Consider the following 110115-nt stretch of genomic DNA (forward strand, 5'->3'; position numbering starts at 1 on the left):
TGTATTTACATAACACAAAAAACATCTTCAAGCATACTGTGTCTGGCGCGGAGATCCTGCACCAGCACCTCTTCCAAATCTATAAATAAAATGCATGGCACAACAAAAATGTAATAAACGAGAAGCAAAACATCATGGCGTACAACTGTCATGACATGATTAGCAAAAAACAATGCTGAAGTGAGCAAAATGTCCAGAGCAGCATCCTGAAACACATGGATGCCAACTGACAAAATTCACATTGTCTAATTACTGTATAACAAGAATAGCTAGAGAATGTGTATATTTTTTTCAATATAATATTTGTATTTACATGATTTTTTATATGAATGAATTTACATAGTACAAGGTGTAGGATGGGGGAACCAGAGAAGCCTAGGAGATAAGGGATAGCTTTTTATTATGAGACTCTCAAACATTCCATCTTAGAATATCCTGGGTATTATCAGTTAAGTTCTCTTTTTCCAGGTGTATTTTTGGAAATGTCCTTTTAAGGCAAAGATATTAAATAAGCTCATATGTAAGTAATACGCTTCTGTTCATTTTAGGAGCCATTGAGATCTTTTCATTTCCCCTACACCCACTTATCTTTAGAGACAAAAACTGACATATCAACTGTCATTACAGTTCTTTCCAACTGCTTACACACAAAATCTTTTCATGTCACACGATTTTTGAAACCTCTCACTCAAAGTGCAAAACTACACACCAAATATCCAAAACCATAAGCTATTTCTCAGCCTTTGACTCAGTTGTCAATTGCATAAAACACTTTTTTCAAAACACTACACACAATTCTCTACCTAAAACACAAATCTAACAGGAAATGACTTGCTTTCCTTTTCCAAACACAACCAATCAAAATGCTACACTTATTCACCAGGTCACACACACACACTCCTCACATGTGCAAACACTAATTGCTTAACTGATCACTAACCAGTCACTGCTTTACTGTAGTATAGGCCTATAAATGGGTCAAAAGTCAGATTACCTGTTTTGAACAATGGATGCCAACAATGGACAGAGAGCAAGAGGAGTAGGAGGGAGAGGCAGGGGACAACAACGAGGACAAATTCATAGACGAAGAGTTGGAAGAGGAACAAGAGGACGGGGGCAAAGAAGAGAAGGAAGGAGAGCCATCTCTGATGAGATTAGGGCAACACTTGTTGATCATGTGATCAACCACGGTTTGACCATGAGAGAGGCTGGACTGAGAGTCCAGCCCAACTTGAGTCGATTTACAGTGGCATCCATAATTCGAACCTTCAGAAATGAGAACAGGTATGCAACTATCTAATGACTATTTTAGCATTACAGTAATGTACTGTAAAATACGTATGACTGCATAGTTTTGCATAAACATTTAACTCTAAGCCATCCATTTACAGCATTGAATGAATGAGGTTGGTTATCATGCTGTACTACTTTTTGTACATTGTTTACAGCTCCTATGCTGAACACATACTGTGTTTGAATTCTGTACAGAGTGGAAAGGCAAAGACATCATGGAGGACGAGGACGCTTATTTACAGATGTACAAGAGACTGCAATTATAAATATGGTTTTGGCCAACAATGCAATTAGGATTCGCGAGATAAGAGAGCATATCTTGAATAATGACACCATATTTAACATCAATGCTGTAAGCCTGTCGACCATACAACGCATCCTCCAACGGCACCGAGTGACGATGAAACAACTTTACAAGGTGCCATTTGAGAGAAACTCTGACAGAGTCAAGAATATGCGACATGACTTTGTAGAGGTATGTATGCAACACTACTTCCAGTACTTCAGACGTACCATATTTACTCATCTGTATATCCTTTTGTCTGTTACAGAGAGTATTGGAGCTGGATGCCCATGTAATTCGCCATTAATTTATTTATGTGGATGTTGGCTTCAACCTCACCAAAACCAGGTGCCGCGGAAGAAATGTAATAGGACAGAGGGCAATTACCAATGTCCCTGGACAGCGTGGGGGTAATATAACTGTGTGCTGCCATCACTCAAAACGGGGTCCTCCATCACAATGCCACACTGGGTCCGTACAACACCGGCCATATGCTCACTTTTCTGGATGCAATTTACACAATGCTTGTCCCTGATCCAGATCAGGAGCCTGCTAGATTTGTGGTTTTATGGGACAATGTTAGTTTTCACCGGGCTGTTCTGGTCCAAAACTGGTTTGCCACCCATCCACAATTTGTAGTTTTGTACCTACCCCCATATTCACCTTTTCTAAATCCCATAGAGGAATTCTTCTCAGCCTGGCGCTGGAAAGTGTATGATCGCCAACACTATGCCCGCATGCCGCTTCTCCAGGCAATGGAGGGGGGGACATAGAGGTTGCCTCTGTCCAAGGTTGGATACGCCCTGCTAGGAGATACGTTTTCTCTTGCCAAACATCGAGGGAAGTATCTTGTGATGTGGACGAAGTATTGTGGCCAGACCCAGCCCGGAGAAGAGATGAAGTGTAGCTTAGCACTGGTGACTGCCCCCCCCCCCTACCAATTCCTGGACTGCCCCCCCCGGGACCCCACACACACAATTGTGTTCTTGACTGTATTCTAAAGAATTTACTTTTGGATTACATGTTTATGGTTTTGTTGTATGCTACTGTATACAACAGTAATGTTTGGCCTAATAAATATTTTGTTTCTACATTGCATTGGTGTTTACAGTGTACTTGTTACCCCTCTCAGCAGATTACTTTCACTGTAGAACATTGTATTGAAATGTAGATATAAGCCTATGAAAGACCAAAGAGCTTTAGAACAACAGTGTTTACATGGTATATCCAAAAATGTACTATTATGAAAGCAGTGTTTGCCATTTGATGCAAAAGCTTCATTCTGACATGTTTATGGCATTTTGAAGGAGATGTGAGGCATTTTGTGTGTACAGTTTTGAAAACGTGTGTAAGCAGTTGGAAAAAACTAAGAAATAGACCCATAATTACCATTCAATTGAGAAGGGGAGTTTTTTTTTTGTTTTTTTTTGAGAGGAGTAATAACTCACGACTCAAAATGTCCGGTTTGCACTCCTCTCTGCCATGCTAGACCCCCCCTGCTCCTAGTGTTGGGTTATTATAAGATCTCCTCCACTCCATGGGCAAAGATCATGACCAGGCCAGGCTCTAGGATCATCTCCTCTCCCATGTGTTGGTTCTCACAGGCCATCACCACCACCGCCTGTTTCCCAGGGATCCTCTTGGCCACGTAGTTTTCATAGTAGCGCCGGTTCATCTGCCGCGTCTCCAGTGTGGCCAGGCCCTGCGGCCAGTTCCTTTCGTGGGCATTCTCAATCAGGTCGTTAATGATGGACAGAGGACAGCCGCTGTCGATGAGTGAACGCTTGATGACCGCCTGGAGAACTGCATCTGGCGTGGAGATCATCCCGCCCCAGCGCGTCACCCTCACAGGTTGGAGGGAGCTGACCCATCTGTTGGGCAGGTCAGGAACAAGTGAGATGTGGAATAGGATCTTTAGCTCTAAAGCACTGTGACAACACTGCTGATGTTAAAAGGGCTTCTTAAATTTGATTGATTTAATAAGTTTGAATGATTTTTATAGTCAAACAATATCCAGCATAATAGACTTGAGGCTGAAATCAAGTACTGAAACTCCTGAAAATATTCTAGAGGAGAGGGCCAGGGGACAGGGGAGTATACTCACTCCAGGATCTCGTTGTACTCAATGCTCTCCTCCAGGTTCTGCATGTTGGGGTTTGCACTGCGTATTGCTCTCATGTTTGCTTTTAGCAGCTGGATGTCCCGTTTCTGACAGTGGAAGAAACAGACACACACCAGATCCCTGACCATTGAGGAACAGAGCACTAATGGATTTGCATACAAGTATATCACAGGAGGTTGGTGGAGCCTTAATTGGGGAGGATGGGCTCGTGATAATGGTTGGAGCGGACATGGTTTCCATGTGTTTGATGCCATTCCATTCGCGCCGTTCCAGCCATTTATGAGCCGTTTTCCCCTCAGCAGCCTCCATTGAGGTATATGTATGCAACGTGAGTGTGTGTGCTTACTTGTTCCCCCAGCTGGTGTTTGTGCTCTGCAGCATTCTTCTCTAGTTCAGAGATCTTGGTCTGCTGCTGCTGTACCACACCACGTAAGTGCTTGATGCAGTTGTGGTTGCACATCTCATCTTTCGGCATCTCCAGCCTGTGGTGAAATTGTGACATTATGAAATTAAAGCCACTAGGTCACTCTAGAGACCACTAAAATAATAAATAATAAATACAAGACTAGGTAATGGCACATTCTGCAGTGGTGGTGCGGCATGCCCAGCAACTCAAAAGTCACAACCATGTTTTCCCATTCTGTCTGGTCTACTCTGCTGTGTAATGTGCTCTAATGTCACTTACCCACAGCCCTCCTCACAGTTGACAGGTCTTTTGGGGTTGTGCTCGCAGTCCTTCAGGTGAGACTGCAGTTGATCTAGCCGCAGTGTGGCTGTGCAGCCGAAGCCAGCGTTGTCACAAGCGATTTGGAGTTTGGAGAGCATGTTGCGCATGATGCGGGGCACGGGCCGGAGGTGAGCCAGTGTCACCACGCTGCGGTCCACAGGACAGATCTGCTGCTGGTTGAACCACTGGGTGATGCAGGCGTTGCAGAAGGCATGCTCACAGTGTGGGGCCTAGACATAGGAGAAAAAGGAGCGGAGATGGGAAAAGGGAAGATGGGATGGGGAAATAAGTATATTGTTTGAAATCAGTGAAAGGTCTATATTAAGAACTCAGTGATAACCTGTCTAAAGGATAAATAAAATAAGTCCTTGTAATAGATCTGGTCCAGAGGTATAGGAGGGCATTAACCTGGACTGGCTCCTCCAGTACCATGCTGCAGATGGGACACAGCAGGTCTTCATCCACCTCCCCTTGGAACCTGGTGACGTCGTACCCCATGGCACATCACTGATACACACCAATTTCTGCAGAATACAAGGCTAGGTGAGTCAATGCCTGGAGAAAATCCATCTCACACCAATGCAAACCTGTCCAGGAGAGTTTATGGGATATCTGCAGAAGCAATGCAGCAAAATGAACATACCCACTTTATCCTGTGCAATTAACATAACTTCAAGGTCAAGCCTTGTTACCATATTAAAAACCTCAGCTATATCATCATACTAAACCATTTGGAGTGGCTCAAAGCCAGTAGCTTGAGAGAATTAGTGAGTGAACAAAAGAAAAGCAGTAGTGGTACCTCACTCACAAATGGTCCTCATTTCTCCTACTCAGCAGGACTGTTAAAGGTCACATGGAGTGGTTTGGATGGCACACTGTATGGGGAGACAGACTCAATCAGACAAAGTCTAACTGGGAAGCACATTTCCAGGCATTTACTAGAAATAGTACTGGATCTTACTTACTGACTTTATTGTCCCCATGGGGAAATTTTGTTGCAGTGTCATGTACACGTTTAAAGTGGTGTTTAAATACAAAACAAAATTGGCAATACAACTTTCATAACAGTTACATACTAATAAAACATATATTTTTTAAAGACTAGCCTGCTGGCCTTACTGAGTGGATAGGAACATTAGCCCGAGCTATTTAGGAGGGATATCACACCTGGCACAAATGATTGTGTAGTTCTGTTTTTCCTGCTGAGGGGTGCCCTATACCTGCGCCCAGAGGGGAGTAGTTCAAAGTCCAGGTACAGGGGGCGGCTTGGGTCTTATGACAATTACACAGTAATTAGGCCTACACAATATCCTTAGGATTAATCACGACATGCATCTTCATCTTCGCAACAAAGCCTCCTTCACTCACACCGCCAAACTTACCCTAGTACACGTTCCAGCATGTATATCTCACTGGTCATCCCCAAAGCCAACACCTCCTTTGGTCGCCTTTCCTTCCAGTTCTCTGCTGCCAGTGACTGGAACGAATTGCAAAAATCGCTGAAGCTGGAGACTTATATTTCCCTCACTAACTTTAAACATCAGCTATCTGAGCAGCTAACCGATCGCTGCAGCTGTACATAGTCCATCTGTAAATAGCCCACCCAATCTACCTACCTCATCCCCATATTGTTTTTATTTACTTTTCTGCTCTTTTGCACACCAGTATCTCTACTTGCACATCATCATCTGCTCATTTATCACTTGTGTTAATCTGCTAAATTGCAATTATTTCGCTACTATGGCCTATTTATTGCCTACCTCATGCCATTTGCACACACTGTATACTTTCTTTTTTTCTATTGTGTTATTGACTGTACGCTTGTTTATTCCAAGTGTAACTCTGTGTTGTTGTTTGTGTCGCACTGCTTTGCTTTATCTTGGCCAGGTCGCAGTTGTAAATGAGAACTTGTTCTCAACTAGCCTACCTGGTTAAATAATAAAAATATTATGCTTCTCAGCCCAGGCACAGTGCAGGTACACACATCTGTAATAATGTCACCTGAAATGCATGACAATGAAATCAATGATTGGTAGATCAACTGTAAAATAAGTGGGGCACCGCGATAACATCTAGCTAGTATCTACATTTATGGTCTTTCTGGCATACTGAAGATGATGAAACAGCACATCAGTGTAGTTTGATCTGACTATGGTTTATTTTCTCATGTGGTGGTTGAGAGTTGAAAGTATGTGGACACCCCTTCAAATTAGTGGATTTTGCTATTTTAGCCACACCTGTTGCTGACAGGTGTATAAAATCGAGCACACAGCCATGCAATCTCAATAGACAAACATTGGCAGTAGAATGGCCTTACTGAAGAGCTCAGTGACTTTCAACGTGGCACCGTTATAGGATGCCACCTTTCCAACAAGTCAGTTCGTCAAATTTCTGCCCTGCTAGAGCTGCCCCTGTCAACTGTAAGTGCTGTTCTTGTGAAGTGGAAACGTCTAGGAGCAACAACGGCTCAGCCGTGGAGTGGTAGGCCACACAAGCTCACAGAACGGGACCGAGTGCTGATGTAACCGATGTGAAATGGCTAGCTAGTTAGAGGGGTGCGCGGTAATAGCGTTTCAATCGGTGACGTCACTCGCTCTGAGACCTTGAAGTAGTTGTTCCCCTTGCTCTGCAAGGGCCGTGGCTTTTGTGGAGCGATGGGTAATGATGCTTCGAGGGTGGCTGTTGTCGATGTGTGCAGAGGGTCCCTGGTTCGAGCCCAGGTGGGGCGAGGAGAGGGACAGAAGCTATACTGTTACACTGAAGTGCGTAAAAATTGTCTGTCCTCAGTTGCAACACTCATTACCGAGTTCCAAACTGCCTCTGGAAGTAACATCAGCATAATAACTGTTCGTCGGGAGCTTCATGAAATGGGTTTCTATGGCCGAACAGCCGTACACAAGCCTAAGATCACCATGCCAAGCATCGCAATGCCAAGCATCAGCTGGAGTGGTGTAAAGCTCACCGCCAATGGATTTTGGAGCAGTGGAAACCTGTTCTCTGGAGTGATGAATCATGCTTCACCATCTGGTAGTCAGGCGGACAAATCTGGGTTTGGCGGATGCCAGGAGAACGCTACTTGTTTAATGGTTTGGGCTAGGCCCCTTAGTTCCAGTGAAGGGAAATCTTAACGCTACTGCGTTATTTTCAGTAATGTTATGTTCAATGACATCCTAGACAATTCTTTGCTTCCAACTTTGTGGCAACAGTTTAGGGAAGGCCCATTCCTGTTTCAGCATGGCAATGCCACCGTGCACAAAGCGAGGTCCATACAGAAATCCATACAGTCTTTTCTTTCTGCTAACAGTATTCTTAGCACCAATAAATCTGGTTTTAGATCTAAACACAGTACCACATCGGCCACTATGCTTGTTGTAAATGATATTGCAAATGCCTTAGATGATAGAAAGCACTGTGCTGCGTTGTTTGTAGATTTGTCAAAAGCTTTTGACACTGTAGACCATGCTATCCTTTTGAGTAAGCTGTCATCTATAGGAGTGGGCACTGATGCCTGCCGATGGTTTTATGACTATCTTAAAGATAGAACTCAGGCCGTCATGGTCGACGGGGTCAAGTCTGACTCCTTACAGTTACTTAAAGGGGTGCCTCAGGGTTCAATAATTGGCCCACTATTGTTCTCACTTTATATAAACAACATTGGTGATGTCAAATATTGTAAATTCCATTTATATGCAGATGACACAGTGATGTACTCTATTGCTCCAACAGCGGACCAAGCTTTAATGCAGTTGGAGTCTGATTTTAGGATACTACAGGGGTCTCTTTTACAGCTTAAACTTGTTTTAAACGCTAAGAAAACAAATGTCATGTTTTTTTCTAGGTCTAAACTCTCAGTTAGAAACACTTTTGTAATCTCTAGCTTGGATGGTACTCAAATCAAACAGGTCTCTGCATATAAATATTTAGGGGTATGGTTAGATGATAAGCTTTCTTTTAAAAACATGTTACTGAATTGGGAAAAAAGCTCAAATTCAAGATAGGGTTCCTTTACAGAAACAGGGCTTGTCTGTCCTTTGTAAATAGAAAACAAATTGTGCAGGCTACTTATGTCCGTTTTAGATTATGGTGATATTATCTATATGCATGCATCGGCAAACACATTAAAACCACTGGATGCTATTTACCATTGTGCACTCAGGTTTATCACAGGTGATAGTTACAAAACTCATCACTGTATCCTATATCAACTTGTGGGTTGGGCCTCTCTATCTGTGAGACGAGAGCAACATGCTCTCTTGTTTATTTATAAAGCACTTCTTTTAAAACTACCTCCATATATATCATCATTAATTTCCACTAGATATACAAATTTTAAAACCAGATCACAGATGTGGATTACATTAGAGACTCCTGCGGTCTCCACAGAGTTGGGTAGGACTGCCTTTAGTTCCTTTGCGCCTTATTTATGGAACAAACTGCAGATCCAACTTAAGTTAGACACTCTGGTGTCCCTTGCCCATTTTAAAAATGTTATGGAGGATCAATATGATGTCTGTGATTGTTTCTGTTGAATTGTGTCTTTGTTTTGTATGTTTGAAATGTTCTTGTCTGTATGCCTAAAACTGTACATGTCAACATGTTTACACAGGGCACAGCCGTAAAAGAGATCCAGATCTCAGTCTGTTTTCCCTGTTAAAATAAAGATTTAAAAAAAAAAAAAAAAAAAAATGGTTTGTCGAGATTTGTGTGGAAGAACTTGACTGGCCTGCACAGAGCCCTGACCTTAACCCCATGAACACTTTTGTGATGAATTGGTACGCCGACTGCGAGCCAGGCCTAATCGCCCAACATCAGTGCCCAACCTCACTAATGCTCTTGTGGCTGAATGGAAGCAAGTCCCCACAGCAATGTTCTAACATCTGCTGGAAATCCTTCCCAGAAGAGCGGAGGCTGTTACAGCAGCAAAGGGTGGGACCAACTCTATATTAATGACCATGATTTTGGAATGAGATGTTCAACAAACAGGTGTCCACATACTTTTGGTAATGTAGTGTAGCTACTATAGATGATAGACTGTAGTTTAAATCAAATTAGGCTGTTCATTAGGCTATTCTGTTTTCCTAGACAAGTGAAGACTGATCAAGGCATGTGGGGAAAGCTAGAACGACAGAACTATAATATTGGATTGAAAAACTATTTCCTAATGGTAGAATAAAAGGACAATATTTCTGAAATTGAGAATCTGTTTTACACCCTTGCTGTCTAATCTTTATGCCAACTGTCTAGCCTTCCATTATATGAGTGGAAGCTCGTGTTGTTCAAGCTGACCAGTGACCTATTTTCAGTAACGTTATGGCAGGGGGGTGGGGTTGAGGAGTGGTTAAATAAGAGACCCTTTTCGCATATCTAGCTATCTGATATTATAGGGCATTTTACAGACTGTGATTGCCAGCTCAATCTAGCTAGCTAATGTTAGTTGGTTAGCAATCTAACGTCAGCCCCTACTAGATATACAGCTTGCTAGCTACGAATGCACTGCAGCTTAAATACATTTTTGTTTTACTAGCTAGCTGCTAGTTAGTTAGCAAGTGGCTACCAATGAGTCAACATTCGTTTTTTTGTTTAGAAAATAGCTAAACCCAACTAGCTAGTTAATGCTGGCTACCTAGCTAGCACTGCAGCTGACTAGCTAACATTAGCTAGCCAACTGTTGTTGACTTGCTAGCTATATCAAAAAAATTATAATAATCTGTCATCGAATGAAAACTTACGTGTTTGAGGCACAAGCAAAATTGCTGCGACAATTTCAGACCTCTGCTAACTAGGTATAGTAGCTGGTTTAGCAAACATGCCACTCCTACACCTCCTCGCGGTGCTATGCAACCAGAGCTTGGGGGTGTCCGAAATTATTTAAATTAAATGATATTAAAACATTTAGGATACAATGATTTTCTTTCGTTTTTCTATTGACATACTTGGGGGGAAAAAAATCACTAAATCTTCTTTGGAATTCAGCTTTGGATACGGGCTCTCAAGTTTGGGGCCATTCGGGGGGGGGCTACATTTTCCTGTGCAAGTGGCAGACTCCTAGAGTCCTCTGGGAGATTACACACAGGGGGACCACTCACTGTCCTCTTTTTTTCAGGGTGTCACTGCCTCTTGTGGGGTCAAGACAACCATCTTTTGGCTCCCAAAGGCCAGCTAGGAGAGGGACACCCAGCCAGGAGAGGGTGTCTTCTTCTCGAATGAGGTTTAACGGAGGTTGGCATCCAATAAATGTTGCATTACCGCCACCTACCAGACTGGAGTAAAACTCAATTATACTTTGCTTGAAAAAAATAATAAAACAAAATACCCTACTATCGAACACTACAATACTAAAAAATACACATAAAAAAAAAAAAAAATGTATGCCATACTCCACTATTTAAATCGATTTAGTCCTACTTCAGGCCAACAACCTGAAAGGATGGGACACCACCACTTAACACACCCTGTAACTCTTCTGACATCAAATCTCGCACACCCCAATACCTCTCTGCAGCTGCCACCAAAACCTCTATTTTCTGTGACTTACGTTCCATCCCTGCAGTACAGTTGATAACCATTGCTATATATGCCAAAAATCCAATCTTACTGAAACATATATTACTTGTTGTTTTATCCCTCTGTACTGGTTCTACTACTCTATCTACTACTCACACCACTCCTCTCAGGATCCATCCCCCTTGACCCATCTTCCTCTTTTCTTCACTGCCTCAGCATGTGACATCTTCTGCACTACTCTAACCCTGGAAACCTCAACCTACCTCTCTCGCACAGGACATTTTTTGATCCCCAGCCCCATGGGCACTCCTACAATTAACACATACCACTAATTTCCCCAATGCTACACATTCCTTTGTCCTTCTGCACACTTCTCACACCTAGGAACCTCCCTTCTACAGACTGCTGCCACATGCCCATAAGCTTGACACCTGTAACAACGTAATGTATTCGGCACAAAAGATCGTACAGGATAACATATTTCCTAACATCACTTTGTCGGGCAAAGACTCAACATCAAAATGCAAAAGAACAGACAATGACTCTTCTGTTTCACCGGTCACACCACCCTGTCTGCGTCACATCAAATGACGAGCATCACAAACACAGAGAATCTTCCCCTTCACTTGGTCAGCTTTCAGTTGGTACCTTTCTCTCTCTTAGACCTCCTCTGCCTCTCTTTTTCCTTCCATTCCTCCTCCGAATTCCAAGTATACGTCTCCTTGTGATAATACTGCATTTCTCCTGACATACATCTTGTTCTTGCCTTCTCAAGGGACGCCATTTAACCGGCTGTCAATCTCCGTACAATCAGCACAAACCCCTCGGGATGTAGCGCTCAACAGTGCATCCCACTTATAAAGCCCAGGAGAGGGTGTGGTGGCTCTGGGGTTCAAGAGTTCTCCTCTTTGGACTTCTGTTAAAATCAGACTCATAATCTATTATCCTATTAGGCCTACTCATCCCTCTCTTTCATGAATGATTGTGAGATATTACTACTTACCTGTAATGTGTTCTTCAACATTTAAAGGGGCAATCTGTGGTTGAAACAATAAGAAAAGCATCACCCCACCTCTGTTTTGGTAAAAAGCTGAGGGGCGGGCCTGGAGACATGTAACCACTCTCAAATTCATAGACAGAGCAATGGATGCAAGGACTGCCCAGCCAATATATCAAGGTTATAGTTCTAAGTATGTTTTAAGCCTGTGCAGTGTTTGTTTGCATGTACAATGTTTACAAACATTGGAGTAACAAGTGTAGCAACTGCAGCTTGCCCCTTTAAAGTGATAACAATTTGCATAGGGTAGGCCTATCACCAGAAAGGTTGAGATAATTCAGCTAATTATTATTTTTGTGGATATTCATTCAATTCAACCCTTGTTAGGCTACATTGTTAGATCCTCCACCTATTATTAGACTGGTTGAAGATGTTGCAGTAGCCCAGTTATTGCAACAATTCTGTTCCAGGACATGGATATTAAGAACACTTCTCACGTGCCTTGAGCAGGACAAACCATCCTGCTGTATTGGAAAAGGTAGGTCAATTGCCGTGAGCAATGCTTTGTGGCCTCCCTTATCGGTTTCATGACTCAGTTAACGAGTCGTTATAATATTAACACAGAAAAACAAAAGACAATAACCCCAGGGTCTTCAACCAGCAGGGCAAGAGAAGATGTATTTCAGGATTGGGAAAAACAACCCGTGTGAGTAGCCTATAGGCATAATAAAATCCGTACGATTTTATTGGTTCGCGGATTGTATAAAGTTTGGCAATTTTGTAGCGTTTCGCTGCTTGTTACAATTTGGCAGACTAAACGATAAACAAACTGGAAGCATTAAGAAGTTATTGAGACTGTTCACGGTACGTGACTTTTGAATAAACTTGCCTCCATATTGCTTTCTACAGTTAATTTCTAGGATGTCACCTCTACTGACGCTCGCAGTATTTGTCTGTCTGCCTCTGCTGGAGTTTGGGACAAGGGCTCGACCATCTCTCAGTGGCACAGCGGAAACGCCATCGAGTACGACAGACAGGATATCAAATGGAAGCCGACAAGAGGTATCAACAGCCGAACATTTAGACGCGGCTTTTGAGGAGCAGGTGAGAATATTGTGGAAGCCCGTCTATGCCATTACAGCTTTGCAAATTTTTGTAACTTGATCATTCAGAATATTTCGAGAGTGCTCTTCTCGACGATTTGATGGCCTGATAAATCCTACCCCCTCTAACCTATGTGAACTTTCCTCCACATCTAAATGTGATGAGTTTACAGCATATTTCAGAGACAAGATAACCAACATTTGGCTTAGTATCAGACTTGATTAGAAGTTTGATTTGTGCCCTAGCCTGTCAGGTAAAGGCACTATGGATGTATTTTCCCTGGTTGACACAGACAAGCTCAGGAAAGTGATTTCACAATTTCAGTCTTATACTTGCCTTCTCGATCCAAGCCCCCCTTTTTGAAAACAGTTTTTAATTGCATATCTGAAGAAGTGAAAGCTATTGTTAATTACTCCCTGTTCACGGGCACTTTCCCCACTGCACAAACTTATATGGTGAAATGCCTTCTGGAGAAAAGTATTCTAGATTCGTCAGCTTTTAGAATTTTTCAGCCAATCTCCAACCTTCCATTTGTCAGCAAAATTCGGGATAAATTGATTTTCAAACAGTTAAGTGATTTTTTTTATTTTTATTTTTATTTTTTTAATGCCAACTGTATAAAACAAAATCCAATCTTGTTTTCGTGCCCACCACAGCACAGAAACAGTGGTAAATGATCTTAGAGCCAACACAGATGCCAAACAGCTCTGTCCTTGTACTCTTGGATTTAATTGCTGCATTCAGCACTGTTGAACATGATGCCCTTCTGGACAGACTGGAGAGGTGGGTTAGCCAATTTCTAAATTGGTTTAGGACCTATTTAACTGGTCGAGAGTTTTTGTCACCCTTCGTGAACATAACTCAGAGAAAATATATATCACGTGACACGTTCCACAATGTTTGATTTTTGGTCCGGTGCTGTTCAGTTTATATGTGTTACCCCTTGACAGCGTTATTAGAAAGCACAAGACCGAGGTACTTAGTGTTGGAGCCAAAGCACAGAGATATAATCTGGCCGCACTTTTTAATTCACGGGCGATAAAGATAAAACACCAAGTAAAAAACCTAGGTGTTGTTTTTAGATTCTGAACTAAACTTCGATTCACACAATAGGAATGTGACCAAAATAGCTTTTTACCACCTGAGGAACATTGCCAAGGTGCAGCCGTTTCTTTCTCAGGCTGATACAGAGACTCAAACTATCCCAAAGCCTGGGACCAAGAGGCATGGAGAGGCAGCCTTTAGTTATTACGCCCCCAGCCTCTGGAATAACTTGCCAGGGAACCTGAGGGGGGCCGAAACTGTGGACATATTTGAGAGGGGGTGTTTTTTAGTCGTTCAGGTTTTGTCACTTTCTTGTTTTTTTTTATCTTATGTTTGTTGTTTAGTAAATATTTTATTTTCATTGTTAATTTTTTTCCTGTGAAGCACATCGCGTGGTGTTCCATGTTTTACATTTACATTTAAGTCATTTAGCAGACGCTCTTATCCAGAGCGACTTACAAATTGGTGCATTCACCTTATGATATCCAGTGGAACAACCACTTTACAATAGTGCATCTAAATCTTTTAAGGGGGGGGGGGGGTTAGAAGGATTATGGGGTTTCAGGTGTCTCCGGAAGGTGGTGATTGACTCCGCTGTCCATGTCAAATGTGCTGTTAAATAAAGCTTGATTTTTATTTTATATTCTCCAGGCATCTCAAATATCTGAATTTGGCCTCAGTATATCAGTGATACAACTTCATTTCACAGCGATATTATGGAAGTAATAGTTGATAAGGTTACAACTTAAACTTTCAGGAGAGACACTGATGTCAACAAGACACTAAACTTAAATTGCATCAGTAAAAAGGGGTTGTACTAAATTGCATCAGTTGAAAATTAGCCGGCTGGCTAAAACTGTCACTTTTACAGTAATATTCATTAATGTGCGCTATTTCTGTAAAACAAAATTGAATAAAGTACAAATATAAAGTAGCCTAGCTATTATAAGTCTCATAATGGCAGTGTTTTAACACTAATGATTATCCTTCTTGCCGACAATTTCAGCTGACAATTTACTCTTGTCAATACCTTTTTTCCAGGTCTACTACTTGCACCGTCTGTTCCATCAGTATGGAGACAACGGGACCCTGTCCTATAAGGGCCTTCAGATGTTACTGGGCAGCCTGGGACTAGGGCAGGTCAGTGTGTTGGAGATCAGCCACCAAGGGTTGAGGCACAACCATAACACTCTGACACCCCCTCACCCACAATCTCATGACCATGAAGATCAGGAAACGGACACCCCCAGTCCTAGTAGACCTATTCAACCACCCCCCTCTGTAAAAGCATCCAGGTGAGATACAGATATTGCAACTGATTTGATTCCATGATTGTTAGATGTGTGATATACAGTGCCTTCAGAAAGTAGTCACACGCCTTGACTTTTTCCACATTTAAAATTGATTACATTTGATTTCTTTTGTCACAGGCCTACATACTGTACAATACCCCATAATGTCAAAGTGGAATGTTATTTATTTTTTAAACTAATTAATAAAAAATTAAAGCTGAAATGTCTTGAGTCAATAAGTATTCAACCCCTGTGTTGTGGCAAGCCTAAATAAGTTCAGGAGTAAAACATTTGCTGAACGAGACACTTAAGTTGCATGGACTTGTTTGTGCAAAAATTTTGTTTAACATAATTGTATGTGTGGGGTACAAAAATCATCTGTAAGGTCCCTCAGTCGAGCAGTGAAATGAGAACTTGTTCTCAACTAGCCTACCTGGTTAAATAAAGGTGAAAAAAATAAATAAATCGAACACAGATTCAACCACAAAGACCAGGGTGGTTTTCCAATGCCTCACAAAGAAGGGCACCTATTGGTAGATGGGTAAAAAAAACTGACTTTGAATATCCCTTTGAGCATGGTGAAGTTATTAATTACACTTTGGATGGTGTGACAATACACCCAGTCTCTACAAATATACAGGTGTCCTTCCTAACTCATTTTCCGGAGAGGAAGGAAACCGCTCAGGGATTTCACTATATGGTGACTTTAAAACGGTTACAGAGTTTAATTGCTGTGATAGGAGAAAACTGAGGATGGATTAAGGGGTGTGAATACTTTCTGAAGGCACTCTATGTAGCCACTTTTGAAGTACTGAGGTTTTGGCATTCTAGTGTTCATTAAGCTATGAATAGTTACACAATGACACCTGAATAAACTGTGCTGCCTCTTCTTCTCAACCCCCCTCTGAAAGAACCCCACAGCCTGGGATATCAGGGCCTGCTGGATCTGGGTCTGAAGAGGGCAGCGCATTATCCTCTGATCATGTGGTTAAGGAAGAAATTCTTCTGTGGTCATCCCCTATTGCACAATCTATTCCTGTCCAAGGAATGTTTGACTCCCTTGTGTCAAATCACCCCACTATGAGGCATCTTCATGGGAACGTGAGTAGTCAATAAAAAACAGTTGATTTGGCTAATGTTTTCTGACAAATGCACAAAGTTAACAACTGAATTCTGCTTACTGTTCCTGGCTAAATGTCATCCTCTCAGGTGATGGTTTTTATTCAAAAGTGTTAAGATAAGGAGGAAGTTAAAGGAAAAGGGTGTTCTGTTGTACATGCCTGGCCAATGAATTTTTTGGGTCCGTTTTGTCAAAATAAACCACTCTTAGAGTTAATGAGAAAATCCACTATCAAAACATTCCCCATACATAAACAGTTTCTGTGGACAGTGATGACTTTTAACCCTTTCCTTTTCACAGTGTCTGAACGTTACTCAGCTGTTGTGGAATTTCGGTCTGGAAAAGGCATCCCACATCACTCCTGCCCACTTCACCCTCCTGTGCCCAGCTCTGCTGTACCAGATTGAGAGTGGCGTGTGTCTACGCCACCCAGAAACACATAGTGCGGAGTCAGAAAGGAGTGTGACTTTCCTCAAAGGTGCATTAATGAAACTACCAGCTATGACAGGAAATTATTTATCGATATAGTATGTTTTAAAACTCAATGCATCTCTTTATAAGTTGGAGCAAAGGGGCATAACTTTACATTTATGACACACCTAGGCTTAACATAACCCTGGAAACTACAATACCCTATTGACCAAGCAGAATGAATACAATATATTGTTTGTTTTGCAGCTCTGGGATGGAGCTCCTTGGCTCTGGTTGTGATCAGCCTGCCGTCTCTGCTGGCTCTGAGCCTGGTACCCCTCCTGCCACCCTCCCGCCTCCATTCCTTCCTCTGCCCAATGACAGCCCTGGCTGTGGGGACGCTGTGTGGAGATGCCTTGCTGCATCTCCTGCCTCACGTAAGTACCCATCCAAACTGTCAAACACTAAATAAATACCAGTGCTGCTGTCTCTGTTTAGTCATGGAGGGTGAAGTTGTAAAATCTATTAGTAAATGTTGTAAGGTAAAACCTGTTGCTGATAGTGAAAACCGTGTCTTGTTGCATCTGTGTCCTGCAGGCCAAGACTGGGCCACACTCAAACCACTCTGAAGAACAGGACTCTATTCTGAAGGGCCTTTGCGTGCTGGGAGGTTGCTACCTCCTTTTCATCTTTGAGAGCCTTCTAGGACTGAGGACCCATTACAAGGTTAGCTGGATTAAGAGAATAAAGGGGCGAGTTTAATGCTGTTGTCACTGTTTTATAATACACTGTGCATAGTATACTGAACAAAAATATAAATGCAACAATTTTAAAGATTTTGCTGAGTTAGTCAATTGAAATAAATTCATTAGGCCCTAATCTATGGATGGGTGGGCCTGGGAGGGTGTAGGTCCACCCACTGAGGAGCAAGGCCCAGCTGGCGCCTAGCCAAACTCAGCTAAGTGAACCGAACGAATGTGCTCGCATATCCCCTTTAAAAGACATTAGCTAGAAAAGTGGCAATAGTATTGTTTGTCCATCTTGAGATGCCGTAGCCAGTATACACTTCCTCATAAATCAGAATGAATCTGTCATTCATTTTTACGTTTTTGCAGAGATCTTAGTTGTGCAATTTTTTAATCTAACCAAGATGTGTTGTGCAGTATTTTAAGTACATTTTTTGTTGTTGTTGAACGACAACAAACACTTAATTGAAGAATCCCTACTGTTGACCAATCACTGACGAAGGGGTGTAGACTTCGGCTTCTGAACTTCGGCTTACCTCAAGAATGTTTTTGTGTGTGCACAAAAAGCCCCCAAAAAACCCTGCCGAAGACCAAAACAAACAAACACGTCACAAAATATGCCCAAACTGTTTCGGATGGGAAGCATGAGGACGCCTTTAGGCCCTATTCTCACTATGAGATATGAAGACGTCTGAGGAGCAGGGGTGGCGAAAGACAATTCTACTTTTCAATTCACATTACATCCTTGCCTAACATTTTGTTGTAGCTGGCCACATTACATCCTTGCCTAACATTTTGTTGTAGCTGGCCACATTACATCCTTGCCTAACATTTTGTTGTAGCTGGCCACATTACATCCTTGCCTAACATTTTGTTGTAGCTGGCCACATGACATTCTTTGTCCGCAGCTCAAATTGACCTTAAATATTACAGTAGCCAGTATGCACAAACTATTCAACAATGATAGAAACGTTTCTTTTAAAACACAATACATTATTGAATAATGCAACAATTTACAAGCATGTATCTGTAGACAATTAGTGTTTATTTTCTCGTCTGTAGGCTTCACTCATTAAATGTTATCTTCAAGACAAAAGCACAGAGTTGCTATAATAGCATGTCTTCATTAAGTGACATTAGCCTATTGGAAAAAAAATGAATGATTAAACTTCTAATACAAATATGAAGGTACATTAGGCCTACCTTACCTTACAACAAAGCAGGCTTCATCATGCAAATATTACATGTGGTAAAAGCAAATTGCGACAAAATGTGGGTATAAGTGAATTCACTGCAAGGAGCTGTTTTATATGGAAGCCCATAAACGCCACAAAATAAATAAAATAAAATGACTCATGATTTGTCAATTTGTCTGTGCTTCAGTCTGATCAGCAGTAGCCTACTGATAACAACCACAGCTTCAGGTAGCCTAGAGAAGCCTATGCGATCTGATCCCATCTGGGCTTGGCCAGGAGAAAAATAATCATGATTTTTATAGCCTCAGCTTTGTATTTATAGCCTAAAATAGGCCCATTTTATTTGTATTTTATCTGAGAAAATGTGAATTTGATCAAATTTGGGTTATGTTCACACTTCAGGTGGCTAGGATACTTAGGCCTTTTTAATAAAAAATTACTGACTGGAATTAATCAACACAATAGTGATGACATACTTTGAGTATCTTTTTCGTTACAGATGCAAAGGCCTACACGATGCAACCAGCCATACAGCGAACTCGGCACTGTTCTTTTTTTTCTCCAATCGTAGTTGTCTCTGTGTAAAGGGTTTTAAAGTTGTCATCCTCCCTAGGGCCAGAAGTTATATATTTTTAAACCATATGACCAGATTAGAAAATGATCTGGTCCCATTATAGCCCATTACAGCTGATTTATTACTATGTCATACACTACAACTAGGGTCCAGAGTTGGTTAGGTTAGCCTACTACCAGATCAGGAAAAACTCTGGGCCCCAGGAAAACAATCCCCTCTCCCACTCTAGGACGTGTGGTGCTTACTTGTTTTTGATCCCCATTAGCTTTTGCAGAAGCAGCAGCTACTCTTCCTGGCGTCCACACAAAACATGACAAGTAACAAAACACTGATACGCTGAGAGAAGGAAAGTCACACAAACTAAAAATTCAACAATATACAAACAATACAACAAAATGTATACAAACAATACAACAAAATGTATACAAACAATACAACAAAATGTATACAAACAATACAACAAAATGTATACAAACAATACAACAAAGTGTCTGTGTGTGCGCCACCTCTGAAATCACCACACAATGCTACAAATGAAAAAACATATCCTATTTGTACGATCTACATTTCTATATTTATATGATCTTCCATAGTTTTATGTAGCTCAGTGCAACCGGCAGCTACTGCGACAATTTCAGAATTATAACAGGCCGTTACTGCAATTTCAGGTAAAAATCAATAAAAAGTCTCAAATATTAGGAAAATGTATACATTTCAGCTGTTTCAAAAACATTGCTCTGCTGTTACCATTTATACTGTAGGAGTGTTGGTTCAACGAGACAATTGTGTTTACACTGCCATGCTTCAAGGGGGCAACTGTCGGGCGAGTGTTGTGCACTACCTCCGGAGGTAGCGGTCGACACGTAGCAAGTTCACATTTTAATATGTGTAGCCGACGGTATTTTTACAAAAAGTGTTGTAAGTGTGAAGAGGTTCTATATTGTCTTTGTTAGGAAAGCAGGGTGGATTGATTGGTCTTGTAGTTTAGTTTATTAATTCGACCATTTAAAAAAAAACAAGCACACACAACTTGAAAAAGCCATACATGCACATGAGTAAAATCATCGAGGATAACACACAAAGTCTGGGACTTATTTCCATTGTGGTCCTCTTAAGACAAGATGGCTAAACAAGATCGAACACAGTATGGCAGTGAAATAATAAAACTAAAACATCTCATCATTGCAGTTACATCATAGGGGTTATTCATATGGGCACAGAAGACATCAAACATATTTTTACTTTATTTTTAAAGCTTCCCAGAGAGGACGTTGTTTTTATGGGCAGAGGCAACTCATTCCATTCTGAGGCTCCAGTATACAAGAAAGTATCTTTCCCAGCATTACTCCTGAACCTGTATAAGCACACATCAGCAACACCTGATCTGGTGCTGTGATTGTGTGCATCCCTAACACGAGGAAAGTAATCACTTAAATACTCTTGTAAACCAAACCTTGTCTAATCTGGGACACCCTAGGCTCAACAGGCAGCCAGTTTAGTTCCTCAAAGCAGCTCCTGCTTATGTGAGTATGTGGACTCACCTTCAATACTACCCTGATCAACTTATTCCGGGCTATCTGGAGCTTCCCCTTCATCAGTTTAGATAAGCCCCCAAACCAGGAAGTACTAGCGTAGTCAAAATGGCATTGAATGAGGGCAGTAGCTAGCACTTTCATGGAGTCCTTATCAAGCAGCTTGGACTTTCTAGCCAAAAACTTAGTCCTGGCATTAACCTTCCCTAGCACCTTATTGGCCATGCTCACACCTCCCAAGCTTACATCAAGGATTCATCCCAGGTAGCTAACAGGTTTTAGTAGTCAGCACCTCACCCCCTAACTCCTCTGATTTCAGATGACCTGCACAATTTAGGTCTGGATCCCAAAATAATTGCTTCAGATTTCCCTAAGTGTAGAGATGTCTTATCTCCAAGCCATTTGCTAATGTTAGTAAGCTCTGTGCTAAGTATGCTCTCCAACATAGTTTTACTTCTGTGAGACACCAGAAGTGTAGAGTCATCCGCATAAAGAAAGACGGCAAGAACAAGCATCATTAATATACAATAAAAACAGCAGAGGCCCAAGCACGCTCCCCTGCAGAACGCCTCAAATCATTGGTTTTGCCTGAGACAGTGAACCATTAACCTCTACTACATGCTCCCTTCCTGATCAATAGGACTTTACCCAGCCTAGAGGGATACTGCTTAACCCCAGTGCCTCCAGTTTGGACATTAGGAAACAGTGGTTAACTGTATCAAAGACCTTCTGTAGGTCAAGCAGGACCATTCCATACAGATTTCCCTCATCAATCTCTTTCCTGATGAAGTCAGTCAAGTAAAGTAGACATGAATCAGTGGAGTATATTTTTCTAAAACTCGACTGGAAAATCATACATTAGACCCATTAGTATTCAGTTGTGAATGTTTCACTCATATGGACTTTTTTTTTTAATGCTCTTTCTTTTGTCATCAGAAGGCTAAGAGGAAGGAGCAGAACACCAGTATAGAGCTGTATCCAGAGAGGGAGCTTACTGCTCTGCAGAGTGAGACACAATCCTCTGAGCACGGTCATGGTCACGGCCATTCACATGGCCCACCTTCCAAGGAGGAAGCTGGGATGGGAAGCTTGGTGTGGATGGTGGTTATGGGAGACGGGATCCACAACCTTACTGATGGTCTGGCAATTGGTGCAGCTTTTTCTCAGAGTCTGGCTGGAGGTCTCAGCACCACGATAGCGGTGTTCTGTCATGAGCTTCCTCACGAGCTAGGTATACAAGAAAACCTTCCCTTTCAACTGAGTGTACAAAACATTAAAAACAGCTTCTTGATGACAGACTGACCAGGTGAATCCAGGTTAAAGATATGATCACGTGTTAAATCCACTTCAATCAGTGTAGATGAAGGGGAGGAGACAGGTTAAAGAAGGATTTTTAAGCCTTGAGACAATTGAGACATAGATTGTCTATGTGTGCCATTTGAGGGTGAATGGGCAAGACGAGTTATGGTAGTAGGTGCCAGGCGGACCAGTTTGCGTATGTCAAGAACTGCAACACTGCTGGGTTTTTCACTCAACAGTTTCCCATGTGTATCAAGAATGTTTCACCACCCAAAGGACATCTAGCCAACTTGACAACTGTGGGAAGCATTGGAGTCAACATGGGCCAGAATCTCTGTGGAACGCTTTTGACACCTTGTAGATTCCATGCGCCGTTGATTTGAGGCTGTTCTGAGGGCGAAAAGAGGAAGATTCAACTCAATATTAGGTTTGGTGTTCTTAATGTTTTGTACACTCAGTGTATGTACTGTAGGCTAAGGGACAAAGGTACAACGCATCATAAAATCCATGTTCACATTTTCAGGTATACCTCTGCTCTGTAATGTTCCATTGAGTATATGGTTCATTCAATGTGTTGACTGTCTGTGTAGGTGACCTGGCAGTGCTGCTAGGTGCAGGGTGGCCTGTTCGTCGACTAGTTCTCTTCAGTGCTGTTTCAGCCCTGCTGGGCTTCGTGGGACTGCTGACTGGCTCTGTCCTGGGCCACCAGTCCGCTCAGATCTCCCCCTGGATCCTCACCCTCACCGCTGGGGTCTTCCTCTACGTGGCCCTTGCTGACATGGTGAGCCACTAGAGTGGATCGATTTCCACACGTACATTTTCACACTAAACACACTGACAACTGCAGATGTAAATAGGGCTTTATAAGTACCATTGATTTAATGATACTGCCAACCATACTGTGCTGGCTGATATTGTCCTTTCCAGCATGGTGGATGTGTAAACAGGCCAGGGCCCGGTTTCCTTATAGCGATGAAACTTAGGCTTATGAGTGTTTTAACAATGCATTTTTCCTACAATGGCCGACGATGTAATATATTTCCTAAAACGCTGGTTTTTGGTTTTTCCTTTCAATTAAGACCTAGACAACCAGGTGAGGGGAGTTCCTTACTAATTAGTGACCTTAATTCATCAATCAAGTACAAGGGAGGAGCGAAAACCCGCAGACACTCGGCCCTCTTTGAAATGAGTTTGACACATGCCCAATAATAATGCACAAAATCAAGATTTGGCAAATTGACAGTAGCCAAATGGCAAAATAGAACTACATTGAATGAACATGACATTTATTTAAATACAGTATATAGGCCTTTGTAGTCTATACTGTAGGCTATTTATCAGTTTTCATTTGGAACATCTTTTTATCCTTTGGGAATTGATCAGTTGTTAGAGACCGATAAACATCTTAATTCTGTTTAGTGGAGATCGTGACAGTTGGGGGAAAAAACACATCTAACACACTTACCTGTTCTATGAGTGGTCAGTAAGTAACAATGGTTTGGGTTAACAGCTTGGAGATTTAACCTCCTATGAAAGGTTCTAATGATGAAATGAGCCTTAAGATGCTTTTGGGAAACAGGGCCCAGCTCAGTACAACTCAGCTGGGCTCCGTGGTGTGAAAATGTCACATTATCTCCCCTCAATAGTTACCTGAGATGCTTCATGGTGATCCTGGCCTGATGGGACCCTGGACTCGCTTCCTGCTACAGAACCTGGGTCTGTTGGCAGGGGGAGCCATCATGTTGTGTATCGCTTTGTTTGAGGACCATATCGCCTTCAACCTGGGTGACGTCTGACTCAATGGGAAGGATATGAGTGGATCAAATTCTAAACCACCTGAGGTTCAGATGGTGATTCTAACCCACTGGATGGCTACTCTTAATTCAAGTTCAAACGGCCAATATCAAGACCTCAAAGTAGACTTCATTTACAGTACTTTAAAGGCCTGAAAAACATGATTCGAGATGACCTCAATTAAGTACCAGCTTCACTTTTAGAGCACTCTGAGGCACGAGATTCCACATTTTTAGTAATTTAGCAGACATTCTTATCCAGAGCGATTTACAGGAGCAAGTGCCTTGCTCGATGGCACAGGACATGTTTTTTTTCTTCATCTAGTCAGCTCAGGGATTCAAACCATCAACCTTTCGGTTACTGGCCCAACCGCTAGTCTACCTGCTGCCCTACTGACACAATTTGACAGTTAATGTAAACAACCCGTGAGCCAATCATCTGGCCCAGCAGGACGAGTATCACATGGCCAAGAGAATGGCACTGTACACAATTTTGCTTTCTTATTACCATGTTCTCTTTTTAAATGTAGTGTGCAACTTGTCTTTTCCTATATCATGAATGTATTTTTATGCGAATGGAAAAAATCTTGAGTCAATTTCAGAATGTTTTGCATGGGTTGAACCACACTGGCAGGAAGTGCAAAACATATGTAGACTTTCAATATCCAACAACATGTCTTTTTTTTTTTTTTTAATCTTGAATAACCATGTCAAATTCACCAATAAAGGTGTCCCTTTTAAATCTGACCATGACTCCAGAGCACTTCTTACTAGTTGTACATCTAGGAATCAAATCATAACACATGATGCAGTGAGTATTTATCAATAGCATTTTATTTAAAACACAACCAACCCTAAGCCACAATACTGAATGACAAGACCAATTGGCTGCAGCAAACATTGTATAAAATAGATTCAATGTTTAAATCATTAACGTAGATTAGTCCGAAATTGTGAATGAATGATCTTACATATCTGTAACAAATTACAATTTACATAGTTCACACAATGGAAAAACAAGGCAAAGTGCTTTTGGGATCAATTGCATTGTTGTCAAATAAAGAAATGGCTTGAGGTTTTGGAGGGACAGTGGATGGGGAGTGAGACGGGGTGTTCCTCTCCTTGTGTGGGAATGAGGGGCAGGGCGAGAGTGTCTGTCTGGTCAGAAACCAGACCTCACCCTGTCCTCTATTGCCATGGAATTAAAGCTAGAATCTTTAGTTCCTACATTCATTTCTGGACTTAAATTAATGTTATATAGCAATTTTATTCTTGAATATAATTTATGACTCAAACTAAGTTCAACGCTCATACTCCATTTAAAACCCCAAATATAAAATGTTTTACAATGTTGGTAAACAAACACTGTATAGCCTCAACATGGTTAACTATATTTATATCATGGGTGGTCAGTCCTTGCATCCATAGCTCTGTCCATGAATTTGAGTGGTTACATTTCTCCAGGCCCATCTGTCAGCTTTTTACCAAAACAGAGGTGGGGTATCCGCTTTTGTTTCAATTAAGGATTCTGCTTTAAAGCTGATACAAAGACAGTGGGAAGGCAAACACCTAGCAAGTGGATTAGTGTTTCTGAAGGCATACGGCTTGAGGGGAACAAGATTCAACCTCGTACAGAATATAATGTGCATATAACCGGTCTCCACTGTTAAAAATATGATATAGTACCAAAACCAGCTGTACGTACATATGCAATAACTAACCCAACCAAAATTCACATTCCAGGAAGCTGTAAACTTTAAGAGACTAGAGCATAACATGAAAGCAGAATAATGGAGAAATGAGGTGTTTTAAGAAGACATCAGCATCAGTCTGGCTTCACATCCCAGTGGTATTTTGTTGTAGAAATGCGTATCATAAATCTCACGACCACACACACAATCAAGCACACTTCATCAAGTTGAGTTATTGTTCATGGTAAAATTCTAAAGTTCCCATAGGCTATTGTGTATATATTTGTTTGTCAAAACAGGTGCAGATTAATTCCAACTGCAATTTATGGGAGGTAGGAAAAATGCTACTATTGAAAAAGACAAATGCAAACAAGTTTATTTACATGGATAATACCATTATATGCGAAAGTGAGAGGCGTTGACTATTCATGTTTTAACTCACAAAATGTTGAACTCGCGCTACGTCATTGGTCCTGTTGCCATTGTCATCACAGGTCTAGAGCACATGCTGGTGATGGCATTTTCTACTCACAGTAGAATAGTATTTGCAGGTTTGTAAATGAGGTAAGAGTTAAATAGGGAATCTTTCCTTTCTCTGACAAACACACAGACTAGGCCTATGTCAAAGTTACTACTATTCAACAGCAAAGCAGTGAAGACTGTTCTGTTACCCAACAGCAAAGCCTGCAAAACTTTTGGAATGTTTAGCTGACAAAAAAACATTTCATTGTAACTAATCATCTGCCCTGATTTAGACGACTCCTTTCCTGGTATGGGGTCCATAGTATTTTCAATAGATAAGCCACGGAGTGAAACGGGCAACTAACCCGTAGTCGGTCTTCATCAGTTCACATTCAGTTAAGATGCTGCAGAATAAACTAAGAAATCAGCAAAGGGACCAACAAGTCACAGGATATGCCAATGAATGCATCCATTCTTCTGTATTGCTCAGGGAGCACATTAGCCACAGTGTACCTCCAACAGATGGTATCAAAATGACAGATTATGTGAATCACCATTGTGGTCCCTTACGGAGTCCAATGATAATATCTGGCCCCAGACTTCATTGTGGGTGACCACACATCTCAAGGCAATTCCCAATAGGAGGCTACACTCTGAGCTAATAATGTGCAATTGGCATTGATCCTGTGCTTATTCTAAGAGTACATCTATGTGCTTTTACAGCAAATTACTGCCAATAGTGGCAAACAATGTTTTTGAACATTTCCTTCCCCTGCTGGTTAAAAAGGTCGTTTCAAGGGGAATGTTATTCTACAACTAATATCACAGGGCTTTCAACAATGGCCATTTTGACATGTACTCCAACATGTCAAAAGGGTGTACAGTAGGTATACACATTACCCTAAGCACTGAGCTGTTCTCATGCTACACCTTTCATTTCCATTGTCATCGATATGTCTGATTTAGACAGGCTTGGTTACTTGCCCAAAGTAACAAAAACATAAAATAAACACTTTTATAGTGTTGCACATGTAAGTAGTTGCTTGTAATGTGTAATAATTCTTAGTTTTCTTAATGTAATCCATGGGTCACCATTTCAACAGACCTCCATTATTGATACTAATAAAACATACATGATCAGTGAAGATCTGAAGCTGTTCACTTAGATGCACAGCTTTTAAGTTTAGTGAGGGGGAATGAATCGGAGGTCTCCCTTAATGTTTCTTCTGAAAACAAGGGATTTCATAATTCCTTTAATTTACGGCCAGACAATATTTCATTTGATACGGAGGAAGATGCATACATACACACCTAGACATGCATTCAAAATATTCACATTCAAGGAGATTGAATCCTAAAAACGCCTCTAACACAATACACACAGTTAATGAATCAGTCAAATTATCTTGTGCATGTTCCCCCTTATGAGAAAGCAGCTTTGATACTCAATCACAGTTCTAAGAATGCAGTTCTTCACATCCTAGTGCCACTTCTCTGGATGCGAAGCAGTGAGGTTACAATCCCACTTGCATTAACCAGCTACAGAAAGTATATATTTTTTTTACATGAGGAAGCAAATGATAAATACGTTTATTGCACTCGTCTTTTTCATCCACTTCAAAAAGGGAGGTCAGCTTAAAAAGCGAGGATGATTCATCACTCCCTAATGCTACTAGAATAGGACGCATGTTATATTAGACCACTTCAACAGAATGATCACATGCTTAACACTGCACACCGCTACTGAGGAACCACTACTTTTAATAATGCAAAAACACCACACGGTTACAACCAAAACATTATCATTATTACTTTTATGTACCCTAATATGACTTCACAACCTGAACTATTCTGTACAGTTAGCACATCTAAGTATAAATACATCTAAATTGATATGCTCAGACTACAGTTACTGGTAATGACTATCCAATCCCATGGTTTCCTTCTTTGTGACCCCCTCGCTCTAATTCTTCTTGGCTCTAACTGCCACAGCATTGAGAGACATATCTTTGCTTGGAGGTATCGTCAAAGAATATGGTTCCATGTTTGGATTTGTGCTTTCAAAAAAATACTCCAATATTGGTGTCCAACATCAGGTACGATAGTACACTTGGATTCACCATATGACGGGACTCACGTGCAGAGATCCACAGCATGCACACGGAATAGGCCAAGAACATAAACAAGAGTTGCTTATTTTAGCAAACATCACAATAGGTTGAGAATGTTCTTTTCAGAGATATGTGCTCTTATTTTACATGGAATTCATAAGGCTTCCGGAAGGTATAAATGGAAGACCATGCCGTAGCTACAACATTAATTTAGAAACACATGAAAAGGCACCATGCCACCTCTGTGCTGGTTATCACACAGGTCCAACTGATGGAGAACAAAATACCAAGCAAGGATGAAGGGGGGGAGACCACAAGCAGGGGGAAAGCTAGTAAAATCCTCCCATATTCACCAAATTGAGGGGGTAAATAATTACTGCATAGTACTCCCCCCCTCACTATAGATTGTTTTCACACTACTTTTCCTCATGACCTTCATTGAAATACACATTTCTGCCCTTCACGTACCAGAACTTAAATCTTTAGAATCAAATTGACAACTGTTTCCATTTATAACAAGGTAGACTTCTATTTTTGTCCTTTCTCTTCTCTCCAACTGATACTGAGGTACTTAAATTAATAGCGTTATTTGGTTTTGGAGATTACAGTCAAACTGAACTGGACCGGTAATAAGTCAAATCCAATTAATGTTTTTCACTCAATGTAGCAAATATGGCAAAATCCCAAAACAATCTCAGGGAAACCTTGAGTTGTTTGCCATCAACATTGGATGTGGGCTCCCAGACACCCAAGGATGTGTGTGTGCATCCAAAATGGCACCCTATTCTCTAAATAGTGCACTGCTTTTGACCAAGGACCATAGGGCTTTGGTCAAAAGTTGTACACTATGTAGAGAATACGGTACCATTTGGGATGCATACCATAATAGCAAAATCAGCAGAGATTTTATCAGTTCCACTGAGAAATGTAACTCCAGAGGGGTCACGTGCTATAACTTAGTAGGTACTGCAAGATACTGGTTCCTTTGCTTTAAAGGTAAGGCTTGGCTGTGAATGAAAATTTTACATTTGCCTTCTATGAAAGATACTTCAAGTAAGAATATGGGCATACATCGAGGTAAATCTATTCCCTGTTAACCACACATCTGCCAACATTAAAAACTGTTCCTATAATAATTACAAAACCAGCTCTTACAAAGAAATTAACATACATTTTGATCATTGCCTACACAAAGACTTATTACATATTTGTCCTTACAAAGTCTGTCCAATTATAAATACTTTAACAAATCTTGCATCCATTCTTTTTTCCAGACTAACATGTCTGTTCTGATCGCTTTCCTCTTCCTAGTTTCCACTCTACGATCAGTAGTAAGTAGTGATGCAAACCATTAGTCCCCACTGACATTAGGACCTGTATCTGTGACAGCAATGCTTCAAATCAGAGCTTAATACAATTTCTCTTTTACCATCTAACCATGGCTATCTGGGTAAATGAGTCCCAACAGACACAACAAAGAAATTAGTTACTGACCAAATATTATGACTATTATGCTTGAAGGCAAATAAAGGTTTCTATGGCACTAAATGGATGTAGCTAGGTGTATTTTCCTTTAAAAAAAAACAGGCTATCAATTAATGCAAAAAAATTAAAGCAACTACAGCATAGTCTAATTTCCTGTTCAAAATATATTGTAAGGCTATCTCAATGGTATTAACAGAGATGAATGTTCAAACTCTCCAACCTGCTGTTTCCATTGTCAATGCATGACAAACACATAGGGATCTACAGCTCGATCACATTCAAGAGACAAGACCCATAACAGGAAGACTAAACTTACATGACAATTATTTCATGCTGCTACTTGTATAATTTCATGAATGTTAGAGCAGTAGTTCAAAAGGTCAGGAGAAAATAATTGTTCCAATTTGACCCCATATTCACATTTGCCAGTGAAGTCATCTCATATTTGGAGTCAGTGTGTACATTCCATGTTCTCGGAATTTATGTTTTTTTACAAATATTTTTTATCCAATGTACTTTGGCAAATAAGGCCTTAACTGTGACCTAAGATTTGCACAATAACTCACGCAAATCTTCAATTGGCATGCATGTCAACTGTAAGTCGCTCTGGATAAGGGCATCTGCTAAATTACTAAAATGCTTTGTTGGATTAGCTTAAATACAGTAGAAGGCAGTGCAATATTTGTGCTGCACACATCATTCACACGCTCTTTATTGCTACAAATGAGAAATGTCCCATTTAATTGTTTCTTTAAAGTCAGAAGTATGATCTCAAGCTCCTTTACAATGAGTTCTGTCTAGCAATGGAACACATATGGACAGAGGTCCAGATGGGACATATGCTGGAGAACTGGTGCCATCTGCTGGACAAGGGCATTGCAAGAAGAAAACTATTTCTGACCTGCTAGCCAGACACACCTGCTGTTGGATTATTGATGTTGCATGTTGCTCAATGTGGAGTCATGGGAGGAGGATGCAAGCATGGTGAAAGCAAGCCTAACTAAATCACTGGACTAACCAGAAGGACTAGTAACATACCCTGGACTGGCATCAATCAAACCACATTGTGATAACTGGATTTTGGACCATGTTGTGCGGACTGACCATTTTAGACCCTGAGAGTTTTGAAGTTAAATCTCTGTCAATGAAGCAACAGTATACATACCTTGCAATCTTTGCCATGGCCTGTTTTGCACCTCTTCTCTCCCACAAAGCAGATTTCTCATGTAGCTACAACACATATGCATGTAAACATACATATGTATGCACGTATTCAGAGTGACAATGCACACAAAGACACTGAACGTGTTAAAGTGCATAACTACCTCAATAAGTGCCTTGGATCAGGGTTGAATGAATAACTATATAACTGTATGCATATCACATACAATGTCAATACGACTTGCATGTTATCAATCCATGTGATATGCTTACTGGCTCCACACAACCTGAGACTATTAACCGTTTACACATGACACCAAAGACTATACACTCCCTTTGTTCCTCCTCTACCCCAGACAACACAGTAGAACACCGACTGTTGGGCACAACATGACGTGTTAGTCCATTATATTAGCTCCTCATCTTTATCATCCAGAAAAAACTAAGGCATGTCATTTAGCCATCATCAAGAGATGTTATGGTGAAGCATTAAATAAATATGTAAATTAGTCCAGGAATCTGTGAAATGTAACTGTCCACTGATGATGCAATAGAAATGGTAGTGTAAAAAGTATTTAAATTAAGTTGAGCAATGAGCTCCAGTGGTCTGATACGATCTACAATGTAGTACCACAATGTAGTACCACCAAACAAGATACACGCGGAACAAAAGGAATACCACATAGCAAAAAGGAATTACACTTTTTTGGCTTTACTAAAAAAACAAGTACTACTGCTGCCCATATGAGTGTAACATTTGTTTTTTCAGTTCATTCCTACAGTAACCCTGCCTACCTACCGGGCTTTCAATTATCTCTAGTCAGTCATGACTTCTGTCCGGCGACATGAACAATCAAGCCCAACCAAGGAATCCTCTTCTTACCAGATTCACAGGTCTGACTAAGTGGGTGAGATCCTAGGGTTCGTCTTATTTTGCCATCCTGCATTCATACTGCCAAGATGTCATATGGTTCTAAATGAGATGCCATGGTGGCAATCAATTGAAATGTTTTCTTGGCACAGAAAAATGCCTTGACAAAGCGACGACAGCCTTTAGTCTAGAACAGATCATGTCCATGTAGCTAGGCCTAGTGTCAGAACTCAATTAAAGTGAACATCAAACAAGATTACCAAGGAAACAAAAGCCCTTGAGACTATGATTGTCTTTTCAATAACGTTCAAATGCCAGAAAGTAAATATTGCTTATATTATACAAAAACGAAAGAGCATTTCAATCTCATACCAGGACTGACCGTTGTACTAGTCAAGATACAAGCGTTGATAGAGAGGAACAGTGGTATTGCTCCATCTCTTAATTTCTGAAGAACACTGAACAAAAATATTAAACGCAACATGTAAAGTGTTGGTCCCATGTTTCATGAGCAGAAAAATGAGATCCCCAAAATGTTCCAATCGCACAAAAAGTGTATTCCTCAAATTTTGTGCGCAAATTTGTTTACATCCCTATTAGTAAGCATTTATCCTTTGCCAACATAATGCATCCAACTGACCGGTGTGGCATATCAAGAAGCTGATTAAACAGCATGATCATTACACATGTGCACCTTGTGTTGGGGACAATAAAAGGCCATGAAAATGTGCAGTTTTGTCACACAACACAATGCCACAGATGTTTTTTCAGGGCGTGTGCAATTGGCATGCTGACTGCAGGAATGTCCACCAGAGCTGTTGCCAGAGAATTTAATGTTAACTTCTCTACCATAGGCCACCAACATTGTTTTAGAGAATTTGGCAGTATGTCCAACCGGCCTCACAACTACAGACCACGTCTAAACATCTCAGCCCAGCACCTCCACATTTGGGTTCTTTACCTGTGGATCGTCTGAGACCACACGCTGATGTCAACGTTGTGAATAGAGTGCCCCATGGTGGTGGTGGGGTTATGGTATGGCAGGCATAAGCTACGGACAACGAACACGATTGCATTTTATCGATGGCAATTTGATTGCACAGAGACACCGTGACAAGATCCTGAGGCCCATTGGGGTGCCATATCTCAAGAATCTGTACACAATTCCTGGAAGCTGCAAATGTCCCAGTTCTTCCATGGCCTGCATACTCACTAGACATGTCACCCATTGAACATGTTTGGGATGCTCTGGATCGACATGTACGACAGCGTGTTCCAGTTCCCGCCAATATCCAGCAACTTCGCACAGCCACTGAAGTGGAGTGGGACAACATTCCACAGGCCACTATGAACAGCCTGATCAACTCTATGCGAAGGAGATGTGTCGCACTGCATGAAGCTAATGGTGGTCACGCCAGATACTGACTAGTTTTCTGATCCACACCCCTACCTTTTTTTAATATTTTATTTTTAAAGTTGTGACAAACACATGCATATCTATACACCCAGTCATGAAATCCACAGGTCAGGGCCTAATGACTTGATTTAAATTGACTGATTTCCTTATATGAACTGTAAAATATGAACTTATATGAACTCAGTAAAATTGTTGCATTTATATTTTTGTTCAGTATAAATTCAATTTCAGATTGACCAAGGCCAAATTTGGGGAAATAATGCCATTCAATGTACCAAAGTCTTTTGAGAATGATAAGATAATTTTTTGGGGAGAAATCAATTGAAATGGCTTGTAAGATTATGACTGAGCAGTAAATCTCAGAATACACCACGAGAAAGTGCTCACAATACAAGAGGCTTCACTGAGGTGCAATGGGGCGAGCCTGCTCCCAAAGAAACTAAATAACCAAGGCCTCATTGCTACTACTCTCCCTGTCTAGTCGTTCAGCAGCTGCAAAATTATTTATCGAGGTATCGATCTATCGTCTTTCTCTATACAGTACATCTCAAATAAATATTTTTGTTTTGCCATAGTAGTGATGATCACCTTTGGTCATAACTGATATGCTTTGAACCACATTCTAGCTTAGTAAACACAAAACTGTGTTTTAGACAATACTTCAGCATTGAGAATAAATTGATGCTAAAATCCCAACCCGAGCACTGTACTCCTTTGCAAGGACACATGCTTACATATACATTTTTCAAACTTTAGCAGCTCTATGAAATTCTCCTCTATGAAAATGACAAACTATTTTAGGCTAAAAGTTTAAATATAGGCTACTACACTACATATTATAATCATTAAAAAAAAAGTCAGAATAGATATATTTTAGCATTGCACTCTTGGGCAGGACTTTCTTCTGTATGGTTCCTTCATCAAGTCCTCTACCCTACTTTAACCCGTTTGATCATTCTCCTTTGGGGAAGGCTGTGCATTCCTATTCAAGGCCACCACTACTAGTCCTAGTTTCTGATATAATATTAAATACTGAATGATAATGAGAAGTGACTAAACAAGAGACTACAAACAAACACAAAAAGGAGAATAAACAGTCCTTTAAGCTGTCAGTAATTTTTCTGTGCTGACAAGTACCTATTTGTGGAACATTTTTTAAAGGGTTTGATTATTTTTGTGGTTGGTTATTAGCAACCGTTTAGGGAACAGCGGTATTCCAGTGACATTACAGAAAGAGAGATCAGTCTCTCTGTGTTAAGCACTAACTACTACAGAGCTGAGATAGATGCTGTGGGCTCTATTTGCATATAGGTTTGACTGCACTTCAGGAGAAGACCACACATACACACATACACATAGGCGTGTAGGTGGGTGTACTCAAGGGAGTCACCCTGTGGTGGTGGTAGTAGTGGTGTCAGATTGTAGGTGTAGGATGACCTCACTCAGAAAGGCACCCGTCCAGGCCGATGGCGGCGCCATGGTGGTCTTTGACTTAGCCGTGGTGATGGTGAAGGCCTCCGTTGGGCAGGGGTGTGCAGGCTGCGGTGATGCCGCAGTGCTTCAGTAGGTTGAGACCGGGGGAGATGGTGGAGGAGACAGAGATGGAGGAGACAGAGATGGAGGTGCAGGGGCAGGAGGAAGAGGAGCAGGAGCACGAGGAAGGGTCCAGAGGTGGGAAAGGTTTCATGGTGGAGAGGATCAGAGCCAGGCAGTCAGCCACGTCCTTGTTGGGGGCGCAGGCCAGGGCTGGAGTGTGGCCTGGTCAACAACAAAAACACCGTCAGACCAGATACACTAGAAAGCTGTTGTCTATGGCCTATGCTCGAGGAGGAGAAAAAGGCCTAAGTAAGTAACAATCAGAAATCAATTAGAAAGCCCATAGCATTAGGCTACACGGTGTAGGACTTTAAGATTTTAAAATGAAGACGAGGTTTTAAGAAAAGGTGGAATAGTGTCTCTCCTTACCCTCCTCATCCACTGCCAGCACTGTGGCTCCTCGACTCAGCAGTGCCTGGACCACGGTGGCCATACCGTTGCGTGCTGCTAGATGCAGGGGCATTTGCAGTGCAGCGTTGGTTGCATTGACAAGGGTAGCGTTATGGATCTCCCCCAGAATCAGCAGGGCACACATCTCATGAGCCTGCAAGACAAATACAGAAACATGCTTACATCAACCATCATCAATACATGCACTTCATTAATCTCCGTTCATCAGAGAGGTGCTGAAAGCTTGAATGCTATGTTATTATGCTCCATTTCTTTCTGAGCTCTGATGATATTTTGAGGGCTGCTTACCTTGCTGCAGGCCAGATGCAGGGCAGTGTTTCCATTGTCGTCCAGCAGTGTCAGGTCAGCCTTGGCACGATGCAGGAGGATGGCTGGGAACACCAGGGGAGAATCAAGAGATAAATGACACAGGATTCCTCTTCACAGATCTACCCAACACATAATGAATTCACTCCAATCAAGTGGTAGTTCATTCTTCTTCAGAGACTGATGAGAGAGAATCTGCTAAACTCTATCCTTTTGCAAAACATCAACAAAAACGTGTTCCGTAGACTTACCCACGGTGCCACTCTGTCCGTTGTCGGCAGCAACCATGAGAGCAGAGCGTCCGGTGTGGTCCACGGCGTTGATCTCAGCTCCGTGGCGTAGGACCAGCTGCAGCCCCGCCACGTCCTCGGCACACGCTGCGGCATGAAGCGGGGTCCTACAGGCAAAGAGAAGCAGCCGACCTTGGTGAGCTCAGTCTCGCATGACAATGAAACAGGAGATAAAATCTGGAGTCCACACTGAGCGCAGAGGTACAGCTCAGAAGACATACCAATGAAACAGGAGATACCCAAGTAAACATCTAGTAAGGTAATGACACCTTGCCCTCAATAGACTTACCTTCCTTTAGTATCCCTGGTGTTAACCATCTGTACACCAGCAGATTCCAACAGCATCTCTGCAGCTCCACTACGGCCATTCATTCTGCAGCATCACACAACATCAAAAGATCACCACATAGACGGGTTGGCTGATAACGTCACGAAAAAGATGCACACGTCGATGTGGCCGGAAGGCGTGCGTTGTTATGATTCTGAAAGGTCAGATAGCTAGCAACAATGACAAGAAGCTGCCATGTGGGGAATGATTGGTGGCTCCTTTCATCATTGATACCATGTCTTGTTTTGAGGCGTTTTGACTGATGTCTATGCTAATATGGCTAAAATTAGCTAGCTAGCTAACCAACAATTGTAACGATGTATTTGAGACAAGTGCTCATTGTGCAAATGTATTTATATTTTCAATGAACACTTGGAGACTAAATATAGTTCACGTTGTCAACAGTCTAATTAACACTTGGAGACTAAATATAGTTCACGTTGTCAACAGTCTAATTAACACTTGGAGACTAAATATAGTTCACGTTGTCAACAGTCTAAGCCAACCCCTTAGTTGAGCTAAACAACCAACCTGTTTATAGAACCCATCATTACTGATCCTTTCCCAAACACTGTTTTACAGACATTGTCCTAATAATGTATTATCATGTTTAAAACATTGATTAGAGAATACTCACAGAGCACAGTGCAATGGGGTAAAGCGGTTTCCCTCCTGGCTACTACATGTTTTGTGTTCAAGTAAAACCTCCAAACAGCCTTCATGCCCTGATTGGAGGAGGAAGAAAAGTGTGTTCATTTGAATTACAAAGACACTACAAAACAAACTGTTTTCCCCACATTTAATTTATACATGTAATATACACCCTTCTTGAAAGAGGGTGTTTTGGGATGTAACCAATAACCACGCAGACCTTGGTAGGCGGCCCAGTGTGATGGCGTGTACTCTTCGTGGTCCAATAGGGAGTCCAGAGGATCGGCGCGCGTGGCAGCACGCAGCAGACTGGCCAGGATGTCAGTGTAGCGGTGGGAGGCAGCGTAGTGCAGGGGGGTACGACCCTGGCCGTCCCGACACAGGGCAGATGCCTCGTGATCCAGCAGGGCTGTCACACAGTCCTCACGGCCCACCACCGCCTATGGGACAGGTTCCAAAGAGTTACACAGCTATATTTCTAACTTTTACAGTGCTTTAATAATTAATTCTAACTAATGTTGCAGCGTTCCTCTGTACCACACAACAACCAGACAGGCTTGGTGTAGCTAAAGATTACGACCTTTTTCTCAGCTGAGTGGTGTGAAAAGCCTATAGGCGTGTAGCTCACCCCTCTGTGCAGGGCAGTGCTGCCCCCCTTGTCCTTGGCATCGGGCCAGGCCCCCTTCTCCAACAGCAGGTGGACACAGTCTGTATGGCCACCTAGCACAGCCAGCATCAGAGGAGTCCTGAGGAGGAAGACAGGCAAGACCACACACACGGTCATTTATATTACAACAATGCTTTCTAGCAGACAGGATGTGTAATTCTGTAAATCTTCAGTGAACAGCCTAAACTGTATTGCTAACACTCTATCTATATGGAGTTACTAAAAGTAAATAACACAATACATTTACATTACAAAAACAAAGTTTCCTGCCAGGCAGCAAGAAGAGAGACCACTCACTGTCCCTGTGCGTCTGTGACGTTGGTAAGGTCTGCCTCCTCCCCGCTTTCCACCAGCATGTGCAGACATTCCGTGTGGCCGTTGGCAGCTGATATGAAACAAATATTTAATCACACATTCAACCCTGATTGCTTTGTTTCTAAGCTATTCCATACTTGCTAATATCGAACAATATACAGGGACACATGCTTGTATTCATTACACATGGCAAATAAACTTTAACTCATTTCAACCCACATCTGAGGGGGGACCGTACCTGCGACGTGTAGAGGGGTCCACATGTGTCTATTCTCGTTGAGGAGGCAGGAGGCCCCCTGGGCTAGCAGGACCTCTACACAGCGGGCGTAACCTCTCTGGGAAGCCAAGTAGAGCACAGAGCGGCCCGAGGCATCTTGCACATCTACGTAGGCAGCAGTCTCCGTCAGCACACTCAGCGCCTGCCAGTGGCCATTATCAGCCTGAGGGGGACAGGAGATGGGATACGACAGGAAGCTGTCATGTTTTTAGCTGCTCTATATGAACATGGCAATTTCTCCATACGAAACACACACTCAGTCTCAAGCTACAAAGTAACAGAGGATTTTAGGAATGAAAAGCACACTTACAGCTAAATGCAACGGACTCACTGGAATACTGCTCTCAATGTCTCCCAGGGCATTAAAGGACATTTCCAGGAGCTAAAGGGACAAGAGTCATGATGTATTACTATCCACAGATACAGCAAAGTCATGATGAAAAACTATTTACCTAAATGGCTGGAGCTATGCAAGTTACTGAACACAAACAGAAGGACTCACCAGTTCCAGGTTCTGCTTGTTGCCGTGAGAAGCAGCATAATGAACAGCACTGTAACCTTTAGAGTTGACCAGGGATGGGTCTGCACCGTTGTCCAACAGATGCTCCAAGCAACTAGTAACAAAAACAGACAAAAGCCACAGTCAAGGAGGGGTCATGAAATAAACATCTTTTGAGTTCTTTAAGCGGATCTTTAAAATCAGTAGAATTTGTTTTTTAAAATTACAAAATAGATAGAAACTAATGGTTGCAGACAGTAAACTAACAAATAGGACTCCTTATCTCCATCCTCCTCGCTCTGAAGAGTCCCAGGGAAATGTCGGTCCATTCTGGAAGTGCACAATGAACACATTTATTCACAAATTCAACACAGCTATGTTTCCTGAAAGCATCTTGGTGTATTTGTCGATGGAGTGCGAGTTCCTACCTGCAGAAGGCCTGGGAGGCAGCAGAGTAGTGCAGGGGAGTGCAGCCTGTACGGTCTGGCTCATTGACCTCAGCGCCAGCACTCACTAGGGTCACAGTGCATTGGTACCTCCCATTAGCAGCTGCATAGTGCAACGGAGCCCTGAGAGACCAAGAGAAGGCCCAACTAATAATCAGTGCATCAATCAAATGTATTCATAAAGCACTTTTTACATTAGCTGGTCACAAAGAGCTTTTACAGTACCCAGGCGATCTGAAATTACTGACTATTCCATATAACATTACTATCTCGTACTCACACCAGCATGAGTACAAACACAGACAAAGAAAAGAATCAGTGGCAAAAACTCACCTTCCCAATTGGTCCCTCTGATTCAAGTCAGTACCACTGCTTAAGAGCAAGTTGAGACATTCAACGTTTCTGTCAGCAGCGAAGAAGTGAGGAATAACATGATGAGAATGACAGACTCATTTGGGTATATTATCCAATAGTTCAGAATAGGTCCAGTTTTGGAGTGTGATTCTGTGTCTTACCCTCCAGAAGCAGCAGCGTGTAGACAGGTCCTTCCAAAGTTGTCTGGAGTGTTTATGTCAAACCCGGCTGATAGTACGTGCTCCTTACTCATAGATGAAACAATACTGTACAGCTGACCTGAGGGGAGAGGAAGAGGCAACCAGGAGTGATCAAACAAATACAGATAACATACAAGACATGACACTATATTCTGACGCTCCTCCAGTGTATAGGCATTGTGAAACAAAATCCAACAGATGCATGTTTGAATGAATGATAGAATGTACGCTACCATTCAAAGGTTTGGGGTCACTTAGAAATGTCCTTGTTTTTGAAAGAAAAGCTACTTTTTTGTCCATTAAAATAACATGAAATTGATCAGAAATACAGTGTAGACATTGTTAATGTTGTGAATGACTATTGTAGCTGGAAACTGCAGTTTTCTAATGGAATATCTACACAAGGGTACAGAGGCCCATTATCAGCAACCATCACTCCTGTGTTCCAATGGCACGTTGTGTTAGCCAATCCAAGTTTATCATTTTAAAAGGCTAATTGATTATTTGAAAACCCTTTTGCAATTGTTAGCACAGCTGAAAAATGTTGTTCTTAAAGAAACAATAAAACTGGCCTTTAGACTAGTTGAGTATCTGGAGCATCAGCATTTGTGGGTTCGATTACAGTCTCATAATGGCCAGAAACAAAGCACTTTCTTCTGAAACTCATCAGTCTATTCTTGTTCTGAGAAATGAAGGCTATTCCATGCTAGCAATTGCCAAGAAACTGAAGATCTCGTACAACGCTGTGTACTACTCCCTTCACAGAACAGCGCAAACTGGTGCTAACCAGAATAGAAAGAGGAGAGGGAGGCCCCGGTGCACAACTGAGCAAGAGGACAAGTACATTAGAGTGTCTAGTTTGAGAAACAAGACACCTCACAAGTCCTTAACTGGCCGCTTCATTAAATACTACCCGCAAAACACCAGTCAACAGTGAAGAGGCGACTCCGGGATGCTGGCCTTCTAGGCAGAGTTCCTCTGTCCAGTGTCTGTGTTCTTTTGCTCATCTTAATCTTTTATTTTTAATTGGCCAGTCTGAGATATGGCTCTGCCTAGAAGGCCAGAATCACCTCTTCACTGTTGACGTGGAGACTGGTGTTTCGCGGGTACTATTTAATGAAGCTGCCAGTTGAGGACTTGTTTCTGTTTCTCAAACTAGACACTAATGTACTTGTCCTCTTTCTCAGTTGTGCACCGGGGCCTCCCACTCCTCTTTCTATTCTGGTTAGAGCCAGTTTGCGCTGTATGAGATCTTCAGTTTCTTGCCAATTTCTCGCATGGAATAGCCTTCATTTCTGAGAACAAGAATAGACTGACGAGTTTCAGAAGAAAGGTCTTTGCTTCTGCCCATTTTGAGCCTGCAATCAAACCCACAAATGCTGATGCTCAACTAGTCTAAAGGCAAGTTTTATTGATTCTTTAATCAGACAACATTTTTCAGCTGTGCTAATAATTGCAAAAGGGGTTTCAAATGATCAATTAGCCTTTTAAAATGATAAACTTGGATTAGCTAACACAACGTGCCATTGGAACACAGGAATGATGGTTGCTGAAAATTGGCCTCTGTACGCCTATGTAGATATTCCTAAACAGCCGTTACCAGCTACAATAGTCATTTACAACATTAATGTCTACACTGTATTTCTGATCAAGTTGATGTAATTTTAAAATGGACCAAAAAAAAAAGTGTTTTTCTTTCAAAAACAAGGACATTTCTAAGTGACCCCAAACTTTTGAACGGTAGTGTAAGTACCAACCTGAGGAGAGTAGCTTGCGACAACAGTCTGAAAACCCATAGAGCACAGCCAGGTGCAGCGGGAACATCCCATGAATCCCTTGTCTGGCTGTATCTGCACCGTTGGTCATCAGAGTGCTGATCAGTAGTTCATGGCCGTACTTAGCAGCAACATGGAGGGGGGTATTGCCATATTTATCCACACTGTCAATCTCTCCACCTAACAACAAACAAGAAACATAGAATCAGAGAACCAGTGGGACAGGACTTGTATAAAGCATCCTAACATGTTATTCAGTCAGAGGGGTTGTCATGGTTACCGTTTTGGATGAGGATCTGAGAGCGTGTGAAGCGTCCATGAATGGCTGCCATGTGCAGGGGGCTCTTCCCTGCATTACTCTAGAGAAGAGAGAAGAGAAATATGGCAAACTAATCTGGCAGAGAACAGATAAATCCTCCCATCGCCACCCATTAAACAACATAAGGCTACTGATGGCATTAGTCTCAGAGTAGAGCTGCTGATCTAGGATCAGTTTTTTATTTTAGATCATAATGAATAAGATTACATGGACATAATCCGAGATCAGTATTCCTACTCATTGACGCTTTATGAATACGGGCCCAGACCTGCTGGTTGACGTCAGCCCCATTGTTGACCAGCAGCTCCAGGCAGAGGGCCCCGTTGGTGGACACAGCGGCCAGGTGCAGTGGGGTATAGCCACTCCTGTTGGGCTGGTTGACGTTAGCTCCTTGGTTCACCAGCTCATTGGCCACAGCCTCTTGGCCTGTGTAGCAGGCCACATGCAGAGCAGTGTTCCCAAAGGCATTGGGCTCATCCAGCTGAAAGAGTACAAGATCACACAAGACATGAGGAGCTAGCTAAGCAACAAACAAACAAACAAACACACACACGAAGGCGGAAGTTTACATACACTTAGGTTGGAGTCATTAAAACCCGTTTTTCAACCACTCCACAATTGTCTTGTTAACAAACTATAGTTTTGGCAAGTCGGTTAGGACATCTACTTTGTGCATGACACAAGTAATTTTTCCAAAAAATGTTTACAGACAGATTATTTCACTTATAATTCCCTGTATCACAATTCCAGTCAGTCAGAAGTTTACATACACTAAGTTGACTGTACCTTTAAACAGCTTGGAAAATTCAAGAAAATTATGTAATGTCCTTAGAAGCTTCTGATAGGCTAATTGACATCATTTGAGTCAATTGGAGGTGTACCTGTGGATGTATTTCAAGGCCTACCTTCAAACTCAGTGCCTCTTTGCTTGACATCATGGGAAAATCAAAAGAAATCAGCAAAGACATCAGATTTTTTTTTTTTAGACCTTCACAAGTCTGGTTCATCCTTGAGAGCAATTTCCAAACGCCTGAAGGTCCTACGTTCATTTGTACAAACAATAGTACGCAAGTATAAACACCATGGGAGGACGCAGCCGCCATACCGCTCTGGAAGGAGACACGTTCTGTCTCCTAGAGAGGAACGTACTTTGATGCGAAAAGTGCAAATCAATCCCAGAACAACAGCAAAGGGCCTTGTGAAGATGCTGGAGGAAACAGGTACAAAAGTATCTATATCCACAGTAAAACGATTCCTATATCGACATAACCTGAAAGGCCGCTCAGCAAGGAAGAAGCCACTGCCATAAAAAAGCCAGACTATGGTTTGCAACTGCACATGGGGACAAAGATCGTACTTTTTGGATGAATGTCCTCTGGTCTGATGAAACAAAAATAGAACTGTTTGGCCATAAAGACCATAGTTATGTTTAGAGGAAAAAGGGGGAGGCTTGCAAACCGAAGAACACCATCCCAACTGTGAACCACGGGGGTGGCAGCATCATGTTGTGGGGGTGCTTTGCTGCAGGAGGGGCTGGTGCACTTCACAAAATAGAAGGCATCATGAGGATGGAAAATGATGTGGATATATTGAAGCAACATCTCAAGACATCAGTCAGGAAGTTAAAGCTTGGTCGCAAATGGGTCTTCCAAATGGACAATGACCCCAAGCACACTTCCAAAGTTGTGTCAAAATGGCTTAAGGACAACAAAGTCAAGGTATTGGAGTGGCCATCACAAAGCCCTGACCTCAATCCTATAGGAAATTTGTGGGCAGAACTGAAAAAGTATGTGCGAGCAAGGTGGCCTACAAACCTGACTCAGTTACACCAGCTCTGTCAGGAGGAATGGGCCAAAATTCACCCAACTTATTGTGGGAAGCTTGTGGAAGGCTACCCGAAATGTTTGACCCAAGTTAAACAATTTAAAGGCAATGCTACCATATTCAAATTGAGTGTATGTAAACTTCTGACCCACTGAGAATGTGATGAAAGAAATAAAAGCTGAAATAAATCACTCTACTATTATTCTGACATTTCACATTCTTAAAATAAAGTAGTGATCCTAACTGACCTAAGACAGTGAATTTTTACTAGGATTAAATGTCAGGAATTGTGAAAAACTGAGTTTAAATGTATTTGCCTAAGGTACGTAAACTTCCGACTTCAACTGTATGCATATATATATATATATATATATATGTATGTTTTTTTTTTTTTTAAAGAGAGAAAACAAAATTGAATTGTAATCAAAGATAATCCCGTCTCTTCTGGTAATGGTCAAACTAAAACTCAATTAATATTACTTCCTATGGCTATCTTGAGCATCCGTTTACCCATAAGGCCATATTGAGACAGCTCCCATTTTACCTATGTACGTGCATTGTCCAGCTGACTATTGACAAATATCACCTACGCTCACAGATTTGTATCTCGTTGACAGAGCTACGTAAAAAAGCATTCCAGTACTCTGCCTCCTCTACTTGGAATGAGCTACAAAAGGACTTGAAACTACAGGAGCTCATATCCTTGAATAATTTTAAAGCCAGGGTAAAGTAATTGGTGGAAAATGAATTGGGCGGCAGTCAATGTTTTGACCCCTAGTTGAACCGCTCCTCCCAAAACCAATGTGCCTATTGAAAAGTGTCAGATATTTTTTTTTTATGTAGTACTTTGTGTTGTAAATGTTTGAAACTTTGTGTACTGCTATATTGGCCAGGTTTCTCTTGCAAAAGAGATGTTTAATCTCAATGAGACTAACCTGGTAAAATAAATACAATTTGACCTCAACACTCACCTCAGCCCCGAGCCTCAGTAGGTACTTGACTATGTCAATGTGTCCGCTGGCAGCGGCAGCATGGAGAGGGGTGTAGCCCTGCTTGTCCTTGCAGCCCTTGTCTGCACTCCGAGACACTAGCAGCTTCAACACCTCCAGATGCCCTATAAGTCACATAACAGTGAGTACTGTTTTAATGTCACCCTCTAGTGAGGAGTACATCCATAATGTTCACCCAACTTAAAATTGGGAAACACTGAATATTTATCACCTGCCATTCACACCAGTTTTATGAAATTCTGATTTTTCGGTACTCTAAGAAAATGACGTTAAGAGTTTTCCCAGTGCAGAGCCCAACTCACCTAAGTACGCTGCCCAGTGGATTGGCTGTCTGTCTCTCTTATCATTGGTACTCAAGTTGGCCCCTTTATTCAGCAGCAACTTCACCATCTGAGGACAGACAAGAGGAAAATGACATAAAAATAGTTTCATTATTCACTAAAGCATCTCAGAGTAGGCATGCTGATCTATAACCAGTTTTTCCTTAAACATTATAGTGAACAAGATGGGAGAACTGATCCTAGAGTTGGATGGAAGAGCGAGCTTACTTGAAATGGAAAAGCAACGCGGTAGCTTTTGATTAAGAATAACATGAAGATGAAGCAGCTGCATTATAAGTGGGATGCCGTGTGGAGCGCTACATTCCGAGGGGTTCGTGCTGATTGTACACAACCTAGTCAGTTGTACAACTGAATGCCTTCAACTGAAATGTGTCTTCTGCATTTAACCCAACCCCTCTGAAGTAGTGGTATGTGTTAATTGTAGGGGTGCCCATGGGGCTGGGGATCAGAAATGTCCCGTGCGAGAGGCAGGTTGATGTTTCCAGGGTTAGAGTAGTGCAGAAGTTGTCATATGCTGAGGCAGTGAAGAAAGTAGAGGAAGATGGGTCGGGGGGGGGGGGGGGGGAATCCTGAGAGGAGTGGTTTGAGTAGTGGGGTGGCAGGTAGCCTAGTGGTTAGAGCGTTGGGTCAGTAACCGTAAGGTTGATAGATCAAATCTCTGAGCTGACAACGTAAAAATCTGTCGTTCTGCCCCTGAACAAGGCTGTTCCTAGGCCGTCATTGTAAATAAGAATTTGTTCTTAACTGACTTGCCTAATAAAGGTTTATAAAAAAATTAATAAAAAGAATTGTAGATATGAACCAGTACAGAAGGATAAAACATATGATATGTTTCAGTAAGATTGTATTTTTGCCATTTATAGTAATGGTTATCAACTGTACTGCAGGGATGGAACGTAAGTTGCAGAAAATTGAGATTGTGGTGGCAGCTGCAGAGAGGTATTTGGGTGTGCGAGACTTGACATCAGAAGAGTTACAGGGTGTGTTAAGTGGTGATATCCCATCCTTTCAGGTTGTTGGCCTGAGGTAGGAATAAATCGATTTAAATTGTGGAGCAGGGTGGGTTTTTTGTGTGAGTAGTATTTGTTACATTTTTTCAAGCAAAGTATAAGGGAGTTTTACTCCAGTCTAGTAGGTGGCGGTAATGCAACATATTGGATGCCAACCGCCTTTAAACCTCATCAAAGAACTGATCTTAGATCAACAGTTCCACTCTGAAATGGTTTGTAAAAACAGCCCTGTTCCAAGTGCACACAGTATTTCTAGCAGTCACCTCCATGTATCCGCTCTGAGCAGCGTGGTGCAAGGCGGTTCTGCCAGTACGGTCTGCCATGTTCAGATTGCTCAGCTGGGGGAGCAGGGCCTCTGCACAGCGCGTGGCTCTATTGGCAGCTGCAACATGCAGTGGAGTCTGCCAGAACTTGTCTCGTGCATTGGCCTCTGCTCCCTGCCGCAGAAGTAGCCCCACTGCCCTCTGGAGAGAGAAGGAATCAAACTGGGCTTGAGAAAACACTTGTCAACACCCAAACATTACCAAACATTGATACAGTGCTTTATAATCTTCACATTAGAGAGATGATCAACACTGCTTACTTCATTCCGGGAGGCAGCAGCTCTGTGCAATGGAGTTAACCACACATGGTCCTTAGCATTTACATTTGCACCTATGACAGTGTAAAAAACAAGGAGCAATATTAGAGGGCCATGACAAGTACAGTTGAGTCATTTCTTTCAAGTTTCAGTCAGACTAATGAACAGACACTGCACACTGTTACTACAACTGTACATAAACCAAAACCACCTTTTCATTGCAAATATAGCAGGTCAGACGTGGGCAGTTCTGTTTAGTTAACATAGCTACCTGTGGTTGGTCAATTTTGGTCACAATCACCTGCATTGATGAGGAGGTCCATTATATGAACATCCCCCAAACAGGCAGCAGCATGTAGTGCTGTACGGCGCTCTTGGTCCTGTGGGAAAAGTTAAGACAAATTAACCATCTATATTAATATGCAAAATCCATCTCCCTCTTACACTGGCAGCCACAAATAAGTATATTGATGAGATACTGGGGCAGCAGGTAGCCAAGTGGTTAGAGCGTTAGACTAGTAACCTAAAGGTTGCAAGATCGAATCCCCGAGCTGACAAGGTAACAATCTGTCGTTCTGCCCCTGAAAGGCAGTTAACCCACTGTTCCTAGGCCGTCATTGAAAATAAGAACGTTCTTAAGTGACTTGCATAAAAAAACCAAAAACATTTAGGCCTTCTGTTGACATTCTGTAGATATATAAATTACGTTTTAGGGAAATACAAAGGAATAACCTAATCACTTGAATTGGGAAAATGATCCACCTGGCACCCCTCTAGACTTGCAATAACTGGAGAAATGTTGCGATACAGTCGCTAGCTAACGTTACAATATCAACACGCAATAAACCAAAGCCAGTGCTGTGGCACCACAAACATACCAGTGCATTGACGTCCTCTTTCTTGTTGTGCAATAGTAGTTGAATTTCATCGGCATTTCGATTAAAAACTGCTTGGACCAGTGGAAGCTGGAGATAAGCACAGGAGAACGTCAGACTGTGTGGTTAGCAAGGAATCGCAGCTAGTTAACGTTAACTAAGTAAAGTGAACCGTTGGCAGACAGCATCAATCAGCATCAGGCCGCGCCGAGATGTAACTAACTTGCTAGCAATCCTACGACACATTACTTGCAGATACTTGCATCAGTAACGTTATAGAACTGGTCAACTTCCAGGAAAATGCAATCAAAACATTTGATTAGCTAACTAGCCAGCCAAATAGCCAGGCTTTTCATCTAACGTTAGCTAGTTAGCATGCTAACTACTTGCTAGCTCACCTGGTCTGTAATATTGTGTATTCCCATCTCCAAAAGTCAGCCAGGACGGAGCTCCTTCATTCGAGTGGAACTGCAAGGTATATTAAACGATAGTTAACCCATGTAGATAGTTAGCTATTAATAAGAAAGTCTGTGTTTGCTGTCCGTCTCTGCTTGATGTTTGTTTGTTAGTTAGTTCTGCTATCACGCACATGCGCAGTTCCACGTCCCCGGTTTCCCCTCCCAGACAATGTGAAAGCCTCGAAATGTTTCAGGGGAATTACAATTATGTACTAAATGCATTTCAAAACAATCTCACCATTTTAAAATGGTACTTGTTTATTATATAACAAATCATTGCTTACTCCCAGTAATGTTATTTGGGAGCAGGACGGCTGGGATTGTAATACCTCCGACACAGTTGGTGGCAGCAATGCACAGATAGCACAGTTGCTCTGTTTTAGAACAGGGTGTCCCTGGCCATGAGCCTGACCGATACCGGTGTTTACTTTATTAAACAGACACGGTCGCGATAAAGAGTTGTCGCCGTATGGGGAAAAACTTGAACGCGCATTTTATGCACCTTCAGCGTCCCAGGACATCGAGCTTGGAATAAATAAACGACTGAAATAAACGCGGCCTTTTTGGTTGCGTCTACTTGGATAAGTGAACTGAAGCTTATCTACACGGTGTCTGACTTTGATGGATGCCGTGAAATAGGACTGGGAAAGGCTTCAAATAGCCAATCCGAAGTTGGCTAAAGTCAGTGTTCAACAGAAACCTACAGATCCGGTTTCCGTGAACCGTTATTCTACTTGAGGTTCTGATAAAGTAACCCAAAATACAATGGCAGCAACTGCCCGACGAATGCCGATGGGTGTGCGGACATTCAGTGAGTTTTTGGAGATTGCTGTAGGCTCTGGGCGGTCACCATGTCACACCGCGGGGTCAAGAGAACATATGAGACAGACTATCAGGTGAGATTAATACATTGATAACTTCATGTGACACAATTAACCAATCAGTGCTGTGCATGCGCATATCTTTGAATCCCCTTTGGTGCAGGTTTTTGTTCCAGCCAAGCACTTACACATCTGGTTCAAATAGGTCCACACTGAAGAACATTCTTTTTTTTCAGAGAATATAAATAATTAGTAACTGTTGTGTTTTTCCTATTAATCATCAAATTTGCATTAAGGCCTAAAAAGTTCCCTTTTCAATCCTATCAATGTCACCATTGTTGTATATGCATATTGTGGCTTTCTTCATATTGGTTTCACTTTGTCAGTAGTGCTCTCTGTAATTTTGTCTATGACTGTAATTAAACTTTTTATGACTGTCACACAGTTATTTGTAGTGAGCACATTTAGACCCCAATAGCAAAACATGCCAGCTCTGCAAGCCACCTCACGTAACCTGACTGAGTGGGTCGCGTTACATATAGTTCCATTCATGTGTTTACTCAGAATATAGTAGCTTGTCCTAGACATTGAAGGTTAGGACACTACTGGCAACCTTTTCCCCCTGCTGGCAATATATTATTTCTGCCCTGACTCTAAAGGCAGGAAGCCCGTCTGGAAAAGCGTGTTTGTTAGAGATGTTATACTCCAGTATTTTTAACATGATCCTTTCTCACCCTTTCCCATCAGACACTTGTCATCATGTGGTATTGTAATGACTAGGACACCCAGAGTGCTTTGCCACCAGCAGAATTGGGACACAATGACATCAGTTCCCCACAGCAGAACCTTCATGGGGTTCACAAATAAGAGGAAGGAGTACTCCGAGCGGAGGATACTGGGGTAAGATGCTAGCATACATGAAATAGAATATATTGTAGGACTTGCTATTTCTGTATGTAGTTACAACCATGAACGAGAGCTTGAATGCATAGATAGATTTCATATTAAAGGAAAAAGTAGGGCTTAGCCTATTTGAAACCCGAAGTGGAAGGGATGTAATGTTGTTGTTTTCAAACTCCTTTTGCTATGCTGCCTCAGGTACTCTATGCTGGAGATGTATGATGTGGTAGCCAACGTGGATGACTACAAACTCTTTGTCCCCTGGTGTAAGAAGTCCCAGACCATCATGAAGAGGGCAGGCCACTCCAAAGCTCAGCTAGAGGTGGGATTCCCACCCATCGTAGAGCGATACACATCCATGATCAGCGTGGTGCGACCCCACATGGTCAAAGTAAGTCCCTCCTGTTTAATTAGGGTTTAAAAATTCCAGTAACTTCCAGATTTCCTGCTTATTCCCTCCTGGTTTCAGGAATCTTCCAACCAGGATTTCTGGAAAACCTGGGATTCTTGAGAAAGTTACCAGATTTTTGCAATCCCATTTAGTCACGCTTAATTGAGGATTCATGAATTATGATGATATGTGAGGATCATTGTTGGTTTGGTGATAGATTACTCTAAGTAACCCTTTCTTATTGGATTACATTTTTTAGGCAGTGTGCACAGATGGAACACTTTTTAACCACCTGGAGACGATATGGCGCTTCAGTCCTGGAATCCCTGGTTATCCCCGCACCTGCACTGTGGATGTTTCGGTGAATATGACAGCCCCAGCTTGCAGCCCTTTTGTTTATCTCATGCTGCCAACCTCTCAGTTTCTTCTAATCTTGATCTCTATTTGTGCATAGACCTTGTGCATGTGAATAGTCTGACTAAGTTATATCCTTTACCATCGCTTATCCTCTTTCTCTTTTGTATGTCTTCTCTGACTGACATTCTGCCCTCTCCTTCCTTCCTGCCACACAGATCTCGTTTGAGTTCCGCTCCTTGCTCCACTCCCAGTTAGCAACTGTGTTTTTTGACGAGGTGGTAAAGAAGAATGTGTCTGCTTTCGAGCGCCGGGCCGGCACACTCTACGGCCCACAGACTCGCGTCCCACGGGAGTTAATGTTCCATGAGGTACACCAAACGTGAGGTCCATCTGCCATTGTGTGCCCTTATCCCAAACCAGCCTGCACCTTCACCCTGGCTGTCCCCTGTATCACCTGCATGACACTACACCACCCAGCCTCCACCAACCACCTCCATTGCCACCCAGGTGCCATTAGCCTGGTCCCAGAACTGTTTGTGCTGTCTTGCCAACTCCTATGGTCACACTGGCGTGAGAGACAGCACTTCTGAGATCTTGGACCATCTGGGACCAGGCTAAGATGCCACTAAGTGCATCCTCACATCATAGAGGAAGGACCAAGCAATCAGTGTGGGCATAAGCCCATCTAAACACCCTTCACAACTAGTTGAAAGTCCCATATCTTAGCCTGGATCATGTCTTGTAAAAATCTGCCATCTACCTCTTCACAAGGGTTACTCTTCAGCGCAGGCCCCTTGTTGCATTGGTGCTTGTGCACAATTTAAATAGAAGAATCCTTCTTCCAAATCTAGTTGTAAAACAAAAAAGCCACTACACATATTGGAATAGATTTAATGTATTGCTGTGTAATCGTGAGTGAACAGGACACAATATTGAGTCAACCATTGACATGGACCATTTTGAGTCTGTCATACTTGAGTCTGTTGATGCTTCAGATTGTTGAAGAATGGATGCAGGTGCACTCCACTTACCTGCCACATTAAAGTCATCCATTCATGTCAAATTAATTTATCTTAGAAATATATTTTAAATGTACAGTATTGCTTATACCAAGAAGTGCTTTTTTAAAATGTGTTTGTTTTGAAGTTATTGATTATAAATATACACTGAGTATACAAAACATTAAGAACACCTACGCTTTCCATGAGATAGACTGACCAGGTGAATCCAGGTGACAGCTATGATCCCTTATTGATGGAACCTGTTAAATTCACTTCAATCAGTGTAGATGAAGGGGAGGAGACAGGTTAAAGAAGGATTTTTAAGCCTTGAGACAATAGAGACATGGATTGTGTATGTGTGTCATTCAGAGGGTGAATGGGCAAGACAAAAAAGTGAAGTGCCTTTGAACGGGGTATGGTAGTAGGTGCACCAGTTGGTGTCAAGAACTGCAACGCTGCTGGGTTTTTCACACTCAAGTTTCCCGTGTGTATCAAGAATGGTCCACCAACCCAAGGACATCCAGCCAACTTGACACAACTGTGGGAAGCATCGGAGTCAACATGGGCCAGCATCCCTGTGGAATGCTTTTGACATCTTGTAGAGACCATGCCCCGACAAAAGCCTTTGACACTTATAAAATGCTTGTAATTATACTTCAGTATTCCATAGTAACATCTGACAAAAATATCTAAAGACAATGAAGCAGCAAACTTTGTGGAAATTAATATTTGTGTCATTCTCAAAACTTTTGGCCACGACTGTATGTGGTCACATAGAAATGTCCTTGTTTTTGAAAGAAAAACACTTTGTCCATTTTTAAAATAGCATCAAATTGATCATAAATACAGTGTAGACATTGTTAATGTTGTAACTGACTATTATAGCTGGCCATCTAGGCAGAGTTGCAAAGAAAAAGCCATATCTCAAACTGGCCAATAAAAAGAAAAGATTAAGTTGGGCAGGCAAAAGAACACAGACACTGGACAGAGGAACTCTGCCTAGAAGGCCAGCATCCCGGAGTCACCTCTTCACTGTTGACGTTGAGACTGGTGTTTTGCGGGTACTATTTAATGAAGCTGCCAGTTGAGGTCTTGTGAGGCGTCTGTTTCTCAAACTAGACACTCTCTGATGTACTTGTCCTCTTTTCTCAGCTGTGCACCGGGGCCTCCCACCCCTCTTTCTATTCTGGTTAGAGACAGTTTGCGCTGTTCTGTGAAGGGAGTAGTACCCAGCGTTGTACGAGATCTTCAGTTTCTTGACAATTTCTCGCATGGAATAGCCTTCATTTCTCAGAACAAGAATAGACTGACGAGTTTCAGAAGAAAGTCCTTTGTTTCTGGCCATTTTGAGCCTTTAATTGAACCCACAAATGCTGATGCGCCAGATACTCAACTAGTCTAAAGAAGGCCAGTTTTATTGCTTATTTAATCAGGATGACAGTTTTCAGCTGTGCTAACATAATTGCAAAAGGGTTTTCTAATGATCAATTAGCCTTTTAAAATTATAAACTTGGATTAGCCAACACAATGTGCCATTGGAACACAGGAGTGATGGTTGCTGATAATGGGCCTCTATAGATATCCCATAAAAAAATCTGCCGTTTCCAGCTACAATAGTCATTTACAACATTAACAATGTCTACACTGTATTTCTGATCAATTTGAGGTTATTTTAATTGACAAAACATTTGTTTTTCTTTCAATAACAAGGACATTTCTAAGTGACCCCAAACCTTTCAACGGTTGTGTGTGTGTGTTTGTGTGTATATGTGTGTGTATATACAGTTTAAGTCAGAAGTTTACATACACCTTAGCCAAATACATTTAAGCTCAGTTTTTCAGAATTCCTGACATTTAATCCTAGTAAAAATTCCCTGTCTTAGGACAGTTAGGATCACCACTTTATTTTAAGAATGTGAAATGTCAGAATAATAGTAGAGAAGAATTATTTATTTCAGCTTTTATTTTTTCCATCACATTCCCAGTGGGTCAGAAGTTTACATTCACTCAATTAGTATTTGGTAGCATTGCCTTTAAATTGTTTAATGTGGGTCAAACATTTCAGGTAGCCTTCCACATGCTTCCCACAATAAGTTGGGTGAATTTTGGCCCATTCCTCCTGACAGAGCTGGTGTAACTGAGTCAGGTTTGTAGGCCTCCTTGCTCGCACACGCTTTATCAGTTCTGCCCACAAATGTTCTATAGGATTGAGGTCAGGGCTTTGTGATGGCCACTCCAATTCCTTGACTTTGTTGTCCTTAAGCCATTTTGCCGCAACTTTGGAAGTGTGCTTGGGGGTCATTGTCCATTTGGAAGACCCATTTGCGAGCAAGCTTTAACTTCCTGACTGATGTCTTCGAGATGTTACTTCAATATATCCACATAATTTTCAAACCTCATGATGCCATCTATTTTGTGAAGTGCACCAGCCCTGCAGCAAAGCACCCCCACAACATGATGCTGCCACCCCTGTGCTTCACGGTTGGGATGGTGTTCTTTGGCTTGCAAGGCTCCCCCTTTTTCCTCTAAACATAACGATGGTCATTATGGCCAAACAGTTCTATTTTTGTTTTATAAAAGTAGATGTTCTAACTGACTTGCCAAAACTGTAGTTTGTTAACAAGAAATTTGTGGAGTGGTTGCAAAATGAGTTAATGATTGCAACCTCAGTGTATGTAAACTTCCGACTTCAACTGTATGTGTGTGTGTGTGTACTCATTTGCAAGTTTTTCTTTATTTTTACTAATAGGAAAGACATCAACTATGAAATAACACATATGGAATCATGTAGTAACTAACATTTTTTTAAACCAATCTAAATATATTTTATACTTGAGATTCTTCAAAGTAGCCACCCTTTGCCTTGATGACAGCTTTGCACCTTCTTGGCATTCTCTCAACCAGCTTCACCTGGAATGCTTTTTCAACAGTCCTGAAGGAGTTCCCACATATGGTTAGCACTTCTTGGCTCCTTCTCCTTCACTCTGCCTTCCAACTCATCCCAAACCATCTCAATTGGGTTGAGGTCGGGTGATTGTGGAGGCCAGGTCATCTGATGCAGCACTATCATTCTCCTTCTTGGTCAAATAGCCCTTACACAGCCTGCAGGTGTGTTGGATCATTGTCCTGTTCAAAAACAAATGATAGTCCCACTAACAGCAAACCAGATGGGATGGCGTATCGCTGCAGAATGCTGTGGTAGCCATGCTGGTTAAGTGTGCTTTGAATGCTAAATAAATCACGAACAGTGTCACCAGCAAAGAACCATCACACCTCCTCTATGCTTCGCGGTGGGAACCACACATGCAGAGATCATCCGTTCACCTACTCTGCATCTCACAAAGACACAGCGGTTGGAACCAAAAATCTCAAATTTGGACTCATCAGCCCAAAGGACAGATTTCCTTTGGTCTAATGTCCATTGCTCGTGCTTCTTGGCCCAAGCAAGTCTCTTCTTCTTATTGATGTCCTTTTAGTAGTGGTTTCTTTGCAGAAATTCGACCATTTTGGCCTGATTCACGCAGTCTCCTCTGAACAGTTGATGTTGAGATGTCTGTTTCCTGTGGCTGTCCTCATGAGAGCCAGTTTCATCGTAGCGCTTGATGGGTTTTACGACTGCACTTGAAGAAACTTGAAATATTCCGGATTGACTGACCATCATGTCTTAAAGTAATGATGGACTGTCATGTCTCTTTGCTTATTTGAGCTGTTCTTGCCATTATATGGACTTGGTCTTTTACCAAATAGGGCTATCTTTTGTATACCACCCCTACCTTGTCACAACACAACTGATTGGCTCAAATGCATGAAAAAGGAAAGAAATTCCACATTCACTTTTTACAAGGCACACCTGTTAATTGAAATGCATTCCAGATGACTACCTCATGAAGCTGGTTGAGAGAATGCCAAGAGTGTGCAAAGCTGTCATCAATGCAAAGGGTGGCTACTTTGAAGAAACTCTATTTTAATTTAACACTTTGATTACTACATGATTCCATATGTGTTATTTCATAGTTTTGATGTCTTCACTATTATTCTACAATGTATAAAATAGAAATAAAAAATTAAGAAAACCCCTGGAATGAGTACTTGTGTCCAAACTTTCGACTGGTACTGTAGAGATGTATTTAAAAACAGCTTTCTTTCACTTGTTGTGTGTGTGCAGAGAGAATGTTGTTCAAGTGCTTTATTTTTCGTGGAGAAAAAAACGTATTTAAATGTAGTCTGCGCCTTTGTCTGTTAAATGTTGAGCTTGTATGTAAATATGGAGAAAAGGAGCTTTGTCGATATGCTGTGAAAATTCTATAAAGTGTGTCAAGATGGCTGTGTGTGTCAAGACAGGCTGCCTAGCGCATTCATAAATTAAACAAGACAAAGTTATTTTATTGCAGTATTTATGCATGAAAGATGTGGCTACTTGTGTAGGATGTTTTCTTTTGAATTGTATTTCTGTTGGGTTTGCCTACATTTTAATGGGAAGACATGCACATATTTTAGTTCATGTGTAATGAAGGACTCAGCAAAGTCTAACAAATGTGTAATGTACTGGTATGTATTTGCCCTTTTGCTATGGTGGTGGAATTTACTCTAGGTCATGAAAGGTTAACATAGGAAGCTATTTTAAGTGTGTCTTTTAGATTCAAGACTATTCATTTGTTCTTAAGCAAGACTCCCAAGACACATAACCACTGTCTCAATACTTCAAAGCAACTTCCTTTTTGTATTTTTTTTTATGTTCAAAAGCAACCAATAAGTTGCTAGTGGTCATCCAGTTTGATGTAACAGTATTGCACCTCTAGCCTTCCTAAGAACCGCTGTATTCATTGCTTTTCATTTTCCCTGTCGGGGGTTGATATAGGGCAATTGTATTTGTGTGCATGTGTGTATTGTAAATAAAGATGGAGGTGGAATTGTGAATCATGTTACTGTATTCCTAATTAGGCCTACCTTTTACTTATTCTGCCGATTAGATCTAAGTGAGCAATAATGCACAGACGGGTGTTGAGACCCAGTGTATGAGCATATAATGTTTGAGTTTGGCGTGCTGATCAAATTTAAGTTGTTTTTAGTGTGTTCATTTACACTTCTGTAACCATGGTATCAGTTGGAGAACAAACACTATATTTATGCCCTACTTTTATTTTCAATTAGAATTTCAGCAAAATGTCACATTCTGGTTTTGACCATGAGCAGCTGGTCACTGCTCACTACAAAATCACACATCAATGGAATGGAATATTGGGAATGTGCATCCATACAATGTAGTCCAAATACATATTGTCATAACTCCTTATCGAGTTGTTTCCTTTGCAGTGTCAAGCACAGAAGCTGAAGAGGAAAAAAAAAGAATCGAATCACATTTTGTCACATGCGCCGAATGCAACAGGTGAAGAAGTGTGAATCAGTGTGTTAGTGGTGGTGGTGGGGGTTCCGCTGTGTGTGGATGGGATGCTGCCTTTTCAAAGGGAAACCAGAGCAGGGTGGTGGTATCTGGGCCAGTTATTAATAACAGCAGAGAGAGATGGGTCCTTTAACCATCTGCCAATTATTATTACACATATCTCCCATACACCACCATACCTATACAAATTAAATCGCAACAACGGAAGAAAGACTGCCATGTTGGGTAATACTGTACTTAAACCGAACATAAATTGGTTGTAAGACATTAACTAAACAAAGCCCCACTTCCTTGTGATTCAGCTGTCTAGCCCTGTATACAGAAACAGACATGGTGCAGAGACTTATGAACACAGTGGGGGCTCATGCAACAGCGGCTGAGTGGTTGTTTCAGTGTGTAACATTATCCTCGGTCTGGTCTCATGACTGCAGTTCTCCAGAGCCAGGAACAAGAGAGCCAGAGGTGAGACATGGACTGCTGGGCATATTTGACATAAGGTAAACATGGCTGGTTGTGTATTATCTTTTTACATGCACAAGGGTATTCTCATTCCTTAATTTCAAAACCTGGAAATGCCAGTCCTAATCTGATTATGTACAGTTCATCCAGGACATTGAGACAGGAGGACAATCTGCCAGGACTAGATTACCAGCGACTTTGCAATTTTCCATTTGTTATTGAAATAACCTTGTCAGTTTTCAACCTCTTTTCACACCACGAGTAAACATGAACATGACACCAAGCGTTAATAAAAACATTTATTGGTTTCCCATTTGCTCTAAGCGCCTTTCACCTATTTGACCCATCCCGTTATAGCTTTCGCCAACTGAATCCCATCTACATAGATCTTCCCCTGGTTCCACACGTTCTTTAGACCCTCTATGATCAGAAATAACCACGCTCCACAAGACAAACCAAGAAGAATGAACACAGAAAAACATGAAGCCAAGAGAGAATAGCAAGGCGTAGAAATCGGAAGGGACTGACGTCAGTGAAGTCTGACAGACATTGAATGAGTTGTTCCAGAAAGCAGTGTGAGAAGTGCTACAGCTGCTATATAGCATGTTGTGTTGATAAACATGTAAGCACAGGTAAAGCTGCTATGTGCCTGCAACCAATATCTGCTGCTTGAGAGCAAGCTTGAAAACAGTCAAAGCAAACACCCCCTAAACAGCAGATTATTAGATTTATTTACAAGAGTAACTTTCAAAGCGACACATAAAACAGAAAGATGTGTGAGGTTGGAGTCACATCTGTATGACTGAGCAATACTTTCTGAAAATAGCTCATTCATTCAAGCTATACATAACTATATACAAAGTACAAATAAAACCACAAATTATTATCTTTATACATTAGAGGTTTATCATTCAACACCAAAAAAAGGACAAATCTAACAGGGGTTTTACTATTGCTAAGAATGAAGGATTCTAAACCAACAAGTGCTCATTTTGATCACTGAAGCGCTTTTCTGGGGCATTAGTAACATACCCCCTCAGGCCTTATTGCTTAACTATAGTGTATGCTATATGACCACTATTCTACAGTTCTTAGGTGCAACACAATGCCTATACAACAAACCCCCAAGGTACCTTATTACTATTAAAACTAGTTGCCAACGTAATAATAGCAGTAAAAACAAATGTTTTGTCATACGCGTGATATACCACGGCTGTCAGCCAATCAGCACGCAGAGCTCGAACCACCCAGTTAATAAACAAAATGAAGACAGGACTTCAACAGATAAATAGCCCCCGACTGCACACTTATGTTCAAGCTTGCATTCTTGTACATACTAAAATCAGAAGACCTTGTACTCCCAATCCTTCAAAGATGACAAGTCTATGCTATTATTAAATCAGGCCTTTGGGTACTCCAGGCTTCAATTCAGAGCTCTATCATATACATCCTACCCACACAAATCCCACATTACAAAAGATGCCCAGACAGAATTTGAAAAAGAATGTAAGACACAATTGAATGACAAAAAAACTAAAGGTTATTTTGATCATAGAGGTGTGCTCAAGGTTAAATCCATTGAAGTCAGGGAATCAAGCCAGACGAAAAAAGAAAAAAAAATTATATATATATATTTTTAAAGGGGGCAGTACCCTTTTTTTCCTGATTTGCATCCTTCTTCGGCGAAATTGAACATCTTCCGTGGAAGTTAGATACTTTTACAGAGAAAGACCTTTTTCTTTATTGGAGTGTTCTTGGGAGTGAAATCAGAATGGTTAGAGTGACATTGGGGGAAATGTATAGATAAATGGGGTGCGGGTTTCAGGCAAAAAAAATTATGTTTCCCTGTTTTAGATTAGGCCAGGATTTCCAGACAATCAAAGCTTCAGCAACTAATACCAGCATAATGTGACCGAAATTAGAAGTAACTTGCTTCCTTATTAATTGTGCTTGCTTTTTAAAGGGGTTAATCTTGATGTCAAACTACCACAAGTTAAATCTCAATTGATGACCATTTGGCATTCGTCTGTAACTCCCCACATAATTCTATGTTTATGTAGCCTGGAAATCAACGGATATGCGCCAATTGAAACAATAATAAAACAGTATACGAGTTTGGATTCCATGCTACTTTTTATGCCCCTTCACATCTTCAATCTGTTGATGACCCAGTCCTCCCAGGCACATGGGGAAAGCTGATGAGATGCTACAAGACCCCATTAGCCTACTGTGCTGTAATTGTCTTGAGTCAGGAACAGAGGTAGGTGGGAGCTCTGTAGTAATGAGGTGGAGTGACAGACTGGGCAGCATACCTAGAGGCATGGGGTTAGCAAACACTGGACATAAATTAAACTAGCTGTAATCTCTAGGCAGGTGAATTGTATATACACTGAGTGCACAAAACATTAAGGACACATGCTCTTTCCATGACAGACTGACCAGGTGAAAGCTATTATCCGTTATTGATGTCACTTGTTGAATTCGCTTCAATCAATCAATGTAGATGAAGGAGATGAGACAAGTTAAAGGATTTTTAAGCCTTGAGACAATTGATACATGGATTGTGAATGCGTGCCATTCATAGGGTGCATGGCCAAGACAAAAGATTGAAGTGCCTTTGAACGGGGTATGGTAGTAGGTACCGGGTGCACTGGTTTGAGTGTGTCAAGAACTGCAACACTGACGGATTTTTCTCGCTCAAGTTTCCTGTGTGTATCAAGAATGGGTTGTGGACCAAAGGACATCCAGCCAACTTGACACAACTGTGGGACGCATTGGAGTCTGCATGGGCCAGCCTCCCTGTGGAACGCTTTCGACACCTTGTAGAGTCCATGCCCTGGCAAATTGAGGCTGTTCTGAGGGCAAAAGGGGGCGGGGGGGTGCTACTCAATATTAGGAAGGAGTTCTTGTTTTTTTACACTCAGTGTATGAGTACGTGTTTTGCATCTTCTCTCTTTATCTTCCTAATGTGGAGGCAAAGCGGGGATATATAATATAGCATATCTATGAATACCTAACAGTGTCTCACACCAAACAATGTAAATATCAAAACGCCCTTTTTGGGGATTTTTGATTTATAATAATAAATTAAAAAAGTGTACTGTCTCTTTGAATCTCTTTCATGGGATGGGGGCAAGGTCAGCTTTTATTTGTTATTTCCTCCCTTCTCTCCTCTCCCTCTTCAGCCTGACTTGTTGGCCCCCACCAGGGTCATGAGTCCGTCCGTGCTCATGGACTTGGGGCGTTCCAGGGGGAAGCCCAGGGCTCGGCTCCAGATCAGCTGGGCCAGCACTCCCAGGGCTCGGGACACGCCGAACAACACAGTGTAGTAGTTCATCTCTGTCATCCCATAATACTGTAGTGGAGAGAGGTCAGGGAGAAGGCCAGGGAGAGATCAAATATGTTTTGTTACAGAGGGTCAATAAAAATTGAATGATTATAAGACTAAACTAATACATACAGGTGCTGTGTTTTGTGATGCTTATAATTGAAGTACATCTGGATTGTAATGCTGACTGGTGAAAATACATTTAGAATGCACTTTCAAATTCAACTTCCATCGAGGTTTCAGAATGGATCTGCATTACATTGCAATACGTAACATTACAATAGGACATTGTTGAGCAGAATGCCCGAATAAAGAATATTGCTTACCTGCAGCAGCACTCCACTGTGGGCATCTACGTTGGGCCAGGGGTTCTTGGCCTTACCCTGCTCTAGCAGCACTGGGGGCACGATCTTGTAGAGCTGGTGCACCAGCTTGAACATGGGGTCATTGGGCAGGTGCTTAAAGGCAAACTCCTGCTGGCATTGGTACCTGGGGTCAGTCTTCCTCAGGACAGCATGCCCGTAGCCTGGCACCACCTACGGCAGAGAGAGAGGGTGTGAGGAGTAGGGTTGCAAACTTCCCCCAAATGTCCTGTGTTCTTCAGGATCCCCGTTGGAGGATTCACTCCTTCCTGATTCCCAGAATCCTGGAGAACTAGGGAATTTTTGGTAAGATGCGTCGTAATAGTGAAGCCAGATGTGCTCTTACCCTGCCAGACTTGAGTGTGTTCCAGATGTAATCCCTCATCTTCTCATCAGACACCTCCCCTCCCATCTCCGTCTGCAGGGCCGTCAGCCACACCAGTACCTCCTGCAGGGCACACAGAAACACACATCAATAACATACTGTTATAATCTCAGCAAGTCTAAAACAGGAACACTCTATAAAAGCACTGTTGTGCTGATGTTAAGGAAAAGCCAGTTACGCCAACATGACTATCGTTCTGTCCATCCATCTATCTATCCATCCATGTGACTGTGCAGAGCAAAGGACAGGATTGACACAGACCTGGTTGGCCAGCCCATGCAGAGGTCCAGCCAGCCCGTTCAGAGCAGCACTGAAGGAGAGGTAAGGGTCGGACAGAGCACTGCCCACCAGGTGACTTGTGTGGGCGCTGACGTTGCCTCCCTCATGGTCACTGAAACCCCAAAGGGTCACATTCATTTTAATGTATAGTAATTCATTACAAAATTGTACTTCACATTATTGATTATTACTAACTAAAACATTTATACAGAGCTATATTCAAATACAGCGTTAACCTCCCCAAAACTGTAGAATCATTCTAATGCAACATAAACACTAGGGGGCAGAGAATTTTTATATTTGAGGGTTTCACAATTCTCTATCATGCAATGCCAGAATTTAGTGGCAAAGGAAGGGGAAGGAGGAAACTGGCCCATAGTAAAATACCTGTGGATGGTGAGGTAGAGCCTCATAAGTTCAGTGAACTCAGCAGAGTTGCTGTAGCCCAGCATGTTGGCGAAGTTAGCGGACCAGTCCTGGTTGGAGTCAATAGCTCCAATGCTACTTCCCTCACGGTACAGGTTACGGTAGATCTTAGCAGCAACACATGGCAACTTGGCAATTAAGTCCATGGAGTCCTCATAGATGAACTGGAATAGAGTAAAAGAACTGAATAGATGAACAGGAATAGAGTAGATCCACAGGAATAGAGTAGATGAACTGAATAGAGAAGGGTAGGTGGTTTAATCAACAGTCAGTAGACTGTCTCCCACAGGTTCTCACTGAAAGATGATAAATCCCACACACGATTACCTCGGTAGGTGATTTCCTGTTGATGTTTTGGTCTGTGAGCTTTTTCAAGTCTGTCTGTCGAACTCTGGGGCTGTAATTCCCTGCTCTACACAATAAACAGTGTGGATGCGTTTCTATTTACTTAAATGTAGCCTAATCTTTAACCAGTAAGTCGAGGAAGAGATGAATATGCTCTTGTTCAAGGGAGACCTGGTGTGCGTGTTAAAATTCACATTTAAAAGAACAGACACTTGAAAATCAGTCAAGGTTTAGTGAAGACTACTCATTGATCTGGCATCACACACTGGTTTAATGCCTTTAGCCAAACCTCTGCCTGTACTGCATTGTATTGTGAGGAATGCAGACCTGGGTTCAAATTATATTTAAAATCTTTCAAATACTTTGAGCGTTGGCTTTAGCCTGCCTGAAGCGCCAGATGTTCATGGTTTACACCTCTATTTGTTCCATTTCACCAGGCACGCTCAATCAAACACAGACAACGCATTTTAAAAAAAATGTTAAATACCATTTGAACCCAGGTCAGTGAAGAATACCTGCTGAGTTCTATCTGTGTGACTTACCTCCCAGTACTTGGCCTTGTTGACGCCCTCGGAGTATGCCCGGGCAAAGCTGCTCTCGCTGTTCAGAGCTGTGATTGCGGCGCTGAACTGGGACATTGGGTGAAGGTTGGTAGGGAAGTTATCTAGCATGGTGACGACGTGGGAGGGGAGTGCTGCCCGCTTAGCCCATTCTTTGGACAACCAGCTCACCTGGAGAGATGAGATGCAAACATGATCGGTGAGTACAAGTAGGGCCAATAAAAAATTTGAGACAGGAAATGTTCTTCAATCCCAAACATTATAAATCCCCATCACTTTGCTATGGTTGTAGAACTTCAATGCCTTCCTCCTAAACCATAAAGTAACTTGCTTCTAGTATGTAATATAGGAATTTCCTCCAGCTGAGCCATATTAGGGTGGAATTAGATCTCATCTCGTGGTGGCTTCAAGAAAGAGCTGCAGCAAACACCAAATGCCAAGGATGTGTGTTGGAGTTGGGTCATTGCTGGGTACAGTAATACCCACAATTTGTGGCCCAAAAACGAGAAGCTAGCTTTGTAGTGGGACCGGTTTGTCCAGTTGAAGCGAGCAGATTGGATGAAGGGAACCACGGGCACGTCTACTGTATGCAGTGCTCATTTAACCACGGAGGACTTTGATAGCTATAACCAGTGGAAGGCAGGATTCGGAATGAGTGACTGAAACCAGGTGCTATGCCGAGCGTGAATGTTAAGCCAGCAACCTCTGTTCCCTACCGGTACATCACAAGAGTCAACAGTAATGAGATAAACCAGGTAAATTCAATGTGGATTTACCTCCCTATATCTCTATTGGATTAGCTGATCCCTCAGGCTGGTGAAAAGGCCTCTTCCTAGGCTCTTCTTTGGTCATTAACTCAGCTGTCAATTGGTAAGTCTCCACGCTCTCTACTTTATATCTGTTAGATTTATATATATTTTTCCTGCGTGTGCTAGAATAGTTGGTGTTGTTCTCTGGCTTACCACTTAGCTATGTCGACCGTGGTGGTTGGCCAACTAGGCTAGTTAGCTGGCTATGCTAGCAAGCAGGCTAAAATAAGTAACCTTAGCTGACTGGCTAAGATAACTGCATATACGGCAACATTATTTGATAATTGTTTAGATGGTGTTATGCATGTTCAAAACTTTGGTTTACTTTAAATGTTTCTGTAAGCTAGGTGTTGATTGCAACTGGCTGACTCATGCAGTGCTAACCTAACGTTAGCAGGCTAGTAGGGCTAACATTAGCAGGCTAGTTGGCTAGCAACTTTGCAAGCTGATTTCTATCAATAAATTCATAAATTAATTTGGTTTTAAGTTAGCTTAACATTTTATTGAAACCAGTAGTTATGAAGGTGCAAACGATTTGGTTTAATTTGAAGTTATACATTAAGTTATTTCTGTTGGAGTTTACATTATAGGGAATATGCTGACTGGCCGGGTCCTCCATATAAAACGCCACAACCCGCAAAAAAACATTTTCCGGCATGACTTCGGCATTCTGATCGGTTTTATGTAATAACTTGAAAAATAAAAGTGAGGTCTAACATGGCATTGAAACTTTTCGTGCATATAATAATGCAAATCCATGTGGTTATGTTTATGCTACCCTTTAACCTCCTTTTTCACTTGACCAGACTAAATCTTCACATTCAGTTTAAATTAGACTTAGCACATCTAGCCCTAGCCCCATCTCACCTGTTCCTCTGTGGGGACCTGTCCTGTGACCAGCAGCCAAAAGAGGCCTTCAGGCAGCGGCTCCTGACCTCCTGGAGCCTTGGGCAACAGCTGCTGACACTCTGGAATGCTGTAGCCACGGAAGCGGATGCCCTAAAGACAAATTTGACACAATTTACATAGTGCCTTCAGAAAGTACTTACACCCCTTTTTCCACATTTTGTTGTCTTACAGCCTGAATTTAAAATGGATTAAATGTAGATGTTTTGTCACTGGCCTCCCACACACACAATACCCTAATATCAAAGTGGAAATATGTTTTTCAAAATTTACACAAAATAATTTAATAAAGAAAAAACAAAAATGTTATAAGTATTCAACCCGTTTGTTATGGCAAGCCTAAATAAGATCAGGAGTAAAAATAATGTGCTTAACAAGTCACATAATAAGTTGGATGGACTCACTCTGTGTGCAATAAGTGTTTAACATGATTTTTGAACGACTACCTCATCTCTGTACCCCACACGTACAATTATCTGTAAGGTCCCTCAGTCAAGCAGTGAATTACAAGCACAGATTCAACCACAAAGACCAGAGAGGTTGTTCAATGCCTTGCAAAGAAAGGCACCTATTGGTAGATGGGTAAAAAAAAAAAATACAAAAATAAAGACCCTTTGAGTATGGTGAAGTTATTGATTACACTTTGGATGGTAACTCAGTTGCCGGAGAGGACAGAAACTGCTCATGGATGTCACCCTGAGGCCATTGGCTGTGATAGGAGAAAACTGAGGGTGGACCAACAAAATTGTAGTTACTCAACAATACTAACCTAATTGACAGGGTGAAAAGAAGGAAGCTGTACAGAATAAAAAGATTCCAAAACATGCACCCTGTTTGCAACAAGGCATTAAAGTAATACTAGAAAAAAATCTGTTAAAGCAATTAACTTTTTGTCCCGAATACAAAGTTATGTTTGGGGCAAACCCAATACAACTAATTACTGAGTACCACTCTCTATATTTTAAAGCATAGTTGTGGCTGCATCATGTTATGGGTGTGCCTGTAATTGTTCATTTTTTATCCTGAAAAACTCCCCAGTCCTTAACGGAATGGAGCTAAGCACAGTCAAAATCCTAAAGGAAAACCTGGTTCAGTCTGCTTTCCAACAGACACTGGGAGATTAATTCACCTTTCAGCAGGACAATGAACTAACAGACAAGGCTAAATCTACACTGGAGTTGCTTTCCAAGAAGACAGTGAATGTTCCTGAGTGGTCGAGTTACAGTTTTGACTTAAATATACATGAAAATCTATGGTAAGACCTGAAAGTGGTTGTCTAGCAATGATCAAAAAAACAATTTGACAGAGCTTGAAGAATTTTTTTTATAATAAAATGGGCAAATGGTCTACAATCCAGGTGTGGAAAGCTCTTAGAGACTTACCCAGAAAGACTGTAATCACTGCCAAATGTGCTTCTACAAAGTATTGACTCGAGTGTGAATACTTATTTCTGTATTTCATTTTCAATAAAATGTGCAAAAATGTCTAAAAACATGTTTTCACTTTGTCATTAAGGGGTATTTTGTGTAGATGGGCGAGAAATTGCTTTCATCAATTTTGAATTCAGGCTGTAACAAAATGTGGAATAAGTCAAGGAGTCTGAATACTTTCTGAAGGCACTCAGATTCACACATTAATTATTCTGTGGGTGTTACTGTTTAGTGGATTATTTGTGTTGTGATGGCAGGGAACACACCTCATCAGGATCCAGCACTGAGGTCTCGTACACCAGACCCTTCATGCCCCTCATCCCACCATAGACCTGTGAAACGGATATTACATTCTGTACAGAAAGCTCAATATAGGCTAGACTAATTCTCTCTGATCAAAGTCCAGAAATAAGTGTCTCAGATCAAAATGTGTAAAGATGACCCTGATCTTAATTCATCTACATTCTTCATAGTCGTAAAAAGGGTGAAGATGTCATGTGAATGATAAATGTGTGGATGACGGTCTCTGTAAGAGCTGAGGTGTGTGTAACCCTGGAGTGAGTCTGCTGTGATTTCTGGTGTGGGAGGCAAGAGCTGTGACTCAGCTTTATATTTGAGGTATTTTTATGCATTAGTCCGCTGTTGGTACAGTCTCAATGTTTTGAATGTCAGCAATCAAGTTTTCAAGAAGCAAAGTGTCATCGGCCACATCATCATGAGGCTGTGCTCAGCTGGCAGGGAGCAGGCTGAGTAGTGGTACATTACATGACCGCTAGTATGCTAAAAGGGGGATGGCTGAGGGGCAACATCAGACCCAATCACGTAGCAGCCGGTTTATAATAAAGTAATATGAATCCATTTGTACATATTGATAAACTAAAGACCCTCACCACACATCATTTTGTTAATGGAATTTTGCTTTTCTGATCTTTGTGGTGTGGTGGTTCATTTCTTTACTATCAAATGAGGAGAGACAACCTTATCACACAAGTCAGAGTTACACTTAAACTAAATCTTTAAATCACTTAATAATAGAGCAGGTCAATACTACACAAACATATAAAGTGAACCGATTGAGTGCTCTACGATAATGATGGCTGGTCGACGAATCACCCTCAGATGATTCGTTGAGAGCCCCGAGACAAAAGTACAAAGGTCTTTTATAGCCAAGATACACCCCTTTCAACCTATATGACAAACAACAGATATATAGAATGGGTCACAAGGTTAAGATTTGTATGAAAGATACTTATAATTCACAGCAGACAGTATCTTCTGTAAAAACTGTTTTCATTGTGTAGAGACCAGTGTCTGGCCCCCCAACTCCATACTGGAGCCATGTCTCACTGGTACCGTATAGAACAGAAACATTAACTCATGCTCTGGAATGCGGTATCCCCAAAGGCATCATAAATCTCCTGTCAGTGTTATCTCCCAGAGGCCCATCCTCAGTAGAACACATAGACGAGCGTTCTAACCACCCCTTATTCTATTGCATAAAACAACCATTTGATGCAATAAAAGTATTTTCCTCTCACAGTGGTTTATTTCTACATTAAAAGCCTTTGATTCTCTTGTATGGTTTTACCAACATTATGTTCTGAGATAATGAATACGGCTCAATTACTTACCATATCAACAGTGATCGATCCAATGTTGGTTTTGCCATACTGCTGTTTGAAGCTCTTGATCCTACTTTGTTCTTTTGGGATGAGGTCTGATAGAACATCCTTTAAATTCTGCAAAAACACAGACATGTCTCTGAAAGCTCAGTTAAAATAAAATGTGTTGAAAACCAGCCTATATAAAAAAAGGTCAACTACAGAGAACCTAGTGAAAACTGTGTGATAACACTGCCAAGTCTGTGTTAGTTAAACAACCATTATATCCAAAACATAGGTTGAAAAACACAGGCTTATAAAGTCAGCATGGTCCATAATGGCAAAGAGAACAAAGAAGGAAATCTCTTCTTGTCAATCCCTATTAATATCATGCTTCACCAACAATAACGTTAATAATGGGCAAACTGACAATGAGTGGCCTTGAAGAGGTGGTCTGAGAGTACTTACTGATGATGAGCTGGCATGTCTGGATGCCACAATGACACATGAGGCATTCTGCAGAGAGGAAAATGCAAGCATCAGAAAACATGAGCCTGAGGGAGGGTCTGTGGTCAAAACAAAGACATGGTTAGCACTGAGTGTATAGGAAGCATTAGAGAAGCTTCAAATTAGCTGCGTAGCACAACTGCACTCTGATTTCCAATACCTGCAGCTAGACTACTAGAAGTAGGCCTAATTTAATCATTGAGCTGATAGTACCATGAAATCCTGATTTCTCGCTGCTTCTCAGCCTAAATATCCAACCCCATAGACTCACAACATCCACAACAGGGTGGGCAGATCAGGTAATTGGTTCTGTATAGATAACTGTTATCTGGTCCGGCAAACCGCAATGTCTGCCTTGACTGCAGATAACAGTGGAGACCATTATACTGTTGTCAGAGGTAAATGGGAGCAGCTAGTATAATGAATGAAAATGAACCTAGAGGGTTTATAGCGAAAAGCTAGCAATATTTCTCAATTTCAATGAACCATAATGTATTTGTTACTCCAGCTATCCAGCTGCATTTGTCTAAGGCTACCACCCATCAATGGCAGATGACCCTAAGGACTCGGTCACTAGAACTAGGAGATTGAGTGGGATTAACAGGAATGTTCTTGAGTGAGTAAATAAATAAAAATAATTTTTAAAAAAAGTTATTTTTAAATCAGCCCAGGCAGGATATGAAAGTTGTTGACTGGCTGCCAGTAATCTTGTAGCTTAGCAGGTGATTACTACCAGTAGTCTGAAACCAGACCAGAGAGGAAGAGGTGAAGCGAGAGGTTTCACTCTCGCAAAAACATGTCCAAAATAAGCCCAATGCGTTTCTATGGGTTTGTTTTTTTATTTAAGCTTGTCACCTGCCTTCGGGACAACGGCTCCCATTGTTAGGGCAAAGACATGAGCATCTCGTCATTATATACAGATCTCTGACCAGACTCATCAGTCAGATTGTCAAAGTCAATGGAAGGGGGGTGGAGCCAGGGGATCAACGCAAGGGACATCTGGCTACAAGATTCCCAAAAAACACACCCCTTCGATACAGCCACAACCGGAAGTAACTTTTTCATAGTAGGTTAGGAGAATTAATGTGGCAGGTTAGGAAAATTAGGTTAAGGTTAGCAAAAAGGGTTAGGAAAAGTGTTAGGTTTAGCAAAAACCTGGGATGAAAAGTCACTTCCGGGTGTAGCTGTATGGAAGTGGCATGTTTTTAGGGAGTCCCATCTGGCTACGTTCCCACTGGGTGGAACTCTACTTTAGGTGTGGGCAGCCTACATCCCATAGCAGCTATAATTCAACATTAAAACAGTGATCAATCATTCGATTTTTAATGGAAGGCCAGCATCCCGGAGTCACCTCTTCACTGTTGACGTTGAGACTGGTGTTTTGCGGGTACCATTTAATTAAGCTGCCAGTTGAGGACTTGTGAGGTGTCTGTTTCTCAAACTAGACACTAATGTACTTGTCCTCTTGCTCAGTTGTGCACCGGGGCCTCCCACTCTTTCTATTCTGGTTAGAGCCAGTTTGCACTGGTCTGTGAAGGGAGTAGTACACAGCGTTGTACGAGATCTTCAGTTTCTTGGCAATTTCTTGCATGGAATAGCCTTCATTTCTCAGAACATGAATAGACTTACGAGTTTCAGAAGAAAGTTATTTGTTTCTGGCCATTTTGAGCCTTTAATCTAACCCACAAATGCTGATGCTCCAGATACTCAACTAGTCTAAAGAAGGCCAGTTTTATTGCTTCTTTAATCAGAACAGTTTTCAGCTGTGCTAACATAATTGCAAAATGGTTTTAATAGTAATTTACAACATTAACAATATCTACACTGTATTTCTGATCTATTTGATGTTATTTTAATGGACAAAAATCTGCTTTTAAAAAAAAAACAAGGACCTTTCTAAGTAACCCCAAACATTTGAACGGTAGTGTGTGTGTGATTAAAAAATATATATATTTTATTGGCACAGGAGACACCCGTCTTATGCACGCCCATCTCAGTGAACTAATCCATTGCGGAGGCCGCGGGGATGGCACAGTCCAAGAAGGGGACTGCACAATGCACATTCGGGGGGCGGCAGGTAGCCTAGTGGTTAGAGCGTTGACCTAGTAACCAAAAGGTAGCAAAGTCAAATCCCCGAGCTGACAAGGTAAAAATCTGTCGTTCTGCCCCTGAACAAGGCAGTTAACCCACTGTTCCTAGGCCATCATTGAAAATAAGAATTTGTTCTTAACTGACTTGCCTAGTTAAATAAAGGTAAAATAAAATGCATTGTTTCATAAATTAAGTGTGTGAATTGTTTGCTATCACCAGTAGTACATTTACCTAGTGGTTAGCGTCGGGCCAGTAACCGAAAGATCGAATCCCCGAGCTGACAAAGTAAAAATGTGTCATTCTGCCCCTGAGCAAGGCAGTTAACCCACTGCTCCCCAGGCGCCGAAGACGTGGATGTCGATTAAGGCAGCCCCCCGCACCTCTCTGATTGAGGGGTTGGGTTAAATACGGAAGACATTTCAGTTGAAGGCGTTAGTTGTACAACTGACTAGGTATCCCCCTTTCTGTTACCATTAATTCCTAGAAAAGCTAAATATACACTAACTGTACACTATTTTAACCGGTTTTATCACATTTGCAGCCGACAGTATTTTCCAGTTACAACACTTTTCTGGCATCCTCCTTCCGATACACACAGTTGTTCGTAGATGCTAGATTGCCATGTTACAGCAGTTCTAATTGGCTATATGGCCGGGTGTGAATCCTAACGCTATAAAAAGGTGTATTCATTTAACCTTTTATTTAATGAAAGGTTTCCAAAACCGTATCGCAAGCAAGCATTAACGTGTAGACAAAGTGCTGGGACTACTGTACACAGTTCCACAACGTCATCAATGCTTCAACTGAGAATCAAAGAGGGAGCCCTCATTGGTGAACGAGAGGTACATCTGTCTGAGGATTGAAAGTGAACAGTCCAAATTAGATGTTGCAAGTTACCGTGATTTGTCAGCTATCTGGGCCATAGAAATAGAATGATCTGAGCAGGAGGGTAATTGGGTGAAGGCAGTACTGTAGGTTACAATCTAGTTACAGCCGGCGTGCCAAGGACACTCAGACAGTTTTTAAGTCTTACTCCTGACCAAGGAGGTAGTTGCTTGAAACCCAATGGGCAGAAATGAGCGTTTGAATCAGGAAAGTTTCCTCTCACAACTTCCACAAGCCAGAATGTCAAATAAAATTATATTTTAACATACTTTACCAGTTGTCCTTGCAGTTGGTCCTTTGGCAGTAGGAGACAATATATCCACAGGAAAGTATAATTACATCAACTTTTGAAAGTGCTGGTAGCGCTCAGACTTCTATCACCTGAAGCATGTGCACAAGAAAAAGAATACATGCACGAGCCTCATGTCTACTTACCAAGCTCCTGCACATGTTTACATGGTTCTGTGCATGCTTCAGGTGATATAAATCTGAACACACTACCAGAGCTTTGAAAAGTTAATGTAATTATACTTTCTTGTGGATATTGCTTCACATTCCTACTGCCAAAAGGACCAACTGCACAGACAACCGGTAAAGTATGTTAAAATATAATTGTATTCAACATTCTGGCTTGTAGAGGTCGTGAAAGGTAACTTTCCTGATTCAAAACACTCATTTCTGCCGGACATAGAATTCAATGCAATTTAACTTTGGGTTTCCAGGCAAGAGGTAGCAGTGGCACCCAGGAATCAATACAGACCTCTGTGGAATGCATGAAATCAAGATAGACAAGACAGAATTCAAATCAATGTGTGTTATTGAAACTTCAGTGTTGCACATGCATAGACCTATTACATAATTGGATAGTTAACTGGCTAGGTATACTGAATAAAGATCAACACAATATGCAACAACTTCAAATATTTTACTGAGTTACAGTTCATAAGGAAATCAGTCCATTAAAAATAAATTAGGCTCTGATTTATGGATAGGGGCGGGTTCCTGTTTAATCAACTTCTTGATATGCCACACCTGTCAGGCGGATGGATTATCTTGGCAAAGGAGAAATGCTCACTAACTGGGATGTAAAAAATAAAAAAAAAAAGTGTCCACAAAATGAGAGAAAAGCTTTGTGCATATGGAACATTTCTAGGATCTTTTCTATAAACTCATGAAACACAGAACCAACACTTTACAAGTCGCGTTTATATATTTTTTTCAGTGTAGATTGCGACATTAATGGAGACTTGGCAACAATACAGCACCCGAAAATGAACAAACCTAGATAGTTGCTGTTGTATTGGCTAATAGTTAGGACATTTACTTATGAATGGAAATGTTAGCACTGAAGGTCAAATGAGGGGAAGTGGAGGAGCAGATTAGCTAGCCAGCCAATTAACTTGCCACTGCTGACAGTAGGTAGCTAACATAAGACTATGCATTATTTGGGGGGATCTAAACAAGCAGTTTAAATTACTTCCATGTGAGATGAGGGATAGCTAACTAGCTGTCAAACGTCGACCTCCTACACAATCAATCTCCTGTTATTTAACGTTATCCGTCACTCAACTGGCTAGCTCGCAGCTAACCTAAAAAGACGAGAAACAGTAGTGCCAACACATTTAAGAGAGGACCACCGTTGGCAAGCTTCAAAACAGTCTGGCGATGTGTAGCCACTAGCATACATGAACAACAACCGACATGTTTCCTGGAGAGCGAGCAAGCCGGCTAGCTAGTTGTTGAAGTTTACTTGTTAGTTTCTAGCAAATTAGCGAACACTGACGCCCACTCTACTTCGAAGAGGCTCTTTGCCTCGCCTTACCTTTGACTGAAGGAGTCTTGGCGCTAGCCTGCTGATACTGGTAGCCAGAAAGGACATGATGTCTGTGGGAAAATATATTTATTCTGAAAGACAGTGCTCAGCGAAGCTAGTTGAAGGTGCCCCTACAGAAAAAGCACTACTGAAGGTTGAAGGGGGATTCGGGCCCGCAAGTAGGCGTATCGTTGATTGGATGGCGGTTGCAGCGAAATGTAACCTGATTGGCCAGTTGAGCCTCGTGTGTCTCTATCAATCGAAACGATTGGCTAAGGCAAACGGAAGACTGGTATGGAACTCATTTCCGTTTCATTCTGTCACACAACTTAAATGAATTGAGTGAGAGAGTAAAACTATAATTGTTTCTGGACATGACCATATAAATGATAGGTGTAGATCTGAAATAATTTGATAAATATCAGCAATATTTTACTTTTGATACTTAGTATATTTTAGCGATTACATTTAGTTTTGATCCTTAACTATATTTAAATCCCAAATACTTTTAGACTTTTACTGAAGTAGTATTTTACTGGCTGACTTGGTTGGCCCTGTCCGGGGGTATCGTCGTACGGGGCCACAGGGTCTCCCGACCCCTCCTGTCTCAGCCTCCAGTATTTATGCTGCAATAGTTCATGTGTCGGGGGCTAGGGTCAGTCTGTTATATCTGGAGTATTTCTCCTGTCTTATCTGGTGTCCTGTGTGAATTTAAGTATGCTCCCTCTAATTCTCTCTCCCTCCCGGAGCACCTGAGCCCTGGGACCATGCCTCAGGACAACCTGGCCTAATGATTCCTTGCTGTCCCTAGTCTACCTGGTTGTGCTGCTGCTCCAGTTTCAACTGTTATGCCTGCGGCGATGGAACCCTGACCTGTTCACCGGACATGCTACCTTGTCCCGGTCCTGCTGTTTTTCGACTCTCTACCACACCTGCTGTCTCTAACTCTGAATGCTCGGCTATGAAAAGCCAACTGACATTTACTCCTGAGGTGCTGTCCTGTTGCACCCTCTACAACCACTGTGATTATTATTATTTGACCCTGCTGGTCATCTATGAACTTTTGAACATCTTGCCTATGTACTGTTATAATCTCCACCCGGCACAGCCAGAAGAGGACTGGCCACCCCTCAGAGCCTGGTTCCGCTCTAGGTTTCTTCCTAGGTTCCTGCCTTTCTAGGGAGTTTTTCCTAGCCACCGTGCTTATACATCTGTATTGCTTGCTGTTTGGCGTTTTAGGCTGGGTTTCTGTATAGTACTATGTGACATCGGCTGATGTAAAAAGGGCTTTATTTGACTAATTGATTGACTTTCACTTGAGTAACTTTCTATTAAAGTATGAGAATTGGGTACTTTTTCCACCACTGGCCATATTGCACTTATCCAATTCTTGCCAAATCTATTGGGTCTGACTGTTGGGGTCTAGGTTAAAAACACCTGGTACCAACGAGACCGGTTCAAGAAATTATACTTGACACAACAGACAGTTATTCATTCACTATTTCAATGCTGATACTTTGGCCGAGGCTCCACTTGTCCTCTCCAAAGCAGCCAGTGATGGAACACACACACAACAATATTTCTGTAAAACAAGGAATTGATTCTTTATCGTAAAGGATTTAGTAAAATAAAAAAAGGAAACATGTCAAGTTGGCTATTCAATTGCAAACAGACTACATGCAGTGCACCATAGATGTTCCACAACTTTGATTGGGAGTCCACGTTACTGGGGGAGATGTATAATTGTCAGTGAGGTGTTAAACTATTGCAGTACACATGAACAAAGTATGCGTGACTATCAAAGGAAATTCATTCAAGAAAACAAACAAAAACATAACTACTGAAATATACTTCTAACAAATGTGCTTCATATTATAGTTTGTTGGGTTTGTTCATTCTGATTGTATCCATCCAAAGTTACCAAATACAACATGGAACTGTTGAAAAGAATCATGCAAAAAGCATGGTAAATACAAAGTCTATAACATCTGCAAGATTGGATACATCTCAGAATTTGCATGGTGAATGAATAGGCTTGTAAACATATCATGTATTTGGCACATTTACAGTGACAGTAGGCCCATTCTGTGTATGCATTACATAACAGCATAACAGGCTGATTTTAACTGTAATACATTGAACCAAATTAGGATCTGCAGGATAACAAAACATAAAAGAATGGTAAACCACTTTACTTCATGCAGCCATTACGACATGCATGTTTAGACTATTTTGTAAACATTATGTAGAATCAACATTAAGACCTGGCCACGGTCACTTCTTTGATAATGGATCAACACAATGTAAACAATCAGCGCAGACTCAATTCAAACAGCACAAACAAAATAAATGCTATATTCCCAAAGTTACTCATAAGTGGTACAGTAGGCTCGGCTGTGATCTGATATTCTTGGTCCATCGCCACTCCGGTGTTCTTGCTGTGGGAAGAGACTAGTGTCTAGTAGTAGTCTGACCTGCGGTAATGCATAGGAGAGTAGTCCTCACTTCTCAGTATGTCTCTTCAGTACCAGAGGTGGGAATACTCAGTCGTCCTCCTCATCCTCATCTGGCTCCTCTATGGAGGCCAGGAGGGGGTTGTGTCTCAGGCAGGTCTGGAGGTAGTGCACCAGGGTCTGTTGAAAATGCTGGATGCTGCGCTGCTCCCTCAGGGTGTGGCCCTCGTCTGGGTACAGCTGCAAGGAGTAGTTTGCCTCTACCTTCACCAGACGGCTCAGGAGCTCCGCACTGTGCTGGAAGTGAACCCGTGCTGCGTCACCCAAAGCCAAAAAAACACACACATAAGACATAAACAAACACATACAAGTTATTATTAATAAGTTCAGCAGTTGAATTGCATATTGATAAAAAAAAGTGGACAAATGTAGCTGTTAAAATCATAGCCAAATCTCACCGTCTGCAGTCCCATGCAGTAAGAGGAAATTCTCGTCTTTAAGCTTGTGAACATCTTCCAATACAGATGCCGTCTGAGGAGACAAAACAGAAAGCCCTTACAATAACCTATTGCCTTATACTTCCTACCATGCATGTAGGAAGGTATGAGGTATGAGGATCCTCACCAGGTAAGTGTGCTCCTCCTTTCCTGGGAGACCTAGATACCTCTCTGAGAAGGCAGCACCTATACATGAAAGCAAAATAGATTACTGTTATTGGTTTCCTTTTCAACATAGGCTCTTGTGTGTTTTTTCACTATTGTATAGTCTTCACTTACTGTAGAGTTTGAAATCTGTTATGGGAGCCACAGCGGCTGCACATTTAAACAGCTGATCAGTCGCAGCTAGCATCTTGAGGGATAAATAACCACCAAATGCCTGTAAGGAAAGACACAAGTGCCATTAAACAGAGAGACTTTATAATATATGCTTTTGCAACATTTTACTTTTGAAACTCATGTGATCACGTGGTCGTGGCCAGAATATAGGTTAATTGTTGCCATAGTAAACATAATAGTAACCTTGCCATACAGGGCAATCCGCCGATCGTCAATGTAAGGCAATTGCATCAACCACCTGTGGAGAAAAAACTAAATAGGTCATACATTTATTTATGGTTAATTTCTACAATATGCCAACAAAATGTCATGGCCAATAATAAAACTGTAGAAAACTAACTCTACGACTCCTAGTTGATCTTTGACTCTGAGGGAGCTGAGCTTGCGGGGATCCACACTGCTGATCTTCTGCCCCCGGCCGACCCCACTCCTTCCATCCACCCAGGCTAACGCCATGTCATGTGTGCTCGCGAGCACCTCAGGCCATCCCATAGTAAACTCCTCCGTCACCGACTGACTGCCTGGAACTCCGTCCCTGCATGACAACAGGAGGAACGGGGTCAGCTGGTTTTGCCTGAAATTTCAACTGGAGGGACTGAGCAAAGGGCAAAAGTTAAACAACTAAGCTGTGGTTCAGCCTGCTGGTAAACTATGGGGAAATCAATGTCTGTTAAAAGTTACGTAACAGGCCGTAAAACTGTAAAAGTGAATCCTTGATATAGGCTCACATTAAGAGGCTTCATACAATGGCATAAACATGTTATAACACCATTGATCAGCTGTGTTTATAACTTACACAATGATGAGTAGAGGGAGAAGGTGGGCCTCATAACCCTGGGGCAGAGACAGCTTCAGGTGTAGATCTAAAGGAAAACGAACAGAGGGCCCACACTCAGTCTCAGATAAGATATACAGAGATATACACTGAACCAGAGCTCATCAGTATTCTCCCCCTGAAACACCTGTGGGCACCAAACTAAAGCACCAGTAAATGAGCTCCCCTGAGTCCTATGGGTGTCACTTAAACAAAGAGTTAACGGTAGCTCATTGAGAATGTGTAGGCCTACAGTTGACACCCACACACACACAAAGCACACATACAAGTGCGCACGCACACACACTTTGTTCTCCTCCCAAAGGGAGAGTATGAATCATGCTCTCGCTACCATGGAGACCTAATCGCTAAATGAAACAATTACTTTCTTGATGGGTATGCTGCTATATTGAGCTTGTTATTTACATGCCTGGCTAAGTGGAACCAGTCTGTTCTGTGTCTGTTTGAACCTAAAGCAGTCTCTGTTTTGTGACTGTTTGAACCTAAAGCAGTCTCTGTTTTGTGACTGTTTGAACCTAAAGCAGTCTCTGTTTTGTGACTGTTTGAACCTAAAGCAGTCTCTGTTTTGTGACTGTTTGAACCTAAAGCAGTCTCTGTTCTGTGTCTGTTTGAACCTAAAGCAGTCTCTGTTCTGTGTCTGTTTGAACCTAAAGCAGTCTCTGTTCTGTGTCTGTTTGAACCTAAAGCAGTCTCTGTTCTGTGTCTGTTTGAACCTAAAGCAGTCTCTGTTCTGTGTCTGTTTGAACCTAAAGCAGTCTCTGTTCTGTGTCTGTTTGAACCTAAAGCAGTCTCTGTTCTGTGTCTGCTTGAACCTAAGGCAGTCTCTGTTCTGTGTCTGTTTGAACCTAAAGCAGTCTCTGTTCTGTGTCTGCTTGAACCTAAAGCAGTCTCTGTTCTGTGTCTGTTTGAACCTAAAGCAGTCTCTGTTCTGTGTCTGTTTGAACCTAAAGCTGTCTCTGTTTTGTGACTGAAGTGAATGTAAAATGATGTCAGTGAATGTTAATTATCATTTTAGACTGCTCTGTGTGTGTGGGCCCAGGGTGGTTTCACACACTTACCATGGTTGTCAGCTGCGAGGGTCTTGAAGACAGTCTCTGGGAGTCTCTTCCCTTCTAGGGTCTCAGAGAGAGGTGTGTTGTCCTCCAGAACTATGTATCCTAAAGGAGATCAAACAAAATACATTTACATAGTCTATTCACGGTCATGCAGCTATCCGCCTCCTTTCCGAATTCCAATAACTGTCTGAAACTGCTCAAAATTCTTCTCAACATTATATTTTCGTTTGCCCATATTGCCCTCTACTGGCCATTGTTGAAAGTGTCTGATGGTAAAAAGTGGAGAAGGTTCGCGATTCAGATTCAGAGATTCAGATTCAGAGTGTTTAATAGATTAGTCAGACAAACCAGACTCACTGGAGGGGTCCTTAGTGCTGTGAACTGTCACCTTGGGGACTCCGGGGCCTAGGAGAAACAAGGGCCAAAGACAAAGAAAAAGGATACATATGTGACATATTGTGAAAATGCCGTTGTAATTCAAGCAGGAGGGAGTGTGCGTGTGGTGTGTGAGCGTGTCTGCGTTTGAGTGCGTGTGTACAGAGCTCCTACCTAGGCAATAAAGTGTGAAATATGTCTGATTGGGGCTGAACACTGCTTTGAAAAAGCTGCAGCCATCTAGAAGGTAGCAGGTCAGACACTGGCGTTGGAAGATCCCTTCGAGGTCCGCACTGAGAGAGAGGAAGACAACAGAGTGACCGAACACACCTTAAAGAACTAGTGGATGAGGAAGGTTTGGGTCTGAAACTATTCGGCTGTCCCAATCAATATCTTATTAAGGTTGTAAATTACACCTTAATTAAACAAATAATACAATGATAGCAATGCTAAAATGACATAACTGAGTTGACTCCTCAAGCACAGAATACGACTGACTTCTCAAACACAGAATACGACTGCTTCTCCAAGGTTGGACGAAAGGGTGAAACGGCAACTTTTTTAATAAAAACTCTATATCAGACCTCTCAATAACTATCTCTCTCCAAGGGTACAAAAAAAGAATGCATACACCTTCCCCAGAAAATCCACTTTAAACCAGACACCTTTCTCTCCCTCTGCTCTATCATCTAGTGAGGCCCAAAGCAGAGTAATAAAAAAACACTATATTATAACATATAAGGCGAATGGACCTGGGGAGCTGAGCACATTAATCACAAGTTGTGGATCAGTCTTTACGGCTGCGTCCCAAATGGCACCCTATTCCCGATACAGCGCACTACTTTTGACCAAGGCCCATAGGACTCTGGTCAAAAGTAGTGCACTATATAGGGAATAAGGAGCCATTTGGGACGCAGTCTTTACATCCTGGTGACGCATTCTCTACCACAGCACCATCCCATCCACTGAGTTGGCTTGGTCCCCTCTCTGATAACATGTGTTAGGTGGGCAGTCTGCCTAAAGTGCACTGCGAGAGGAATGGCTTCAGCTGCTGCACTATATGAACCCTTCAGCTCACACCTCACTTCTCTGATCATCCACCTTCTCATGAAACCCGAAAAGTTGTTGAGCCACCATTGCTTTGACTTGAATTTCATGTAGACTAGTTTTGTTTCGTTGGCTGCTAAACTAATATCTTTGTCTTAAAAAATCGGAAATTACATTCCGTAAAACAAGGGTATGTTTTAATAACTAAAACGTCTTGATTTAGGATATAAAGCCAACTTGACTTTTTGACAGGGGATGGCCTCACCTGTACAGGTGTCTGCTCTGTCTGGATTCTTCTGTGCTGAGGAAGTAGCTGCAAACAGAGAGGACATAGTGATGCAGTCAATAGGAAGACAGTCAATCAACTCCCATCTTCCAGGACCGCTGAATGTGGAGATACACTACATGACCAAAAGTATGTGGACACCTGCTTGTCAAACATCTCATTCCAAAACCATGGTCATTAATATGGAGTTGGTCCCCCTTTGCTGCTATAACAACCTCCACTCTTCTGGGAAGGCTTTCCACTAGCTGGTGGAACATTGCTGATGGGACTTGCTTCCATTCAGCTACAAGAGCATTAGTGAGGTCGGACACTGATGTTGGGCGATTAGGCCTGGCTCGCAGATGGCGTCCCAATTCATCCCAAAGGTGTTCGTTCGGGTTGAGGTCAGGGCTCAGTCAAGTTATTCCACACCGATCTCAACAAACCATTTCTGTATGGACCTTGCTTTGTGCATCGAGGCATTGTCATCCTGAAACAGGAAAGGGCCTTCCCCAAACTGTTGCCACAAAGTTGGAAGCACAGAATCGTCTAGAATGTCATTGTATGCTGTAGTGTTGAGATTTATCTTCACTGGAACTAAGGGGCCTAGGCAGAACCATGAAAAACAGCCTCCGACAATTATTTATCCTCCACCAAACTTTACAGTTGGCACTATGCATTCGGGCAGGTAGCATTCTCCTGGCATCCGCCAAACCCAGATTTGTCTGTCGGATTGCCAGATGGTGAAGCGTGATTAATCACTCCAGAGAACGCGTTTCCACTGTTCCAGAGTCCAGTGGTGGCAAGCTTTACACCACTCCAGCCGATGCTTGGAATTCCGCATGGTGATCTTAGGCTTGTATGCGGCTACTCGGCCATGGAAACCCATTTCATGAAGCTCCCGACGAACAGTTATTGTGGTGACGTTGCTTCCAGAGGCAGTTTGGAACTTGGTAGTGAGTGTTGCAACCGAGGACAGACAATTCTTACGCACTACGCGCTTCAGCACTCGGCAGTCCCGTTCTGTGAGCTTGTGTGGCTCACACAGCTTCACAATAACAGCATTTACAGTTGACCGGGGCAGCTCTAGCAGGGCAGAAATTTGACAAACTGACTTGTTGGAAAGGTAGCATCCTATGACGGTGCCACGTTGAAAGTCACTGAGCTCTTCAGTAAGGCCATTCTACTGCTAATGTGTGTCTATGGAGATTGCATGGCGGTGTGCTAGAGTTTATACACCTGTCAGCAACAGGTGGAGCTGAAAGAACTGAATCCACTAATTTGAAAGGGTGTCCACATACTTTTGTATAAATAGTATATGTTAGTTAGTCCATATAGACACTATGATATCTATGATTTATTTACACACTTCACTCAACACATTCATGGCATTAGTTGATTCTCAGACAATTTCAATAAGGCTGAATTACAGAACTTTTCCAGTGATTTGAGTTTGACTCCATTGTCTATACAGCAACATTTGTATGAAAGCTGTGCTATATGAGCGTCTTGCTTGGAGGCAAACAGCCGTGCCAGCCACCACATGGCAATTGGGACTGTCTGCATCCATCCGGTTCCCGTCATGCTCTGTGACGATGATTCTGCCACACACACACACACACACACACACACACACACACACACACACACACACACACACACACACACACACACACACACACACACACACACACACACACACACACACACACACACACACACACACACACACACACCACACACCACACACCACACAACTCAATTTGTCTAAGAATGAAGGACTTGTGACTGGCCTGCTCAGTCTATGACCATCTAATCATGTCTTGTTCAGTTTCAGCTGACTTGCCCTGAGCAACGTCAGATATTTTTTAAGTGAATACTACATTGCCTCTTTAAGTTAAGGATCAAGGGCTAGTTATTTTAAAAGGCAATAATACCTTTATGTGTTTTTGTGTCTAAATCATCGTTCTACAACAGTAGCCTACTTGTCATTTCTGCTAATCATATCAACACACACAGTTGCTCTCCACATAGCATCACATGCAGAGGCTCTCCACATAGCATCACACACAGAGGCTCTCCACATAGCATCATACACAGAGGCTCTCCACATAGCATCACACACAGAGGCTCTCTATATAGCATCACACACAGAGGCTCTCTATATAGCATCACACACAGAGACTCTCTATATAGCATCACACGCAGAGGCTCTCCACATAGCATCACATGCAGAGGCTCTCCACATAGCATCACATGCAGAGGCTCTCCACATAGCATCACACGCAGAGGCTCTCCACATAGCATCACATGCAGAGGCTCTCCACATAGCATCACATGCAGAGGCTCTCTATATAGCATCACACACAGAGGCTCTCTATATAGCATCACACACAGAGGCTCTCTATATAGCATCACACACAGAGGCTCTCTATATAGCATCACACACAAGAGGCTCTCTATATAGCATCACACACAGAGGCTCTCCACATAGCATCACACACAGAGGCTCTCTATATAGCATCACACACAGAGACTCTCCACAATGCATCACACACAGAGGCTCTCCACATAGCATCACACACAGAGGCTCTCCACATAGCATCACACACAGATGCTATCTATGTAGCATCACACAAAGAGGCTCTCTATATAGCATCACACACAGAGACTCTCCACATAGCATCACACACAGAGGCTCTCTATGTAGCATCACACACAGAGGCTCTCTATGTAGCATCACACAAAGAGGCTCTTTATATAGCATCACACAAAGAGGCTCTTTATATAGCATCACACGCAGAGGCTCTTTATATAGCATCACACGCAGAGGCTCTCTATATAGCATCACACAAAGAGGCTCTTTATATAGCATCACATGCAGAGGCTCTCTATATAGCATCACACACAGAGGCTCTTTATATAGCATCACACACAGAGGCTCTCTATATAGCATCACACACAGAGGCTCTCTATATAGCATCACACACAGAGGCTCTCTATATAGCATCACACACAGAGGCTCTCTATATAGCATCACACGCGGAGGCTCTCTATGTAGCATCACACAAAGAGGCTCTTTATATAGCATCACACACAGAGGCTCTTTATATAGCATCACACAAAGAGGCTCTTTATATAGCATCACACGCAGAGGCTCTCTATATAGCATCACACAAATAGGCTCTTTATATAGCATCACGTGCAGAGGCTCTCTATATAGCATCACACACAGAGGCTCTTTATATAGCATCACACACAGAGGCTCTCTATATAGCATCACACACAGAGGCTCTCTATATAGCATCACACACAGAGGCTCTCTATGTAGCATCACACACAGAGGCTCTCTATATAGCATCACACACAGAGGCTCTCTATATAGCATCACACGCAGAGGCTCTTTATATAGCATCACACACAGAGGCTCTTTATATAGCATCACACAAAGAGGCTCTTTATATAGCATCACACACAGAGGCCCTGCTCCCCGGGCCCTATATAGCATCACACACAGAGGCTCTCTATGTAGCATCACAAGCAGAGGCTCTCTATATAGCATCACACACAGAGGCTCTCTATATAGCATCACATGCAGAGGCTCTCTATATAGCATCACATGCAGAGGCTCTCACATACATTTTCCTATTGTCCTCATCCAGGGCACACAGCACAGTGACATCCCAGTTCCCGGACGTCAGAAAGCGAGGAGGGACAGAGGGGATGGCAGGCTGTGTCACATAGAATGAGAGAGAAAAAGAGGGGGATGAATACAGAAACAGACAGACTGCCAGTGGAATGCAGAGTCATCCAGAGAAAGATGTAATAAGATGTGAAGGGCCTCCCGAGTGGTGCAGAGGTCTAAGGTACTGCATCACAGTGCTAGCTGTGCCACTAGAGATCCTGGTTCGAGTCCAGGCTCTGTCGCAGCCGGCCGCGACCGGGAGACCCATGGGGCGGCGCACAATTGGCCCAGCGTCGTCCGGGTTAGGGAAGGGCTGGCAGGGATGTCCTTGTCGCATCATGTTCTAGCGACTCCTGTGGCGGGCCGGGTTCAATGCACGCTGACAGGGTCACCAGGTGCACTGTGTTTCCTCCGACACATTGGTGTGGCTGGCTTCCGGGTTAATTAAGTGGGCCATGTGTCAAGAAGCAGTGCAGCCTGGCCGGTCGTGTTTCGGAGGATGTATGGCTCTCAACCTTCGCCTCTCCCGAGTCCGTACGGGAGTTGCAGCGATGAGACAAGACTGCAACTACCAATTGGATACCACGAAAAAGGGGTAAAAGCAAAAAAAAAAAAAAGATGTGAAGAGAGTAACCGACAGATACAGAGAGGGAGATGCAGATAAGAACATTGTCACGGAAACAGAGCTATTCAGATACAGTCACAGATACCTAAAATAATCACTGCCAAGACTTCAGCTCTCTGATATTAAGATCTGTATAATCACATATTGTTTTATGCCACCCTGCTCTATGTTCGCTACATACTTCAGTCTGAGACTACCATCGTTGAAGTCATTTGTGGTGACGTCATTTTGACGTCACCACAAACTAATCAGAGTACCAAATCTAATGACGAATTTTCAAAACGCCCACGTGTGTTCTAGCTCTGGCCCAACCCATCGGTTCCTGTGACCAATCAGAAAGGTTAGAATATCTTCCGAGTGACACAGCAGTCTAAGGCACTGCATCGCAGTGCTAGTGGCGTCACTACAGATCCAGGTTTGATCCCAGGCTGTGTCGCAGGCGGCCATGACCGAGAGACTCATGAGGCGGAGCACAATTGGCCCAGCGTTGTCCAGGTTAGCTGGCATGTCCTTGTCCCATCACGCTCTAGCGACTCCTGTGGCGGGCCGGGCACATGCATGCTGACACAGTCGCCAGTTGGACAGTGTTTTCTCCGACACATTGGTGTGGCTGGCTCCCGGGTTAAGCAAGCGGTGTGTCTAGAAGTTGTGCGGCTTGGCAGGGTTGTGTTTCGGAGGACACGTGGCTCTCAACCTTCACCTCTCCCGAGTTGCTTGCGATGGGACTAGACTGTAACTACCAATTGGATATCACGAAATTGGGGAAATAATGGGGTAAAAACTAAAAATATAATATGTTTGTGTTCTAGAAATTGTTAGGGAGGTACTTAGATCCACACTCATTGTAGAGAAGAAACAAACGCCAGTGGGCGTGGCAGAGCAAGGAGTTTGGGTAGCCAGGCAAACCCTGACCCTATTGAAGACTTAACAAGCAGTCTGGCATTAAACCATTGGAGGATGACACAGGGGTATAAAAGTTTGAGTGTCCTCACACTGACCTGGGCTGGCAGACTGGCAATGTGGCGGAACTCCCCACGGGCACCCTGCTTGGCTGGCAACGTCAAATAAAACCAAGAGCCATCAGATGAAAACAATGGCACCTCCTGTTGGACAAATGAGACAGGCATGGTCAACAATACCAATCCAGGAAATATCACAGGCCAATACGACTGGATCAGTATACCAGTTTCAATTAGTAGCAGCTTTTGTGAAATGAGAAATGCCTACCTGTCGTTGGTTTTGCATTAAGTCCATGACCATTGTGTGTTTCTGTGGATTTGATATGGAGATACGAAATAAAGAAAACGTTTCAGCATAATTAAACAGCCAAAGTTAATATTGTAATTAATCCATAAGGACTGGCTGGAGAGAGAGGTGGCAAATAAATGCTGCAGCGGATCATTGGAAATGTATCACAAGCAGTATAATTGACCTTATTTAAGCTGGAAGGGAGAGAATGACATCTTAAAGGAAAAGGTTGGTATTTGTTTCATTAGTCCATTGTTGATTTAGTCCCAAAATGTTCTGCTTGTCAGCAATCTAGTGTTCAAGATATGCAAGTTTCAAAATACAGAAAGCAATTTGCATCATATGATGCTGCGTTTTGCATCATACTGGGATGATTTCTGTATTTTTTTTAAAGTGACATATGTTGAAAACTTGAGTGCTGACAAGCAAAACATTTTGGGACTATGTCAACAATTGACTAATTAAACAAATACCAAAAAATAGTTTTTGGGCGGAGTTTTCCTTTAAGGAAATCAATCCAAACACCCCAGTGTATAGCTTATGGGATGGAAATGCTATAAAAGTAATGCATGGCAGAGAGAAGAGTCAGGACACCCATTGGATTACTGTGGAGTAACCTTTGACCTCTCACCTTTGAGCATGCCCCAGTGGTGGCCTCACACACACAGAGCTCTGATTGGTTCTGGGCCCGGTTCAACCAACGTACCGCCAACTGAGTGCTGCTGATCCATGTCACCATGGAGATGTAGCGGTCTCTAGGGAGACATTTAGGGAAAAAGACAGAAAGTCTCTTGGATGGCACAACACAGATGTAAAGGGGATTTTCTAGGTGAAACAAATAGGAGAGCAGTCGTTGGTAAAGGCAATCAAAAATGAATCTGGTTTAATACAAGTTGCAACAGGGAGACAACCTCCAGCATGGGAGCATAGAAACACAACAAGCCGTCTCTGAGCAGGCCCATATATCCTAATCACATATGTTCTGTAAACACATAACAAAAGACATAACACAAGGTAGTAAACCACACAGTCTCACACAATACAATAATAACCAGTGTATCCTCTGAACTGGCTCCTTTAAAGCCAATGTATGCTTGATCCAAAAATGTGGTGTGGAGGGTGTGACGCAATTGTGGAGCGTCCGGGGGCATGCTGAGGCCAAATCCAGCTCTGTACCGCATCGCTGTGCGCCTCCCAAATTTTGTAACAATGCGGAGGGCTCTATATAGCTTCGTGTAGCTCTGCATTAATATAATTGGTTGACGGTAGGTGGGGGCAGGAGGTCCTGTATAAACACAAACTCCCTTCCGTGACAACTTCCTTCACAACAGCGCTGCTCTGCTACACGAAGCACAAGAAGCATGAATGCCCTGACTTTAGCAGGGGCCGTATCACCGTAAATGCTGCAGAGCCTTTTAGACTGGCGCCAATATCATCAGCAGATAGGAGTCTATAAGATTCAAATCTAGAATTCAAGTCTAGTGACCATCAACCTTGCACAAACAGAATCATGTGTATTACAGAAAGGAAAAGTATAATACATTGTTTTAATCACTTAACTGAATATTAACTTTATTCATCTTAAATTTCCCATTAGAACAGATAATAACATTAATGACGATGTCAGTTGGTTAAATTTTGGACGTAGTACCTGGCCCTGACAGAGTCTGGAGGGATCATCTCTAGAGTGTGAGCTGGACCATAGAGATTCACCACAAACAGACTGACAGTGGGGATGGTGGAGCCAGCCTGTACACACACACACACACACACACACACACACACACACACACACGCACACACGCACACACGCACACACACACACACACACACACACACACACACGCACACACGCACACACACACACACACACACACACACACACACACACACAGCACACACACACACGCACGCACACGCACACGCACACGCACACGCACACGCACACGCACACGCGATCAGAGTATTAGATTCGTTAGATAACATGACAGGCTGAGAGCTGAGAACATAATCAGAGCTTCATACATTTTATCATATGAGATCAGTGTTGTTTACCTTGGGGTAAGGAAAGAACACATTGGAGGGATAGACTCCACCCAAGAAGTGAGGTATCTCCATTAGCGGTGTGGCAGAGTTGTTGATGGTGAGGTATGCCAAGCGAGCTCCATCTTTCGACCACCAGTTGGCAGGGTAAGTCAAGAGCACTTCCTCTATAAACAATTTTACAGATGAACAAAGCAATCATGTGTCAAAACTATTTCAAATACACATTTGTTACTCATGGAAGTCCAATTGTTACACATTGCAAATAGTGCAAAACATTTATCTAAGCCATATACTATCTGCAATGTCATTACTCTCAGGGAACAGCTTTCAATATGGAAAATCTAATTTTGCAAACAGATTTTTAACCAACCAATCAATGGCTATGTCATCGTGATAGAGGAAGGGTTAGAGTATCTCTTACCCTCGTAAATCCAGTCACTCAGCCCATTGACCACCAGCCCCTCTCTGCCTGTAGCTGTGAGCCGGAGAGGTTTACTGGTCACTTCTGTCTGGTAGTAGATATCTCCTTCAAACACATAGGCCTGGCAGCAACAGAAACAGTACTAATCCATTATCAAAGCAAGGCGCAGAGTGCTCAGTGTTGGCTGGCCCAATCAAATGTCTGATTGGCTCCAAGTGGGAATGCATCAGCCAGCCAAGTCACAAGCCAATACATCTCAACTTGCCACTGAAACAGTTGCATTGTCAGTTGAACACAAACATTGCACTGAAAAACACTTTACATTCAAAACACATAACCCAATATTAATCTAAAACAAACACCGTGAAACAAACACTGTGAAATAAATCACAGAAAAAAATCATTATAACTCAAATATTAACCACCGCGTGAATAAAGGCGTTACAGATTTGTTGTGGGTCTCAAATGCATTTCTAACCCACCAGATATTGTTGAGGTGGAATGCAGGATGAGTGAGTAAAGGTGTGTGTGTCTCTGTGAGTGAATGAGAGCAGCTGCCTTACCAGCTGGTTCCCCTGCAGTCCCCAGGCTGCGTACTGTATCAATGCCTTCTCCCCCGCTGGAGGGTTAAGCTCCAACAGAACCCTGGGACACACACAGACATAGTCCCTCCATAAGGACTCGACTGGCCTCTAAAGCCACTTGTGGATAAAATAATGTAGAGAGAAGATCAGTCCATGCTTGTTTGTAAGCACTTGAGAGATGTCGTAAAAAAGACACGATGCAAATGCTAAAACCAAACAGACTGAGGTCGATCATGCAATAAGACCTCTTTCAATGCATTGAAACAACACTCTTATCCTCCTAAAAACAGGCAGACATATTGCGGCAACACATTCCCAGGCATTTCATATTTTGTTGGAGAGCAGGTCATTCTGAATTCCTTTAATTGGCATTAGTGCTTCTCATACTGTAGACCCAAGGCCCAAGCTTCCATCGACAGACACAGGAGCGCCCTTCCTCACTGGTGGGCCAGCAGATAGGAATCTCTGATAGTAAACCTAGAGTTGATGTTGACCAGCCAGAGAGGACAATTACTGTATAAGAGTAATGGATGTCTGACATAACAGATGAAGTTTATTCAGATGAAAGAAATACACATTTGGTGGTGCTTGGCCAGTCAAGGCCAGGGCCCACTTGCGTCAGCAATGCACATGCCCAGTGCAGCCCATGCATTAGCATTCATGGTTCTACTGTACCTACCCTTTAGCCACATTGTAGATGGCATAAGAGGCTGTGAAGGACTGAGAGAAAATCTGGAAGAGGTAAAGGAGATGATGGGCACATTGGTCCCAGAGTTACACAAACACTCAATCACACACACACACACACACACACAGCCCTGAAAAACCATAATTAAATGTACAGTTAGACCATAAGACAATCTAAATATGCAAATGAACAACAATTGGAAGTCAGTGGCCAGTCCATGAAACCAGGTCAGCAATTCCATCAATCACACACATGCTGGCCTTCTAGGCAGAGTTCCTCTGTCCAGTGTGTGTTCTTTGCTGATCTTAATCTTTTATTTTTATTGGCCAGTCTGAGATATGGCTTTTTCTTTGCAACTCTGCCTAGAAGGCCAGCATCCCGGAGTCACGTCTTCACTGTTGACATTGAGACTGGGTACTATTTAATGAAGCTGCCAGTTGAGGACTTGTGAGGCATTTGTTTCTCAAACTAGACATTCTAATGTACTTGTCCTCTTGCTCAGGTTGTGCACCGGGGCCTCTCACTCCTCTTTCTATTCTGGTTAGAGACAGTTTGCGCTGTTCTATGCCATCATTACTCGACTCCTCTACAGACTGGTATCCCTTTTATCTTTTCAAAATCATTCAGCGTGATGTCTCTGACCAACTCTCTCACTATCTCTCTCAGAACGATCTTCTTGATCAGTCAGGCTTCAAGATGTGTTACTTAACTGAGACTGCTCTTCTCTGTGTCAGAGGCTCTTCACACTGTCAATGCTGACTCTCTCTCCTCTGTTCTCATCCTCCTAGATCTATCCGCTGCCTTTGACACTGAACCATCACATCCTCCTCTCCAGCCTCTCAGAGCTGGGCGTCTCAGGTTCTGCACACTCTTGGATTGTATCCTACCTGGAAGGCCTCTCCTATCAGGTGACGTGGAGAGGGTCTGTGTCTGCACCATGTACTCTCACTACTGGTGTCCCCCAGGGCTTTGTTCTAGGCCCTCTCCTCTTCTCTCTATCCACCAAGTCACTCAGCTCCATCATATCCTCACATGGTCTCTTCTATCATTGCTATGTGGATAACACTCAACTACTTTTCTCCTCTCCCTTCTGACACCCAGGTGGCGACATGCATCTCTGTGTGCCTGGCAGATATCTCAGCTTGAACTTCGGCCACCTCAATCTCAACAAGACGGAGAAGCTCTTCCTCCTGGGGAACGCCTGCCCGCTCCAAGACCTGTCCATCACGGTTGACAACTTCACGAACTTCCCAGAGTGCAAAGAACCTTGGCATGGCCCTGGACAGCATCCCTGTCGTTCTCTGCAAATATCAAAGCAGTGACTCGCTCCTGCAGATACATGCTCTACAACATCCATAGAGTACGACCCAACCTCACACAGGAAGCAGTGCAGGTCCTAATCCAGGCACTTGTCATCTCCTGTCTGGGCTACTGCAACTTGCTGTTGGCTGGGCTCCCCGCTTGTGCCATTAAACCCCTGCAACTTATCCAGAATGATGCAGCCCGCCTGGTGTTCAATCTTGCCAAGTTCTCCCATGTAACCCCGCTGCTCCGCACACTCCACTGGCTTCCGGTCGAAGCTCGAATACACAACAAGACTATGGTACTTGCCTATGGAACATCAAGAGGAACTGCCCCTCCCTACCTTCAGGTTATGCTCATACCATACACCCTGACCCTCGCACTCCGTTATGCCACCTCTGGTCTCTTGCCCCTCCCACTCCTACGGGAGGGCAACTTCCACTCAGCCCAGTCCAAGCTCTTCTCTGTCCTGGCACCCCAGTGGTGGAACCAGCTTCCCCCTGAAGCTAGGACAGCAGAGTCCCTGTCCATCTTCTCACAGCACTCCCCTCAGATGAGGGTCTGAGTCAGAGGAGTTGACTGTTATTTATTTATGTGTGTGTGTGTGTGTGTGTGTGTGTGTGTGTGTGTGTGTGTGTGTGTGTGTGTGTGTGTGTGTGTGTGTGTGTGCGCATGCGTGTGTGTGCATGTGTGAGGGTGTGTGTAGCATACATGCATGTGTGTTACAGTTTGTGTGAGTGGGTGTGTATGAGCGTCTGCATGGCCTTTTAAAACTCAAATACACTGCAAGTTTGCATGTCCTGCTGTGCAGGAAAATTCTCAGCAACAAAAGGGTGATCAAATTAAGATCCTACATCTGCTCAACCTTGTGTGTGTGTCTAAGAGAGAGAGGGAATTAATTCTAATGTGGAGTAATAAATCCTTCCCCATTGTTCCACCAGATTTCTCTGCTTGTCTCCCCCCATTACTATATCCCCAGCTCCAAATGGAGGAGCCATGCTGTAAACAGACCAGAGTGTGTGTGCTCACGTGGGACATGGCGACAATGGGACAGTAATGAGATACAACAGTACTTGTATAAGGTGAGATATTGATAGGTATTGTTGCGCTGCAGTACACACCATAAATAAGGATAATAGAGTTCTTCCCCCAGCCCATTTTTTTGTGCAAAACATACATTTCTCTCTGGTAGTGCCTCAACATGCTGTACAGTCATGGCCAAAAGTTTTGAGAATGACACAAATATTAATTTTCACAAAGTCAGCTGCCTCAGTGTCTTTAGATATTTTTGTCAGACGTTACTATGGAATACTGAAGTATAATTACAAACATTTCATAAGTGTCAAATGCTTTTATTGACAATTACATGAAGTTGATGCAAAGAGTCAATATTTGCAGTGTTGACCCTTCTTTTTCAAGATCTCTGCAATCCGCCCTGACGTGCTGTCAATTAACTTCTGGGCCACATCCTGATTGATGGCAGCCCATTCTTGCATAATCAATGCTTGGAGTTTGTCAGAATTTGTGGGTTTTTGTTTGTCCATCCGCCTCTTGAGGATTGACCACAAGTTCTCAATGGGATTAAGGTCTGGGGAGTTTCCTGGCCATGGACCCAAAATATCGATGTTTTGTTCCCCGAGCCACTTAGTTATCATGCTGGAAAAGGAATTGTTCGTCACCAAACTGTTCCTGGATGTTTGGCAGAAGTTGCTCTCGGAGGATGTGTTGGTACCATTCTTTATTCATGGCTGTGTTCTTAGGCAAAATTGTGAGTGAGCCCACTCCCTTGGCTGAAAAGCAACCCCACACATGAATGGTCTCAGGATGCTTTACTGTTGGCATGACACAGGACTGATGGTAGCGCTCACCTTGTCTTCTCCGGACAAGCTTTTTCCGGATGCCCCAAACAATCGGAAAGGGGATTCATCAGAGAAAATGACTTTATCCCAGGCCTCAGCAGTCCAATCCCTGTACCTTTCGCAGAATATCAGTCTGTCCCTGATGTTTTTCCTGGAGAGAAGTGGCTTCTTTGCTGCCCTTCTTGACACCAGGCCATCCTCCAAAACTCTTCGCCTCACTGTGTGTGCAGATGCACTCACACCTGCCTGCTGCCGTTCCTGAGCAAGCTCTGTACTGGTGGTGCCGCGATCCCGCAGCTGAATCAACTTTAGGAGACGGTCCTGACGCTTGCTGGACTTTCTTGGGCGCCCTGAAGCCTTCTTCACAACATTTGAACCGCTCTCCTTAAAGTTCTTGATGATCCGATAAGTGGTTGATTTAGGTGCAATCTTACTGGCAGCAATATCCTTGCCTGTGAAGCCCTTTTTGTGCAAAGCAATGATGACGGCACGTGTTTCCTTGCAGGTAACCATGTTTGACAGAGGACGAACAATGATTCCAAGCACCACCCTCCTTTTGAAGCTTCCAGTCTGTTATTCGAACTCAATCAGCATGACAGAGTGATCTCCAGCCTTTTCCTCGTCATCACTCACACCTGTGTTAACGAGAGAATCACTGACATGATGTCAGCTGGTCCTTTTGTGGCAGGGCTGAAATGCAGTGGAAATGTTTTTGGGGGATTCAGTTCATTTGCATGGCAAAGAGGGACTTTGCAATTAATTGCAATTCATCTGATCACTCTTCATAACATTCTGTAGTATATGCAAATTGACAACATACAAACTGAGGCAGCAGACTTTGTAAAAATTTATATTTGTGTCATTCTCAAAACTTTTGGCCACGACTGTATGTTATACCAGCACCCAGTTGTCTGTAACTGCAGAGCAGACTCAACTCTGCATTTTCTTTTCCCTTCTCTCTAAATTGCAGTCTTACATTTACAGTACATTTTAGTCATTTAGCAGACACTCTTTTCCAGAGCAACTTACAATTAGTGCATTCATCTTAAGATAGCTAGGTGAGACAACCACATCACATTTTCTCTCTTGGCAGTTTCCACCTGTCTAACTCCTGCTGCATTTCCTCATCTCCATCCATCCTCTCCTTCCCCTCTTTTTGGGTCAAACAAAGGGAATAATTCTCATAAGCACTGACGCACACATACATATGCACACGCCTAATTAGTCTGACTACAGATGTAGGATCTTCATTTGATCATCCTGTTCAGAATTTTAAAACTTGTAGTGTATTTGAGGTTTAAAATGTCTTCTGAAGTTTCCAAATTCACATTTCCTGTTTTTATTTTCCTGCTGTAGCATACTGGATCAAATTAAGAACCTATATCTGTAGTCACACACGAAAACAATTTGTCTGACTATTGAGGATTTTAAGGAGCGATTTAACCCCTCTGCTACATAGGAATTTTGTTTTCTCCCATATGCAGCCCCCACCATCCCTACTCCTAACTATATCCCCCCTTTCAAAATAAATGTATTTCCACCCACTAGGCACAAATCTCCCTCAAAGCCCCACCAGCTACATCTAGCTAATATGAAATCCAGGGGAGAAGCCTTTCAACTTAACAAACAGCCCACTAATCCATTTCCCACCACTGCAGCCCTCTCCTCTAAGCATCCATCCTCCTGATTCTTTTACACCCCTTCTGATTGACTTCCATTGGACAGGATGATCTAAGGGCAACTGGTGCGTATCACATGTTTTTCTCCCCTATCTCTACTGCGGCTCTCTCTCTATTCTCTCTGTCCCTCTCTCTATCTCACTTTGCCATTCTCAGCAGCATACAGATCCTCTCCCCAATAAGAAAGCCGGTGCTTGCTGCATACTGCTTCAGTCAGCAGAAACCCCCCAGAGATAGAGAGAAAAAAGTGAGTTAAAGATAGATAGAAAGACTGAGGGAGTGAGAGAGAAGCAAAGCAGAAAGAGAACAAAAGATAGAGAAAGACTGAAGGTATATCCCCCCACGTCCTCCAGACACCACACTGTTCACAAACATAAAATTGCACATGTAGCCAGGTGACATACAAGTGTGCATATATCTACTCACTCAAACTCTGTGCATATAGATGGGGATAGAACATCCTGCTGATGCAACAGTAAAAATGCAAACAGAGAATTGTAGACAAACCAACACACAGGTACTGTAGAGCTAAAACCTATTGATTCATATATCTGAAGCATGTACTGATGCATGTACTGAAGATCATCAGTTACTAGATCGTTCAATCAGACTGAATGAGCTCTGCTATCTATATCTCTCGAGTGGTGCAGCGGTCTAAGGCACTGCTTCTCAGTGCTAAAGGCGTCACTACAGACCCTTGTTCGATTCCAGGCTGTATCATAACCGGCCATGATTGGGAGTCCCATAAGGCAGCGCACAATTGGCGTAGTCCGGGTTTGGCCGGGGTAGGCCGTCATTGTAAATAAGAATTTGTTCTTAACTGACTTGCCTAGTTAAATAAAGGTAAAATATATACATACACACCATCTAAAAAGCAATATTAATGTGCAAAAAATTATACTTGTGTTTTGGCTTCCCCATTTTACAACAGTGCTAATCTGTTCATCAACTACTAAATGAGGAGAACAGATCCTAGAGGAAAGAGAGAAAGAGAGAGTGAGGGAAAGAGGATAAGAGAGAGGGGAAGAGGGAGAGAGAGGATAAGGGAGAGAGAGGGGAAGAGGGAGAGAGGATAAGGGAGAGAGAGGGGAAGAGGGAGAGAGAGGATAAGGGAGAGAGAGGGGAAGAGGGAGAGAGAGGATAAGGGAGAGAGAGGGGAAGAGGGAGAGAGGATAAGGGAGAGAGAGGGGAAGAGGGAGAGAGAGGATAAGGGAGAGAGAGGGGAAGAGGGAGAGAGAGGATAAGGGAGAGAGAGGGGAAGAGGGAGAGAGAGGATAAGGGAGAGAGAGGGGAAGAGGGAGAGAGAGGATAAGGGAGAGAGAGGGGAAGAGGGAGAGAGAGGATAAGGGAGAGAGAGGGGAAGAGGGAGAGAGAGGATAAGGGAGAGAGAGGGGAAGAGGGAGAGAGGATAAGGGAGAGAGAGGGGAAGAGGGAGAGAGAGGATAAGGAAGAGAGAGGGGAAGAGGGAGAGAGGATAAGGGAGAGAGAGGGGAAGAGGGAGAGAGGATAAGGGAGAGAGAGCAGATTATATACAGTCAGAACAGCCATTTATCTGTGCAGGGCTTTTTAATAAGGCAAAAATTGTGCTGAGGGCTTATTTTTTTCCTAATAATTTTTTTCCTCCGCTCCCATTACCTGTATATTACACCTTTTGCTCACTCCTTTGGGGAAACAGGAAACTATTTATTAAGCGAGCGGTTATTTACAGAAGGAGACAGAGAAAGCTATCACAAGGCAAAGAGAGAAACGGGAAAATGCATGTGTTGTTAGAGTTGCTTGTTATGCTGGGGTTTGTCTCAAACCACCTGCAAGTGTGCATTAGACATTAGACTCTCATATAAGCTTCTCCTTTACATTCCCCGCCGGGCGATTTCATTACCGCATGCAGCTCCAACTTTACCACGCTCTCTCTCCCTCCCCCTGCCCTGCTATCTACATCAAACTCTCTCTCCGCCATTCATACCCTCCATCCTTCTACACCCCTTCCCCCATCATTACCCAGTCTGAAGATTGCCAGTGATTTCACTAGTGGCTGTTGTTTGAATAGCATGTAGAGCAACAGACTGCTGCAGTACTGTAGCGGCATCACTAGTTTCCCTTTCTCTTTCTCTCTCCCTCTCCCTCCCTCAATCTTTCTCTTTCTAACTGTTTCATAAGGGGATTTACTGTAAAGGCTGGATTAGAATGCATGGCATCATTGTACGACAGTAACAATGCAGTTGGGAAATAGACCTGTCATTAGTCGCAAACGGAAACAGATTTGACTCAATTGATTTTCTCTGATGGTCTGGAATCAGTTTGTGGCGTTGCTGTGTAAAGCTAATGTGTTCAATGAAAGCGAGTGGGAAACCCTTGTTGCGATCAAATCATCTTTGTTGTCTTTGGAGAATTGCTTTGACAGTGAGTATGATTATTGATGAAGATTGACACCGTAAAAGAGATGGTTCTTCTGAGCATTTTATTTGGTCATAACCAGAGTCACTCACCGGTTGAATGTTGTATGCCAACAGGACAAACCTCTTGTCTGCAGACACATGGAACTTGGTGTAAGTCAAATCCTGTAAAAAACATGGTGAGATAAACATGTCAACAACATGCCTAGATCTAATATGACACTTAACCTTCAAGAACAACATCCCTGGAGCTAAGTAGTTATAGATAATGTCAGAGATGGGACTGCACTTGGGAAGCCACTTGGGAAGCCATGGCCATAGTTACAGTAGGTCTGCCTATATCCTTGAGCAGAATGCTAATTACTGTTGTAGGTTTACAGCTACAGTGTGGGATTAACATAGTAACAGAGATGATACACCAAGTGAGAATCTGGCAAGAGCCGGAGAGGAGACGACATCTCCCCATCTTGACAACAGAACCCTGCTTAGCTCCTAGGCAATGACCCACATAAGTCTGTCAGTATCGCACAGAGCCAGGCGGTGTTGTTCAAAGTGAGGCTCTTGCTTGAAAAATCTCTTTGAAGCCGTATGTTGAAGGCTTCAATTGAACAGTGAGGGAACCAAATAGACCCAAAAGAGCTTAAACTGTCACGGCCTCTGCATATCTATATAACTGTATAGTTACTACTGCTCTCTACTGTAATAACAGTCGTTCTATAGTTCTTTCTTCATCTGGGAGGACCACTCAGTCTCTATTGAATTTGTCCGGCTGACTCCGTATATGAGCCGATCAATAGTGGAATACAGCTCCTCTCCTGCGTGGCCGTTACGGGCCATTACTCACTAAAGAGCTGTTGTCCAGCAGGGTAGCTGTGATGTTGGAGTGGAGGCTGTAGGACAGGACATGACCCTCTCTGGTTCTGAGAGCAACCTCATTCTCTGGAAGGGACAACACAGGCCGAAGGGAAATGGTTACCTTTTGGTTGGTTCACTCAATATAACATGAATGGGAGCTTGCCTTGGCTTCCCTATACATGTTCTATCTCGTTCCCCCGCTTTAGGGTATCAAGGCTCTTACCATCCAACCAGGTCACACAGGGGTCGTGAACTGTATACTTCTCACTTTCCAGATCCTCCATGGTGAGACGGGATCGCAGAAACAGGTGAGACTCATCTTCCAGAGAAAGAGAGAAAGCGAGAGAAATAAGAAAGTGGGAGAAAACAAATGGGCAAAAACATTCAACTTGTGTTACACCATTTCCACCCGGAATGAACAATAAGCTTCCTCTATCCACACAGAGCCAAGGCACAGCTGGTGCTGAGGCTCAGCTTGTTCTTAGCATAGCAATGGAGTCTCATCTTTTGTCTGAGTCTCTTTTCAATGCAGGGGAATTTTGTATTTGTCAGTGTTGATTTGTTTTGTCAAATTGTGAATGTCATTGTTGATATGTTTATCTGATGGAGAGTCTCTGTACTCACTCCTCCTCCCACTGCATCCTCTCTTCCTTCTCTCCATCCCTCTCTCTCTCTGTTCTTCAAGCCTCCTTCTCACTCACCCCCTTCACCCCCCTTGCCTTTCTCTTTCTCTCACCCTCCTGCATTCTTTTTCTCCATTTCTTTCTCTACATCTTTCTTTCCCTCCTCATTCCTTCTCTTCCCTCCCCCATTCCTTCTCTTCTCTTCCCTCCCCCATTCTGTGTTTCATCTTACCAGGTGTGAGCATGATGACTGAAAGGATGACCAGTGATAGAACACCAACGATCACCATCATGGCGATTGCAATGCCCTTCCAGTTCCGGGGTGGACCGGCTGAAGCATGCATGTCCTGAGAAGCGCACACACACACACACACACACACACACACACACACACACACACACACACACACACACACACACACACACACACACACACACACACACAGATGAGTGTAATGTCCACACACACAGCTGAGGGAGAGAACATTAGTGCCGCTTCATTTCCACAGCCTCACAGTGGGGGTTTCTCTCTCAGACACACAGATCTGCGGTGTAGGCAACAGGGAGTCTCTGGGGAATAAGAGTTTCGTACAGCCTCTCACTATGACAGAAAAATTTGTAATTTAGAGTTATTCTCCTTAAAAGCAGAGCTAAAAAGGTTTGCCAGGGAAAAATGTTTAATTAATTGCAGACTATACATTTCTGTCATGGTTTAATTTCTAAAATCTGTGGGGCACATGGTTGAGGTTGGGAGCGGGAAGGGAATCTGTGGGGCACATGGTAGAGGTTGGGAGCGGGAAGGGAATCTGTGGGGCACATGGTAGAGGTTGGGAGCGGGAAGGGAATCTGTGGGGCACATGGTAGAGGTTGGGAGCGGGAAGGGAATCTGTGGGGCACATGGTAGAGGTTGGGAGCGGGAAGGGAATCTGTGGGGCACATGGTAGAGGTTGGGAGCGGGAAGGGTGCATGTTCCATGAAAGGTGAGTTAGCTACCTAGAAGACCAACATGATGAGGTGTGATGATAGGAATTAATTTAACAAAAAGTTAAAGAACACAAGGTGAAACATAAATAAGATGGAACATTACAGTACAAGAAACAGCTGCTGTAGGAATATTACGTCTGTATATTCTCCTCCAATGCTCCTCAGAGCTCTACTGGAATAAGGGAGCCACAGTTTCAGTCACGATTAAATACAACTGCAGATGATTCCAGAGTCCTCATATATAGTGTGTGGCTGTCTGAGACAAGACACCTGGGCATTATATTCATTGGAGTGTGAGAGCGCAATCACAATGCAGCCATAAACCTCATGGTCTGGCCCTGTCCTCAAAGCCACAGAGCCATGGCCGGCTGCTGTTTTCCATCACCTTCCCGCAGGCCTTGATGGAGGACGGGAACAGCCATGGGGATTGCTGGTTGACAGATTGCTGATCCTCCATCCAGCCCTGTGTTACACCAGCTGTCTCCGAACCACCACTATACAGCCACTGTTGCACTCACACACACATCTCCACTTATGCAATGTACAATCCCCAACCTCACATGCTCGCAACCTATCTGCATACTGAAAAAACTTTAAACTTTAAAGACATAACCACAAGAAAAGGGCCAAGGAGCATATTATTGTTACCAGTAGAACCAGAAAGGGAATGATATCTGTATATAGTTCCACACTTCATAGGCTAATTTTAAGAGAGAATACTCAACACACGTACAGTATATCATGTTTTGTGTGTACCCCAGGAAGAGTAGCTACTGCTTTTGTAACAGCTAATGGGGATCCTAATAAAATACCAAATACCAAATACTACACCGGCTCTGATACTCTTCAGATGTGGCAGGACTTGCAAACTATTACGGATTACAAAGGGAAACCCAGCCGAGAGCTGCCCAGTAACGCAAGCCTACCAAACGAGCTAAATTACTTCTATGCTCGCTTTGATGCAAGCAACACTGAACCATGCATGAGAGCACCGGCTGCTCTGGATGACTGTGTGATCACGATCTCCATTGCCGATGTGAGTAAGACTTTTAAACAGGCCGCAGGCTCAGCGCATGCTCTGACCAGCTGACAAGCGTCTTCACTGACATTTACAACCTCTCCCTGACCCAGTCTGTAATACCTACATGTTTCAAGCAGACCACCATAGTCCTTGTGCCCAAGAACGCCAAGGTAACCTATCTAAATGACTACCGCCCTGTAGCACTCACATCTGTAGCCATGAAATGCTTTAAATGGCTGGGCATGGCTCACATCAACACCCTCATCCCAGAAACCCTGGACCCACACCAATTCGCATACCGCCCGAACAGATCCACAGATGACACTATCTCTATTGCACTCCACACTGCCCTTTCCCACCTGGACAAAAGGAACACCTACGTGAAAATGCTGTTCATGGACCACAGCTCAGAGTTCAACACCATAGTGCCCTCCAAGCTCATCACTAAGCTAAGGTCCCTGGGACTGAACACCTCCCTCTTCAACTGGATCTTAGACTTCTTGATGGGCCACCCCCAGGTGGTGAGGATAGGCAACAACACATCCACCATGCTGACCCTCAACATGGGGGCCCCTCAAGGGTGCGTGCTTAGTCCCCTCCTGTACTCCCTGTTCACCCACGACTGTGTGGCCACACACAACTCCAACACCATCATCAAGTTTGCCGATGAAACAACGGTGGTGGGCCTGATCACCAACAACGATGAGACAGCCTATAGAGAGGTCAGAGACCTGGCAGTGTGGTGCCAGGACAATAACCTCTCCCTCAACATCGGCAAGACACAGGAGCTTATCATGGACTACAGGAAACAGATGGCCGAACACACCCTCATTCATATTGACGGGCTGTAGTGGAGTGGGTAGAGAGCTTCAAGTTCCTCTGTGTCCAAATCGCTAAGGATGTATCATGGTCCAAAGACACCAACACAGTCAAGAAAAGGGCCCAACAACACCTCTTCCCCCTCAGGGGGCTGAAAAGATTTGCCATGGGCCCTCAAAAAGTTCTACAGCTGCACCATTGAGAGCATCTTGACTGGCTGCATCACCGCTAGGTATGGCAACTGCTCGGCATCCGACCACAAGACGCTACAGAGGGTAGTGCGTACGGACCAGTACATCACTGGCGACAAACTCTCTGCCATCCAGGACCACTATACCAGGTGATGTCAAGTCATCGACTGTTGTTTCTGTTCTCTCTGCTACTGCACGGCAAGTGGTACCAGAGCGCTAAGTCTGGGACCAAAAGGCTCCTGAACAGCTTCTAACCCTAAGCTTTAAGACTGCTAAATAGTTAACAAAATAGCTACCTGGACTATCTGCATTGACCCTTTTTGCACTAACTATTTTTTGACTCTATGCACACCCACTGGACACTACCCACACACTCACACCTACTCACAGGCACACTGTCGCCACACACACACTTACTACTCGTCAGATACACTGCTGCTACTGTCTATTAACTCTCCTGCTGCCTAATCCTGAGAAACCTAGATAAAAAAATGTCATTCCAAGGCTGTGTGAGCCAAATATCAGCCTGAAAAGTTGTTTGAAAATGATGAGGGAACGGGGAGTCAGCTCCCATATCTTGACTGGACTCCAGCCTAGGTCTCATCTTTGATAAATTCCCCTGGCTCCGGTTTCATAACGCGTTCAAATTAAAACCACTACCTGTTTCATAACACGTTCAAATTAAAACCACTACCTGTTTCATAACACGTTCAAATTAAAACCACTACCTGTTTCATAACACGTTCAAATTAAAACCACTACCTGTTTCATAACACGTTCAAATTAAAACCACTACCTGTTCCATAACACGTTCAAATTAAAACCACTACCTGTTTCATAACACGTTCAAATTAAAACCACTACCTGTTTCATAACACGTTCAAATTAAAAACACCACTTGTTCGATAACACGTTCAAATTAAAACCACTACCTGTTTCATAACACGTTCAAATTAAAACCACTACCTGCTCCATAACACATTCAAATTAAAACCACTACCTGTTTCATAACACATTCAAATTAAAACCACTACCTGTTTCATAACACATTCAAATTAAAACCACTACCTGTTCCATAACACATTCAAATTAAAACTACTACCTGTTTCATAACACGTTCAAATTAAAACCACTACCTGTTTCATAACACATTCAAATTAAAACCACTACCTGTTTCATAACACATTCAAATTAAAACCACTACCTGTTCCATAACACGTTCAAATTAAAACTACTACCTGTTTCATAACACGTTCAAATTAAAACCACTACCTGTTTCATAACACATTCAAATTAAAACCACTACCTGTTCCATAACACGTTCAAATTAAAACCACTACCTGTTTCATAACACGTTCAAATTAAAACCACTACCTGTTTCATAACACGTTCAAATTAAAACCACTACCTGTTTCATAACACGTTCAAATTAAAACCACTACCTGTTTCATAACACGTTCAAATTAAAACCACTACCTGTTCCATAACACGTTCAAATTAAAACCACTACCTCTTTCATAACACGTTCAAATTAAAACCACTACCTGTTTCATAACACATTCAAATTAAAACCACCACCTGTTCCATAACACGTTCAAATTAAAACCACTACCTGTTTCATAACACGTTCAAATTAAAACCACTACCTGCTGGGCCAGCAGGGACAACAACCACAAAAGTGATGTTTCTACGCTGAGTGTTCTACAGAGAGATATCAAACCAACTGATGTGAAAGCAAGTGTGAAAGCAAGGTTCTCACCACTAAAGTTACTGTTCTTGTCTTGCTTCTTTCTTTGATTGTCTGACTATATTCTATTTTTTATGATCTGTCTGCCTCACAGCACAATCACACAGGTCCAGAGCTCCAGACCAATAAGTCCTCCCCTGATGTGCTCCTTTCTTTGATTGTAGCTGCTCTACTCTATCTCTGTAATTCTTTCTGTTCTCTCAGCACAGTGCACAGTCCTGTACAATAGTGGACCCGATCAACATCATTCCCTCTGATTGGGTGTTATGTAAGATATGGAAGAAAAGAGACCCTAGCAGGCAGACACAAACACACGTGCACACACACACACACACACACACACACACACACACACACACACACACACACACACACACACACACACACACACACACACACACACACACACACACACACACACACACACACACACACACACAGAGGAGAGGAGACCCTAACAGAGAGGCACGGTTAATGTAATTTCCCTTCGCTCTTCTGATTCGACCACAGATAGTGTTTTGATTTCAAAATCCTTCCCTAAATACTACTGCATGCAACACTCTGCTTAACATCCCCTCTAATGGGATGCACCACCACGGGAAGCACATCAGATAGAGCGGGAGAACCCTGTGCATGCTGGCTGGGGGAAGAGGGAGTTATGTCAAAGCTGCAAATGACACACAGATACAGGAGACAGGAAGATAATCCCAAGGGTGGATACACACAGCCACCATATTCTGGGTGGGTTTCAAGGATGGTGACGCTACATCTGAGGAATCGAGGATTCAGCACAGCACTGATTGCCAGAAGAGGTGGACAGATGAGGGGTTAGATTGACATGTGAATATCACCAGTGCACGCTTTTTGGTGACCCGAAAAAGGGAATCATGAAAATAAAACAATTATAATGTATAATACACTGCTCTGTGAGCCATCCAGCCGAGAGAGAGTCGAGAAGAGCCTATGATAAAGCTTTGATGAAGCTGTCAGTCAAACAAACCCACAGGCAGTCTATACTCTAGTCTATAGACTAAATGGAGCTTTGTACTGTATGTGCAACCAACCATGTATCTCTTGGGGAGAGACCTCTGCAAACATTTGCAGTGCTGACTACATTTGTAGCGTCAGTGAGAGTTAACAGAGTTCCCCTCCCACCATGGCCAACAGACAGAGCAGACCAAGGGAATTCCCCTCAACCAAATGAGAACAGGAACGATACAGTGTGCAGCTGAACAAGGTCCAGCGGGAAACAATTCATAGAAAGAGAGCAGTCGGTAAAAGGGACTTTAGATGGGCCACTAGAAAACATCTCTCCCCACAAAATATGACACATCTTTGCGTAATCCCTGGACCGATAACCTGACCCCTTCTTCATTGGGAAACTCAACTAACGGTTACAGATAAAACACATGCTGAAACACATACTGTATGTAGACTGTAATCAAAACACCGTAATTGTATGGTTGGCTACAGACTCAAAAAGGGAAACCACACAAAATAGAATTGCTCAATTTGCTCCCAATGCACCAGAGGTAGTTCATAAATTAGACTCTGGGGATCTCCTTGTCTGTCTGTCTTTGGAACAAGCGGTGAAAAGAACACAATAAATCATCGGGAGCAGAATCACAGCTAATGAAGCTATTGTTGAGACATGCTGACTCTCATCTACATATCCAAATCCCACCAGTTACATAATTCTGCAGCAACCAACCACTAGTAACCATAAAGAAAAACAAGATGTACCAAGACATGATATTTGACATGACATTTGAAGATCAAGCAAGCCAGTCAACCATTACATTTTAAGAGACAAAACTGTAATAGCAAATATTTTTTGGAAGATACAATAAGCCTACCAGCATCTTGTTTTAACGATTCACTGTAATTGATCTCATGGGACAAAAACAGATGAACCATTAACACATAACTTTTATTTGAATGCATTGCCATGTCAATATCTCGTTGGTACCTCAGTTAAATGGTAGCCATTATGAAGCAGTCTCCCACTTTCTGACTGGTTTAAATGGATAAAACTGGGGTGACGGGCAAGGACCTCAACAGCACTTCCAGTGCTCCGCTATAAACTTCAAAGGATTTGAAAGCTGTATCGCCATGATTAAAGTGACCTTTTGGATAATCAAATTTCAATAAACACAGTGCTCTATACCGCCATTTATTTGGCAGAATTACAACAATTTGCCTCTTCTTACTTGCCTCTCACATCCTAAAACGTTGTAGGTGGTAGGCTTTGGATTTGGGTTGAGGAGGCTGACACTTTTGCCTGCCCTAAGGACTAATACCATATACGCAGCAGCACCTGTCACAGTTGCATGGAAAAATCCACTGCTTTAAGCCTCCTCTGCTGTGAGCCCTGCAGCCCTTTTCTCTATTCCCTTTCATGCATCCCACCAAGCAAAAGCAAATGACTGTACAAAAAGACTCTCAGTACACTATATGGCTGCTGAACCTATCCCACTCCTCTACTGTCACGTCCTGACCAGTATAAGGGGTTATTTGTTATTGTAGTTTGGTCAGGGCGTGGCAGGGGTGTGTTTGTTTTGTGCTGTCGGGGTTTTTGGGTATTGTTCTGTTTTGTATTTCTATGGTTTTTCTATGTTGTGTATTTCTTTGTTGGCCTGGTATGGCTCTCAATCAGGAACAGCTGTACATCGTTGTTGCTGATTGGGAGTCATACTTAGGTAGCCCTTTTTTCACCTGTCTTTTGTGGGAAGTTGTTTTTGCATAGCTGTGTTTAGCCTGCAATACTGTGTGTGTGTTTGTTCGTTTTCTTGTTAAGTGTTCAATAAAAGTTCAAATGAGCACTCAACCTGCTGTGCCTTGGTCGAATCCTTACGACGCCCGTTACATCTACATAGCTGTGTCCGCCCTGGGGAGAAGGGAGTGTGATACTGCTGAAAACTATGAGGGAGAGGAAAAGTACATAAAAGGGACGGCAGGTAGTCTAGCGGTTAAGCGCGTTGGGCCAGTAACTGAAAGGTCCCTGGTTTGAATCCCTGAGCTGACGAGGTGAAAAATCTGTTGGTGTGCCCTTGAGCAAGGCACTTAACACCAATTGCTCTGGATAAGAGCGTCTGCTAAATAATTGATATGAGAGAGAGGTGCATGTTCTGATACGGGACTGATACAGTTGAAGTCGGAAGTTTACATACACTTAGGTTGGAGTCATTAAAACTCGTTTTTCAACCACTCCACAAATTTCTTGTTAAACTATAGTTTTGGCAAGTCGGTTAGGACATCTACTTTGTGCATGACAAGTAAATTTTACAACAATTGTTTACAGACAGATTATTTCACTGTATCACAATTCCAGTGGGTCAGAAGTTTCCATACACTGAGTTGACTGTGCCTTCAAACAGCTTGGAAAATTCCAGAAAATGTCATGGCTTTAGAAGCTTCTGATAGGCTAATTGACATCATTTGAGTCAATTGGAGGTGTACCTGTGGATGTATTTCAAGGCCTACCTTCAAACTCAGTGCCTCTTTGCTTGACATCATGGGAAAATCAAAAGAAATCAGCCAAGACATCAGAAAAAAAACTTGTAGACCTCCACAAGTCTGGTTCATCCTTGGGAGCTATTTCCAAACACCTGAAGGTACCACGTTCATCTGTACAAACAATAGTATGCAGGTATAAACACCATGGGACCACACAGCCATCATACAGTTCAGGAAGGAGATGCGTTCTGTCTCCTAGAGATGAACGTACTTTAGTGCGAAAAGTGCAGATCAATCCCAGAACAGCAGCAAAGGACCTTGTGACGATGCTGGAGGAAACAGGTACAAAAGTATCTATATTCACAGGAAAACAAGTCCTATATCGACAAAACCTGAAAGGCCGCTCAGCAAGGAAGAAGCCACTGCTCCAAAACCGCCATAAAAAAGCCAGACTACAGTTTGCAACTGCACATGGGAATAAATATTGTACTTTTTGAAGACATGTCCTCTGGTCTGATGAAACAAAACTAGAGCTGTGTGGCCATAATGACCATCGTTATGTTTGGTGGAAAAAGAGGGATGCTTGCAAGCCGAAGAACACCATCCCAACCGTGACACACGGGGGTGGCAGCATCATGTTGTGGGGGTGCTTTGCTGCAGGAGGGACTGGTGCACCTTACAAAATAGATGGCATCATGAGGCAGGAAAATTATGTGGATATATTGAAGCAACATCTCAAGACATCAGTCAGGAAGTTCAAGTTTGGATGAAAATGGGTCTTCCAAATGGACAATGACCTCAAGCATACTTCCAAAGTTGTGGCAAAATGGCTTAAGGACAACAAATTCAAGGTATAGGAGTGGCCATCACAAAGCCCTGACCTCAATCCTGTAGAAGATTTGTGGGCAGAACTGAAAAAGTGTGTGTGAGCAAGGAGGCCTACAAACCTGACTCAGTTACACCAGCTCTGTCAGCAGGAATGGGCCAAAATTCACCCAATTTATTGTGAGAAGCTTATGGAAGGCTACCTGAAACGTTTGACCCAAGTTAATCAATTTAAAGGCAATGCTACCAAATACTAATTGAGTGTATGTAAACTTCTGACCCACTGGGAATGTGATGAAAGAAATAAAACCTGAAATAAATTATTCTCTCTACTATTCTGACATTTCACATTCGTAAAATAAAGTTGTGATCTTAACTGACCTAAGACAGGGAGTTTTTACTTGGATTAAATGTCAGGAATTGTGAAAAACTGAGTTTAAATGTATTTGGCTAAGGTGTATGTAAACTTCTGACTTCAACTGTAAATGCATCTTTTAAAAGTACACTCTTCTTGTTCAACCACCCCATCACAGATCAAATCTGTGGAAACAGACCCAAGCACGGAGGTGCAGTATATGAATTGCTTGGCTGTGTAAAATAAAAGGACTGTAAAAATAAAAGGACATAATAACACAGAGAAACATTTGCCTGGGAAAGATACACTAACTAGTGTTTTGTGGAGTCCTTGTTTAACCTACAACATGTAATGGATCAATTCTAAATTAATGGGAGACATAAAACATTCCCCACTGGCCACTTCAGACAGGAAATACATTTATCATCTATTTTCAATTATTCACAATGTTGCACAGTATAAAAAAATACCAATGCAACCTAACACAGCACTGCTTAAAAACAATGTCGTTGACAGTCTGACACATGATTTGTAAACCAAATGAATAGTGCAGCTCTGAACTGAAAATGCTGTCACGGCTGAATTGTTGCTGTCGCTGAGAAGGTGATGGGTAATCTTAATTAGACTTGGCAAGGCTATAAAGTACTGCTGTACTGGAGATGGAAAGCATATCGCAACACTAACTAATATCCAGGAGCATGTATGCAGCTATCAGCAACTGTCCACCAAGAAGCAACCAACTACAGTCACTTTTACATTTCTGGACATTTCTGGAGCATCAGCAATTCTGCAACCTATTGACAGCCTGCAAGTAGAGCTAGCTACATGCAAAAACTGTTGCAACTTCTCTTTTTGAATGGGCTCACAGAGCTGCTGAATGACCATGCAGTGGACATAATTCAGTACAAGGGGGGAAATTAATATGACATTGAAAACAGTGGCAAAAATGGTGAAATGAAAATGCTGGTAAAATAAGGTCTGGTGTTAAATAAGTCAACTTCGCTATTCAGATTTTAAATCAACTTAATTGAGACTATACACTTTATATAATTACAGAATACATTTGATTGTCCATCACCTGCTGCAAGTTGTGTGCCTCATACACACTTTGATTGCAGATCTCTCTTTATCCACATGCTGTGGGCTATAAATGAATGAATAAAGTAGACCTATATGCCCTTTGGCATGGGTAAGCCATGACTACAGCATTTTAATTGCTATAACCGCAACCGACACGTAGTATGATGTGTTTGAAAATATAGCCTACATAATTTAACTGAATCAGTTTACCAACAAACAAAAAATCACTACATCAAATCAGTTTGCGATAGAAGAGGGGAATACCGGTATTGGGGTTACAACTGCGACCACTGCAGTGCACACAGAAGCTTGTTCAAGAGATGCCTGTATTGAGTAGATATATTAAGTACGAATAAAAGACCACAATGGAAAGCCAGATACTAATTGATAATCACATCATGTTGATTTAAATGTAAAAACAATTTCTGACTGGTCACAAGAGAGCTATAAAAATAAAAAAAACAGGCGCATTTAGACTATCCTTCAAGCGCATACGCTCACATGTAGACACACGCACACACAGACCTCTGCGACTGTAATGTTATAGCCATGCTCATCAGAGAACTTTATGCAATGAGATTAACGCAGATCCTTCTGTATGATCAAATAAAAAAAATCTTGGGAACATCTAAAAAAAAAAAAAATACGAAACAGTATTGAGTAGAGCCATTTACCAGGTCCGTGCCCATGTTCTGTTGAGTGGTGGCAATCATCTTTGCTGTTTTCAACAAGCTTCTTCCTAGAATTGAATCGTGCTGATTTCAGCACTTGACCTGGATGAATGCACTTGCGATGTTCACAAGTTGTCCAAGTAAAAATGCTCGCTCGCTCGCTCGCTCTCTCTCTCTCTCTCTCTCTCTCTCTCTCTCTCTGTATCGCTCTCTGACTCTTCTTCTACAGTATCTCCGCGGGGGGGGAGAGTTTGTGTGTGTGTATGTGTGTGTGTTGTTCTGTTTATGTCCCTTTGCTTGCTTCCTCACTGATTTCCAACCCATACCATTGATTAGAAGGGTTGGGGAGTAACATGTAATCTGATTACCCCCCAAAATGTAACTAATCAGTTATGTTACCAGCAAAAACGATGTAATCAGATTACAGATACTAGAGTATTACTTAATTGATTACTTTTAAATTCAGAAAGGATGTTTGTGAAAAATATATTATGACACCTTTCTGTTTTCTCAGTGGCATTCAATTCAGAATCAGCATTGAACAAAAGGGCTAGATTAAGTTTGTTCCACCTGAGCCGAGTCTGACCACAAGTCAGAGACCACTATGATGACATGACACACCAAATGTTGTCTTCTTCTGATTCCACTAAATGGGATAGTAATTCAAAAGTAACAAAGATTATGTTACTGAGTTTGGCTAATCCAAAAGTTACGTTATTGATTACAATTTTGGACAGGTAACTGTGACGGGTTACAGTTGGAAAGTAACCTACCCAACCCAGTTGATAAACTCTGAAATTAATCAAGACACAGTCGTAACCTCTGGCTCAGCAACATTCTATGGCTGTAAGTAGTCATATTGGGGCAACACATATGCCATGTAAATCACGGTTCTGACTAGATGGAGTACCGCTACGACCGGAAGTGACTTTTCGTAGCAGGTTAGGAGAGCATTTTAACTAACCATTATCCTAACCTTAACCTAATTCTCCTAACCTGCCACGTTAATTCTCCTAACCTGCTACAAAAAAGTAACTTCTAGTCAAAACCGTAAATCACAGCTACTGAGTTCAAATAGCCTAATAATGATAGAAATATCAATGTGTTAATATGATATCAATCAATATGATATAACAATAATAAGACTTCATGTTAATTAATACTAATGCTCAATAATTATTGTCATCATAATATTCACCATTATAACGTAATATGGATTAGATTTTCCCATATGTTCATAAATATTTCACCCATTTTATTCACTCTTG

At 42.5% G+C, this 110115-nt stretch overlaps 7 protein-coding genes across 8 annotated transcripts; 2 read left to right on the top strand and 5 right to left on the bottom strand.

Moving 5' to 3' along the window:
• Positions 1–2852: 2852 nt before the first annotated feature.
• On the bottom strand, positions 2853–10445 carry LOC106572528 (E3 ubiquitin-protein ligase NRDP1-like). 2 transcript variants are annotated; one of them, XM_014146769.3, is made up of 8 exons: positions 10155–10445; positions 5808–5902; positions 5234–5300; positions 4834–4949; positions 4384–4655; positions 4045–4180; positions 3681–3784; positions 2853–3447 (listed from the first exon to the last, which is right to left on the bottom strand). In XM_014146769.3, exons 4-8 carry the CDS (start codon positions 4921–4923, stop codon positions 3093–3095), a joined length of 957 nt encoding a protein of 318 aa, XP_014002244.1. In that variant the 5' UTR covers positions 4924–4949; positions 5234–5300; positions 5808–5902; positions 10155–10445; the 3' UTR covers positions 2853–3092. The 2 variants fall into 2 exon arrangements, with proteins under 2 accessions (XP_014002244.1, XP_014002243.1); XM_014146768.3 differs by having other exon boundaries at positions 5225–5300; positions 10155–10443.
• Positions 10446–12453: 2008 nt separating this feature from the next.
• LOC106572526 (zinc transporter ZIP5) lies at positions 12454–24717 on the top strand. The gene is made up of 10 exons (XM_082962162.1): positions 12454–12632; positions 12836–13030; positions 15116–15369; positions 16278–16467; positions 16787–16964; positions 17165–17334; positions 17495–17623; positions 21882–22176; positions 22835–23025; positions 23891–24717. Exons 2-10 carry the CDS (start codon positions 12848–12850, stop codon positions 24038–24040), a joined length of 1740 nt encoding a protein of 579 aa, XP_082818288.1. The 5' UTR covers positions 12454–12632; positions 12836–12847; the 3' UTR covers positions 24041–24717.
• Positions 24718–24853: 136 nt separating this feature from the next.
• Positions 24854–47906, bottom strand: LOC106572525 (serine/threonine-protein phosphatase 6 regulatory ankyrin repeat subunit C). Its single transcript, XM_014146762.3, has 26 exons — positions 47708–47906; positions 47313–47399; positions 46736–46814; positions 46438–46508; positions 46118–46318; positions 44806–44893; positions 44465–44607; positions 41938–42150; positions 41631–41709; positions 41333–41530; positions 39537–39654; positions 39355–39423; positions 39004–39144; positions 38843–38905; positions 38579–38690; positions 38387–38458; positions 38038–38239; positions 37782–37869; positions 37446–37563; positions 37038–37257; positions 36804–36891; positions 36128–36211; positions 35800–35945; positions 35531–35613; positions 35201–35375; positions 24854–34993 (listed from the first exon to the last, which is right to left on the bottom strand). Exons 1-26 carry the CDS (start codon positions 47732–47734, stop codon positions 34728–34730), a joined length of 3231 nt encoding a protein of 1076 aa, XP_014002237.1. The 5' UTR covers positions 47735–47906; the 3' UTR covers positions 24854–34727.
• Positions 47907–48193: 287 nt separating this feature from the next.
• coq10a (coenzyme Q10A) lies at positions 48194–56154 on the top strand. Its single transcript, XM_014146770.3, has 5 exons — positions 48194–48663; positions 49336–49488; positions 49687–49879; positions 50139–50240; positions 50452–56154. Exons 1-5 carry the CDS (start codon positions 48533–48535, stop codon positions 50617–50619), a joined length of 747 nt encoding a protein of 248 aa, XP_014002245.1. The 5' UTR covers positions 48194–48532; the 3' UTR covers positions 50620–56154.
• A 1228-nt stretch (positions 56155–57382) lies between these two features.
• On the bottom strand, positions 57383–73027 carry cs (citrate synthase). The gene is made up of 11 exons (XM_014146760.3): positions 72834–73027; positions 67997–68044; positions 67559–67666; positions 66194–66259; positions 64459–64590; positions 62765–62953; positions 61839–62041; positions 61434–61563; positions 61134–61235; positions 60752–60961; positions 57383–60452 (listed from the first exon to the last, which is right to left on the bottom strand). Exons 1-11 carry the CDS (start codon positions 72888–72890, stop codon positions 60279–60281), a joined length of 1419 nt encoding a protein of 472 aa, XP_014002235.1. The 5' UTR covers positions 72891–73027; the 3' UTR covers positions 57383–60278.
• A 1070-nt stretch (positions 73028–74097) lies between these two features.
• LOC106572522 (inactive dipeptidyl peptidase 10) lies at positions 74098–91327 on the bottom strand. The gene is made up of 19 exons (XM_082961504.1): positions 91319–91327; positions 88979–89031; positions 88279–88360; positions 87716–87857; positions 87304–87458; positions 86900–86997; positions 85880–86003; positions 85228–85269; positions 84913–85103; positions 78553–78671; positions 78361–78408; positions 78007–78105; positions 76910–76976; positions 76454–76648; positions 76297–76351; positions 76054–76153; positions 75902–75960; positions 75736–75808; positions 74098–75591 (listed from the first exon to the last, which is right to left on the bottom strand). The coding sequence occupies exons 1-19, from the start codon at positions 91325–91327 to the stop codon at positions 75368–75370; spliced, it is 1935 nt and encodes a 644-aa protein (XP_082817630.1). The 3' UTR covers positions 74098–75367.
• Positions 91328–94857: 3530 nt separating this feature from the next.
• LOC145860915 (inactive dipeptidyl peptidase 10-like) lies at positions 94858–98042 on the bottom strand. The gene is made up of 4 exons (XM_082962163.1): positions 97931–98042; positions 97299–97394; positions 97065–97159; positions 94858–96385 (listed from the first exon to the last, which is right to left on the bottom strand). The coding sequence occupies exons 1-4, from the start codon at positions 98040–98042 to the stop codon at positions 96194–96196; spliced, it is 495 nt and encodes a 164-aa protein (XP_082818289.1). The 3' UTR covers positions 94858–96193.
• Positions 98043–110115: the final 12073 nt, after the last annotated feature.

This window comes from Salmo salar, chromosome 15, assembly GCF_965601325.2.
Source record: "Salmo salar chromosome 15, fSalSal1, whole genome shotgun sequence".
Lineage (NCBI taxonomy): Eukaryota > Metazoa > Chordata > Actinopteri > Salmoniformes > Salmonidae > Salmo > Salmo salar.

What these genes read in the sequence shown, in the direction of transcription:
- coq10a (XM_014146770.3), top strand. Translation starts at nt 48,533, where the DNA reads ATGGCAGCAACTGCCCGACGAATGCCGATGGGTGTGCGGACATTCAGT. An exon ending in CATATGAGACAGACTATCAG is followed by an intron (nt 48,664 to 49,335) that starts GTGAGATTAATA and finishes CTTTCCCATCAG; the next exon opens with ACACTTGTCATCATGTGGTA. An exon ending in TGCGACCCCACATGGTCAAA is followed by an intron (nt 49,880 to 50,138) that starts GTAAGTCCCTCC and finishes TACATTTTTTAG; the next exon opens with GCAGTGTGCACAGATGGAAC.
- cs (XM_014146760.3), bottom strand. Translation starts at nt 72,890, where the DNA reads ATGTCCTTTCTGGCTACCAGTATCAGCAGGCTAGCGCCAAGACTCCTT. An exon ending in GACATGCCAGCTCATCATCA is followed by an intron (nt 67,667 to 67,996) that starts GTAAGTACTCTC and finishes GTGTTTTTGCAG; the next exon opens with AATTTAAAGGATGTTCTATC. An exon ending in ACAGTGGAGTGCTGCTGCAG is followed by an intron (nt 60,453 to 60,751) that starts GTAAGCAATATT and finishes TCTCCACTACAG; the next exon opens with TATTATGGGATGACAGAGAT.
- LOC106572522 (XM_082961504.1), bottom strand. An exon ending in GATCAACTAGGAGTCGTAGA is followed by an intron (nt 76,352 to 76,453) that starts GTTAGTTTTCTA and finishes TTTTCTCCACAG; the next exon opens with GTGGTTGATGCAATTGCCTT. An exon ending in GGATTGCCCTGTATGGCAAG is followed by an intron (nt 76,154 to 76,296) that starts GTTACTATTATG and finishes CTTTCCTTACAG; the next exon opens with GCATTTGGTGGTTATTTATC.
- LOC106572528 (XM_014146769.3), bottom strand. Translation starts at nt 4,923, where the DNA reads ATGGGGTACGACGTCACCAGGTTCCAAGGGGAGGTGGATGAAGACCTG. An exon ending in AACTGTGAGGAGGGCTGTGG is followed by an intron (nt 4,181 to 4,383) that starts GTAAGTGACATT and finishes ATTTCACCACAG; the next exon opens with GCTGGAGATGCCGAAAGATG. An exon ending in AACACCAGCTGGGGGAACAA is followed by an intron (nt 3,785 to 4,044) that starts GTAAGCACACAC and finishes TTCCACTGTCAG; the next exon opens with AAACGGGACATCCAGCTGCT.
- LOC106572526 (XM_082962162.1), top strand. Translation starts at nt 12,848, where the DNA reads ATGTCACCTCTACTGACGCTCGCAGTATTTGTCTGTCTGCCTCTGCTG. An exon ending in GACTGAGGACCCATTACAAG is followed by an intron (nt 17,624 to 21,881) that starts GTTAGCTGGATT and finishes TTTTGTCATCAG; the next exon opens with AAGGCTAAGAGGAAGGAGCA. An exon ending in TGAGCTTCCTCACGAGCTAG is followed by an intron (nt 22,177 to 22,834) that starts GTATACAAGAAA and finishes CTGTCTGTGTAG; the next exon opens with GTGACCTGGCAGTGCTGCTA.
- LOC145860915 (XM_082962163.1), bottom strand. Translation starts at nt 98,042, where the DNA reads ATGCATGCTTCAGCCGGTCCACCCCGGAACTGGAAGGGCATTGCAATC. An exon ending in AGTCATCATGCTCACACCTG is followed by an intron (nt 97,395 to 97,930) that starts GTAAGATGAAAC and finishes TTTCTCTGGAAG; the next exon opens with ATGAGTCTCACCTGTTTCTG. An exon ending in CTGTGTGACCTGGTTGGATG is followed by an intron (nt 97,160 to 97,298) that starts GTAAGAGCCTTG and finishes TGTCCCTTCCAG; the next exon opens with AGAATGAGGTTGCTCTCAGA.
- LOC106572525 (XM_014146762.3), bottom strand. Translation starts at nt 47,734, where the DNA reads ATGGGAATACACAATATTACAGACCAG. An exon ending in TACTGAGGCTCGGGGCTGAG is followed by an intron (nt 42,151 to 44,464) that starts GTGAGTGTTGAG and finishes GTACTCTTTCAG; the next exon opens with CTGGATGAGCCCAATGCCTT. An exon ending in GACCCCTCTACACGTCGCAG is followed by an intron (nt 37,870 to 38,037) that starts GTACGGTCCCCC and finishes GTTTCATATCAG; the next exon opens with CTGCCAACGGCCACACGGAA.